Source organism: Jaculus jaculus, chromosome 7, assembly GCF_020740685.1.
Source record: "Jaculus jaculus isolate mJacJac1 chromosome 7, mJacJac1.mat.Y.cur, whole genome shotgun sequence".
NCBI classification, from domain to species: Eukaryota; Metazoa; Chordata; class Mammalia; order Rodentia; family Dipodidae; genus Jaculus; species Jaculus jaculus.
Window position 1 is genome coordinate 157,804,586 of NC_059108.1, and position 144,179 is coordinate 157,948,764.

At 41.9% G+C, this 144,179-nt stretch overlaps 1 protein-coding gene and 1 gene segment (V, D, J or C); one reads left to right on the top strand and one right to left on the bottom strand.

Annotated features, from left to right (window-relative positions):
• Positions 1 to 5,706: 5,706 nt before the first annotated feature.
• LOC123462044 lies at positions 5,707 to 87,174 on the bottom strand. The segment is given in 10 exon segments: positions 5,707 to 5,980; positions 6,122 to 6,237; positions 8,219 to 8,551; positions 8,632 to 8,946; positions 9,226 to 9,564; positions 9,665 to 9,982; positions 15,059 to 15,104; positions 79,452 to 79,463; positions 86,734 to 87,044; positions 87,129 to 87,174. Coding segments are annotated over 10 exon segments (1,845 nt in total).
• On the top strand, positions 66,694 to 68,910 carry LOC123462138 (disintegrin and metalloproteinase domain-containing protein 21-like). The gene has a single exon (XM_045154417.1). It carries the CDS (start codon positions 66,694 to 66,696, stop codon positions 68,908 to 68,910), a length of 2,217 nt encoding a protein of 738 aa, XP_045010352.1.
• Positions 87,175 to 144,179: the final 57,005 nt, after the last annotated feature.

Here is a 144,179-nt window from a genome sequence, read left to right on the forward strand (position 1 = left end):
TAGGGATGATAAACATTTTCTTAGGTGTGTGTTTGCCATTTGTATCTTGAAAAACAAAACAAAACAACAACAGCAACAACAACAACAAAGAAAAGAAAAAGAAATCAGAAATATCACAAGTAAACAGCTTAATGGTCCACGTTAAGGCCTTGGAAAAAGTAGAACAAGGCAAACCAAAAATCAGTAGATGGGAAGAAATAATAAATATTATGATGGAAATTTATGAAATAGAAACTCTCTCATAAAACAATACAAAGAATCAATGAAACAAAGAGTTGGTTCTTTGAAAGAATAAACAAAACTAATAAACACTTAGCAAATCTGACCACAAGAAAGAGAGAAGAGACACAAATTACTAAAATTAGAGATGAAAAAGGCATGATTACAACAGATACCAAAGAAATTCAGAAATTTATAGGGACATGCTTTAAGAACATATACTCTGCTAAGTTTGAAAGTCTAAAAGAAATGGATGATTTTCTTGATTTATGTGACCTACTAAAATTAAATCAAGATGAAATTAACCACTTAAATAGACCTATAACAAGTACAGAAATTCAAGCAGTTATAAAAAAAAAAATCTCCTAGCTAAAAAAAGTCCAGGCCCAGAAGGATTCACTGGTGAATTTTACCAGACCTTCATGGAAGAACTAACACCAATACTTCTCCAACTTTTTTATAAAGTAGAAAAGAAAAGAATTCTACCAAACTCCTTCTATGAAGTCAGAATCACCCTGATACCCAAACAAGACAAAGACAGAATGAAAAAAGAAAATTACAGACTAATCTCCCTCATGAACATAGATGCAAAAATTTTCAACAAAATATTGGCAAACAGAATACAAGAATATATCGGAAAAATCCTTCATCCCAATCAAGTATGCTTTATCCCAAAGATGAAAGGATGGTTTGACATATGCAAATCAATAAATGTAGTACACTCTATAAATGGACTGAAGAACAAAAATTACATGATAATCTCAATAGATGCAGAAAAGGCATTTGACAAAATCCAACATCCCTTCATGGTAAAAGTCCTAAAGAAACTGGAAATAAAAGAAACATATCTCAAAATAATAAAGGCTATTTATGTCAAGCCTGCAACCAACATAATACAAAATAAAGAAAAACTTGAATCTTTTCCACTAAAATCAAGAATAAGACAAGGGTATCCACTGTCCTTACTTTTATTTTATTTTATTTTTTTTCTTCTATTTTATATAGTACTGGAAATCTTAGTTATAACGATAATGCAAAAGACACACATTAAAGGAATATAAATTGGAAAGGAAGAGATCAAATTATCATTATTTGCAGATGATATGATTCAGTACATAAAGGTCCCTGAAGACTCTACCAGCAAACTGTTAGTGCTAATAAACACTTTTAGCAACATAGAAGGATACAAAATAAACATATAGAAATCAGTAGACTTCCTATATACTTCCTATATAACAAACAGGCTGCTGATGAAATCAGTGACTCACTTCCATTAACAATTGTCTCAGAAAAATAAAGCACCAAAATAAAAGAGAGACTGATTGAGAGGGGGAGGGGATATGATGCAGAGTGGAGTTTCAAAAGGGAAGGTGGGGGGGGGAGGGAGGGTATTACCATGGGGTATTGTTTACAATTATGGAAGTTGTTAATAAAAAAGAAAAATAAAGTACCTTGGAATAAACCTACCGTGGAAGTGAAGGATCTCTACAATGAAAACTTTAAGGAAGAAATTACAGAAGACTCTAGAAATGGAAAGACATCCCATGTTCTTGGATTGGAAGACACAATATTGTGAAAATGTCAATCTTACCAAAAGCAATCTACACATTTAATGCAATCCCCATCAAAATTCCAATGGCACAAAAATTCCAATAGCATTCTTCATAGAAAAATTTTTAAAAAAGCTAAAATTCATTAGGAAGCATTAAAAAAAAAACCTTGAATAGCCCAAACAATTTTGAACAACAAAAATAAGGATGGCAGTATCACCATACCAGATTTTACACTGTATTACAGATCCATATTAACAAAAACAGCATGGTACTGGCACAAAGACAGACACATAGATCAATAGAACAGAATAGAGGACCCAGATATAAATCCAGACAGCTATAGCCATCTGATTTTCAACAAAAATAGTCACTGGAGAAAAGATAACCTCTTTAACAAATGGTGGTGGGAAAACTAGATATTTATATGTAGAAGGATAAAAATATATCCTTATCTGTCTGCATGTACAGGCTCAATCCAAATGAATCAAAGGCCTTAATATCAGACCTGAAACTCTGAGACTGCTAGAGTTAAAAATAGGGTAAATATTTGAACATCTTAGTATTTGGCAAAGACTTTCTGAATATAACCCCTGTTGCCCAGGAAATAAAACCAATAATAAACCATTAGGAACTCATGAAATTGCAAAACTTTTGTACAGTAAAGGGCACTATGAGTAGAGCAAAGAGGCAACCTACAGAATGGGGAAAAATCTTTGCCAATTATACATCTGACAGAGGATTACTATCTAGGATATACAAAGATGTTAGAAAACTAAACAATAAGAAATTAAACAACCCAATTAAAAATGGGGTATGGAACTAAGTAGTTCTCAAAAGAGGAAATACAGATGGTATATAAATATCTAAAAAATATTCTATATCCTTAGCCATCAGGGAAATGCAAATTAAAACTACTTTGAGATTCCATCTCATTCCTGTAAGAATAGCTATCCTCAAGAAAATGAATGACAATAAAATGCTGGTGAAGATGTGGAAAAGAGGACCCCTTCTACAATGTTGTTTGGAATGTAACCAGGTGAAGCCATTATGGAAATCAGTATGGAGGTTCCTGAGACAGTAAAAGTAGATTTGCCATATGACCCATTTATACCACTCCTAGGCATATATCCTTAGAGATGCTTGTTCAATCATGTTTATTGTTGCTCTCTTCACAAATAGCTAGGAAATCAAACCAGCCTAGATGTCCCTCAGCTATTGAATGGATAATGATGTGATACATTTATATGATGGCAAAGAAAAATGAGATTATGAAATTTGCATGGAAATTGATGGATCTGGAAAGGATTATATAAGTGAGGTAACTCAGACTCAGAAAGGCAAACGTTGCATATTTTCTCTCATATGTGGATCCTAGCTACAATTGTTTAGACTTATATGTGAGTTGGAGTAAAAATTGGTAGCAGAGAGCAGTGAGCTACAAAAGGGCTATAAGGGACAAGGGGAGGGGAGGGCTTAAGGGGATGGTATTGTATATATTTAAGCAGATGAACAGATTACTAGGGATGCAATTGCCTAAGTGAGGTCATGGCAAGAGACTGAGTAAAAGAAGGGTTAGGGAAGGGTTAATCAAAATTCAATATGTTATGAATAAACCACATGGAAACCTACTTCTTTTGGATAATGGCACACCCAGAAGCCATAGACTTTTACCAGAAAAATTTCAGTGGAAAGGATGGCAGACTTTCCACCAAGTTGTTGGTCTGGGAGGTCTCTGATGCCCCCAAAACATTAGAGGCTATTGCCAAAACTCTTGGTTTCCTATGAGAAATAGATGGTAAGACCCTATTGTTGAAGGCTGTACATGCTTGGGCTGCTAGGTCCCTGAGAAATCAAGCTAGAGCTAAACTGAAAACCTCCTCCTTGTAGACCAGCTGACAGAAAGCTGGAAAAAGCTGCACAGCATGCAGCCCTGTGGGAAACAGAAGTCATCAGCCATGAAAGCAATGGACACTGCAAGCCTTACATTTGTCCAGCCAGGCTAAATGTTTGAACTGGTGGAATAGTGGTATGTCTGTTATGGAGGAAGCCAACCTCTCTAATTGGACTGGTGGCCTGCTACATGGGAGGGAACACATGCCTGGTACTGAAAATTAAAAGCATATGGTGGGGGAGGTCATGAGTCCTAGGAGTAGAATACTTGCTCTTGTCTGGTTAAATGAATATATTATGCTGACCAAACTTCTCTGTAAGCACTTTTCTTAATATTCATACCCATATATTAATGCCACTCTTACTTTTGATTAGAGAGGCTTCCTGTTTTCAGATGGCAGTGACCACTGGGATGACCCAAGAGGCACTATAGTGCTGAGAAGAAGTGATAGAGGATTATTCAGCACTAAAATATCTCTACCATACCTTTCAAGGCTCTGGGTCCATTGCAGAAAGGGTGGCAGAAAGAATGTAAGAACCAAAGAAAAGGCAGGACAGCTTAAAATGCAGTCATTCAGACAGAAATTAGCCTTGACATCCATGACCTTATAGTGCCTAGTGCTACCTTCACAAGGCCCTCATAATAGTAGAAAAGATGATGACATCAAAATAAAAAAGAGACTAATTGAGAGAGTGAGGGAGATTATGGAGAGTAGATTTTTGAAGGGAAAAGTGGGGGAGGAGGGAATTATCATGGTTTATTGACTGTAATTATGGAAGTTGCCAATAAAAAAGTTTAAAAAGTACCCATGGATGGGAAGATCATAAGCCGTAGGGAGGAAATGACTACTGCTGCCTGGCTAAATGGATATATGATGTTCACTAAACTACATTGCATATACTTATGTCTATTACCATATATTATTGCTACTTTCACTTTTGGTTAGAGAAGCTTCTCTTTTTAGATGGCAGTTACCACCAAGCAGGCTCAAAATTCACCAAAGTGTTGAGAGGAAGTGATAGTGAACTGTTCACCATTAAGTGATACATCTCTGTCATGCCCTTTAAGGCTCAAGGGACCAGTGTGGAAGAAGGGGAGGAGTGCTTTACAAAACTGTCTTCTAGACACAAAGGGGCACTGGTTTTCATGAAGACCTGCATAATTGGAGGGAAAAATAATTACATCCAAATAGAAAAGAAGCTAATTGGAATGAAGAAGAGATTCATGGAGGGAGGATTTTGGAGAAGGAATGGAAAAGGAAGGGTGGTAGGAGGGGGTTATCATCATGTTATATTGTCTATATGTATGGAAGTTTTAAAAAGTTCAAAATAATCATATCAGTAGGATTTAAATTTTTTGTATGATCATAGTGTCTAAATGTTAAAAATAAAATAATTAAAACACAGAAAAAGAAGGTGCCCTATATGAACCAAGAAGTAGCCCTCACCAGACAAAAACCTGCTAGCATTTTGACTCAGATCTCCATCCTCGAGGATCTTGCAAAATACATGTCATTGTTCAGGCCCCACTGTTGGCACCATTCTGTGACAGAAGCCCAAAGTACAGGGATACTGCTTCACCCAAAACTTTTGCCCTGACATGACCATGGCTCTAGGTGACCAGGAGCAGGTGCTGGCAAAGTGTGGCATACATATATGCTTAGCTTTGCTCCTTATGAGTCCTTTAGGCACATACTACGTTCCACAAGACCCAAAGTAACCTGGCTTGCTAGAGGCAGTGCCAGCTAGTGATGGTTGCTGGGCAGAAGCCCCGTGGCCTAAGGCCAGTTTCTAGATTCTGATTGTGTTTGAAGGACCAGGCCTAGAATTTTCTTCACACTTCCTTTCTTCCATCAGGCTGGACCAGTAGAGCTGCAACAGGTTGCCTGTGTTGTATTGCCCACTTTGGTGGCCCTCTTTTGAGCACACCTCTATAAGACCCACCAGACAGTTCCCTTTCCCATACTCTTCAGAGGTAAATCACCCCTCAGGATGACAATGTAGCACAAAAGATCTGAAAACAAAATCCTTCACGAAAAAGTAGTTTCTCAAGCTAAACTATTTATTTCCAAGTCACACATGTACACAGCGCAGCCATGTGGCACACCTGGCCATGGGCTCCAGAGGGTGAGCAAGACCTTTGGCCAGTCTAGAGAGAAGTGTGTCTTAGAGCTCAAAGATGGAGGGCAACATCAGGAAGATTGAGGAACAGGTTTATTGGCCACACGGGCCAGCCCACCCCAGGCCTCGAGGTAGTGCCCTTGTAGGTTGGTCTTTTGGTCTCTGGTATCCTTCCATCCATGGGTGAGTCACTTTACCTGCAGGTTACAGAGACAGAATGAATGGCTTTGGAGGGTAAAAGTGGGAGCAGCAAGGACTGAAAGGACTACCTTCCAGCCTGGCAGCTCCCTGCCCTACATTGGCTCCTAGTGCCTTTCTGGGCCCCAAAGCCAGGGTACCTTGAACAGGGTGACAGTGGTGCTGTAGAAGAGGCTCAGAAGGAAGAGGACAATGAAGGTGGAGGTGGTAGTCCACAGGTTCTCGAAGCCCTCCTCCTCGGCACTCACGTCCCCCTCTGTAAATGACACACAGAAAGAGGGAGGGTCAGGCCAAGCCCCAGGGTGGCTGACCATCTGTTTTCCACCTGCATGGGGACTGGGTCTGGACTTTGCCATCATCTCAGCAGCCTTGACAGCTCTGTCCAGAGATTCAGTAAATCTCAGCTGGAGCAGGCAGCTCTCTGAGACCTTGTCCCAGGAGTCCTCAGGTAGCACAGCAAACAAGATAGGTGCAACATGTGGATGTGGGGTGAGGGCGGAGGCAGAGACCCCAGCAGAGTAGCACTTATGTGTCCAGGACTCTCCTCTGGAGCAGGTGACACTGCCAGAATTACTTGGGCTGAGAAGCTGGGTTAGGTTCCCTGTCCCCTGTGCTTCTGGGCTGGGAGTGGGAGGTAGGCCTAAAGCTGTCCCTCCTACTATTTGTGCAGGACCCTGGCATCCCATTGCCCCTTTGGGGGCAGAGGTTCTTGTGCATGGCTTGTCCTACCCTACCAGCACTGATGGCTCTTGGGATTAGGGCACAGGTAGATACCTGAGTGGGATAGTGGGCAAAGGCATTCAGTGGGGTCTGCGGCCCCTACACAGGTGAGCCCTTTGGAACATCTGAAGCCCAGGCCTCAAAGGGCTGAGAGTATGGGTAGTGTCTAAGATGTGGCCCTAGTGAGGTAGCTTTGTTGAATTACGAGATCTCGTTGGAGTTCCTATGATCTTGCTGGGGGTTTGGCTTCCCCTAGGAAATTTCTTTTTGCCTTTTGCACTCCGGATGGGTGTGAATGGGACAGAATCAATCTGAGGCATCCTATTAACAGAGGCTCAGCCAAGGGTAGCCCTCTGCTCTTAGGGAAGGTAACATGCTACTTTCTCTGATTGGACATGGATCAAACCTTGGTTCTGTCACTGGTGGGTACTGGGGCACCTGCTGCCTAACTAAGAACTAGGACAAGACGATATACTCTATCCTGGGGCCAAACACTCTGGGGCCAAACTGGGCTCCCCAAGAAGCTACAGTAGTCCAGCCCAGTGTGGGACTTTGAAGCTCAGGGACTGTGGCCCTGATCAGAGTCCAGACTGGCCTGGGCCACAAAAGCACCCCCATGCAGACAAAAGGACAAGCAAGCCCTGAGCAGGAAGGCCTGGGGATAGCATGATACAGGGAACAATGGATGGAGAGAACAGAAGTGTCTATCAGAGACACTGGAACCCATAGTGTGCATTAACGTATGTATGTCACATCTGGTTCCATGTGTTGGTGTGTACAGGTATGTGCATATGTTTCTTTACATGCATGTGTCTTTGTGTCTGTGTTTGCTTATGTTGTGTTTGTTTCTGTGAACATGTCACTTTTGTTTTTGTGCCTTTCATGTGTTTCTGTGTGTCCATACTTATGTATGTGCATGAGCTCATGTGCATGCATGTATGTCTGTCTGTGTGTGAAGGGGGCTCTATGTACCTGTGTTGGTGTGTCCATGAATATACATGTGTGCATGTGTCCAGACATGTGTCTGTGCTTGTCTCTGTGTGTCCATGCATGTGCCTTAGTTCTGCTGGTGCCAAGTATGGCCCAAGGATGGCCAAGCTCCTAGATGTCTTTCTGGAAGCAGTTGGAGGAATGGCATGCCTGCATTCTGTTCTGCTGTGAGCATTGTACAGAGTCCAGGGCCTTGAAGTCACACAGAGGCAGGTAGCTGGTAAGGCAGAGGAGGAGCTGAGATTGAAAGGGGGAGATGCAGGATGTGGGCATGGCGGGCACAACACAACTGTGGCTCTAGAAGGCAAGGACATTGCACACTCAAAACCAGCAACTCTTGAACAAATTTTTTTATTTCTAATTTTTATAAAGTGCAACATATCACTCCACTGACATGATTAGTTTGCACATATATACACAGAGCAACTAGACCCCCAGAGCCTGCCTGCTGGGGGGTCAGCATGGTCAGTAGCAGGTGCCAGCTGTATCAGACATGATCAGGGACACATTGTATAGGGTGGGTTTACCGGTGGACTTGTCTACGGTCCTCTCAGTCACCATGTGAGGCAGGGCCTGATGGCCCACGACACAGGTGAAGGTCTCCCCAGAGTTCCATTCCTCCTCAGTCACTGTCAGGATGCTGTGAGTGAAGTACAGGCCTGGGGCCTGGGGCTCAGGCATCGGGGCACTGGTCACATACTTGTCGTCGGACAAAGGTTGTCCCCTCTGGAGCCACTGCACGAAGACGTCTTGGGGAGAGAAACCCTTTACCAGGCAGGTGACCGTGGCTGACTCCCTCAGGATCAGCTGCTCCCGGGCTGGTGGCAGCACATATACGGCAGGTGGGTGCTTGGCTAAATCTGAGCAGAGACAGTGGTCAGCATGGGTGGAAGGAGAGGACTATGCTCTAGAAAAACAGAAAGAATGGGGCCATGCCTACCTTTAGGCCTGGAGATGGTCTTCTTCTGTGGTGAGGGCAGATCCCTGTGGGTCACAGTACATGTGAACTGCTCTCCATTTTCCCAGTCTTCCACGCAGACACTGGCCTCACCCTTGGCAGTGAAGGTGCCATTAGGGTGGCTTGAGTCAAAGTGTTGGGTTTTCAGTAGCTCACCACTCTGGCGGGCCCATGAAATGTTCAAGCTGTCAGAGGTGGTCAGGCCTGTGACCAAGCAGGACAGCTTGGCTGATTTGGTGAGGAAGATGTCAGCAAAGGAGGGTGAGATGGCAAAGACTTGAATGTCTGTGGGTGCACCTGCAGTTATGAGAACACTGGAGTCAGTGACCAGTTGGGCATGCAGTCAGAGCAATGTTCAGAGTGCCAGTTGGTTTGCTGAACCTCTGGGGTCATGCTTCAGGGAAGAGACTAGGCCCCTTACTTGCTTCTAGCTCTAGCCTTGGCCACTCTGGGAAGGCAAGGTTCAGGAAGCAGATGGCAATATCTGGGTAGGATCTGCCATGGTGATGTATGTACACATGGGGGGATTACCCTGGCTTGGGGAGGGTGGGCATTGGACCAGGAGAGGCCACTCACTGGGAGCACATGTGGAAGACACATTCTTCAGGAATGTGAGCCCTCTGTGATCCACGCTGCAGGTGTACGTCCTCAGGTTCAGCCAGTCATTCTCAGTGATGGTCAGCATGCTTGTGACCCTGAAGGTTGTGGGACCGGACCCCTTGGCTTCAGCCATGACCTGGTCTGTGATGAAGCCAGATCTCACAGGCTTCCAATTCTCTAGCCACGATACTGTGATCTGCTTGGGGCTGAAGCCAGTGGCCTGGCAGATGAGTTTGGACTTGCGAATGCCAGGGCCAGAGAAGCCATCACGGGGTGGGATGAACACGTTCACACTGGGGGGCAGCTCTGCTATCACTATAAGAAGACAAGGCATTAATTTAGCCTGGCCCCAGCCCCTGCTTCCTCCAGGGTATGGAAGGCTCTCTGCCCAAGCTGTGGTGGGGTTAGCTCTTACCTGGAAAGTGTACATTCCGGCTTTTGTTGCTGGTACCATGTGGGGCTTTGCATACTAGGTAGTCATCTGAGCCCTCAAGGGCATCCTTGGAAGACAGGAGCACACGCGAGACAGCCATATATGTATTGTCTACTATATGCACTGCTGGGAAGGTCCTGACACCTTGGATGACCTCAGTGTTATTTTTGTAGTTCCAGAAGAAGGGAATGGAGCTGGTTAGGAAGTCTCGAGCCAGGCAGCCGATGGCCACCAGATTCTCATCAGGCATGGGGTTCTCACAGGAGACGAGAGGAAAGAGAGTTGGCTTGGACTGAGAGACTGAGGGACAAAAGAGAAAGGGAAGGATGAAAAGCTGTCATTTTGTGCCCTGCTGGCCAGGGACTTTATTTATATTTCCAAGACCTGGTGGCTATTACTCTAATGTCTGGATAGATGAGGTTAGTTGTGGTAGGAGGCAGCAGTGATACATGGCCTGCTGGCACAAGGCAGGACTGGGGAGGAAACCCCTGCCACCTCCTGTCATAGGAACACGAGTTTGGAAGTCAGGGAAAGTGCCTTCTGAAGCAGGTGGATCAGGCCCTTCACCCAATATCAGCTGGCTCCATAAGAACTAATGCCCTCTCTTAGGAACAGGTCTGGGCTACGTATCAATGTGAGAATCCCAGAGCTATGCACTAGGAAGGCTTCCAACTCAGTCCATGCAGTAGCCAGAATAATCTCTCTTGAAGTGGCCTTGAGACCTTCTCGGGTAGGCATTCAGGGATGTATGGAGTAGGAGGGAGGTGGGGTAGCATGTGTGCAATACTGTATCAGTCTGGTACCCTGCCTGAATATAAGATCAATAACATCTGTCCAGAACAATGTTCCCCAGAAGTGCAGCAAGACCAGCTCAGCTCAGCCCAGTTATAGAGATTGACAGGCTGAAGTTATCCTCCCCAAAAGGTCCTTTTCAGAAAGGTCTAGTGAAGCTCAGTCTCACTCAACACAGCTATGTCTGGCTTTATACAGGAGGCCAACCCCAGAACAGGTCTGCAAAGCTCAGCTCAGTTCATCCATACCAATAACGGCTTAGGCTAGCCCAGCTCAGCCCAGCTATCCCAACCTAGAGCAGCTCAGCTCTGCCCAACACTCTCAACCCAGCTCAGCTCCGCCATGCTAGCCCAATTTAGCCTACCTCAGCACACCTTAGACATACCAACCCAACCCAGACAAACCAACTTCAGTTTAGTCCAGCTAATCTTAATTTAGCCATCTCAACCCAATGTAGCTCAGCTCAGCCCAGACATTCCAACCCAGTGTCACCCAACCCAACTATACCAACCCAGCCCAGCTTAGCTCACCCAAACCCAACTCAACTCAACCCAGCCAAACTCAGCTCTGCACAATTGGCTCAGCCCAGCTATCCCAATCCAGCCTAGTTTAGCCCAGTTTAGCCCAGTTTAGCCCAGATATCCCAGTTCAGCTCAGCTCAGCTATCCCAATGAAGCTCAGCTCAGCTCAACTTAGCCTAGCTAACCAAGCCCGGCTATCACATTGCAGCTCAACCAAGTTCAGCTCAGCCCAGCTATCTGAGCCCTGCTCATCCCAATTCAATTCAGCCCAGCTATCCTAGCCCAGCTCAGTTCAACCTAGCTATCCCAGCCCAGCTATCCAAGCTCAGCCCACCTCAGCCCAGCTACCCTAGCTCAGTTCAGCCTAGCTTAGCTCAGCCCAGCTATTCTAGCCAAGCTCAGCACAGTACAGTTCAGCCCAGCCATCCCAACCCAGCTCAGTTCAGTCCAACCTAGCTCAGCCCAGATATGCTAACCCAGTCCTGCTCAGCCCGGTTCAGGTTAGCTCAGCTCAACTCAGCCCACTCATCCAATCCAGCCCACTCAGTACAGCTTTGCTCACCCCTGATATCCCAGCCCCTTTCAGCCCAGTTCAGCTCAGCTCAGCTCAGCTCAGCTCAGCTCAGCTATCCCAGTACAGTTCAGCCTGGCCATCCCAAAAGAGCTTAGTCCAGCTCAGCTCATCCCAAATCTGCTCAGCCCAGCTTAGCCAAGCTATCCCAGCTCAGTTCAGTCTAGCCATCTGAGCCCAGCTTAGCTCAGCTCAGCTCAGCTCAGCTCAGCTCAGCTCAGCTCAGCTCAGCTCAGCTCAGCTCAGCTCGGTTTGGCTCAGCTTGGCCCAGTGATCCCAATCCAGCCTAGTTCAGCCCAGCCCACCTCAGCTCAGCTCAGGACAGCCCAGTTCAGCTCAGCTCAACCCAGCCCAGCCCAGCCCAGCCCAGCCCAGCCCAGCCCAGCTCAGCTCAGCTCAGCCCAGCTCAGCTCAGCTCAGCCCAGCTCAGCTCAGCTCAGCCCAGCCCAGCCCAGCTCAGCTCAGCTCAGCTCAGCTCAGCTCAGCTCAGCTGAGCCCAGTGATCCCAGTCAAGCCTAGTTCAGCCTAGCTCAGCCCTATTATCCCAAAGAAGCCCAGCTTGGACTAGCTATCTCAACTCAGCATAGCTCAGCCCAGCCCAGCTTAGCTCAACTTGGCCTTGGTCAGCTCAGTCCAGCTCAGCTATCCAAGTACAGCTCAACCCAGCTATTCTAGCCCTGTTAAGCTTAGTACAGCTCAGCATAGCCCAGCTCAGTTCAGTTTACCCCAGCCAGCCCAGCCCAGCCCAGTTACATTCAGTTCAGCTCAGACCAGCTATTCCAACCTGGCACTGTTCTGCTCAGCTCATCCTAGTTTAGCTCAGTTTAGCTCAGCCCAGCTCAGCTTAGCTCAGCTCAACTCAGTCTAGTCTAACCCCATTTAGGTCAGCCCTGCTCAGCTCAGTCCATTCCAACTATCCCGGACCAACTCAGCCTGGCTAGTTGTCTCAGCTCAGCATAGTTTAGCTCATGTTTGAAGAACTCAGAGAAATTGAATCTGCCCCAGCTCTGCTCATTTGTCTTAGCCTAGCTCTGCTTATTATAGCCCAACTTTATCCATAGCCACTCATTCCCAATTCTGACTAGCTGTGGCCTTTCCTCTGAGTCCCTGCCATGATGCATCAGCTTTGTCTCCCACACAATCTCCCTCACCACTACCCAGTAACAACCAGAAAATGTATTTCCTGGCAACTTCCAAGTCATTATATCTAGACATTTATATCAAGAATGTAGCAGCATTTCATATAAAACAAAAAGGTTTTCCTCCAGAGCCTTAGCATAGCTTGGATCCCGCCCTTCTGAGTCCAAAATCATCCTCTGTCTCAAGTTCCCTTTAAATTAAAACATTTACAGTGACCAGGAAATGCATTTTTTTTTCTAAGCTTGCCACTTAAAGTTCTTCTGTTTGCCATGAATCTGGTTAGAAGGTTCAGAATTGATATGAAATTCACAGTTGTATTTTCAAATGAAGGAGACAGTGTCAACGTCCCAAACTTAGGTTTAACTAAAATAATTCCAGATAATCACATACATTTTCCCTAAGATTTTCTCTAAATCACCATGAATTATATAATCAACAGTTACAATATAATAATAGTAACTTTTCTCCCTGATAAGTCCTTTAGGGAAAGATAAATATGAATGCTTCAAACAGTGCCATTCAGAGTCTCACAAACATATGTCTTCTTTCTGGTACAATAATCAAAGACTTAGCCCCCACCCCCAAGAAGAAACAACACCTGGAACAAACATGTAAGAGCTGCTCACACAGTGGTGGCTGCTTCTGGCTTACCGTTAGGGTGCCTGGTCACAGGGATGTCTGAGGTCTTTGTATGGAATCATTCCTTTCCAAGGCCAGTGAAACTGGCCAGTTCATGAGCAGCTAGCTGGCCTGGTGGCAGAAGTCACTGCCATACTTCCAGGACTGACTGGTCCTGAAGGACTCAAAGCCCAGGATAGGCCTGGCAACATCAGGTCTCATTGTTTTCCAGCTTCCCTCCAACGAGAAGTAGGGCTGGTTTCTCAAAGAACATGCTCTTCCATAGTGACCTAACTCCTTTCTTTTGCTGTCTGGCTGGTTTTCTATCAACCCAACTAACATACTTAACTGAAACGTTTTCCCCAAAATTTATCCTAAAATGGTTATTTGGAAAATGATCTTAAATACTTATAAAGGCATCTTTATTAGAACATCAAAATGTGTCTTAATCGTAAAGACAAAGCTAACTGGCTTAAAATTTGTGAACAAGGTCATTGTAAAAAACTTTGGGTGGTACTGGAAAAAGAGTTGAGATGAGATAGAGGAATAATAGATACTTTAAAAAAATATCCTAAATACATTACAAGACAACTGCTCCTAAAATGCTTCAAATTCTTACACAATCTTACTTTGAAAAATTAGAAGTTGATTAAGATTGAGGAACATAAATGTTGATAAGCTAAGATCCGAAAATTAAACTCAGTTAAAAGAGGATCTCTGCAGTTTCTGTTGTGTCCTCCATTTGTTTTAGAAATGCAAATTACCCAGATGTTGTTTTTCTCATCAACTTTCAGATCTATGGGGCTGGGCAGAACATGTTAAAACCACAGCTATAAATTTACCTAGTGTTTTTTTGTTTCCCAAAATAGGCACTCCACATGACCTGCTTCCTGCCACCTGCTGCAGATGTCCTGGCCTTGACCAGCCATCTTGGTTTCAACTCACCATCATTCAATTAATTAAAAAAATTTAAACTTGATTTATTATTGTCAAAACTCAGTTCTGAACCCAGGGAGACATTATGTCTTCAGTCACTGCTGCTAGTTGAATGATAAGAATTTTAAATACTTGGACATTTAAAAAAATGAATGTATTTAAAAATCTTTTACACTTTTGACTCAGTTTTCTTAGGTATTTTTTTTTTCCTGAGGAACCATGTCAAAGATATCCTTTTTCCTTCTAACCCTCAGTGAACATGCTTTGCAATGTTTTCTCTCTGATTGCTATCCTTGCAAAGCTGGGCTCCTGCAATTTTCCCACATCTGGATAACAGCTGTCCTCTTGAGCTGTGTCCACTCTTACCAAAACTAAGGCTACCTGCTTTCCTTGATGGATTCACTTGCTTAGACAGTTCTTTCCATCCAAAATAGTTTAGGCAATCTGTCACAGAATACTCCTTACAATTCTAAAGAACACATTCCTCAGCCAACACTGTTTCCAAAACTGACCATCTACTGTGGACAAAACTATCCTTCATCTGCAGAATCTTTTTTGGTTCTCACTCAAATGTGGCCAAATCTACAGCCTCAGCCTTCCAAGGATTTGACCACTTTTTTCATTTTTTCAAAAATGTAGGAAGATCTATAGAAGTTCTGAAATTCCTAAGGTAGTCCAGTCCCCAGTCTTTCCCAGCTAGCCACCCAGGTCCCCTTAGAGACACCAAGAACCAGCTTGGGAAACTTAGACCTCACAGGCAAGGAAAATAAATAAAGGTCCCAGAAAGACCATTCTTACCTGAGGAAATGGTGACCAGAGTCCCTTGGCCCCAGAAGTCCAGACCGTAGTAGTCACAATGTTGTAATTTCTAACCGCACTCCACACAAACCCCAGAGCCTGAACTCTGGCCATTCTGAGGTTCACATGGACCCCCAGAATCACATGGGAGCCAACCATCTAAGCTGCAATTTCATATTCCACTTCTTTTGTGGTCCTCCAGATACCCCACATTTTAGCCTTTCTGCCACTGAAGGAAGTATCACCCTAAATTAATGGCCTTTAATTCATATGAGTCCAACAAACCGTGACCAGACACTGGCCCTAGATCATGGGGCTCAGAGTCAGTAGAAGTATGTCACATAACAACCCTGACCCCCTCAAATTTAGTCCACTGGGGACTAAAGGCAGTGGGGATGAGGAAGACTCCTGTTGTGAAGGGTGGCCAAGATCCTTAGAGACCTCTGACTAAGGATTCCAGGAGCAAAGGATGTCTGTTTGATCTGAAGATGACCCCTTTATGTTCCTCAGGTTACCCTCAGCCCTTCCTGACCAGAGACCCAGATATACTCATTTTACCCCCCAAATATAACAAAACCATCAGAGCTATAAAGGAAACAGAGGTGGTTAGGACTTACCTGAGGAGACGGTGACCAGGGTTCCCTGGCCCCAAATATCGAAGTAGTCACACTGCCACTGGCCCTCTTAGACGGTAGACAAAAACCCTCAGCACTGCTTAGCCCCACAGCTTCCTATGGTTGTCACCATCCCATGCGTGTCCAGGGCCTGTCTGCCCTTTGTTCTGGAAGCAATGTGCCTCACCCCCACAGAAAAGCCACTGAAGGGTGCAGAGTGCACAGCCCTGAGGGGGCTGTTGCAGGTCACAGGTGACCCACACAGACTCAGGGACCTCCGAGGGTGTCTTTCTCAGCTCCCACATGGAGGAGATAAAAGGAAAACAGCTTACCTGAGGAGACAGTGACCTGGATGCCTTGGCCCCAGAAGTAAAAAATATTGCACAAGGACACAGTCCCAACTGATATCCAGTCAAAAACTTCACTCCCCTCAAGCACAAAAAGACAGTTGCCTCCTTGTCAAGCTACAGACCAGCACTGAGGAAGGCCAGCAATGGCCAAGAACTCAGGAGATGGTGAGTGGGGAGCTCTGGGTCAGCACTCTAAGGATGCTGCCACATTCTTGGCCCTGCCAGCCTCTTTTGCCCTGCTGTGCCCACTTTTACTCTTTAGCCACTCTCTGGGCTGTCTATCCCTGGAATAAATGTAGGACCCCTGGACAAAAGCCTCAGGACAATGGCCTTGTTGCCTGTGGAGAAGACCACAGTGAAGATGGACTGTGTGTCCTTTGGTCTAGATAGACCAGCTACAGACCCAAGAGACCTGGGTGGTACCAGTCAGAGAAGATGGGGACCAGCAACAGGGGACTCACCTGAGGAGACAGTGACCAGGGTGCCTTGGCCCCAGTAGTCGAAGTACCAATAGGAGCACAGCCTCTGCTCTTTCACTACTCACGTACTAAAACCCCATCCTAGCCTGGCTCAGCCCATCTGACCCCCACTGTGCCCAGATGCAAGGCTCACCTGAGGAGACAGTGACCAGGGTGTCTTGGCTCCAGTAGTCGAAGTACCCATAAGAGCATAAGCTCTGTGCTTCTGCTACTCCTGTACTAAAATCCCACTGCAGCCCAGCTCAGCCCATCTGACTCCTATGGCCCCCAGATTCAGGACTCAACCAAGGAGATGATGACCCGTGCACTTTGGCTTCTGTAGTGATAGTAAGTATAGGCACATTGAGCTGCCCTGCATCCTTGGATGTATAAACTCCAGTCTGGGGTCTGGTAGGCTTTAGGGGGGGCCAGGCTCCAGACAATCTGCTGTCTGCTTGAAGAGACCACCACTTTAGCCAGGCCTGGGGATGCATACCTGTAATCTTTAAGAAGTAGAAGGACAGCACCATTCAGGCCAGTCTGGGCTGTACAGTCAGAAGTGAGACCTTGTCTCAAAGAAAGAAGGATGAAGAAAGAGAGGGGAGAGAGTAAGTGAGAGAGGTAGAGGGAGAGAGAGAGAGAGAGAGAGAGAGAGAGAGAGAGAGAGAGAGAGAGAGAGAGAGAGAGAGAAAGAGAGAGAATGAGAATGAGAATGAGAATGAGAGAATGAGCACTTCTATCTTATACCCAACAAACTCTACCTGCCCTGCTCTGGCTTGGGATCTGTACACCTGTCTCTCACTGCTCTTTGGCAGGGCACCGTGTCCTTGCTCAACCCTTGAGATGTCTGCTGTTACTCATGCACTTCATCTCAGAGACCCAGGCCTGTCTTTCAGAAAGTTCCCCTCTCCCTTCAAGACCCATTCTCTTCTCTTAGGTTTCTCAACACCTGAGCCTTCTCTCCAGCCCTCTTCTCTCAGCTTTTTCATGATTCCCCTCCTCCATCAAGCTTGGAAAGCTCCAGATAGGGTTTTTGTTGAACTGTGAGTCACTGTGGTTCCAGTTAGCACTGTGGTTCTCCCCTTAGCCAAAACCTTGTACCAATCACAGAGCTGTGAGACCTTGACTCTTTAACTTCCTGCTGGCCACAGAATGCAGAGAACCCTATCTCATGAGTCAGGAACCAGTGATTCCTGGTAATAACTGCTGACATGCTGGACACTGCAGTGGATTTTTTTTTTTTTTTTTTTTTTTAGGATTATAGGATTATAGCAGGTGTGATGTGGATCGACCTCCATCTCTCACTTATCTGTACTTATCAACTGCAGAGAAAGGCCTGTATTGGTAGTGGGGCAGTGCCCCTCCCTGTGCAGCCATGAATTCCTGGAGTTCCTAACCATTCACAGATGGTCATCCCCTCAGTGTACCTGCAGAATCCCAGGCTGTTTTTTTCTCTCCAATCCCATGTGCATAGCAGGAGAGTAGCCTAAGTTTTCCTGGTCAGTGTCCCCTCAGTGGTCCTGATGGGCAACATCCCTGATTCTGAGGCACCTGTGTCCATGGTGGCCATTTCCCCTGCTTATTTCTTCCATAGCTGACAGTTCTCAGTAGGGTCTCAGCTCTGCACTGTGTGTTCAGGGGAAGGGCCACAGTGGTCTAGGAGAAAGTCTTACACCAGGTGCTCTTTCCTAAACCTGGACTATTCCAGGGCAAGAGAGGAGCCTGTGTTTACCATCTGCTAGAGCTTGTGTCTGGCTGAACTCCATAGCAACAGCAGCAGTGGGTGCTCAGAGTGAGAGAAAGCCCAGAAACCCAGGCCAGGTATGCGTATGGTAGATAAACTCACATGTGGGCAATTACTGGGGGAGATAGGGGCACAAGTGACAGTGAGCAGGAGGGGATGTGACAATATCCTGGGGTCCTGGAGTATAGGGTACGTAGTAGGAAGAGTGGGCTGTGACCTAGAGGCTCCCCTCCCCACACTTGAGTTCTAGAGCAATAGGGTTGGGGACAGGAAAGGTCTAGCTTTCTATAGCACAGGGCTGGGGCCCTGCTTTTTGGAGGAGATCTGGATTTCTTTTGGCCCTTTATGGCTCACAGATTGTGGTAGTTTGAATTGATGACCCTCAATAGACTCAATTTTATTAAAGCTTGTTCCTTGTATTTCCAGCTGCCTGGATGGGAAATGTGTCACTGCATGGATCCTGGGGTCTAGCCCTAAGGTGTGTTAGGGACAGATCTAAGTTTCTAGCCGGAGGTATGCAGTGGGAGATCTGCCTGAGTCCCTGTTGTTTTTGGTGCTTGATTTTGGTAGCGCTAGTGTTGGTTTTTCTTTCTTTCTTTTGCCATTATAGAACTTCCCCTGGATCTGTAAGTCTAAAATAAATCTCTTTCTTCGATAAACTGAGTCTGGTTTGGTGGTTCATGCCAGAAGCATGGTGCTGACTTACGTGGGAATCCTGGGGCCTGGTCTCTTCCCTCTATGATCTGTACTTGGAGGCTTCTTATAGGAACAATGAGTAGGGATGCCCCAGGCCGTTCAGGAAACACCTGGTTTTTCTATTTGGTGCTCCAGTTCCTGACTGGGGATAGAAAATACCTGCTGCCATGGCTTGCTCAGCCCCCAGCCTGGACTTCTGGACCTGTTGTCTAGTGCCTTGGTTCCTGACTAGGGACAGAGGGTACCTGCCATGATCTACTTCTTCAGTTGTGGCACCTCTGCTCCTCAAAGCCATGCAGCAGGCACCATCATTTGCCTGGGTCCTGGTCTCCTCCATTATTGCCTGTTAGCTCTAGTGTGACAGGACCTGACCTCCTAGAGGAAGTTCTGGCCTGACTTTCCCACCTCCTCCCAACTGTGAAGAGTGCAATGGGTCAATGTTCTATTCACTTCTTTTTCTTCTTTCTTTTCTTGTGCATCTGGATAACATGGGTCCTGGGAAATCCAACCTTGGCCCTTTGGCTTTGCAGGCAAGTGCCTTAAATGCTAAGCAATCCCTCCAGCCTGAAAGCCTCTTTTTATTAGGCAAGTTCACACCACTTACTATGATAGACACAGTTGTTTTGTCTCAGCTCTGTTTTAATACAGTTGAGTGTCACATAATGGTATTTCCTCTAAGGAGGGGTGGGCACCTGACAGTGGTTCCATAGCATTAGCTCTTCTAACAATGGTGTGCCTGTCAATAGAAGCATATTCTGATATGTTTGAACAATGAAAAAATTGCCCAAGGATGAAGTTCTTAGAACATACTGTTGCAGTTACCTTCTCATTGCTGGGATAAACATCCAGCCAGAAGCAATTTATAGGAAAAAGAGTTTATTTCAGGTTTACAATTTCAGGTGAAGCTCAATCATGGTGGAAGAAGTTGGCTTAGTTCCATACATCAGTAAGAGAGAGAAAGAGAGAGAGAGAGGGAAGCAACAGTCATCAAGCACTTTGTTCCAATTTGCTCTTTACATACCTTATGGCTGGACTTAAGGATCCAACCCCAGTGATACCTTCTCTAGGAGACTGCTGGAGACTTAAGTTGAAAGCTTAATTAAAAATACCTCAGGCTATGGGGGAAGATACATTCATCTTTAAATAACCACTCTGTCCTAAGTGACACATAGTTTCATTTTCCTTTTGTGTGTATATGTGAGTGGTGTGCATGTGTGTGGTATGTATATGTGTGTGTGCATGTGTACATGAGTACATGTGGAGGCCAGAGTTCAAGCATCTTACTCAGTCACTCTCTACCTTATTCTTTAAAAAATTTATTTATTTTTATTTGAAAACAGAAAGAGAGAGAGAGAGAGTGAGGGACAGGGAGAGAGGAGATAGATTATGGGCATTCTAGAGTCTCTAGCCACTGCAAACAAACTCTATATATTTGCACCTCTTTGTGAATCTGGTTTATGTACATAATCAACAGGCTGTTAGGCTTTGCAGGAAAATGCCTTAACTGCTGAGCCATCTCTCAAGTCCCTACCTTATTCTTTGTGCAGAGTTTCTTCCTGAACCTAGAGAGTTCACTGATTTGGCTAGACTAGCTAGCCAGTGAGCCCCAGGGATTCTCTGGCTCTGCCTTTCAGTGTTGGGATTACAGACACGAACCACTATACATAGCAGTTATATGGACTCTGGAGATTTGAACTCAGGTCTTCATGCTTGTATAGCTAGCATTTTTATCCACTGAGCCATCTCCCCAGGCCCCTACAACTGCATTTTATATTTTTTTGTATATATTTATACTTCATAGTTTTCCATTTCAGTTGTCTTTTTCTTTATGTGTGTAGTGGTTACCTTTAAATAATAACTTTCAGATTTCTTTTCAAATTTTTTTGGTATGTGTAATGTGTATGGTCTGCAGTGTATGTATGTGTACATGTGGTATATACATGTGTGTGTAGATGTTTGTGCCCTGTGTGCACACATGCTGAGGCAAAAGGATGATATTGGGTGCCTTCCTCTATTGTTTCCTCTACCTTATTTCCCTGAGACATAGTCTCTCATTGAATTTAGAGCTCCTCATTTTTCAGGTGGGCTGGCTGACCAGGGAGCATCAGTGCCCTTCTGTCTCTGCCGTCATGGTAGTTTGAATGTATGTTCCACCCTCCTCCAAGACTCAGATGTTTTATTAAAATCGAGTTTATAGCTTTAGCCCCTAGCAGGCAGAATCCTGTCACTGCGGCAGATCTGATTTCTAGCATAAAGGGTATGAAGAGAGAAGTCTGAGCTCTGTCTAGGTCCCTGCTGTTTTGCTGCCTGTTCATGTGTGTACTTAGTATGTGCTGGCTGGTGGTGATGTCTCTCTGCTTTGAATCTGTGAAATGGAGATAACTTCTTCTGCCATTGATAAAACTTCCACTAAGATCTATAAGCTTAAATAAATCCTTCCTCCTATAAACTGAGCCTGGTTTGAATGTTCATCTCAGCAATGTGAAGCTGACTACAACATAAAATTGATATACCATGTGTGGGGTGGAATTGCTGAGATGAATCTGACCATGTGGATTTTGGATTTTGGAACTTTGTGCTGGAATAATGGGACAGAACTTAGTACTTGCAACTGGAGACAATGTCCAGAGTGGTAAACTAAGTTTTATGGATGATTTTGGTAAGAGTTTGAAAATGCTAAGTGCAGAGATTGTGTTGAATTTTGAATTTTCAAAGGGAAAGACCACAGAGAACTTTGTTGGAACTGGAATACTGGTATAGGGGCTGGCTGCATTCTTCTTCCTAAGCCCTAAGGGTTTGATCAAAGTTGAATTTAAAAGTAATTTGAGAGAAAACAAATGTTTGTATGCCCAGAATGTGGTTCAAGTCTTTGGATTTAAAAATAAGTTCCTCCAGAGAAGCTGGCTATTACAGTGTCCAGGAAACTTCTGTGCCTCTCAAAATGGACCCTAAAAGTTCCAATCCAGACTTTTGAAACGACAGTTATGAGATGCTACAAAATATATAGCATAATTGATCAAAGCAGTCAGAGGACAAAGGATGAATGTGTCTTCCTCAGATACACCTTGTAGCATAGCTTCTTTAGCAGTTGGTGGATCAGTGAAAAAAAACATTGAAGTACCGGAAGTACTTTGAAGCATAAGGGTTAAAAAAAGTACTACACAGATTATCTGTATAAATCAATAACAGGACTTCATGACTAGGAAAATGTTCTAACATGATAGATCTCTCAACATTAAATGTAGCAGAATTAACAACAAAAAGATTTACAAGTAGATATAGTGATAACAGAAAATTACAAGGCAGAGACCACAAAAAAAGAAAACAAAATCAAGACAATGCTATAGGTTCAACAGTATCTCATGAGGCTAGAAAATCTGTTAACTTTGTTAACTAGCAAAATATCACTCTTGTTTATAAATCACTTATTTATCATATGACCACACTATGTTGAATCCTTTTCATATACTGAAGACTCTTATAGTCAGCCTTTAAGCATTCTTCATTTCTTTCCCAATCTTGTAGCTGAATATCTTGTTCCAGTCGATTTTGGTACGGGTAACTGGAAGCTGCCGGCGCAATGCCTTGAATGTGGTGTCTGACATTGTTTGATAGTTTTCACTAATGGCTGTCTGGTATTCATTTTCTGCACTCTCTATGATTTTAATAAACTCCTTGGCAGTTTGGAGTTCATTAGAAACAGTTACTGAGTCTTGTACATCTTTACATCTTGTACATTTGCTTTCTCTCCTTCCCCATGTCTCCTTCCCACCTAGTGCCACTGTGTTCTGATTATGCACACCTGCAGCTTAGAAGAGCTCTGCCCACTTGTGTTTCTGCTTCATATTCAAGAACTGCTGACACACTGTGGACAGAATATAAAACTTGAAAAATGCAGATTTTGAAGGAATAATAGGTGTCTTGTGCTTTAATACTTTTTTTCAGGCTTATTCTTTAGGTAGATGAATCAAACAACTGTGTAAATCATAAAAACTGAAAACGAACCAAAGTGAAAAGGAAAACTTCCAGGAAATATCTTTCTATTGTAGTCTGTCACTGAAGAGAATAAGTAGGACGCAAAACTCATTCCAGATTACTCTTCCTCTGACAGTCCTGCCTGCCAAGAACTGAGATGTAACTGTGATAGAGTGACCCTCCCCAGGTGTATTGGCAGGTGTGTGTGTGATCTCTGAATGCACAGGTAACATGGATGTGGTAGTTTGAATGTATGTCCCCCCAAAGACTCAGGTGTTTTTATTAAAATTGAGTTTACAGCTTCAGTCCCTAGCAGGCAGACTCCTGCTATAGATAGGCATGTAACTGAGGTCATACCTAATTTCCATCCTAAAGGTATGCAGAAAGCAGTTTGAGGTTTTCCTGGATCCCTGCTGTTTTGCCACCCATTCATGCATTTGGTATATGCTGGCTGGTGGTGATGTTTCTCTGCTTGGAAGGGAGACAATTTCTTTCCATGTGTATGATGTGTGTATATGCATGTTTGCATGTATATGAGGCATATTTAGCCTTGTGTGTGTCTGTATGGAGGCCAGGGGTGTGGAGGTTTTCCCCAATCATGATCCACCTTATTTACTGAGGCAAGGTCTCTCACTTTAATCCAGAGCTTGCTGATTCCACTAGTTTAGCTAGTTGGCTTGCTCTGGGGATCCTGTTTTTGCCTCCTGAGAACTGTTGTTGTAGGCAGACTACCATTTCTGCTTGGCATTTGTGTAGATGCTGGGGATCTGAACTCAGGTCAACAGCTTGTGTGGCAAGAGCTTGATTATAGAATCACCTCCCAAGATCCAAGAGATGGTACCAAACTGCCTGTATTTGATGAAAAGAAAACTAATAAATTAAATTAAAAAAATAAAAAACAGTCTATTTTGAAAGGATGGCTGGGATGGAAATATGCTATAATTATGCATCCTTTATATCCAGTGTGGAAAGAAATACAAGATTACTCCCTTTCCTCTTCCTTATGAATTTCTATTTTTGAATGCTATCTAAGTGAATCATTTGCAAAATTAGCTCTGAAAAGGAACTTAATAGAAAAAAAATAAGTTTAAAATGTAACTTAAAAATAACCTCTATCCTAAGATAAAAATAATTGGTCCATATCCAGAATCCAGAGAAGATGACCCAGTGATTTGTTCTAGTAGACATATGACATTACTTCCTCTAGAGACTGGTCACACATAATTTTGTTTTTGTTTACCTGATATCTATAAGTATCACTTCTTTTTAATTCTGCCAAACAGTTATTTCTGCTATATACTTCTTTCCCATAGTCTGCTTTCACTGGTGTCTGCTTTTCCTTATACCCTTTCTACTTGCCTTCATGAAGATTTCCTTTTAAAAGTTTTTTTGAAAATTTGGCCAGAACATATTTTCTTTCCCCTTGTTTCTTTGTCTCTTTCTAAGCACTTGTATTTGCTGCCATAAATCCAATCACATCATCATTATTTTTAAAAATATTTATTTATTTTCAAGCAGAGAAAAATATATGGAGAGAAGAGAGATAGACAAAATGGGCACACCAGGGCCTGCCTCTATCCACTGCAAACAAACTCCAGATGCATACGCCACTTTGTGCATCTGGCTTTATGTGGGTACTGGGGAATCAAACTCAGGTCATTAGGTTTTGTAGGGAAGTGCCTTAACTGCTAAGCCGTCTCTGCAGCCCTCATCATAATTTTTATTCATGAAGAATTATCTGGCTGATATCTTCCTGTGCCCCTTTGGCAGTATTTTTTTTTTTTTTCTGGTGAATATTTGTCATCTGTTGGCCTATTTTGCTGCTGTTTTTAAAAATGAATACTGTGCAGCTGAATCTATTGCTATTGCTGTGAAAGTTCAACTTCTTTGGGACTGCTTTGTGAGGTGCTTCCTGGGGTGAGGAAGAACAGTACTAGGGTTCATTCTCACAGACTGGGTCCAGCACAAATGGCTTATACCTGTGGCTCTTTGCTGTCCCAGTATTTGTACTCTCCAAACAGAACATGAAGTAGATACTTCACCAGGGACACGCTTCTGTACAGTTAATTTCCTGGGTGAAACAGCTTATTGTTGGAGAGAGGTCAGGAAAAAAGAACTTACAAGACTCAAGAGCCCCTCCTGGAAGTTTTATAAGAAGTGAATAATTTCTGGGGAGAGGAAGTGTAGGGAACTCTAGGCATGCAGCTCTCATGAGCCATCGTTCATGCCGGTGCAGTTTGTCAGTGATGCAGCTGCCCTGAATCACCATGTTCCTATAAGTAACCCCAACAAACTCATCAGTTCACCAACCTGAGCATGTGGAAGTTTTCCTTTGGTTTGAATATGTATTTGCTCACACTTCCCCAGCAAAAGTTGTACCACACTGGGCCATCTTCTCTGGATTCCTGGTATGCCCAGGCTAGTTAACAAGTGAACCAATCATTTTTATCTCAGGATATAATATATTTTTTAAAGTTACATTTAAACTATTTTTTTGGTAGATAATTTTGGAAATTTGGTTGCTTTACTGGTTTCAAGTGCATAAGGGTGTTTCTTTCTCTAAGAAGAGGTTCTCACTTTCAGAACATTAAGAAGTCAAATTCTCATTCTGAGGCCTCTGTCCAATGGCCAGCTACATTTTGTGTGGCAGTGAGGGCCATGGGCACTCATGATGGCCAGGAGAAGCACCAAATGGCAAAGAACAGAGGGAAGAGAAGCACTGAGAGGCCACATTTGGGTCCACAAGTGTGGGATGCTCACATGAGCAAATTGTGTCTGGTTGAGGTGTGTTACAATGTCCAGAGCAAAGGAGTAGAGCCAAAGTACAGCTGGGCATTGAAAGGAATGTTGAGACATTGCTAACTCAACCTTAGCAGAAGGAAAGATGAGAGATGCTGGCAGAAGTTTGACAAAGGAGTATTTATGGCAGTTTAAACACAGCACAGAATCTGCCAGAGCTCCATCAGACAATAATTTGCTCACATGGTGACTTCATGCTCATTATGCAGCTAGAGGGTGGTTGTTTAATCCTACGTGCCTTCATCTACTCCTATGCTTTGTTGATTGTGAGTTCATACTGCTTTACTCATCATTATGAGCTCATAGTTCTCACTGTCATACCCATCATGAACCAATACAATATATCTGACTATTGTACCTGCATATCTAGAGTACCTGCTCTCTGGAGGTACAGGTCTAGTCCAACCCTAGTGTCTTGAATTCTTACAATGCACTTTGGGCCCTGGGTATGTGGGGTTCCTACACTAAACACATGCTCAATCCCACAGTAGTGAGACAGACAAGGGGCCTCTCCTCTCCCTGGGCATTGGGTTGGTGTAAAGTATTGTTAAAGCACAGCTATAATCCTTTAGTGTTAATGATAAGTTCTGTAAGTTTATATTATAAAACACTCCCTCTGGTGTTCAATTTCCTGTCAATAACCAAAGACATAGTGGATGGGAAATTTGACTACCTAATTAGCAGCTATTGGTGTGTGAGCTGTCTTGAGTAAAAGTATTGTCACTCTAACAACCACCCATATGCCTGCATCAGCCATTTTGAATACCTCATGGACACTTTGAAACAGCTACACAAAGGTTTCAGCTGATTGCTCTGGCTCCCAAAGGCATAGCCCCAGAGTATGGAAATACTTCTCATGGCAGATGAACTACTATGACTGTGGAAAGGACTATGATTGGTCCAAAACACAAGTCATAAAACATTTTTAAAATTATTTTTATTATGATGAACTTTACAGTATAAACATACTATATATTGATCATATTTACATCTGTTTATACTCTTCTATCTCCTCTTCCCTGTCCCCATTCCACTGAGGGCCCTTCTGGGACCTGGCAGATGTGACATAGATGAATAGTCTCATGGTAGGCAGTCATCTATCTTTTCTTGTTGTATTGATGGATCTTGGTTCTTCCTGGTATTTGCTGCCATCAAAAGCAGATTCTCCAACCAAGAGGGAGAATAGTATGGATCAAAGGGGATAAACATAGTCCTTTCAAAGACTTTTTTAAAAAAATTATTTATTTATTTATTTGAGAGGTACAGACACAGAGAGAAAGACAGATAGAGGGAGAGAGAGAGAATGGGCGCGCCAGGGCTTTTAAAAAAAAATTATTTATTTATTTATTTGAGAGCGACAGACATAGAAAGACAGATAGAGGGAAAGAGAGAGAATCAAAAACTTTTTGATGAATACACTTTCTCTTCTTAGCCAAAGAACAATGGGAGCTTTCTTTAGAATGTATGGTCTTCCTATCCATAGGATTCAGGGTTGGTTCTGTTTTAGCTGTGAATTCCACTGGTTTCCACCTCAGCTCCAACCTGTCCTCTCCTTGAGGTGGTGGGCTAAAGTCCCAACCCTCTGAGCCTGCTTGGCCTTTCTGGGTACAGCCTCACACTGTAGCCACAGAGCTCTTAGTATAGCCAACTCACTGGAACACTACTCTAGGTATTCCAACAGTGCTGGGGGCTGTGTGCCAGGAAGGGAGGAAAACCAAAGAAGTGTTCCACAGTTCTGTCCTTCACCTCAGCTGGCTTGACTTTTCTGCTCAGTGTCTATATTTTTGTCTAGGTTGGAATAATATTGTTTTTACTCAAAAATAATTTTATTTGTTGATATTCTATATCATACATAGGAATAAGATAAATCTAGCATGTAAAATATGGAATGAAGTATGAGTAATTTGCATATTTGTGCACAACTTATTTAGTGAAGTTAGGGTAAAGGAAAAAAAAAATTCCTCAAGTTGTACATGTGGAAAACATACCAGTGTTTCTGGGCATAAAAATATTTTTAGATGATGTTTTTTTTCCAGAAAGGTATTTATTTTTGTGTGTAGCATGCATTGTGTGGTATGTGTGTTGTATGCATGTGTATATTCAGATAGAGAATTTCTTAAAAATTTTTTTTCAAGGTAAGGTAGGGTCTTACTCTAGCTCAAGCTGACCTGGCACTCACTCTTTAGTCCCAGGCTGGCTTAGAACTCACAGCAATCCTCCTATCTCTGCCTCCCTAGTGCTGAGATTAAAGGCATGAACCACCACACCTAGCTCATGAGAAGAATTTCTTATGTTGCTCTACATTACTAAACCACATGTTTTCTTTTTAAAAATTAAAAAAAATATTTTGTTATTTGAGAGAGGGGGAAAGGAGAGAGAGGAAAAGAGATATCTAGCTAACTAGATAGATAGATAGACATAATGGGCACTCCAGAGTCTCTAGCCATTGCAAATGAACTCCAGATGCATGTGCCACCCTGTGCATCTGGTTTTACATGGAAACTGTGGAATCAAACCCAGGTCTTTAAACTTTGCAGGCAAGCACATTTACCACTGAACCACTTTCCTAGCTCCTTACATTTATTATATATAACTATATAAATTTATTATGTACATTTACATAGGTTGTAGTTTAATACCCCTCTTCTGTCCACATTTCCCAGAAGGCCCTCCTCAGTCCAGTTATTGATGTTCACTGTGCAGTATTTAGGGCCTCTGCCTCTGGAGGGGGGAGCTGTACCTCAGGATATTTTGTCTTTTCCTGTCCCCTCTTTTGCATTAATCCCTGAGCCTTAATGGGTATGTTAGCAGTTGGGTGTTGACTTCTCTGTAGTCTCTGTATCTGTTATGGTGTGTTTCAGTTCACCACAGTGTTTGTTGTTCTTTACCTAGAGGTAGTTGTCAGGCTAGCATTGGGAGCACTACTTCTGTCACTGCTTCCTCTGCAGTTTCCTCTGGACCCTGGTAAATGTGGCAGAAATGGCACATCTCATGGATAGCTGCTGGCTGGCTTTTCTTTGTTGATGGATCTTGGATCTCTCCAGTGTTCTCTGTTACCTGTAAAATAGATTCTCTGACCAAGGGTGAGAGCAGGTTTGATTAAAGGGAATATGCATTGGAGCTTGAGAGACATTTTGATGGGGTTACTTACTCAACTTGCACCTGGAACACCAGGGGCTTCTCTGTGGGTTTTGTGGCTTTCCTGACCATAGGGTGCTGACTTAGTTCCCAGTACTAGTTATGAGATCTCTCTCACTGAGTAGGCCTCATGTCTAATTGGAGGGGCAGTTGATTACCCACAAAGGCTGTGTGCCATTACTGCATGAATGCAGACTTTTTTTTTTGCTTTGTTTTTTGAGGTAGAGACTCACTGTAGCCCAGGCTGACCTGGAATTCACTACATAGTCTCAGGGTGGCCTTAAACTCATGGGGATCCTCCTACCTCTGCCTCCTGAGTGCTGGGATTAAAGGCCGCCACGCCTGGCCTAAATGTACACTTCTTGTCTGGATTGTGTGGCTTGCATCTCCTGCTTATTTATGTTGCTGGTGATCATTACCACCCAGTGGCTTTCATAGCACTTTCCAGCCAGGAGAGGACTGGCTATCCTCTCAGATCCCACATTGTCTCTCCATGTTTTGAGATGGTGACATGTGGTATCTTCAGTAGAAGCTGAAAATCTTTTAGCTCTGTCTGGTAAACATGTGCTTGTAAAAGGTCTGCATTGTTTTGGGGGATCTCATGGATCACTCTGGCCAACTTCTTGCTGTGAGGTTAACCTAGATCTGCTCCTCGATCCACTAGCCAGAGCCAGTAGTTTAAGGATTGAGCTTTTTCATCCTTCTAGTGGGGATTTTGGTCTTATTTTTCCACCTCCCTTAATTGGAGGGATTCTATTTTGTATACTGGTATCCAGGAGGAAGTTTCCTATTGTGGTGACTGCTTTAGCCTTTAGTTTTGTGTAGTTTCCCTCCCCACACTCCCTTTCCCTGAATCCTTCCACCTTCCCCCCGTTATATATATATAATTCCCCTCTAATAGTTTATCTTACTTGTAGTCCTTCTCCTCCTCTCTCCCTGGGCCCTTTTCTTTCCAGGTCTCATTCTAGTTACATGTCCATAGACCTAATGCTTACTCACTTTAACACTCCTCTTTAGCTGGTTCAGTTTAGGAACAATATATAAGAGAAAATATGTGACATTTATCTTTCTAAGTCTGCATCACCTTGCTTAGAATACTTTCCAAGTTCATCCATTTTCCTGAAAATTTCATTATTTCATTTTTCCTTACTGCTGAGTAGAATTTCATTGTGTAAATTTACCACATCTTCATTATCTATTCATCAGCCAATGGGCATCTGGGTTGATTCTAATTCCTAGCTGTTGTGAATACAGCCATGAAAAATATGGTTGAGGAAGTATCTCTAAAGTAGAGAGTGGAGTTTTTAGGGTAGATACTGAAGACTGGGATAGTTTTGTCATATGGTAAATCAATCTTCAGCTTTTTCAGGAGTCTCCATACTGATTTCCATAATGATTTTTTATAAGTTTGCATCTCTACCAGCAATGAATAAGGGTTCATCTTTCCCCAAAGCCTCGCAACATTTGTTGTCATTTGATTTTTTTGACTGTCATCCTGTCTGGAGTAAGATGGAATCCCAAAGTTGTTTTAATTCATATTTCTCTGATGTCTAAGGATATTGAACATTTCTTTAAAAGAGTATTGTCCATTTGTATTTCCTCCTTTGAGTATTCTCTGTTTAGTTCTCTTCCTTATTTTTTGAGAGGATTGCTGATTTTTTTATTGATTAGGTTTTTGAGTTCTTTGTAGATTCTATATATTTGACCTCTGTCAGAGGTATTAGTGAAGGTTTTTTTCCTCCCATTCTATGGGTTGTATGTTGGCCCTTCTTATAGTATGCTTATTTGTACAAAAGCTTTTTAGTTTCATGAGATCCCACTACTTGAGTATTTGTTTAATTTCCTGAGCTACTAAGGTCTTGTTCAGGAACCCTTTCCTCACTCCTATATCACAGGGAGTTCTCCCTATTTATCTCCCAGTCATTTTACAGTTTCAGTTTTATTTTATTGAGGTCCTTCATCCATTTGGAGTTCATTAATTTCTGCTCTGATCTTGATTTATTTCTTATTGTCTGGAGCTCTTAGGATTGGATCATTATTATTTAGGTGGATGGTTAAGTTACTGATCTGAGATCTCTCTGTCTTTGTTATGAAGGCATTTAGTGCTATGAATTTTCCTCTTAGGATTGCCTTCATTTTGTCCTATAAGTTCTTGTATGTTGTGTTTTTATCATTGTTTGGTTCTAGAAATTTTATAATTTCTCTTTTGATTCCTTCCACCTCCCAGCCATTGTTTAATAGTGTGTTGTTCACTTTTTAGTATCTGGTGTATTTTCTGTTGTTTATCTTGTTAATTTCTAGCTTTAGTGCATTGTGGTCAGATATAATACAGGGAGTTATGTCAATTTTTCTGAATTTGTGGAGGCATGCTTTATGCCCTAATATATGATCTATTTTAGAGAAGGTTCTATGACCTTCTGGGAAGAATGTGTATTCTGTGGAGTTAGGGTGGAATGTTCTGTAGATATTTATTAGGTCTAGTTGGTCTATGGTATTGTTGAACTCCATTATTTCCCTGCTGATTTGATGCTTGCATGATCTGTCTATTGATGATAGTGGGGTATTGAAGTCTTCTAGTATGATGGTGTTTGGATTTATTTCTGGTTTGTTGTCAAGTAGATTTTTTTTTTTTTTTTTTGAGGTAAGGTCTTGCTCTAGCTTAGGCTGACCTGGAATTCACCATGTAGTTTCAGGTGGCCTCAAACTCACGGTGATCCTCCTACCTCTGCGTCCCGAGTGCTGGGATTAAAGGCATGTGCTATCACAGCCAGCTAGATTTTATTTTATAAAATTTGATGCATCTGTGTTTGGTGAATTTAAGTTGATGATTATGATATACTCTTGTTAGATTGTTCCCTTGAAGAATAAGAAATGGCCTTTTTGTCTCTTTTGATTACATTTGGTTTGAAGTCTATTTTGTCAGATATTAGTATGAATACACTTGCTTGTTTATTTTCATTTTCTTGGAAATTTGTTTTCCATCCTTTCACCCTGAGGAGGTGTCTATCTTTGACAGTGAGGTGGGTTTCTTGTAGACAGTAGACTGGTGGATCCTTTTTATGATCCAGCCTGTTAATCTGTGTCTTTTTTCTTTATTTTTAAATTTATTTTTATTTATTAGAGACAGAGAGGAGAGAGAGATAGTGAGTGAGAATGGGCATTCCAGGGCCTCTAGACACTGCAAAAAAACTCCAGAAACATGTGCCACTATGTGCATCTTGCTTATGTGGGACCTACAGAGTCAAACCTGGGTCCTTAGGCTTCACAGGCATGTGCCTTAAACATTAAGCCAGCTCTCCAGCTCTAACCTGTGTTTTTTGATTGGGGAGTTGAGACCATTGATGTTTAGAGTTATAACTGTGAGGTTTAGTTTAATCCCTGTCATCTTGAAGGCTTTGTGGGTTATGGTGCTGCATTGAGATTTTTTTGTGTGTGTGTCTGTTCCACTTTTGGTTATCATTTTTCCCTCATGTAGGCTCTTGAGGTTGGTTGCTGGATTCTTCTGTGTAGAGTAATACCTGAAGAATTCTTGGTAGGGTTGGTTTTATGTTCATGTAATTATAGAGCCTGCTTTTATTATGGAAAGGTTTCCTTCTACCTTCTGTTATGAGAGATACTTTTTCTGTGTACAGTAGTTTGGGTTGGCAGCCATATTCTTTCAAGATTTGGAGTACTCCATTCCAAGCCCTTCTGGCTTTAAGGAGTTCCACTGAAGAATCAGAGGTAATTCTGATGGGTTTATCTTTGTATGTAATGATCTGTTTTTCTCTTGCTGCTGTTAGCACTCTCTGTTTTCATTGTTTAGCTTTATCTGTAATGTGATGTATTGTTGCAGTAACTTCATGTTGCTGTCAGTAAACACCCAGCTAAGAACAGCTTGTGGAGGAAAAGGTTTATTTTGGCTTACAGACTTTAGGGGAAGCTCCATGATGGCAGGGGAAATGATGGTATGAGCAAGAGGATTGAAATCACCTCCTGGCCAACATCTCCAGTAGCTGGAGAGTTTGCCAAACACTGTTAAGGAGAAGCTGGTTATAACCTCCACAAACCTGTCCCCCATAATACACTGCCTTCAGGAGGCTCCAATTCCCAAATTGCCACCAGCTGGGGACTTAGCATTTAGAACACATAACTTTGTGGGGGACACATGAATCAAACCACCACATGTGGAGAGTTTTTTTTTTTTTTTTTTTTTTGGTTCTATTTGGTGTTCTGTGAACTTGTATCTGGATGGGTCTCTCTTTTGCCAGAGTGGGAAAATTTTCTTCAATAATTTTGTAGAAGATGTTCTCTATGCTGTTGGCATTTATTTCTTCTTGTTGTATGCCCATGATCCAGATATTTAATCTTTTTAGTGTATCCTGCAATTCCTTCATATTCTGTTCACATGATTTTTTGAATTTAGCATAGTTTTTGGACCTCTGATCTATTTACTCTGTCTTGTTTTCAAGTTCGGGAATTCTGCCCTCAACATCATCTACTCTATTTGTGAGGCTTCCTAAGGAGGCTTTTTAAAGGTCTATTTGATTTTCATTCTCTGTTGTATTTTTCTGCATTATTTCCATCCCTTTATTGATATCCATTTTCAGGTCATGGTTTGACTTTTTGTTGTTTCTTGGAATTCATGCCTGGATTTGATCATTTCCTCATTGAGCTTAATCCACTGGTTGTTAAGGTCTTCTACTTGTAGATTCATCTTCAAATGATTTATGTGTTTATTACAATACCTCTGATTTTCTTCTATTATGTTGAAATGAAAAACGAGAGCTACATGTTGTTGTCAACTCTCTTGCATTTCATTTATGCAATTGTTGGTTCTTTGATGATTATTTGCAAATTCAGCCTATTTGTTCATGATCTCATTAATATTGTATAATAGGCCTAGGAAAACTTCATTTTGAGATTAAATGTCTTGAATATCCTCTGTGTTTTCACTGGAGGCTTCCATTTACTGGCAACTTCTATACTCATAGAAAATAAACCATGATATTTCCCTCCCCTCTCCCACTTTCCCCTTTACAACTCTACTCTTCATCATATCCCCTCCCTCTCTCTGTCAGTCTCTCTTTTATTTTTATGTCATCATCTTTTTCTCCTGTTATGGGTCTTGTGAAGGTATTCTAGGCACTATACAGTCATGGATATCGAGGCCAATTTCCATCTGGACAGTTGCACTATAAGGCATTGTACTATTCCTTTGGCTTTTACATTCTTTCCACCAGCTCTTTCACAATGGACCCTGAGCCTTGGAGGGTGTCATAGTGATATTTAAGCGCTGGACACTCCCTTATCACTTCTTCTCAGCATTATGTTGCCTTTTGGGTCATCCCAGTAGTCACCGCCATCTGATAAGAGAAGCTTCTCTAACCAAAAGTGAGAGTAGCATTAATATATGAATATGAACATTAAGTGTAGTGGTTACAGGGAAATTTGGTGAGAATAGTATATGCACTTAGCCAGACAAGATCAGGCTTTACACCCCTAAGGTTCATGACCTCCCCTGCCATAGGCTTTTGATTAGATGTTCAGTACTGCACATGTATTTCCTCTCATACAGTGGGCTTCCAGTCCAATTAGAGAGCAGTTGGTTTCCCCAGAGCAGACATGCTACTATTGCACCTGTTTGGTCATTTGGCCTGTGTTGCAAAACTTGAGGCTTCCAGTGTACACTGTTTTCACTGCTGATGACTTCTGTCTCCCATAGTGCTGCATATAGTGCAGCTTCTTCCAGATTTCAGTTGGCTGGTCTACAGAGAGGAGGTTTTCAGCTTAGTACCAGCTTGATTTCTCAGTGACCTTGTTGCCCAGGCACATGAAGTCTTCAGAAATACAGTCTTACCATCTATTACTTGTGGGAAACCAAGGGCCTTGGCATAGCCTGTTATGTTTTGGAGGCAACAAGGACCTCCGTGGCCAGTAACTTACTGGAAAGTATCCAATCCCCGGCACTGAAAGCTTTCTAGTAGCAATCTCTGGCTTCTGGATGTGCCATTATCCAAAAAAGTAGGCTTTCATATGTTTTATTCAAAATATTTTGAATTCTGAATGACCCTCCCCTCACCCTTCTCTTATTCAATATCTTCCCCTGGCCTCACTTAGGCCATTGTACTCCCTGTAGTATATTCTTCTGCTTACATATATACAATACCATCCCTAAAGTCCTTCCTCTCCTCCCTCCCCTATCGCCTTTTTCTAGCTTACTGGCCTCTGCTACCAATTTTTGGTTCCAGCTCTCACATAAGTCTAAACAGTTGTAGCTAGGATCCACATATGAGAGTACATGTGATGTGTGGCTTTTTGGGCCTGGGTTACCTCACTTAGTATAATCCTTTCCAGATTCATTTATTTCCCTGCAAACTTCATTTTTCTTTACCACTGAATAGAACTCCAATGTATAAATGTACCACATCTTTACTATCCCTTCACCTGTTGAGGAATATCTAGGCTGGTTCCATTTCCTAGCTATTTTGAATAGAGCAGCAATAAATATGGTTGTGCAACTATCTCTAAGGTAGTGAGAAGAGTCCTTAGGATATATGCCTAGGAGTGCTATAGCTGGATCATATGGTAAATCTATTTTTAGCTGTCTCAAGAACCTCCACACTGATTTCCAAAATGGCTGCACCAGACCACATTCCCACCAACAGTGTAGAAGGATTCCTCTTTTTCCACATCCTTGCCAACATTTACTGTCATTTGTTTTCTTGATGATAGTCATTCTGACAGGAGTAAGATGGAATTTCTAAGTAGATTTAATTTGCAGTTCCTTGATGGATAAGGATGTAGAACACTTTTTTAGATGTTTATATGCCATCTGCGTTTCTTCCTTTGAGAACTATTTAGTTCCATAGCCCATTTTTTAAAATTATTTATTTATTTATTTATTTATTTGAGAGCGACAGACACAGAGAGAAAGACAGATAGAGGGAGAGAGAGAGAATGGGCACGCCAGGGCTTCCAGCCTCTGCAAACAAACTCCAGACGCGTGCGCCCCCTTGTGCATCTGGCTAACGTGGGACCTGGGGAACCGAGCCTCGAACTGGGGTCCTTAGGCTTCACAGGCAAGTGCTTAACTGCTAAGCCATCTCTCCAGCCCTAATAGCCCATTTTTTAATTGGGTTATTTTTTTCTTATTGTTTTGTTTTTAGTTATTTGTATATTGTGGATGTTAATCCTCTGTCAGATGTATAGCTGGAAAAGATTTTATCCCATTATGTAGGTTGTCTCTTTGCTCTATTCACAATGTCCTTTGCTCTACAAAAGCTTTGTACTTTCATGAGATGCCAGTGGTTGATTAGTAGTTTTATTTCCTGAGCTCCTGGGGTTATATTCAGAAAGTCATTGCCTATGCCAATGTGTTGAAGGGTTTCCCCTACCTTTTCCTCTAGCAGTTTCAGAATTTCAGGTCTGATATTAAGGTTCTTGATCAATTTGGACTTGATTCTTGGGCATGGAGAAAGACAAGGATTTGTTTTCATCCTTCTACATATATATATCCAGTTTTCTCAGCACTTGTTGACGAGGCTGTCTTTTCTCCAGTGAATATTTTTCTCCAATGAATATTTTTTGTCAAAAATCAGATGGCTGTAGCTGCCTGGATTAATATCTGGGTCCTCCATTCTGTTTCACTGACCTATGTGTCTTTGTGCCAGTATCATTGCACATGTTTTTTTGAGATGGGTCTTTCATGGATTTTTGAACTTATTCTTTTTACAAACCTCAGTCATTCTTAAGTCACCCCTCTCAACAGGATTGGGGCTACAGATTTGTGTGGCCACACTGGAGAATGGAACTCATACAGTCTCAGACTCTTGCAGGCTCTCATGCTCTGTGGGAAGCACTCTCATTTGTTGGATCATCTCTCTAGCCCCTATTTTATTTTAAAATGTTTATTGACAATTTTCAAATATGTACATAATATGTTTTGATCATAATCCCCTCCCATTACTTTCTGTTGCCTCCCTATCCCAAACCTCTCCACTGAATTTCTTTCTGATTAATCCCTCTTTTTTTTTTAATATTTTATATACAGTTTTATTGAAAACTTCTATACTTACAGACAACAAACCATGGTATTTCCCTGCTCTCCCCTGCTTTTCCCTTCATAACTCTGCTCCCTGTCACATCCCCTCTCTGTCTTTTAGTTTCTCTTTTAATTTCATGTCATTATCTTTTTCTCCTACTATGAGGGTCTTGTGTGGGTATTTCTAGGCACTGCAATGTCATGGTTATCAAGGCCAATTTCTGTTTGGACAGTTGTATGTAAGGAGTGGTACCTTTCCTTTGGCTTTTTCATTCTTTCCGCCACCTCTTCCGCACTGGACCCTGAGCCTTGGAGGGTATGAGATGTTTCAGTACTGGACACCCCTCTGTCCCCTCTTCTTAGCACTATGTTGCCTTTTGGGTCATCCCAGTGGCCATCGCCATCTGAAAAGAGAAGGTTCTCTAACCAGAAGTGAGAGTAGCATTAATATATGAATATGAACATTAAGTGTAGTGCTTCCAGGGCAATTTTGTGAGAATAATATATGCATTTATCCAGACAAGAACAGGCTTTATACCCCTAAGGCTCATGACCTCCCCTGCCATAGGCATTTTTTGTTTTTTAATAATATTTTTTATTAATTTGTTTTGTACTCAGTGAATACAGTCAAGTTAGTACAATTCTAGCCTCCTCCATGTCCTCCCCTCTCCCCTTGACCTCTCCTTACTGCGGTATACGGATCATGCATTGTGGAGTTATCCCTCAGTTACAGATAGGAGGAAATGTCTCTGCGTATCATGACCCAATGTGTGGCTCTGACATTCTTTCCACCCCCTCTTCTGCAAAATTTCCCTGAGCCATGTTGGGTTCATTTTAGGTCTGCTTCAGTGATGAGGTGTTGGGAGCCTCTGTGACTTTGGATATCTGATTTGGTAGGAGTTGATCTTTGTGTCAATCTCCTTCACCCTTGTGCTGGTACCAGGTTCACCAAGAAAATAGCACCCTTGCTTGTTTGGCCAATTATTCTTAGTTTCAGCTGGGGCCCTTTTGAGGCATGATGTGTTGATTCTCTCCTTAGGATCTGTGTCTATCTGAAAAAGAGAAGCAGATTCTCCAACGGAGAGTAAAGTTAGCACTAGATAAATGGGATAACCCTTATTATTTTTTTTTAGAGAGAATTTAATAGGCATAGGCCCTTTTGTAGCCCACGATTGGTGGTAGCTTGATAATTTAGAACAGACTTATTTTTGGATATGGTTCTGACTTGTTTCCCAGCTCCAGCTATGGGTTTCATTCCACTGAGTGGATCAGTGAGTCAAATCAAGAGTAGTTGGTTTCCCACCATGGCTGTGTGCCACTATTGCACTTGTGTGAGCATCACAACAGGTTATTTGCTGTTAAGTAAGTTGGACCATGAGTTGCTTGGACAGATATTGGTCATTTTACCCCAGCCACCCATGTAGCACTTTATGGCACTAGACACTATGACTGGGGACTGACTCTCTTCCAGCTTCCAGCAATGTCACTCCATGTTTTGTGTCAACCGCATATGGTGTCTTCAGCAGTAGGGTCTTACCACTAACCTTTGGTGGGTCATCAAGTACTCTGACAGAAATCTGTCATTCTTTTAGGAAACCTAGTAACTGTAGTTGCTTGACCCAAAGTCTGGGTCCTCAATTCTATTCTATTGGTCTACACTCCTGTTTTTATGCCAGTATGATGCTGTTTTTATTACTATGACTTTGTAATATAGCTTTAGATCAGGTATGGTGATGCCTCCAAGGTATTACTTTTGCTGAGGAGTTGCTTGGACATCTGAGGCCTTCTGCCTTTCCACATGAATTTTGAGATCATTTTTTCTATCTCTGTGAAGAACAATGCTGGTATTTTAATTGGAATTGTATTAAATCTGTATATTGCCTTTGGTAGGATTGCCATTTTCACAATGTTAATTCTGCCTATCCAGGAGCATGGGAAGTGTCTCCATTTTCACAAGTCCTCAATTTCTTTTTTGAGTGTTTTTATGTTTTCATTGTATAGCTCTTTCACTTCCTTGATTAATGTTATTTCAAGGTATTTTTTTTTTGTTGCTATTGAAAATGGGACCATGTCCCTTATTTCTTTCTCTGTATCTTTTTCATTTGCATAAGAAAGGCTACTGATTTTTGTGCATTGATTTTGTATCCTGCTACTTTGCTATAGTAGTTAATCACCTTTAAGAATTTTGGGATGGAGTGTCTTTGGTCTCTTACATATAGAATCATGCCATCATTGAATACAGCTAACTTAACTTATTCCTTTCCAAATTGTATCTCTTTTATTTCTTTCTTTTGTCTAATTGCTTAAGCTAGGATTTCCAGTACTATATTGAAGAGCAGAGGTGAGAGTGGACAACCCTGTCTTGTTCCTGACCTCAATGAGAATTCCTCCAGTCTCTCTCCATTAAGTATTATTTGGGCTTTAGGAGATTTGTATATAGCCTTTATTAGGTTAAGTTATGAACCAACCATGCAAATTCTCTCCAAAGTTTTGATCATGAAGTGATGTTGTATTTTGTCAAAGGCCTTTTTTGCATCTATCGAAATGATCATGTGGTTTTTGCATTTAACCTTATTTATATGGTGTATTCCAGTGACAGATTTCCATATGTTGAACCACCCCTACGTTCCTGGGATGAATCCCACTTAATCAAGGTGGATAATGCTTTTGATGTGTTGTTGGATTTGGTTTGTGAGGATTTTGTTCAGGATCTTTGAGTCTAAGTTCATCCAGGAAATAGGCCACTATTTTTCTTTTTTTGTGGCATCTCTGCCTGGTTTTAGAATTAGGGTGATACTAGCTATACTAGCTTCATAGAAGGAGTTGCTGAGCTTTCCCTATTCTCCATTTGTGTGGCACAGTTTGAGAAAGATTGGTTTGATTTCTTCCATGAAGGTTTCATAGAATTCAGCTGAGAAGCTATCTGGTCCTGGACTCTTCTTTTGGGGGAGGTTTTTTTTTTATTACCTTTTTAATATTGATGAGTGTAATAGGTTTGTTTAGGATATTAATCTGCTCTGAGTTTAGCTTTGGTAGATGGTATATGTCTAGAAATTTATCCATCTCCTCCATATTACCCAGTTTTGTGGAGTAGAGTTTTTTGAAGTAACTTGATGATTCTCTTAATTTCACTTATGTCTGTTGTGATCTCTCCTTTTTAATTTAGAATTTTGTTAATTTGAAGTCTCTCTCTTTTTTTTCTCAATCAAATTGGCCAGTGGTTTATCAATATTGTTTATTTTTTAAAGAACCAGCTCTATATTTTGTCAATTTTCTTAATTGTTTTCTTATTTTCTAATTCATTACTTTCTGCTCTGATCTTAATTACTTCTTTCTGTCTGGTGCTTTTGGCTTGGATTCTTCTTGCTTTTCTAGTGCCTTTAGGTGGATAGTTAGGCTATTGATTTGGGATCTCTCTGTCTGTGTTTTGAAGGCATTCAGTGCTATTAATTCCCCCCTGAGGACCACCTTCATTGTATCCCATTAGTTTTGGTACAATGTGTTCTTGTCATTCATTTCTAGAAGTTTTGCAATTTCATTTTTTATTTCATCCACTACCTATTTGTTGTTTAAAATTGTGCTGTTCAGTTTCCAGGAGCTGATGAGATTCTTGGTGGGTCTTTTGTTGTTAATTTCTAACATTATAGCATTGTGATCTGATATCATGCAGGGAATTATGTCAATTTCCCAAAATGTAGGGAAGCAGGCTTTGTGACCCAGTATATGATCTATTTTAGAGAATGTTCCATGGGCTGCTGAGAATGTGTAGTTTGTGGATTTGGGATGGCATGTTCCATAGATGTCCATTAGATCTAAGTTATCTATGGTTTTGTTGGGCTGTCTTACTTCTTGAGTTTCTGTTTGGATGATCTGTCTATTAGTGATAATGGTGTACTGAAGTCACCAACTATAATGGTGTTGGTGGTTCTTTCTGTTTTATTGTCAAGAAGCTTTTGTTTTAGGAACTGTGGTGCCCCTGTGTTTGTTGCATATAGATTTATTATTGTGATATCCTCTTGATGGATCATTCCCTTGATAAGTAGGAAGTGGCCTTCTTTGTCTTTTTAAATTATTGTTGGTTTGAAGTCTATTTTATCCAATATTAATATAGCCATGCCTGCTTGTTTCTTATTCCCATTTGCTTGGAATATTGTTTTCCACCCTTTCACCCTGTGGAAGTGTCTGTCTTTAGTGGTGAGGTGGGTTTCTTGAAGACAACAGATCGAGGGGTCTAATTCTCTAATCCATCCTCTTAGTTTATGTCTCTTGATGGGTGAATTAAGGCCATTAATATTTAGGGTAATGGCTGTGAGGTTTGATTTGATCCCTGCCATACTGTGTTGGTATATGTGGTTAGGTGTTTTCATGGATTTTGAAGTTTTTTTGTGCCTTCTCTGAGTTTGGTTATTGTGATCTGCTTTTTGAAGGCATTTGAGGTTGATTATTTGATTCTTCTGTGTGAAGAATTTTCTGAAATATTCTCTGTAGGTTTGGTTTTGTGTTCATATAATTTTAAAGCTGAGTTTTGTCATGGAAAGTTTTTCTTTCACCATCTTTTTGAGGGATATTTTTGCTGGGTAAAGTAGTTTGGGTTGGAAGCCATAGGCTCTTAGACTTTGCAGTGTTCCAATCCAGGCTTTTCTGGCTTCCCGAGTTTCCATTGAGAAGTCTGAAGTGATTCTGATGGGGTTACCTTTAAATGTGATGTGCTGTTTTTCCCTAGATGCTTTTAGGATTTTCTCTTTGGTGTTAATGTTTATAGTCTTAATGACAATATGTCTTGAAGAGTTTCTCCTTTGGTCCAATCTGTTTGGAGTTCTGTTAGCTCTGGTATCATGATGGGCTTTCCTTTTGAGAGTTTGGGAAAGTTTTCTTTGATTATTTTGTTGAATAAATTTTCCATGCCTTGGTCTGAATTTCTTCCCCTTCTGGTATTCCTATGATCCAGATGTTAGGATGTTTAAAGGTATCCCACAATTTCCTCATGTTCTGTTCACAGAAAATTTTGAACTCTCAAACTGTTCCTTCTGTCTTGTCTTCCAGTTTGGAGTTTATATCCTCTACATGGCTGGCTGTATTCTTGAGAGCCTTTGAGGAGTTTGGGGCTTGTTCAATTAGGTTTGCATTTTCTACTACTTTTCTATGTATAGTTTCCATCCATTTGGTTTTTTGAGGTGGAGTTTCACTGTAGTCTAGGCTGATTTAGAATTCACTCTGTATTCTTAGGCTGTCCTCAACCTCACAGTGATCCTCCTACCTCTGCATTCTGAGTTCTGAGTTTAAAGGTGTGTGCCACCATGCCTGGCTTTTTGGTATCATTTTGTATCTCCTTCATTATCCATGTCAAAGTGTTAAACGTGGGAGGAGCTTGAGAGATCGCTTAGCATTAGATCATTTGCCTTTAAAGCCTACAGACCCAGATTTGATTCCCCAGTACCAATGTAAGCCAGATGTAAAAGATGGCACACTTGTCTGTAGTTTGCTTGCAGTGACTGGAGGCCCTAAGATGCCCATTCTATTTGTCTGTCTCTTTATCTTTTTCCCTCAAAACAAATAAAAGCAATTAAAAAATAAAAAAGGAGTGGAGAGATGGCTTAGAGTTTAAGGTACTTGCCCATGAACCCTAAGAACTCATGTTTGAATCTCCAGGTCCCACATAGCCAGATGCAGTGATGCAAGCATGCAATGTCACACATGTGTCACAAGAGGATGAGCATGTTTGGAGTTTGTTTGCAGTGGCTGAAGGCTCTGGTGTTCCCATTCCCTCTCTCCCTTTCTCTTTCTCTCTCTCTCTCAAAATAAAAAAAGTTAAGAAAATTAAAAAACCTCATTCTTTTAAAAAAATGTTAATGGGCCCAGCATTCTCAAGGTCTGGGACAGGTAGCGATAGGTGCTGAGGAGTCACAAATATAATGAACAATTAATTCATGTCCAGAAAATAACATTCCAAAGTATTCCTTCCATTCTCTGGTTCTGACAATTTTTTTAATGACTTGTATTCTGAGCCTTAGAGAATATCTCATTTAGTGTTCTCCAGCTTCATGTTTGGATGAACCTCCAAACCAGACAGAGTTTATGGGAGGAAAGGATTTATTTCAGGCTTACATATCCAAGGGAAGTTCCATAATGGAGAAAGAAGCTGGCCTCCTTTACCAAATCCACAAAGAGAAAGAGAAAAAAAACACCCAAAACAACAACAAGAACAAAAAACACCACCAGCATCACAAGTAAGCTCTTGGAACCCCAGGCAGAGCTTAAGCACACTGTATACCTAATGGGATTCAGTCCTGCTCCCAGTAATACCTTAGGGCTGGACCCAAGGATTTGCCCACAGTGACACGACACCTCTTCCAGCCAGGCAGGTAGAAATCCAAGTTATAGCTTGAATAAAAATAAATTCAAACTACCACAGAACTTATAGTACAGATATCTCATTTCGTGATCTGTAATGTCCTCTGAGCCTTGGAGGGTATAGTAGAAATGTCTTACTTAGTGCAGAGCACTCAACAGCCATTTGTTCTCAGGATCATGATTAGTTTTGAGTCTCCCCAGTAGTCAACATTATTGGCAAAAGGAAGCTTTTGTTTCCAAAGGTAAGCATACATATAAATATTGAGAAGACAGTTTGATGGATGCAACATATTCATTTTGTCAAATACCAGTAATAGCTTCCCTTCTGAGGCCATAGATTTTGACTAAGTTTTCAGTACAAGGCAGGAATTCCCTCCCATAGAGCATGCTTCCAATCCAATTGGGGAGCCATTGGTTACTCCCTTAACAGTCATGCCACAATTGCACATGTAGACACATCTTGTCTGGCTGGGTGGTTTTATAGGATGCATAGTGGATGCACTGCTGGATGAGACTATTGATAACTTTCCCCTCAGCATAACACTTTCAATCACAATGACAGCTAGTCAGCAGTGGCAGGATTCCAGCTCAGTTTCAACTTGGTTTCTCAGTGTCCTGCAACTGAAACATCTGTTGTCCTCAGCAATAGGAACTTACCATTGTCATAGTCCACATGAGGGAATTACAGACCACCATGCTTCTTAAGCCAATGAAAAATCCTTTCGTTAAGTCTGCAATACAGAGGGAGCTAATGCCAAAAGAACTCTATGAAGAACCTCAGGGTATAGGATTTTAAAAGGCAAAAGACCATAAAATCATAATGACATCAGTGTCAGATGTAGGTTATGGTAATCCTTAGGACTGCACTTTAACTCATATATCTTGGAATTATCTTGTTTGTACATCTGGGCCATATTTGGAAGCACTGAAAATACTCTCAGTGTGGATATGGCTATCCTGGGGAGTAAAGGAATTAGGGAATTTGCAACTAAAAAGCACTCATGCATGATGTGAAGTTAGGGCCTAATTAGGACAGGATGGTGTTATCTTAGCTATTTCACCATCTACTTCTAGAGGAAATCCAAGAGCATTGGCAATGGCCTGTGGTCCTAAGGGACCTCCCTGACCAAAAACTCATTGGAAGGTTTCCTATAATAACCTAAACCTCTAGGAGATAGTCCAAGCACTATCCCTTGGGTACTTCTGTTCAAACCCTCTAATGAAAACATATGTTTCCCTGTGTCATTTTCATAACATCTTTAGTTTGGGTTAGCATTTCCCCAGATGCCTCCTTCCCTCTCTACTGAGCACAATTAAGCCCTTTCCCCCACAGTATTACACTCTTCTACTTGCATATCTACTATCCCCTCTCCTTAAGCCCACCCTTCTCAAACTCTCATGGTTTCTTTTTGGCTTCCTGGACTTTACTGACTCTTGCTTCAACTTATATACTGTAGTTATTTTGAATGTAAATGTTTCCATAATCTCAGGTGTTTTTGGTGAAGTGGAACATTTGTAGGCAGAGCCCTGCTGAAGGAAGTGTGTCAGTGGAGGTGGATGTTGACTCCATCCCTAAGGTGTACTCTGAGTCAGCTTGAGCTCAGGCTGCTCATTCTCTCTCTGTTGTGGATGTATGATGAACTAAACCAGCTTCTTAATATCATGATGAATTTTCCCATAGAATTTATGAGCCTCAAAAAACCGTTTCTTCTTTTAAACTGCTTTTGGTCAGATGTTTGTCCTAGCAGCAAGAAGGTAGTTGTAATAGAAAATACTGAAAAGTGGTATTGTTGCTGTGATGAATCTGACCATGTGGTTTTGGTCTTTTGAAATGTGTTTATTGGAGGAATGTGGAGGGATTTGGAACTTTGGACTGGAGAAGACTTGCAGTGTTGTAAGAAGAGCATGGTGGGCTTTTCTGGCAAGAGTCTGCAAATGCTAGATATGTCCATGGGTACAAAAGGGGCAAGATTAGTGTGATAGTAACCATCTGCTCTCTGACTAAAAATTCTAATCAGAAGCCTATGGCTAGGGAGATTACAGGTCCTAAGAGGGAAGCTACTACTACTCTTTGGCTATATAGATAATGTTGTACCCATCAAAATGTCCTCTAAATATTTATGATTATGCCCATGGATTAGTGTTCCTCTCGCCTTTGTTTAGATAAGCCTCCAGTATGGTTTTATAGTATTGACATGCTAGGCTAGGTTAGTACCCTCAAGATGGGTTCTGGTGTTCTTGCTCATTGGGGTTTTTTTGTGCCCATTATAGTAACTTTAATAAATTATGTTTGTTACTGACCTATTTCTTTGGGGCATTGAGGAAATTTATGAAGAGGATCCTGGCACCATGGGGTTGGGGGATGGTGTATCTATTTCCTGTGGGGGCAGTGTATGATGCATTGTGCTTTGTTTTGTTTTTTTTCGAGGTAGGGTCTCTAGCTCAGGCTGGCCTGGAATTCACTATGGAGTCTCAGGGTGGCCTCAAACTCATGGCAGTCCTCCTACCTCTGCCTCCCAAGTGCTGGGATTAAAGGCGTGCACCACCACATCTGGCTGCATTGTGCTTTGGATGCCTCATTCTAGCCTAGTCTCTGAGACCAGTGGTGGCCTGGGGGCCCAGGACAGGAGGTGAGTGATACCCTTGGTCCCTAATCCTTGAGGCTTCAGGCTTTTCTGGGCTGGACTTGGGGTATCACATGAGGTGGTGTGCAGGCTGGTGAACAAGCCTGTGGGTAAAGTGATGCAGGGAGGCAGACACACTCACTACCTGGTGTTACAGGCCCCAGGTGGGGAGTGGAATCAAGTGAGCTGTACTGTGGGGGTTCACAGAGGACCCTGTCTTGGACTATATCCCCCTCCTCTATGGGTAGGACACTGGTTGGGCTGCAGGCATTAGGAGAACAACAGACTTCCTCCCCAAAGTCTGTATGAAGAATCTATCTGAAGTTTCTGTGTCCACTGTCCAGTGTCTGCCACTACCTGAATAACCATCTCCACAGCCTTTCTGAGGAGACTTGTGGTTGGGCTCAACCACCAAATGCTGCCCTTCTTATACCTGTTTCTCCTGCGCTTTCCTTCTAGGCCTAAGTGAGGGATAGAGACTGGGATACATGGGATAGATGACCTTACAGTGTCTCAGGGGCTGTGAGGTGTCTACGCTTTGGAGCCCTGCTGAATGCCCAGGGTCTCCTGACTCTGATGATGGTGGTAGGAACCAGTTGCTCTCATATGAGTGCTGGTCTTCTGAAGGGTAGAGCTTTGGCCAGGGATCCTGATCCAAGAAGGAAGGTAAAAACAGAGTTTTCCCACCAAAAAATGCAGACACCTAGAGGAAGCTTGCTGGTTGGGGCTATGCACCAATCCAGGAAGGATGTGAGTCTGGGACTGAGCCTAGAGGTAGAGTTTTGGAAGCAGCTTTTCTTACAGTGGTAGTGCCAACCATACCCACTCTGATTTAGAGTTGTTCAGAATCCACTCAGGTTCTCAGGATCTTCTTACTCAGTACTGGACACAGATGAGTACCTCCTAGAGGCAGGGCTGGTGCTGTAGTCTGAGCTCTCGGTAGCCTCAGGATAAGATTTATGTATGGTATGTGGCACTGTGGTTCCAGCTATAGTAATTACCACAGTGCCTCAGACTAGCACAAATTTCCCATCCACTGTTGAGTTGCATTCAGGCCACTTCCAGGCAAGGTCCCCTGGGATGGTACTAGGAGTCTTCAGCCTACCACTTTGGATTGGATTGGCTTGGGCTGAGGAGGATACTAAGGGTACATTGTACAGTGTGTGTGGAGTCTGCTGTATTTGATGTATTCTTGTCCTCAGAGAATTGGATGGAACCCTTCTGGGAAGCACCTGCTGGCCTGTCCTAAACTTAGGCCTGGCCTAAGGTGTTTCAGACCCACTGAGTATCACTTTAGGCCTAGGTATCTAAAGTCACAGTGACACAGACACCAACAGAAACCCTTTGGCCTGTGGGGCCTCCCCTTCTTGGCAAGGCCCAGCATCTCCCTTGGGCTTTGCTGGCCTTGGAAGAGAGCCCCTCTGACCCTGGGTTCTTCTTTCGTGTGATCTGAAAGTTTCCGGTCCCAGTGCAGATGTCTCTGAATATGTGGTTGTGCCAGGTGGAAGTGGGGGAGGGGGGGCTCAGATGCCAGCTGTCTCCACATGTCTTAGAACTGGGTCTATCAAATTGAGTTCTTCTTGGGGTTGTCCAGGGTCAGAGCTGAGACACCAGTTCAGGCCTGAGGGCCAGTTGCCACTCTGAATTAGTGGTGCAAGGCACCCTGATCTGATGATCATGTACAGTTAATGGGGGGTGGGAGGGCTGCTGCCAGGCTGCTGCCAAGCTGGTCACTGCAGATGATGGCTCAGATTCAAGACTTCTGAGAATGGCCAGAATATCTGTGGGTATTCCATGGTGAGAGAGGCCCATGCAAAATCCCCTTCCTTTGGCCCTTCCCATTGCACTGGCTTAACTTCAGAGAGAAGGTGGGGCAGGGCCTTCCACATGGGGTCTCTGCTGCTCCTGCCTTCTGTTTGCTGTTGTCCTGTGGTTCTAGGGGAGATGTGATACATGAAACAGGTGGGTGTCCTGTGGCCAGGGCTTGACCTGGGTGGGAGGGGAGGTGGGTTGGTTCATGGGTGCTGGGGATCAGCTCAGCGAGGACACAGTATCTGTGAGTTGGTTCCTGACTTCTGGGTGGCCTAAAGGCTTCCCTAAAGGCCTAAAGGTTTTTGCTTCTGGGTCCATCACTGTGGAAATCCCCATAGTAACACAGTAGGAGAGTCCTTCACAAAAACCCTGTCTGTTGAGGGGCCTTCTGGCTCTCTGGCTCAGAGGCTAGAAGGGCATGGACAGCAGTGCAGAGTCTCTTGGACCTTAGAGCCTGACCCCTCCACTGGGAGGCGGGAGCTAGGCCAGAGGCTGTAATCCAGGCCAAGGCTAGAAGCTGTCAGGAGAAGTGCTTTATGCTCTGAGGTACTCCTGCACATTCCTCTTTGAAAGCCTCCTGCACCTGCAGTGTAGTTCACTTACTTCCTGCCTCCATGTGTTTGTCCTGGTATGATCTTTAGTTGCTTTTTCAAGGTACATAGTGGTTTGTATGGAAAGACTTTTCTCTCTGTGTCTCTTATCTCATCCTTGTTCTCCTCAGACACCACTGTGATGCACGATAGTGGCTTTCTCAGCTTTTTTTTTATTTTTTTTAGTTTTAGTCATTGCTCCTGGAGGTGACACTCAGGGCTTGTGCGCACCCATGTGGTCTGAGAGTAGGTCCCCTAATATCATAGTGAGTACTTTAGATTTTTTGTGGAGATCCAGGTGGCTTATGCTGGTTTCTTTATATTTTTGGTGAAGGGCTGTCTGGGACAGAGGCTAGGGAGATATAGGGCTGAGTGGTCAATTAAGAATCCTTCCTAGCTGTGGGTTCATGGGCGGATATTGCATGCGGAGTAGGCTCAATGGGCCATGGTGGACAGGTACAGACCCTCAAATGACAGCTCCTCCCTGCCTGAAGATCTGAGGCTAGCAGGCTGGGGGGGATTAGGCTTGCATCAGGTTTTTGCTGCTGGGTCCATCACTGTGGTAGCTACCATAGTAACACAATGTGAAAGCCCTTGACAAAAAGCTTTAACTACATGCTGGGGAGACAGCTCATTGGCTAAAGGTGCTTGTTCCACATGCTTGCCAAGTAGAATTTGGATTCCTTGAACTCTTTAAAAGCCAAACAGAGTGGGTGGTACACATATCTGTAATCCTAGCACACCTATGGCAATGGGAGGCAGAGTTAGGAGAATCCCAAAACTCATGAGCCAGGCCTTCCAAGGGTCCAAATAACAATAAGAAAAAAAAGAAAGAAAACCAAAACTATTTCTTGTGATGGAAGGAGAGCACCAACCCTACAATATTGTCCTCTCACCCCAACATTGCTGTGGCATATATATGGCATGAGTGGACACACACAAAGCAAAGGAAAACAAACTAATATGAAGAAATAATCTGAAAACTCTGCCTGGTGAGAAGCTTCCTAGGTCTCTGGACCCAGGCCCAGATAGGAACAAATGGCAAGGCAAGAATGTTAGTTGCCTTACAAGCTGAATTCTCCACTGACTATCACAAGCACGGGCAAGCCAATACCCTGGACTCAGGGCAGCCAACCTATCATAGGATGAACAAAAACAGAAACATTGGTATTTTTTTTTCAGCTCCTTAACAAGGTGGTTACATTTTGCCTACTAGGAATTTGCCTTAATAGGAATCATATTGAAAGAATTTTTGACTTTTTTAAAAAAATTTTTACTGTATTTCTAACCAGTGAGAATGAACTCTTTTCAGCTAAAGTCAGGCTCAGTTTTAGTGCCTGCTCCTGTCAGCCTGCTGCTGATCCAGGTGGCCCACAAGTGACTCCAACATGCTGTTATGTGTGATGTTCCATCATTTATTAATTTTCCTGTTTGCTTTTCTCATGAGTAAATGTTTCATCATTTATTCTCACCAGCCCCTGAATGGTTAATTTCTAAGCAGTGGGTGTTTCTTCTTGTCATAAACTTGATGAGTCCTGGGTCTCCCCAGAGTTCTCCACCACCTAGAAAAAGGTTTTCTAAACAAAATGAGAATAGCATTAATCAATGGTCATACATATCTACATTTAAAAGGCAATTTATGTGCTCATTGTCTCGATTTAGGCAAATAACTGGTAGCTTCCTTCTAGAGCTACATCCATCCAAGCTATAGGCTTTTTAAAAAAATTTTATTAACATTTTCCATGATTATAAAATATATCCCATGGTAATTCCCTCCCTCCCCACCCCCACACTTTCCCATTTGAAATTCCATTCTCCATCATATTACCTCCTCATTACAATCATTGTAATTACATATATACAATATCAACCGATTAAGTATCCTCCTCCCTTCCTTTCTCTACCCTTTATGTCTCCTTTTTACCTTACTGGCCTCTGCTACTAAGTATTTTCATTCTCACGCAGAAGCCCAATCATCTGTAGCTAGGATCCACATATGAGAGAGAACATGTGGCGCTTGGCTTTCTGGGTCTGGGTTACCTCACTTAGTACAATCCATTCCAGGTCCATCCATTTTTCTGCAAATTTCATAACTTCATTTTTCTTTACCACTGAGTAGAACTCCATTGTATAAATGTGCCACATCTTCATTATCCACTCATCTGTTGAGGGACATCTACAGAGGGGTATTCTGACTATTTACAGTTTTGGTCAATGCTACTATCCTTTTTTTTTTTTTTTTTTGGCATGAGGACCTCTGATGACACATTTGGGGTTGGAAGTGTTTGCACAGCCTGGCTTCACTGACCCTGTGGGAGTGTTCCCAGCGTACGTTCAGCTGCCTGGAAGTTCTTGTTGAGCTGTGACCTTATCCCGCTGTAAGATTACCGGAGCTAGCTTGTTTCTATGCTCACATTCTGGACAGTTTCTGCAACTCTGCTTTCCATGTCAATTCAGCTGATTATCTTTAGCTATATCAGCTTCTAAAATTCCTTGTACAGATACAGGGAGGAAGGGTTAGAGAGAGGCTCAGTGGTAAAGCACTTGGCTGATACACAAAGCCCTGGGCTCAAACCTCATGCACATATGTGCACACACAGACTACTTATTAATGTGCAGTTCTGAGGGTATAAATTTCTGGAGCAGAAGATATGTTGATATTATATATAATGAATGCAGTGTGGCCCCAGATAAAAGTATGTGCATACCCTCCTGACCTCTGTGTGCTGATCTTAGATGGTGACCTGTGGAACATGCTGCTCCTCACATGCACAAACTTTGGTTATGGCTTTCCTGCCCCTGCAGAGTAGCTGAGCTGCTTTTTAGGCAATGGGACCTTTAGTTCCCCCTTTTCTGTTGTGATCCATAAGGTACTCTTGTCTGAGCCAGTATATGACATCTTGTGGGAGAGCTTTAACATGGGAGGGCTGGTGGATTATATACATTGATGTCAATGGACACTGCCAGCCCCACTTGACAGAAGCTGCCTGTAATCTTCAGGCCCTGGAAATTTGCTTTGCATTAGGATAGAGCTTTGAACAGGGTCTGTGTCAGTGTGGAAACAGCAGCAACCCCCAGTGCAATACTGTCACAGTGGCAAGGCTCCTACACAATCCCCTATATCTTTGAGGCTGTCCCAAAGTCCATCTTAGATAGTCCAGGGCTCTGCAGGGGAGTTCTATGTTTCCAGTGTTAAACTTGGGATGAATCAGGGTCAATCCTAGCACAAACTTCTGCAAGGGACTCCTCACAGGTTCCTGGGTTGGCCCTAGGGTCATGTTTTGATCTAAGAAACTGGGCTCACTGGTAAACCTGCTGTGGAGAGCCCCTCGGGCCAAGCCCTAAAGATGGCGCCTGATGGAAGTTCTATGCTTGGGACAAACAAGTCCATATTTGGAGGAGCTCGCCCTCACCGCTGCTCATTGGCTTCTGATGCTTCCATATTTGGAGGAGCTCGCCCTCACTGCTGCTCATTGGCTTCTGATGCTTGCCTGGAGAGGTTGCGTAGCCTGGGGTGATTGGGCGGAGTGAGTGCGCTTATAAGGAAGCCCCGCCCAAGGCTCGGGGGAGATGAAGCTTGAAGTTGCCTGAATAAACTGCTGTAAGAAGAACTGGTGGTTGTGTCTTCCTTGCTGGTCGAGGCGGATGCGACAAGTGGTGGCCCATATGGGGAACCCGACTCCCCCACCGAAGAGTTCAGAACTTACAACAGTCAGGGGTGCGCGCAGGGTAAGTCCCCGCTAAGTTGGGCTTACAACCCCAGGGTTTGGGGAAGGTCCTCAGGAAAATTAGAGGCTATTTAGGATGCCAGGAAGCAGGTGCTAGAAACAACCCCAGGGTTTGGGGAAGGTCCTCAGGAAAATTAGAGGCTATTTAGGGTTGGAACTGAGTAGAGCCACCCTGCAACGTTTCTTGAAGGAATGTGATAAAGAATGTGATACAGCAGCCCCCTGGTTTGCCGTGTCGGGAAACTTGACAGTGACCAGTTGGGAAAAACTAGGAAGAGATTTAGATTTTGCTAGAGAACATGGAACATTAAAACCAGGAGTAAGAGCAGTCTGGAAAATGGTTAGGAGCTGTCTTGAGGATGATAGGTGCTATGGCGCTTTAGAGGCAGGAAGACAAGCCTTAGATCAGTTAAGAGAGGAAAGATCTTTACAGTCCGAGAGAAGCGTCTTTTCCTCTGGTAGTTCCAGTGAAGATTCAGAAGAGGAAGCAGAGGGACTCGTGCAACAGCTCGAAAGGACTAGCCTTTACCTCTCCTTGGCTCCATTCCAAGAAAATTGGAAGCCTAATAAAGAGGAAGTAAAACCCCAGAAACTCCCACCAAATACTAAGTTAGGGTATAACAGCAATAGAAAGGGACAAGACATTGAAAGTATGTCTGCGGCACCCCCTGCTTATGGGGTGGAGCGTTCGAGCTCTTTCACTCAGCAAATTTCATTTTGCCCAGACGTTTGGCGCGAGGTTAGGTCTTCACAAATTGGGTTCCCAGTGTTCCAAGACCAGGCAGGTAACAGATTCCATGAGCTGCTGGATTTTAAAGTCATTAAGTCTTTGGCAGAATCAGTGAAAACATATGGCATAACAGCTGCCTTTACTGTGGCTCAGGTTGAAGCTTTGCAGAGACATTGCATGATGCCTGATGACTGGTCTAGGCTGGCCAAAGCTTGTCTTTCTCCCGGACAATATCTAGACTGGAGAGCATTCATGTTTGAGTTTGCAAATGCATAAGCAGCCGCCAATCAGGCTGCAGGGCACGCCCCTTGGGACAGGGATATGTTAATGGAGCAAGGCAGATTCGCCAATGCACAAACAGGATATCCTGAGGAGGTTTATGGACAGATAAATGGCATGGCTATTAAGGCATGGAAGGCTTTGCCCAACAGGGGAGAAGCATCGGGTAATCTTACCAAGATTGTGCAAGGATCAACCGAACCTTTCTCAGACTTTGTCGCGAGGATGGTTGAAGCTGCAGGGAGGATCTTTGGTGACCCTGATAGTGCAATGCCTCTTATCCAGCAATTAGTTTTTGAACAGTGCACCAAGGAATGTAGAACCGCCATCACCCCCTATAAACACAAAGGTATAGAAGCATGGATGAAGGTCTGCAGGGAACTGGGTGGGCCCCTTACTAATGCAGGATTTGCCGCTGCAGTAATGCAATTGCAAAAAAGAAAGAAGACAATTCCTCCCGGGGCCTGTTTTAGATGTGGGAAGCATGGACATTTAAAGAAAGATTGCGCAGCAAGAGGGGCTGAATCAGGAGGGGGTAGAACAAGACAGCCAGGACTATGTCCTAGATGTAGAAAAGGTAATCATTGGGCTAATGAATGTAAATCAGTTAAAAATATTAATGGCCAGCCCCTCATTTCTGGCTTTGGAGGAGCATGGCCAAAAAACGGGCAGCGGGGCCCTCGTCCTCAGGGCCCACAAATATATGGGGCAATGGACAATTCACAGCAGAAAGAGGAGACCTGGCCAACACTGAGACACCCTCGGAACCGAGGAGAGCCACTGAGGGCTCCGCAGGATTGGACCTCCGCTCCACCACCAGACTTGTATTGACCCCTCAAATGGGAACACAATTAATTGAAACTGACTTTTCTGGCCCTTTTCAAGAAAATACAGTGGGATTATTGATAGGGAGACCTTCATCGGTCTTACGAGGGCTGATAGTCCACCTGGGCATTATAGACCCTGACTATCAAGGGGTAGTTAAAATAATGGTTTCCTCCCCCAGGGGAATAACGTCCATATCACCCGGAGACCGTGTGGCTCAATTAGTTCTTTTGCCCAGTCTACATGACCAATTTCCTTCTAGAAATAAACAACGGGGGAAATAGGGGTTTGAATCTTCTGGCATAGAGTTAGCTTTCCTGTCTTTGCAACTAGATCAGCGCCCAGTACTGGAACTTAAGGTAGATGAAAAAAGGATATTAGGATTGTTAGATACAGGGGCTGATCGTAGCATTATTGCAAAAAAGGACTGGCCATCAGGATGGCCAGTACAGTCTTCTAATCAGGTGTTACGAGGACTAGGCTTCGCAAAAACTCCTGATATCAGTTCTAGAACATTGAAATGGACTGATGTGGAGGGACATTCAGGTGAAATACAGCCTTATGTACTAGACTTGCCCATTTCTCTTTGGGGCAGGGACTTATTACAAAATTTAGGGATGAGACTTACAAATGAGTATTCTGCTGCTTCTCAACAAATGATACAAAATATGGGATATCATCCATCTTTTGGAATAGGTAAATATTTGCAGGGTCGGTGATCCCCTGTCCAACCAAGTGAAAGAAAGGGTAGAGCTGGAGTGGGTTTTTCCTAGGGGCCACTGAGGATGGAATTCCCATTACTTGGAAAACTGAGGATCCGGTGTGGGTTTCTCAGTGGCCCTTATCCTTGGAAAAATTGATGGCAGCCCATGAACTTGTCCAAGAGCAACTTTCTCTTGGACATATCCAACCTTCTGTTTCCCCCTGGAATACCCCAGTATTTGTAATCAAAAAGAAATCTGGAAAGTGGAGGCTTTTATATGATCTAAGAGCTATCAATCAACAGATGCAAATTATGGGACCTATCCAAAGGGGCCTTCCCCATTAACCACCTTGCCTCAAAGATGGTCGTTGATAGTGATAGATATCAAAGACTGTTTCTTTTCCATCCCATTGAATGAGAAAGATGCTGAACGTTTTGCTTTCACCGTACCTTCCTGTAATCATGAACAACCCGACCAAAGATTCGAATGGATAGTTTTGCCCCAAGGGATGGCTAATAGCCTGACTATGTGTCAACTTTATGTAGGAAGGGCTTTGGCTCCTATAAGAGAAAAATTTAAAGGCTTAAGATGCATCCATTACATGGATGACATATTACTTGCTGCCAAAGAAGAACTTTATTTAAAAGAAGCCTATAGTAATCTAGTAAATGAATTAAAAGGTTGGGGTCTTTATACAGCCCCCAAAAAGGTACAACATGAATCAATCATTTCTTACTTAGGGGCAAAGGTTTCACCTAACATGGTTTGGCCACAGAAAGTTAGTTTACGGTTAGATAATGTACATACCCTCAATGATTTTCAGAAACTGTTGGGAGATATAAATTGGATTCGTCCATATTTAAAAATCCCTAATTATGTCTTAAAGCCACTATTCAAAATATTAGAGGGAGATACAGCTTTAAATTCACCTAGAATCCTGACAGAAGATGCCCGAAAAGCTATTGATGTTGTTAATGAAGAGATTTCTACTGCCCAGTTACATAGAGTAATAGAAGGAACACCTGTAGATCTTTGCATCTTGCAAACAGTAGAACAGCCCACAGTTGTATTATGGCAGCAAGGTCCTCTGTTGTGGATACATCCTAAAAGCTCTCCTGGAAAAACAGTGGAGCATATCCCCATGGCTGTGGCTGTTCTTGTTATTGAAGGACTCCGCCAGTGTCTACAACATTTTGGGTTCATGCCACAGACTCTTATTGTGCCTTATGACAGTAATCAAGTCAGAGTCTTAACTGCAACTATAGATGCTTGGGCCATTTTAAGTTGTTGCTTTGATGGAAAAATAGATAATCATTATCCTAAACATCCTCTTATGACCTTTTTTAAATTGCATCCGGTTGTGTTCTATAAAGTGACAAAAACCCAGCCTATCGAGTGTTACAATTATAGTTTATTAAAATCTCCCCTCATTTGGTATCAATCCCAGAGGGTTACTTCCATTACAATTATAGCAGATGGATGTTACACATCAGCTAATCTATCCAGGCTCTTACCCTCCCAATTGCAGGGAAGCTGGTCTCAAGGTTTTTAACAGTTGTTGCAGGATCTATGGCTTGAAATAGTGACGGTGAATTCTACTCTAGTGGCTCTTTCTCTGGCAACTGGGCTGATGACATGGATCTCCACTGCAGTGAATCATCTAAAGGAGTGGGCAGACATAGGAGCCCTGGGGGGAATGCTGATATTAGTTTGTGTGGTGTGCATGTGCTGTATTTGTTGCCTCAAAAGGGCACAGGCCCGCACCTCTGCCATGATAGCTCAGGCCTTTGCTGCGATAGAAGAAGGACAGTCTCTCCAGATTTGGCTTGCTGCCCTTAAATAGTGGCTTCCTAAGTATTCATCACACTCGGGGTGTGAGGCAAAGCACTGCACAGAGGGTTGCCTACGAGCAGTTGGGCGACTCTCTGGGAGGCATGTTTGATTGCATGAAGGTTGTACTCATATTCCTTCCCCTGGGAAAAGGGTACTTGCACACCAGGGATCAGACCTCTACCTCCACCCGTTGTGTCCTGCTGTTGCGCCTTTTAAAATAATAAATAAGGGGGAGCTGTGGACAGCCCCTCGGGCCAAGCCCTAAAGATGGCGCCTCACAGAAGTTCTATGCTTGGGACAAACAAGTCCATATTTGGAGGAGCTCGCCCTCACCGCTGCTCATTGACTTCTGATGCTTGCCTGGAGAGGTTGCGTAGCCTGGGGTGATTGGGCGGAGTGAGTGTGCTTATAAGGAAGCCCCGCCCGAGGCTCAGGGGAGATGAAGCTTGAAGTTGCTTGAATAAACTGCTGTAAGAAGAACTGGTGGTTGTGTCTTCCTTGCTGGTCGAGGCAGACGCGACAACCTGCCACATGCATCAGGGCTGAGTGAATACAGAGAAAACTGTGGGTAGAATGGTAACCCAGTTTCTTCTTCCCATGGGTTCTGTGCTGGGAACAATGAGGCATTTTTTATCCTGGAAGCTCTGGAGATATGTCCGGGCCCAAGAGAGAGGTGGAACTTCCTTCTCAGGACTGTCCAGTGGATCAACTTACCTGCATTTCCATTGTGCTCTAATGCCTTGGCCTTCATCATGGGAGCTTGAGTCTATTGCTCACACTGCCACATCTAGCTGGCTGGGGTTTCTTCAGAGTTGGTTCCAAAAGTTTAGGCAGTGGGGACACTCAGTTCCCCCTTTCCTGTTGTGATCCATAAAGTTTAGGTAAGTTTAGGGGCCACTACCACTGGTCCCAGAACATTCTCAGGACCATCAAGAGGCCCTGCCTGAGTTTGTCTGCCTTCTCCAGGGAAAATGATGGCATGAGCAGAGTGTGGACATCACCCCCTGGACAACATAAGGTGGACAATAGCAACAGGAGAGTGTGCCAAATACTCACAAAGGGACACTGGCTATAAGCCCACCCCCAACAATACATTACTTCCAGGAGGAGTTAATTCCCAAATCTGCATCAGCTGGAACCTAGCCTTCAGAACACCTAGGTTATGGGGGACACCTGAATCAAACCACCACATTTCTCCCTTGGCCCCCATAAACTGATATCCATACATGATATAATACAATGCATTCAGCACAACTTTAAAAGTCTCCATCTTTTTTTTTTAATCAATCTCAATGATGTCCATACATCCCCATAGTCCAAGATCTTTTAACTGAGCCATAATACCAAAAAAATCCTCAAAAAACTCATAATGGCACAGAATAAACATTTACACTGCAAAAGATGGCATTGGGCATAGCAAAGAAATATTCAACCAATACAAGATTTAGACAGGAAAATATCAAACTCTAGCTCCAAGCCCAACAACTCTAGTCAGTGACAAATCTCCAAGTTCGATAATTCTAATCAGCAACAAGTCTCCTGAATGCCAATTCTGCCCCAACAGCTAGGCTACTCACAGTCCTGGAAAACTTCATCAGGACCAGCATCTTTCCTTAGCAGCCATTTTGTGGTCCTGGCATCTCCACTGCAATCCACAGTTCATCCTTATAGCTCCATTGGGTCTCTGTGCAGGCATCCAGCAAACCTGTTACACACTGCCCATGGCCATTTCCAAAACACAAGACCACATTGCAAACTCAATGACCTTTTCTTTCCTGCATTTCTTATACTCCACAATACCAGGTAGAGTGCCAATTTGTTAATCCAGGGGGAATAAAGCAGACTTTAAAGAAGAGGATACTCGGACTTCCGGCCAAGATGGCCACCGCCTAGCTGCGCTGCAAATACTGGGGAAAGAAAGATAGATGCAGATCCTGAGGAGAGAGCTTCCCCAACATACCTCAAAAGGGGCCTGATTGAAACTAAGGAAAATGGGCAAAACAAGCAAGGGTGCTGTTTTCCTGATGAACTGGATACCAGCACAAAGGGGAAGGAGACCAACACAGAGAAAAATCAACTCCTACCAAATTAGAGAGCCAGAGCCTCAGAGGCCCCCAACACCTCAGCACTGAAGCAGACCAAAAATGAACCCAACATGGCTCAGGGAAATTTTGCAGAAGAGGGGGCAGAAAGAATGTCAAAGTCACATGTTGGGTCATGATATGCAGAGACATTTATTGTACTAATAACTGTGGGCTAACTCCACAATGCACAACCAATTTACATCAACAAGGAGGGTCCATTGGGAGGGGGTAGATCATGGATGAGCCTAAACAATGATACCAAACTGCCTGTATTTGCTGAAAAGATAACTAATAAACTAAATTAAAAAAAAAAAACCAAAGAAGTGGATACTCCTTGAGCACTCAGGTCCCTTCAAATGAGTCAACATTCTTCCTGTTGCCCCAGTGCAAGTCAGCTGGCCCAATCTCAAAGGTTGTAATCTCATACAATTTCAGATGAGCAGGAAGAACTTTTGGCCCAAAGATTTCATTTTTTTCTGTGCCATATCCCTCTGCTCACATCAGTCCATTTCTACACAAAGCAACCCTGCACAAGTTCTCAGGACACGGGCATAACAGCAAGCTCTCACACTAACTGCTCTTAGCTCAGTGCAAACAAAGCTTTCTCACTCTCATAAGCCAAACCTCACAGTCCATAGTTCTTATTGTGTTCAGTTCTCTCCACTCTGACCAGAATAGTCCATCAAGCTATACTTAAGCACTGCAAGGTGTCTCTTAGGCCAAGGTTTCAAATCCTTCCACATTCCACTTGAAAATCAGCTCCAAAAGGGCAAAGCCACAAAGTCAGGTGTCTAGCAGCAATCCCACTCCTTAGTACCACTTTACTGTTGCAGTCAGGTTCACATTGTTGCAGAAATCACCTGACCAAGAGCAGCTTTTCTGAAAAAAAAAAGGGGGGGGGTTATTTTGGCTTATAGGCTCCAGGGGAAGCTCCATCATGGCAGGGGAAAATAATGGCATGAGCAGAGGGTAGACATCACCCCTGGCAACGTAATGTAGATAATAGCAACAGGAGAGTGTGCCAAACACTGGCAAGGGGACACTGGCTATGATTCCTATAAGTCTGCCCCCAACAATATGTTACCTCCAAGAGGTGTTAATTCCCAAATCTCCATTATCTGGGAACCTAACATTCAGAACACCTAAGTTTGTGGGGGATACCTGAATCAAACCACCACATAGATCCAGGGGAAGTTCCATAATGACAGAAGAAACTGGCCCCTTTTCACAGATCCAGATAGAGAGAAAAGCTACCACCAGCACCACTACAAGTAAACACACTCTGGGAACCCTAGGCAGAGTTCAAGCACTCTGCATAGCTTAGGCTGGAATTCAGATCTGCTCCCAGTAACACCTTAGGGCTGGACCCCAAGATTCACCCATAGTGATATGTTTTCCAGCCAGGTGGCTGGAAATCCAAGTTACAGCTTTTATTTTGTTTGGTTTTCCCAGGTAGGGTGTTGCTCTAGTCCAGGCTGACCTGGAATTCCCTGTGTAGTCTCAGGGTAGCCTCAAACTCATGGAAATCCTTCTACCTCTGCCTCTTGTGTACTGGGATCAAAGGTGTATGCCATCATGTCTGGCAAAATTACAGCTTAAAAAAAATATTTTACTTATTTATTTGAGAAAGAGGGAGAAGGAGAGAGAGAGAGAATGCTAGAGTCAGGGCCTCTGGCCACTACAAATGAACACCAGGATGCATGTGTTACCTTGTGTATCCGGCTTTCATGGGTACTGGGGAATTGAGCCTGGGTCCTTAGGCTTCACAGGCAAGTGCCTTAACCACTAAGCAATTTCTCCAGCCCCATTACAGCTTTAATAATACATCTAAGTCTATTGCGGGGCATAAATTCAAACTACCACACCAACCAACCAAACAGAAAATTGAAGACTTCCGGTTATATGCATGGGGTGAAGGGAGGTTCATTTAAAATAATGGCTTTTTGTTTTTCCTATGATTTACATTGGGGTGAGTCCTATACTGAACAATAATTTGATGTCCTCCAGGGTTGGCTTCACTGTAGTAGCTTCTCTTCTGTGCATACTGGTGGCCTCTGTTGGTCACACTTAGCTTTGCAGTCTGTGGGCTGTGAAGGCTCTGTGACTTTTCTGACACTCCCCAAATCTTTCTTGGAGTGGTTAGCATTCTAGTTGGGAAAAGGGTTTCTCCCAATTGCACTGTGAGTTGGGGAAGCAACCACAGCATTGAAATCAGGTGGGCCTGTCTTCATACTTTCCAAACTTCCAAAGATTTGATGCCTCTGTAAGACAGATAGAGCTGTTGGTGGCCATAGATGTGAAGTTTCCCTGGAGCTTCAGAGATCTGTCTCTGCAATGAACTGCAGATAAGTGATACCAGAGCTGGTCCAGGACTGTCAAACTCCAGTATTTTTCTTAGTTGATAAAGTTAGCTACTGGCCCCTGAGGGTGAGTCTATTTTTCCTTGTGTACCACAGTGCCTGAATCAAGCCTCCTGAAACCTGTGATTTATTGTTTTACAGTGCCTTGCCTTATTACTTTTCACAGCTGTCTTCTAGGGCTGTCTCTGACCCTGGGGCTGTGGCAAATTAAATTCAAGATCCCTGGACTGGAGAGGTGGTTTAACAGTTAAGCACTTGCCTGTGAAGCTTAAGGACCCTGGTTCAAGGCTCAGTTCTCTAGGACCCACATTAGCCAGATGCACAAGGGGACACATGCGTCTGGAGTTTGTTTGCAGTGGCTGGAGGCCCTGGTGTGCCCATTCTCTCTCTGTCTCTCTATCAGCCTCATTCTCTCTCTGTCTGTGGCTCTCAAATAAAAAAAAAAATTCAACTTAGCGGTTAAGCGCTTGCCTGTGAAGCCTATGGACCCCGGTTCGAGGCTCGGTTCCCCAGGTCCCACATTAGCCAGATGCACAAGGGGGCGCACGTGTCTGGAGTTCGTTTGCAGAGGCTGGAAGTCCTGGCACGCCCATTCTCTCTCTCTCTCCCTCAATCTGTGCAAAGTAACCAGGGAAAATTTCCATCCCAGGTCAACAGCCTCTATGATAGCCCTTGCATAGTTCTGGTATATCCAAAACATCTTCAGGTCTCCATGCAAACCATGGTCCATCTTCCAATGGCCTTCTCAGCCTGTCAGGGTCATCATGCCCTGTCTCCTGCTGCATCTCAGCAGCAGCTCCTGGAACCATGTGAAATTCATGACCACTCCATGCATTTTTCATGCTTCTGAAACCAGTACCAGCTTTGCAGAATACAGCTATATACTTAATTCAGGGGCAAACTATATCATGACCTTGAAAAACAGGTTCCTTCTCCAGTCAACTCTTTCTAAAAGAGTTTGCATTTCTATCAGTCTTTCTTCAGGCATCCTCTCCATTTTTTAAGCTTAAAGCAGTTGGGCCATCCTTCCAAGTCCACCCTCCATTGAATCCCTTTTCCTTTCCAATTATTCTCTCTTCTATATTGAAGTTATCAGTTTTTCCATATATTATCTGGGCCTAGTGGAGGTAATGTCAGGCATTGTTGTGGTGGTTGATGTGTGTTGGTGTTTTCATGGAATTTGAAATTTTTTTTGTCTAGTCTGGGTTTGGTTGTTGTGATCTGCTTCTGTAGGCATTTGTGTTTGGTTATTTGTTTCTTCTCTGTGGAGAATTTCCTGGAATACTCTCTGTAGGTTTGGTTTTGTGTTCATATAATTGTAAAGCTGAGTTTTGTCATGGAAAGTTTTTCTTTCACCACCTATTATGAGGGAGACTTTTGCCAGGTAGAGTAGTTTAGGTTGGAAGCCATAGTTTCTTAGAGTTTGGAGAGTTTTATTCCAGGCCCTTCTAGCTTTCAGGGTTTCCATTGAGAAGTCTGAAGTAATTCTGATGGGGTTACCTTTGAAAGTGGTGCACTGTTTTTCCCTGGCTGCTTTTAGGATTTTCTCTTTGGTGTCAATGTTTAGGGTCTTAATGATAATATGTCTTGGGGAGTTTCTCCTTTGGTCCAGTCTGTTTGGAGTTCTGTTCACTTCTTGTATATTGATGGGCCTTTCTTTTAAGAGACTGGGGAAGTTTTCTTCAATTATTTTGTTAAATAATTTCTCCATGCCTTTGGTCTGAAATTCTTCTCCTTCTGGTATTCCAATGATTCTGATAATTAGGACATTTAAGTGTATCCCACAATTCCCTCATGTTCTGTTCACAGGAACTTTTGAATTTACTGAAATTTTTGTACTCTCAAACTGTTTCTTCCATCCTGTCTTCCAGATCAGAGTTTCTATCCTCCACTTTGCTGACTCTATTCTTGAGAGCCTCTAGAGAGTTTTGGACTTGTTCAATTAAGTTTGCATTTTCTACTACTTTCCTATGCATCATTTCCATTGCTCTGTCCAGCTCCCTTTTTACCTCATTTTCTGATTTTCTTGATGATTCTTGGAATTCATCCTTGCATTTCTTTGTTTTCATTTAGTGTGGCCAGCTGATTTTTAAGGTCCTCTTTTTTTTCACTCTCCCTCAACTCTCTTAGCTCTCTTTGAATGCCTTCCAATGTCTTATCATATTGTTCTAGCTTAGTGATGGTAGCATCCACATGATTATCAGTCTTTGTTGCTTTCCTGCAAGTTCTAGCAGTAGGTTGGTCAGGGTTGCATTACTCATAGCTTCCACTTCAATGTTTTGATCCTAAAAACTCTTCTATGTTTTGGTTAGATGTAATCCTTGTTGGACTGGGTGATTTATCTGGATTTTCTTGCATTTTATTTTTCATGTTATTTATTTTGTGCTGTGGTCTACCAATGACAGTGTATGGGCAGGTAGGTGGGTGGACCAGCTTGGGCTCTAGCTCAGTGGGAATCCAAGGAAGCCTGGGCAGTTGCCAAGCAGACTGGGGTTTTTCTCTCTCTTGCCAAAGCCACCTATCTACTGTCTGACAGGGGCACCAAAGTTGCCTGAATTCTCACCCAGTAATGCACCAAAGCTGCCTGCTTTCGAGCTTGGAGGGGGACTGAGGTAGCAAGCCCTGAAGCTGCTCAAACTCTGGCTGGGAACACTGGGACCTGCAAACAGTCTGAGCTCCCCCACCACAGGAGAGTGGGGGATGGGCGGCGATGGACATGTAGGGGATGGAAACTGAGCTGGCGCTAGTGACTCAGTCTGGTCTTGTGTGGCTCTTGCTGTGGGACTGGGCCTGCTGCACGTGCAATTGTAGTGCAGAGGCAGCTGCAGCGGGCACGGGATTGGGGCACAGCAGAGCTGGCCGGTGGGTGCGCGATTGGAGAACACCAGTGATGGGGGGGTCTGGCACCCACCAGATCGAATCACACCGGCAGTCCCTGCAGGTGTGCAAATGGAGCATAGTGTGGCAGGCTGGCACACGTGATCAGAGCACAAAAGCAGAGTTCCCCGCAGGTGTGAAGATCCCTGCGGGTGTGTGAACAGAGCACAGAGGTGGAGGACCCCGCGGGTGTGTGTTCAGAGCACAGCACAGCGGGCCAGGGGGCGTGCAAGTGGAGCACAGCTGCTTGGGGCGCGGGGCACAGCGTCTGTATGGGGGGGTAGACTACCCACCAGTGAGGGGATCCGCAATTCCCTGTTTTTCCCCACTCTGTGTCCTCCCACTGGCAAGAAGACCCTGATAACCCTTAATTACTTTCCTTTCTTACCCCAGTATTTGCAGTGCAGCTAGGCAGTCACCATCTTGGCCGGAAGTCCTCCAAATACAATTCTTACTGCACTTAGCATTCTCAAACTCTCATCAGAAGTCTATAAAATTTGATTTACTGCTCCAGAAGGCATCTTCAGTTGTAAGTACCAAGTCCATGACCATTTCTCCAAGACAAAAGTTCCAAAAGACCCAAATTCACATGGTCAGATTCATTTCACTCCACACCTGGTACCAATTTCTCTAGCAGACAGCTACAGGTAATTGAGATAAATCTCCAGACCAGATATGTTTATGGAGGAAGGGATATTAATTTAGAGCTTACAGATCCAGGAGGAGTTTCATAATGGCAGAAGCTGTCCTGCTTTCACAGGTCTAAGGAGAGAGAGGGAGGGAAAGAGAGAGAGGGAAAGGAAGAGAGAGAGAGAGAAAGAGAGAGAGAGAGAGAGAGAGAGAGAGAACCACATCACACAGCACACCTCAGGAATTCCAGGCACTTTGCATATCTTTAGATTGGAATTTCAAATTCACCACCACACCTTAGGGCTGTACCCTAAGATATTCCCAGTAACACCTTCTCCAGCCAGGTGGCTGCAGATCCAAAATACAAACTAATAAAATACTGATTATATTGAGGGTCATCCATTCAAACTGCCACACTATTATTGCATAGTTGTGTACATTTTATCTTGCTGGATGGCTGATTTTGTAGCTTGTAGAATCTATTACTTGTTCATGCTGTTGGTGACCATTACCCCCCAAAGTTCACATAGGACTTTCCTACACTATGAGAGCTAGCCAGCAGGGAACTGGTTTCCATCTCACTTTCAGCATGATCTCTCAATGTCCTGTGACCATAGCCTGTGGTATCTTCAGCAATAGGGTCTTATCTAGATTGGGTGGGTAATCAAGTACTTTGGCAATGGCTTGTGTTGTTTGGGGATCTTATTGCCCCTTGACCAACAGCTCACTATGGGGGTAATCCTAATTCTGGAACTGTGATTTACCAGCAAGAGCCCTATGGGATGCTTCTGTCCAATATCCCCCCTTCCTTTGTATCTTTATTTCTCTTTTAAGAGGGTTATATTTTTAACTAGTTAACCATGAGGTAGGTTTATATGGTGCTGATTGATGCCATCTTTAGTTTCATGATCTCCCCTCCCCTTCCTCTTTTAGCCTTGTCTTTCCAGATGCTTTCACCACCTTCATTCTGCCTCTCTACTCACCTATTTACTATGCTCACCTTTGATCCCTTCCTGCTTCTCTCTCCAAACCTCATTCTAGCTTCCTAACCAGTCCTCCCATCACCTGACCTTTTCACCCTCCAAATACCCTCTCCACTGAATCCATTCTTCTTTCCATCAAGGCTGTCTTCTACTTTGATGTCATAATTTATTATTATTATTATTGTCATCTTTTGCATAATTTGGATAGAATTAACTCAAATCTTTGGGTATCTCTAAGTGTAAATGAAGTTAAAATTATATTAATGTTATCAGAAGTTTGAATATGTCATAGGACTTTTTATAGCCTATAATTAGTTTTCTTGATTAATTTTAATTTTATTTTTATTTCTTCTTATAAGAGAGAGGGAGAGAGAGAGAGAGAGAGAGAGAGAGAGAGAGAGAGAGAGAGATCAAAAATTGTCACGATGCCAGGGCCTTCAGCCTCTGCAATTGAAGTCTCAAGGTTGGCCAGGGAAACAGACATTGTGGTCACTCAGATCTCATCAAAATAAAGATCCAGAGTCTACAGAGTAAGCAACACTAAATCAGATCCCTATCTTTCCCACCAAGGCTCAGGGAAAATTACAGAAGGGGGGAAGGTTGTCAGAAAGATTGTAAGAGACTCAGAGTGGGTGGGAATAGCTTTGGACATCTTGTTTCCCCTATCCCTGCAGAGACTGACTGAGGCCTCTTGCTTCCCACAATGAGTGACAATAACCCTATTGAAGACTCTCAGAAAAACTGGGGCATGAGAGAGGCAGTATTCAAATCAATAAGTTAAAAAAAATTGGAGTTCAGGGATATCCTGGTAGAGTTCTCAGAAGAATCTCCCATAATATTGGAGAAAAACAGCACTATATGAGCTAGTAATCTGGAAGCTATAAACAATGTTCTCAAATAAAATCCAAAAGGATTAAAGCATTTATAAATACCTTAACTACAAACCAGGATAAACAACAACACATGTTTAGAATAGAGAGAAAAAATTAACAGCTGAAAGATTAATATTCATAGTGAGACATGTGAGCCAACATGAAGAGAAAATTTAACCCTTAGAAATTAACTCAGAGTTACAATGGGGGAACCAATACATGAGGGTAATTGAAAATGAGGTAATGATATTTTATATACCAAAAAGCAAAAGAAAGAATTGAATCTGCTCAGTTGCGACACACCTCTTGTTCCTCTGCCTTTTTTTCCTAGGTAAATTTATAGGTGTTACCTTTGTCTTTATATCATTTCAATTCCAGATGACATGTCCTGATTCACCCCTGCCACACCCAGTGGCTATTACCTAACTCTCCAGGTTGTCCAGGCAACCAGCAAGGCTGGGGTACTAGGAGCCTGAAGGAGTTCTTTGTCCTCTGTCAGTGTCTCCTTGGCAGAACAGTAGCCATAGAAGAGGGTTCAGACCTAGTTTTACCCAGGATGCTGTCCCTGAACTGGGACATGTGTCTGGCAGAGGGACTCATGACCTCTAGGATCTTTCTTTTGCTGTTTGAGCTCTGGGTACTTCTGGCTCCTGTACAGTGTTTTCAAGGCCGCCCCTCATGGCATTACATGTCATCAGAGGTGGTGATTCCTCGGAAGGAGGCCCACCATGGCAAGGGCCTTCAGGCACCAGGCTGGCTTTCTTATAGTTTGCATTTTGGGGGCCAGAGGCATGTTATCCACCTTCAGAGAAAAAAAATTCTTTGGCCCAGACACTTGCTAGTGATGACTCAGGATGACCAAGGAGCCTTGCAGATGGACTACCCTTTCATCCCTTCAGATTGCTACTACCTTGGCCACCTGGAGGCGTTCCCTCAATCCATGGTCACTGTGGACACCTGCTATGGAGGCCTGGAAGGGGTCATGAAGTTGGATGACCTTGCCTATGAAATTAAACCTCTCAAGGATTCACACAGGTTTGAACATGTTGTTTCTCGGATAGTAGCTGATGTCAGTGCAACAGGGCCTACACATAGACCAGGACACAAGGAACATATAGATATCTTCTCTGAAGCAAACTTCAGTATTGCCCCCAGGATGTCAGGTAAGGACTATGCTTCACATGCAGGTGCTATAAAAGGCCATGTTCAATCTTCCAAAGCTATGTATGGCATTTTCAATAATGTTACAAAATGTGCCAAATATATGGTAGGATTGTTTAGTATAGTTGACAGTTTTTTGCGAAGTCTCCATATAAAATACTATATTTACCTTTTGACCATTTATAACACCAATGATCCAGCTACCATTACTGACTATAGAGTTCCCGGGGGTGAAATACACAATTATTACATTGCAAATTTTTATGGAACTGTTAGACCTGATTCATCCTGCATAGTTCATAAAGATGGGCCACATGAACTTACTGTTGAACCAGTTTCAGGAAGTATGTGTCAACCCAACTGCCTAATTTTTGCTGGGCGTATTGGTAGACATTCTTTAGTAGTAGCTACTATAATAGCCAATCGCCTTGGGAGAACTATGGGTCTGGCTTATGATGGAACATATTGTATCTGCCAGAGAAGGACCACCTGCATAATGTCCAGGTACCCAGTGATAACAGATGCCTTCAGCAACTGTTCCCTTGTGAATCTACAACAAATAATTGGTGTTCCTGATCAGCTAGCATGTCTTTTCCATCAAAATTGGCAGTATCTTAATTATACTTACACATTTAGGAGATGTGGGAACAGCATAGTGGAGCATGGAGAGAAATGTGACTGTGGATCATTCAAGCAGTGCTATGCCAACAAGTGTTGTGAGAGTAGCTGCCAATTCACGCCGGGAAGCATATGTGATAAAGGAACATGCTGTACAAACTGCACCTACTCCCCTTCTGGGACAATTTGCAGAACTATCCAGAATATATGTGATCTTCCAGAGTACTGTGGCGGGAACACAGTCAACTGCCCTAATGATACTTATCTGCAAAATGGCACACCATGTACAGAAGAGAGCTTCTGTTTCCTTGGAAACTGCACTGACCCCTCTGTGCAATGCAAGGAAATCTTTGGTGAACATGCTCACCATGCCCATGATGCCTGCTATCAGATAAATTCTCAGAATTTTCGATTTGGATATTGTTTGAGATCAGCAACAAGTCTCAGATACACAGCTTGCTCTGTAGACAACATGCGGTGTGGAAGGTTGCAGTGTACCAATGTCACCCATCTTCCACGACTGCAGGAACATGTTTCATTCCATCAGTCACAAATTTCTGATGTCCTCTGTTTTGGATTGGATGAACACAGTTCAACAGAAACAACTGATGCTGGGCAGGTGAGAACTGGTACCCCATGTGGCACTGGAAAGTTCTGTGATCGTTCTGCTTGCAATGGGACTATGACGGCAATGGGTTATGACTGTACCCCAGAAAAGTGCAACTTTAGAGGAGCTTGCAACAATCAGAAGCATTGTCACTGTCATATAGGCTGGGACCCTCCAGAGTGCAAAAACCTAGGCTCTGGTGGGAGTATAGACAGTGGACCTCCTCCAAGGAAAATGCACTCAGTAAAACAAAGCATACAACCAGTGATATATTTACGACTGGTCTTTGCTCGTATTTATGCTGTCATAGCAGCACTGCTCTTTGGGGTAGCCACAAGTGTAAGAACTCTTAGAATTATCAAGGATGAGGAAATTCCTCAAACTTAGCCATAGTACAAAAAATGAGCCAGCCTCCTGAGCCCTGTAAAACATGAAGAATACAGAAAGAGCATCTGAGTGTCAGTGGAAAGCTCAAATCCATAGTTCTTGGCTTCTATTGGGTTCTTGAAGGTTTTTCCCTCATACTGTGGGAAAACAGGAGGCTTTGGCTTCTGACACCATTGTCTTTGATATATTAATGATGCTCACTCTAGAATAAATCCTTCAAGACCTCACATTGGTGTATTCTGTTTCTTTGGTAAGTTGTTAGCCTCTGGGTCTTGACCTGAGGTCATTGGTTCTAAGATTAGTGGAAGTTGTTGCTGTTTATTTTTTATTCCTATTATTATTATTATTATTATTTTATTATCAAAATGTTTCCTATGGATACATCATGTGTTGGTGCCCTCCTTTTTCCCATCCATGCCCCTATTACATTGGGGTACTTTTTAGTGGGGTTGCAGGTATTCCCCATGGGGTTGTGGTTTATGCATTGTGGGAGTAGTAGTCAGTTATTTTCTGGGGGAGGAAATGTCTATGGGCATGATGTCTTAACCTGTGATTCTTAAAATCTTTCTGCCTCCTGTTCTGCAAAATTCCCTGAGCTGTGTTGGGCGAGTTTTAAGTCTACTTCAGTGATGAGCTTTTAGGAGCCTCTGGATCTCTGCTTTGGTAGGTGTTGAATATCCTCAGGGTCTGTCTCTCACAGAGAGTTTAAAAGACAAACCCACAGTCCCAAAAATTGCACTTCCCTGCTTTGCACAGAAAACTACCCTTTGTTTCTGATAATGAGATGTCCAGGGAACTCCTAAATTTATAAGCATGGTTAAGGCAGCTATGCTTCTATTGATACTGATTAGAAACCTCACCTACCTTCTCAAACACATCTCCATAGCCTACCACACACTGTCCTCCAAATTTTTACCATTCAGCTGACACAGTACTTCTATTCTATCTCTGTGACTCTCTGTAGATCATAAATGAATATGAGTGAAAACCAAATGGAGAAAAGATGATAGAATACCTATTCACCACCAATTCTTCCCAGTCCTTGCTCATCTCTACATGTGTCCTCTTACTCATAGACCTACATAAGTTTTCCTTCACATACCCCAATGTTCAACCCCTCATTATTACTTTTGTCAGGGCTCCCTTTCCCACAATTTGGGACTCAGAGATACTATTCAGGGAACTGTACAGAGAAATGGAGGAAGTAAAGGAAGATGCAGGATTCAGTTGAAGAGATTAAGGAAGCATGAGCTGATACCAATCAGATAACTGATGTCTGGAACATTTCTGACATAATTGGTCTACAGGTCTCATGGAAAGATTTTTTGAGCCCTTCTATAGAAATAGGGGCATGTCATGCCACAGTGCCTGCTCTTCTGGTTTGTGCTGTTGTGCCTCCTGAAGATTAATAAACCCCAGTAAAGACAGTGTGGGCAAAATCACAACTGGTCCTGCTTCTCCAAGGGAGGAGGACCAAGCAGGATAATATCACCAAGCTTTCTGTGTGGGTGTGGGGTTCCCTAAGCAAGTGTAAGCTCTTACATGTGGGTTCAGGAAGAGTGCTCAGGACCTCTAGGAAAAGTTGAACACTCACTAAGATATGCAGGGATGAGAGACATTGTGAGGCATGCCTATTAGTGTGAAAATATCATGTTCAGTTTTTCTCATGCTTGCTGGCTTCCTATCTGTGTGGCCCTGTGGCAGAGGAGGGAGGTAGTGAACAGGAAGGATCCTGGCCTCCATCTCTACTTCACTCAGTAGCTCTCTGCTGTCTGTCATACAGACTGAAATTGTGTAACATTTTTTTTTTTAACACAATCAGCTTCATGAGAAGCCAATTAGAAGATACTGCAGCCTTCATTTTACCTATCCTTGATACACTGAAATAATTTATCACTGGTAATTTTTTCACACAACACACTGAGCTCTGTTTTCTTCAGAAATACAAAAAGAAGGTTGCATTTGTTATATAAATATTACAAATTAACCAAAACAAAGTGTGTATTAATAAAGAAAATAAAAATAAAATAAGATACTGTGACAAAAGGGTAAATACCATGTAAGAAAGAATTGACTGATGTGTGTATATGTATGTATACCTTCTTTTTAAAAATATATTTTAGGGCTGGAGAGATGGCTTAGTGGTTAAGCACTTGCCTGTGAAGCCTAAGGACCCCGGTTTGAGGCTCGGTTCCCCAGGTCCCACGTTAGCCAGATGCACAAGGGGGCGCACGCGTCTGGAGTTCGTTTGCAGAGGCTGGAAGCCCTGGCGCGCCCATTCTCTCTCTCTCCCTCTATCTGTCTTTCTCTCTATGTCTGTCACTCTCAAATAAATAAATAAAAAATGAACAACAAAAATATATTTTATTTTAAACATATTTTAAAATATATTTTATTTGGGGATGGAGAGATTGCTTAATGGTTAAGTCACTTTCTTGCAAAGCCTAAGGACCCAGGCTCAATTCCCCGGCACCCACATAAGCCAGATGCACAGGATGGTACATGCATCTGGAGTTTGCAGGGGCTAGAGGCCCTAGGCCCTGATGTGCCTGTTCTCCCTCCCTCCCTCCCTCTCTCTCTCTCCATATATATATATATATATATATATATATATATATATATATATATATATATATATATATATATATATACATATATACATATATACATATATATATATGATGTGTCTTCCTCTCTCTCTCAAGTAAATAAATAAATAAAAAATAAAAAGTGTTTATTTATTTTCAAAGACACACACACAGAGAGAGAATGAGAGAGAAAGAGAGAATAAGTGTGCCAGAGCCTTTAGCCATCACTTCAAATGAACTCCAGATGCATGTACCACTTTGTGCATCTTGATTTACATGGGTACTAGTAACCAAACTTGGGTTTTTAGGCATTGCAGGCAAGTACCTTAACTACTGAGAAATCTCTCAAGCCCTGCTTTCTGAAGTCTCTACAAAAACTGCAAAATTCATAAAGTATACACTTTTAGATTCTTTAGAGGGCTGAAGAGATGGTCTAGTGGTTTAGGTGCTTGCCTGTGAAGCTTAAGGATCCATATGTGATTCTTTAGATCACATGTAAGCCAGACATACAAGGTGATGCAAGTGTGCAAGGCTGCACATGTGTCAAGATGGTGCATGCATCTGGAGTTTGATTTCAGTGGCTGGAGGTCCTGGCAGGCCAATTCTCTCTCTCTCTCTCTCTCTCTCTCTCTCACTTGTTCTCTCTCTCATAAGAAATAGACTCTTTATAGCAGATGGCACAATTTTAAAAGTTCATTCTCCCTTTGATTATAAATTCCATGATGTGTTCAGTTTGTGTGTCAATATATTTTGAATGTGACAATGAATAAGGTTTGAACCCAGGAGACCCTACAAAAGAATCATTCTAAAATTTCTAATACCGTCTACTTTGTCACCCAGCAGTTCAGAGAAAGTGGTAAGGGATAAACATAGTCTCAACTCTCCAGCCCAGCTCTAATACAAAATGAGAAATTTACTCAGGAATTTCAGAAGGTTGTTCAATGATCCCACCACACAGAGAAATATTGAGTTGTTATGCAGATAACTTGGGAATATCAGAACTTTGGTGACTTCACCAGCCCCAGTCTCGGCATTCCAGACTTGCTGCATGGTACTTGACTTCCCTAATGATAGCTGTGATGATCTGGAGTCCTTTTAGTTAAGGGGCTACAGAAGCAGCTCATCTGGAGGCAGACAAGGACTTCTGCTGCTGCTGCCAGCCCAGACATCCCCAAAGAGCCATCTTAGAGCACTTGATTCCTGGGTTCCTGAAATTTCACTTCCTGCTAAAAGAGGATGAGTTGAAATGACAGCCTGGATATATTGCTCATTTAAGGTTGATAAAGGCAAACAGAAGTGGAGATGCATTAGTACTGGCTGGCCTGTGTTCTACCACAGAGAAAGAGTTGTTTTAGACAATGTTCAGTTCACTTTGGGATTTTTTTTTTGAAATGCTCAGATGTTTTGCAGCAAAGCTGAGTTTACCTACAGAGTTGTGTTGACTCATAGTAGAAGCCCAGAAAACATGGGGGATTGGCTGCCAGTTTCCTCTGGTATAGTCCAACCCTGTTGTATCACAGAGCCAAGCTAGGCCCAGAATAGCAAGAGAAGACTCTTCTTCTGTCTCTTCTGAGGTGATGTGTGTAATTGCTCTGGAATCCCACATCTGTGTACATAGCATCTGTGGCAGCCAGTGTTATGGAGAACATATGATGACCAGCCATGTGTGTGTGTAGCCAGGATGAATCTTGGTGACTTCTGGATGACCCTACTTGCAGCTGTTCCAGAGAATTCTCTACCCTGACTGTTGGGGACCTTGTAATAGTAGTCCTTCAAATGTAGGGAAGAGGAATAAGCACCTCCTCTAGTGACTTTCTATGGATAGAAAAAGGAGGCCATACTAATAGGAGACTCAGTGTAAGGTTTGTTACTGGTGGAAGTAGAAATAATGCATATGCCAGACTATTATTTGATTAATGGAATTACGATTTGAGCCCAAGAGTACTGTGACTCTTTTATACCTATTTAAACAAACTTTTTCTCAATCTTGTCAAGTTACTCTGGGGGCTTCCTTTCCATTTAGTGCCACTCCGTATCCAACATTAGTGTCAATAAAAGTTTGTCCCAAATGATCTTATTTATATCTTCTTTTAAAATAGTTATTATTATCATTTATTAGACATGGATTTGTCCATGTGTGTAACTGTAGGTGTGTGGTTACCATGCCCCATGTGTGGAAGTCAGAGAACAACTTTCCAGTTGGTTCTTGCTTTCCACCTTGTTTGAAGCAAGGTTCTCATTGTTGTGTGAAATCTTTTTCCTGGAGAGATATAAACACAGGTCTATTCATCTCAGATAGGACTCAGATGACAAACCAAAGCAAGGTTTCACCAAAGTCCAACTTGGTGAGCCAATGAGTTTATTGGAGTTACTTATAGAACACAAGTGAGGAGTTACTTATAGAAGTGTGGGTGACTCACCAGGAACTGCATCATTGTAAAGTCCAACTCCATTCAGGATGGTCATCTTGTGAAAGCTGTATCAAGTCCCCCTTCTATTTAACCTTATACTTCCTATATAATTTTGTTTTCCCCAAGATGACTTGTAGCTACACAGAGGCCAGGAGGGATCAATCACAGGAATCCCAGGTGAGGGTCTTGTGGCCTTTCCCTCCTCCCTCTACTATGGAGTGTCAATATAGCTCTAATACCTTGGCACTGTATTGTTCTGCTCCAAAGTTGCCTTGGCTACTTGACCAAAGAATTCTTTACTTCAAGATGCCATTATCTTATGCCTGGAGGGAAAAGACAAGATTGTTGTTTACAATTCTGTGTTTCAGCTTCCAATAAATTCTGCTGTCTCTGTTTCCCTTCTCATTCACTGTAGGTCCACTAGGATTATGGAAGCCCACCAGAGCTTCTGGCTTTTACATGGGACCCAGGGACCTGAATTCAAGTACTCAGAGTTGTGCAGCACAGTTTTTATCCATAGAGCCATCTTCTCAGCCCCCTTTTGGTATACCTTTTTTTTTTCAAGGTAGGGTTTCACTCTAGCCCAAGCTGACCTGGAATTCACTATGGAGTCTCAGGGTGGCCTTGAACTCACAGCAATCCTCATACCTCTGCCTCCAGAATGCTGGGATTAAAAGTGTGTGCCACCACACCCAGCTTGGTGTTTTTTTTTTTTTTTTTTTTTTTTTTTTTTTTTTTTTAATTGCAAGTGGAGTTGGCTAAAATGGCTGCACCAAGAGTTGATGGGACCTGGTGTTTCTAGCACTGGCAGCAGCAGAAGTAGCAAGGAGACAGCTAAAATGTTCCAGAGAGCCACCAAGAGCCCTGAACTCTGACATGTGTTGGAAATACCCACTTTCTTTGTTACAGGGTTCCCAATAGGCAGGATTCTTGAGACTTATAGGAGGCAATGTTTATTAGTAAGCTTAAATGGGTCCAGCAGATTCATCTCCATAGTGTAGTTAGATATTGCCTTATATACACCTTAGTCTGTTTGTCTTCCAAATAGGGTGTTACTCATGTTCTAATTTGTTATCCTCCACTACTGGGTAGTGCTATGTGAACATTCCAAGGTATAGAGCACATCTTAAACTTTATGGTGTGGTAACATGTAAATATTCCTAATATTCCTACAGTTGCCACATTCCAAACTATATGGCTGCTAAGTGCCCTGCAAACAGACCCAAAGCTCTCCTTTGGTTCTGAAAGGGCTCTTATCATATCTTAATGAAGGGACTTAAAGACTCTGAGTATCAAAAGTGATGTTGTTTATTTTGAATCCAGCAGGGCCAGGAACAGCCCTTAAAAAAGGAATGTCATATCTTTGTTCTGGTGTATTTGTTCACCAATGAGCTTACTCAAGGCTCCAGTAATGCCATGGTTGTCTTTTATATATAAACTGAAATGTCAGAAGTTCACACAATTCAAATCAAAATTTAAAATCCCTCCCTAATTAGTGAACTGCATTTTATTATTCTCTTTAGAATCATAGAAGATGAATAGTGCTAGAGAAAAGATAACTAGGTAGGAGAGAATATGAGGCAGTCTTTCTTGACTAGGAGATCTGCTCTCATTTCTCCCCTGGTATATCTTATTTATGATACATAATTAATGAATATTGGGTGAAGGTGTTAGTCTGAAAGAAAACAAACTCTTTTTTGAAGACAATCTGAGAAAAAAAAATGCTTTCTTGAAGAAAAATAAAAAGAAATGTCAGTACTATCTGAGCATTGGAAATGACTTTATGATGTTGCAGAAATTTGTGTTTGAGCCTCAGGTCAGTGAGAAAACATAGCACCATTTGGAGAGGATGGAGAATTTAAATTTATTATGCATGGATTGAGGAGAGCTAGTGCTTCAAATTCTTCCAACTCCAAGTTGTGATGGGCTTGTGTTTTTACATAGGTTGATGGGCAGTATGACATCACCTTAAGTTCTTTTATACTATTGGTGGCTTCAGGTTTTTAAGCTACAGGACTAGGAAAACATGCAGGAAATTCTTCGGTGCTAAGCAAGTTGCAGACATGGAGAGGGAGACAATTAGGGGAGTCAGCCTGTGGCTGTGCTACCTAGATAACACACTGTAAGCAGGATGCAGCTGCACAGACAGGGGTAAGTCCCTGCATCATGCTATCTGTAGTATGGACTTGTACAATAGAAGCTCTAAGACAGGATGTGGCCCTGGGGAGTGTGGAACGGCTTGTCAGAACAAGGGGAAAAGAACTTTAAAGCACCATCTGAGTCATTTTCCAGCTTGAAAATGCCTACTTAGTTTTCTTCTATCACATTCTCCCCTTTTGATGCCATTTTAATTATTTGAGGCATCAGTTTCTGGATCGTCTGGGCCCAGGGATTGATACACTATCATTTGAAGTTTGAGGGCCTCTATGCAGGTAGAGACAAACTTTATGAGACAACTTAGTATCAGAATAAGAGGACCAAGCAGATCATGAGGAGTGGCCCATTAGTGGGAGGAGCCAGGACTCACAATTCCATACATTGTTCCAGGAATTCCTTGAATCTGTCAGCCCCTGTCTTCTTTTAACATTCTGCTCATCTGTATGTCTGTCCATGTCTCTGACTACGCTGATGGTTTACATAAAAGCTATATTCATGTAGATACATGCAGTCTCCTCTTTTCAGCAGTAAGAAGATATAATCCTATCCCATTTTGAAGAACCATAGTGGCATGAGAATCAAGCTGGCTCTGAAGGACTAGCAGTGAAGTAGACACTTGCTTGAGGTTCTCTTTGAAATATCGGTTGAATTCTCCATAATTTTAGAGGAGGTAAGGTTTCTAGCCCCTAAAGCAATGCCCAATCTTATCAGAAGGGGAATCAGAATGGGGCAGGTTTCTCTATGACTAGGTCATAGGCCTGTATGGATAGTGGTTGATCTCTGGGTAATAAATGCACCTATTTGAGAAGAGGTAGGACACATATATCTGTCTAGTCTGATAGTAGGCATGAAATAGGGAAGGGGTTCACAGACAAATACAGTGGCTGGATAATTTACACATCAAGAGCCCTTTTGATCTCTGCAGTGGTCAGTGTAAGGGCAGGTGCAGTGGTCTAGAGTGAATAGGCTGGACCCATCTCTGGTCCCCTCCCACAGCCTGGGTCTGAGTTCCCTGCACAGTCAGTGTGTGGGCGGGTGTGGTGGTGGTCTAGAGTAAGTAAGTCGGACCCATATTTTTCCCCCTCCCACCACCCAAGTCTGAGTTCCCTGCAGAGTCAGTGTGTGGACAGGCACGGTGGTCTGGAGTGAGTAGACTGGACCCATTTCTGATCCCCTCCCACAGCCCAGGTCTGAGTTCCCTGCACGGTCAGTGTGTGGGCTCCTCCCACCTCCCCAGTCTAGTTTGCCTGCACTGGTCCATGTTCTGAAGGGCTCAGCACAAAGTAGGCCAGACTCCTATTCCCTTACTCCTCCTAGTCCCCTAATCCTGGTAGGTCCCATTGTGCCTTGCTCAGCGAGGCCTGACTCCTGTGTGAGCTGTGGAATCAGGTCTTTTGCTCTGGTATCTTGGCTGGACACTAAGTACCAACATCTTTGTTCACCTGTGTCAGAGAGTAAGCTGGCCAAAGGACACAAACTTGCTTCCTCCTCAATAAAAGAGTCTTTCTAAAATGGGTATACAACAATGCAAAAAAGTCAAGAAAAGTCAGAAAACTGAGAGATCTCCACCAAGGATGACTAATCCTAGAATGGAAGCCTCCAATGAAATCATAGTCACATCAATAGGAATTCATTCCCAAAATGAAAACACAACAACCAATGAGATCCTGGTAAAACAAATTCGCTAATCTTGAAGCAAACTATAAAATAACCAAAAATTGTATCAATGAAATTGAACAAAATCATCTCCTAGAGTTTTCAGCTTTAGACAGTAGGCTTAACTTGATGGAAGAAAAAGTTAGAACCCTCCAAGAGATATGAATAGATTGAAGGTAAGTCAAGAAATGAAAGACCTCAACAACTGGTTGATTAACAAGAAATATCCAAACCAAAGAGCACCAGATGGTAAGAAATAATGAAGATTAGAGAAGAAACTAATGAATTGGAAACTAGGAAAACAATTTAAAAAATCAATGAAACAAAGAGCTGGTTCTTCAAAAAAGAGTAAACTTGATTGACAAATCCCTGGCCAAAGTGATCAAGCACAAAAAAGAGAAGTCTCAAATTGACAAAATCAGAAATGAAAAAGGAGAGATCACTACAGACATCAATGAAATTGGAAGAATCACCAGGGCATACTTCCAAAACCTCTATTCCACAAATTAATCTGGAAGAAATTGATGAATTCCTAGACACATACCACATACCCAAACTAAACTCAGAATATACTAATCTTCTAAACAAATCTATCATATCCATGGACATTGAAAAGGTTAAAAAAAACCTCCCCCAAAAGAAAAGTCCAGGACTGGATGGCTTCTCAGTTGAATTCTATCAAACCTTCAAAGAAGAACTGAAACCAATTTTTCTCAAACTATTCTACATAATCAGAGACCAGAGATTTTTTCCTGACTCCTTTTATCAAGCCAGCATCACCCAAATACCAAAACCAGACAGAGATACATCAAGGAAAGAAAATTATAGGCCTATATCCCTAATGAACTTAGATGCAAAGATCCTGAACAAAATCCTTGCAAACATAACTCCATAACACATCAAAAGCATTATCCACCTTGATTAAGTAGGCTTCATCCCAGGGATGCAGGGATAGTTTAACATACAGAAATTGGTCAATGTAATATACCACATAAATAAGCTGAACCATAAGAACCACATGATCACCTAAATTGATGCAGAGAAGGCCTTTGACAAAATACAACACCACTTCATGATCAAAACACTGGAAAGAATAGGCATGGAGGGATTATAGCTCAACATAATAAAGGTTATATATAAATTTCCTAAAGCCCAAATAATTATTAATTGGGGAAAACTCAAGGAGTTCCCACTGAGATCGGGAACAAGACAGGGGTGCCTACTCTCACTACTGCTCCTCAACATAGTACTAGAAGTAGTAGCCCACACCACAAGACAGGAGGAAGAAATAAAAGGGATTCAAATTGGAAAGGGAGAAGTTAAGTTAGCCCTATTTGCAGATGACATGATCCTATATATAAGTGATACAAAAATCTTCATCCCAGAACTTCTAAAGGTGATAAATTACTTCAGCAAAGTGGCAGGATACAAAATCAATGCACATAAATCAGTAGCTTTTCTATATGCAAAGGACAAATATACAGAGAAATAAGTCAGTGAGACTGTCCCATTTCCAATAACACTGAAAAATTAAATACCTTGGAATAACACTAACAAAGGATGTGAAAGAACTATATAATGAAAACATAAAAACACTCACAAAACAAATAGAGGAGGATTTAAGAAGATGGAAGAACCTCCCATGTTCCTGGATAAGTAGAATTAATATTGTGAAAGTGACCATTCTACCAAAAGGAATATACAGATTTAACACAATACCAATAAAAATACCAGCATCATTCTTCACTGAGACGGAAAAAATGATCTCAAAATTCATATGGAATGGCAGAAGTACTAGGATATCCAAACATATCATTAGCAAAAGAAACACCTCTGATGGTATCACCATACCTGATCAAAAGCTGTATTACAAAGCCATAGTCACAAAAACAGCATGGTACTTGCATAAAAACAGGAACATAGGGCTGGAGAGATAGATGGCTTAGTGGTTAAGCGCTTGCCTGTGAAGCCTAAGGACCCCGGTTCGAGGCTCGGTTCCCCAGGTCCCACGTTAGCCAGATGCACAAGGGGGCACACGCGTCTGGAGTTCGTTTGCAGAGGCTGGAAGCCCTGGCGCGCCCATTCTCTCTCTCTCCCTCTATCTGTCTTTCTCTCTGTGTCTGTCGCTCTCAAATAAATTAAAAAAAAAAACACAAAACAAAACAAAACAAAAAACCACAGGAACATAGACCCATGGGACAGAATTGAAGACCCAGATTTTAGAGCAAGCAACTACAGCTGCTTCATCTTTGACAAAGGTGCCAATAATGTAGGCTGGAGAAAAGACAGCATCTTCACCAAATGGTGTTGGACAAATTGGATGACTATGTGTACAGAAATGAAATTAGACCCACTCATTTCACTGTACACAAAAATCAAGTCCAAATGGATTAAGGACTTCAATTTAAGACATGAAAGTCCTAGAAGAAAAAAAAAAAAAAAAAGGAAGCATGCTCCCTGATGTAGGATTGGGAAAAGGCTTCCTGAATAAAACTCTAGTAGCCAAGGAAATTAAATAAGCACTCAACCAATGGGATCTCATGAAGCTAAAAAGCTTTTGCACAGACAAATATACAATAAGCAGAGGCAATAGATTACCTACTGAATGGGAGAAAAATCTTTGCCAGCAATACTGCTAACAGAAGCCTAATATCTAAAATCTACAAAGAACTATAAAAGCTAAACAACTGTAGGGAGCCAATGCAGAGGCCATTACAAAATGGCGCTGGCTTCCTGCCAGTCTTTAAGTAAACAACTCCACTGCAGGGGGCTAATGCAGACGCCATTACAAAATGGCGCTAGCTTCCTGCCAGTCTTGAGGTAAACAATTCCTTATTTGGGCAGCACCTTGTCCTGAGCCTATCCCGTGGCTCCTGTTTGGGTGGGTGAGCCTATGGCAGCCAATCAGCAGGCGCCCCATAGTATTCTGCCCTATAAAAGCAGCTACATTCCTGCACCCCTGGCCCCTCGCCATCAGCTTTCCTGTTAACCAAGAGGCTCTCCAATAAAGTGTGATCAAGAAGGATCTTCGTTTGCTGGTCGTTCTTCTCCTGCTGGTCAGGGGGTTCGCCGCAAAGTGGTGCCGAAACCCGGGACGCAGGGTGCTTTGTGGTCACCAGGCGAGGGGCCGAAGAGGATCCAGAACTTGACACATGGAGAGGAAGACGTCGGTAAGGAAGACGTCAGTAAGTCATCCCCAGTCATAATGTTTTTTCACTTAGATCCCTACCTGATCCTTCTTATTTTCATTCCTGTGTGGTTTATTGTCCTTGTCGTTTGCTGTGAGCGTAACATGGGCAATTCTCAAGAAAACCACATGGAACTTATTAGAAGGGGATGAGAAATTCTCGCAAGACATCAGGATAGCCTTTCTGAGTCAGATTCAAAGGGGGAGTCAAAAACTAGGCCTAGAAAAAGAAAAAAAATAAAAAAGAAGGGATTAAACAAATAAAAAAGTTTACAAGATGAGCTCAGAGAAACAGGTGAAATCTATAATTGCCCCCCCCCTGAGGGGGAAAAAGGAGCCTTTAATAGGCTTTATCCTCCCATTGAGGAGCTTACACATTTAAATGTACTTAACACAGATAAGGAGGCTAGCTCCGATTCTACAGAGGAGGAAGAAGAAAAATTATTTAAAGGGGAAGAGGAAAGACAAAAGGAGGCCACCGCCTGTTATAAAAGGGAACAATATTGGTCCCCACCTAGGCGCCCTCTGCTAACAAAGGGGCCTCAAGGCCAAGTGTGTGGTCCTTTACAGTCGATAGAGCCTTCCGCACCCCCACCCTATAACTCCCCTGGGGACACATGCCGCTTCATTAAAACAAAAACCTGGTCGTGGCTGGCCTCCGCTAGGAGGGACTTCTATTATGGCTTCAAGAGAAAGAAAAAAAAAAAAAGAAAAAAAAACTCCTTGGGAGCCTGCACTCTCCAATATTTTCCACAGCTGGTAGCCCGACAGGCTTGTTTGGTGCTTAAGTATTGTTTATTACACTTTGCAAAGCTGCCTGACAAACTCATCATCCCCTATACTAAGGAACAGGTAGAAGTTTTGTCTGGCACTGTGGATGATTGGAGCATTCTCATGTGTGCTTTCCCAAATGTCATAGATAATCATTATCCAAAGAGCCCTATTTTGTCTTTTGTTAAAAATAATTTGGTGTATTTTCCTAAAATCACTGTTCAAGAGCCTATTACATCAGCCCCTGCCATCTTTACTGATGGTTCAAAGTCTGGTCGTGGGGCCTACTTGGTACAGGGCTCAGAGCCTATTGTAAGAATGTTTAGACCTGATTCCCCTCAAATTGTTAAATGCCTAATTATTTTGGAGGTCTTTCAGACATTCTCTACTTCTTTTAACTTGTTCACGGATTCCCTATATGTAGCTAATGCGGTTGCTGGCCTAGAGATTGCCGCTTCGGTTCACTCTGCTAGTCTAATGTCTAATATTCTTTTACAACTTCAGTCTTTAATTTTGCAGCGAACTTGCCCTTTTTTTGTAACTCATATTTGGGCGCATTCACTACTGCCTGGCCCCTTATCACAGGCTAATGATCTCGTGGACCTGGCCACTAGGCTCACCATGATTTCTCTGGAAGATACAAAAGCTTCAGCTACTGAATTCCATAGACTATATCATGTTCCTACAAACACCTTGAGAAAGAAATTTTCTATTTCTAGAAATGAAGCACGAGACATTGTAAAATCTTGTCAGTCTTGTGTCACCTTTCTACCCTCCCCACATGTGGGTGTTAACCCCCGGGGCCTACGTCCTGGAGACCTTTGGCAAATGGATGTAACACATCTTCCAGAGTTTGGGAAAATAAAATACCTACATGTCTCAGTGGACACATACTCAGGTATTATTTTTGCCTCACCATTGGCAGGTGAGAAGGTCTCTCATGTCAAAACTCACTGCCTAGAGGCCTGGGCTGCTTGGGGAAAGCCACACCGCCTAAAAACTGATAATGGCCCAGCGTACTCATCTGGTGGCTTTTGAGCCTTCTGTGCCCAAATACAGGTTGCTCACACCACTGGCCTTCCTTACAACCCACAAAGTCAAGGTATAATAAAAAGAGCCAATAAAAGTCTAAAAGCTCTTTTATTTAAACAAAAAGGGGGTATAGCGGAAAATGCAACTCCCAAGGAAAGAGTGTCTTTAGCCCTTTTTACCCTTAATTTTTTAATCTTGGATAATAATAATAATAAATCTGCAGCTGACAGGCACAGTCAACATGTGATTCAATCATCCAGTGAGATGGTGATGTGGAAGGATGTCTTAGATAATAAATGGAAAGGACCGGATCTTGTTGTAATAAGATCCAGGGGAGCTGTTTGTGTTTTTCCACAGGAACAGGATTCCCCTCATTGGGTTCCAGCCCGGATGGTGAGGACAGTCAAGCGATCTCCGGAGGAGGGTCCAGGAGACAGTGATGTCCATCAGGGAGGAGATGATGAAGGTCTTGTGGATAATCTTCCTCCTGTGCCTGGAATCCATTGAAGGAGAGCCACGTTGGGGTATTCTGTCAACCTTTCCCAAACCTATGCCGGTGCTCCATTCTGCCACGGTCTTCCCTCGCTTCTTTACAACTCCATTTTCAAAGTGGATTTTGTGTGGGAAAAATGGCAGCTGCACGGACTTTACACCCTTTGTACTGTTACAAGGAGGACTTGTAGCTTGCAATAATGTGCCTGGGACCCTCCATACGGAGAATCAAGTGGAAGAGAAAAAAACACAAGATAAAGGGACGTCTTGGAAGCGCCTCAATACATCTGGGGGTGTTAATGACATTGGACATGGCTGTGGGAGGAATACTTCCTTTGCCCCTGCGCCGGTGTGTGTTCATCCACCGTTTCTGTTCGTTCTTAGTAACTTCTCTTTTAGTAATTACACCAATGCTTCCTGCTATCTGTCATTTTAAGGAAGGGGTAGGAATGGGAATGTTCCTAGTGTGCTGCCTGGGAGGATGCGTACTTTGCCTCTGGTTGATTTGCCACCTGCGAACCCAGACCAAGAGAGACAAGATGGTCATTTCTCAAGCGCTTGCTGCCTTGGAAAGTGGTTCCTCCCCCCAAATTTGGCTGTCAGCTTTAAAAGGCAAATAGCTCCCCTGGCCCTTGCACCCTCAGGGTCTCAGAGTACCCATTGCACGAGGATGGGCAGGGATCTGGTAGCTTTCGTTTGACCGCTGCCTTTGCACTCTCAGGGGACCTGTCCCATTGCACTGAGGAAGGGGAGGTTGAACTTCTTCCCTTGATCGGTCAACACATCATGAGGTGCGGACCTGATCGGGAAGATGGCTATTTTTCTGAGCTATGCCATAAGTTAATAAAAAAGGGGGATCTGTAGGGAGCCAATGCAGACGCCATTACAAAATGGCGCTGGCTTCCTGCCAGTCTTTAAGTAAACAACTCCACTGCAGGGGGCTAATGCAGACGCCATTACAAAATGGCGCTAGCTTCCTGCCAGTCTTGAGGTAAACAATTCCTTATTTGGGCAGCACCTTGTCCTGAGCCTATCCCGTGGCTCCTGTTTGGGTGGGTGAGCCTATGGCAGCCAATCAGCAGGCGCCCCATAGTATTCTGCCCTATAAAAGCAGCTACACTCCTGCACCCCTGGCCCCTCGCCATCAGCTTTCCTGTTAACCAAGAGGCTCTCCAATAAAGTGTGATCAAGAAGGATCTTCGTTTGCTGGTCGTTCTTCTCCTGCTGGTCAGGGGGTTCGCCGCAAACAACAAAAAATTAAACAACCCAGTCCATGGGGCAGAGAACTAAATAGGTAGTTCTCAGAAGAAGAATTACAAATAGTTAACACACTTCAGAAAATGTTCAACAACCCTAACCATTAAGGAAATGCAAATTAAAACAACTATGAGATTCCATCTTACGCCAGTAAGTATAGCAAACATTAAAAAATCAAATGAAAACAAATGTTGGTGAGGATGTGGAGAAATAGGAACCCTCATTCACTATTGGTGGGAATGCAAGCTGGTATAACCACTGTGGAAATCAATGTGGAGACTCCTGAAAAGGATGAGTATAGAGTTACCAGCAGACCCTGTTATTCCCTTACTGGAAATTCTCCTAACAGCTCCACATCTCTGTTCAGAGATATTTGCTCAACCATGTTTATAGCTGCTTAATTCATAACAGCTAAAAATTAGAATCAACCCAGGTGCCCATCATTGGATGAATGGCTAACCAAGACGTGGTATATCTACACAATGGAATTCTATTCAGCAGTAAGAAAAAAATGACACATTGAAATTTGTAGAAAAATGGTGGAACATGGAAGAGATCATTTTTAAGTGAACTCATACAATCACAGAAACACAATCATTGCATGATCTCACTCATCTGTAGTTCCTAACCTGGATCAGCTCAAGTTGCTAACATAACTGAATAGCATCTTGAGACTTGGACAATAGGGAAGACAGGACTTGTGTGAAGAAAAAGGGAAGAAACAAAATCTGAACCCATATTGAATTGGTACCATATAATCCTATAGCCTGCAAATCAGGATAAAAGTGGAACCCTCAAGCAAACCTTAGAGGGAGCACCTGAATCAAAAGGACCTGGAAAGAGTGAGTTGAAACCTAACCTAAAATTTTACCTGTTTCTCTTTCTTCTCTGGATTTTGCTTTTTTTCTTTTCCCTTGGCACTGGCTTATAATTCCCTGTACCAGGATGTGGTCTATATCCACAATGAGCTGTTGATCAGACAGACCTACTAGAGCTCCCAAAACAAACAAGACAGACTTCTTTCAGAGCACTTGATTACCCACCAGAGATTCATGGTAAGACCCTACTGCTGAAGACACCAATTGCTGTTGGCACGACCATGAAGAGACCTGATTGGAATCCAGAGGAGAGCCAATACTCAGATAATTAGCCCGTCTAGGGCTAGAAGGCACTACATGAGCTACCAGGGGAAAGTGGCCAACATCTGTCCAAGCAACTCAAACTCTAAGTGACTCAGAAGCAAACAACCTGACATGATGCTCATACAAGTGCAATAGTGGCACACACTCATGGTGGGTAACCATCTGCTCTTGGATTGGCTAACAGATCTTCTCAGTGGAAAGGAAACCATATCTGGAACTAGGAAACAAGTCAGAAACATATCCAGATAAGGATTCTACTTTCCATTGCCAAGTTCCCACTAACCTTACACTACAAGTGTCTAAACACTCATATTTCTCTCTAAATTAATAATGGTTATCCCATTTAACTGGTGTGACTTCACTCTCCATTGGAGAATCTGCTTTTCTTTTTCAGATGGGAACTGGACTTGAGGAGATAAATGACCCAGGGCATTCCACCCCAGCCCAGCTGAAACCATAGAGGAATTGGGGAAATGAGCAAGAATGCTGCTCTCTTAGTTAAGCTGATATCAGCACAAGGGTGATGGAAAAATATACTGAGGACACTTAACACCTACCAAACCAGACATCTAAACGCTCCTAACGGCCCATCACTGAAGTTGACTTAAAATTCTCCCAGCATGGCTCAGGGAATCTTGCAGAAGAAGGGGCGGAAAGATTGTTAGAGCCACAAGTTGGCACAATTTGCAGAGACATTGCCTCTCCCCCATAACTGACTTTGACCCCATAATGCATGATCCACAATCCCCTTGGAGTTGACCTGCATCCCCAATGAGAAAGGTTTCTTCAGAAAAAGGGCAGAGAGGAGGGAAAGGATGTTACCAACATATGATGTTTACATATAAAATATGTCCATATCTAATAATAAAAATAAAGTATATATTAAAAAAAGAAAATAGAACATTTTTACATCTAAGCATTTTAAATGTTAGCACACACCATCCTTGTGGAAAGGTTTCTGGGAAAATCCATTCTGCGATATGGAGATGCAGCCTAGACACAGAGCCCTTGATGCTCCTTTGCTCCTGCTTCTGGGGCAACCCAGAACTCTGTGCGTTCTGATTGCCCCCTGCTGGTCCTGAGCATCCTAGAGGAAGTTTTCCATCTGAGTCCACAATAACATTTTTTACTGTGGCTTTTGCACAGTAATACATGGCTGTGTCTTCGTTTTTTAGACTGTTCATTTGCAGATACACCATATTCTTGGAATTGTCTCTGGAGATGGTGAACCGTCCCTTCACTGAGTTTGCGTACCTTTGCTGACTTCCGTCATACCATATAGTTGCTACCCACTCCAGTCCCTTCTCTGGAGCCTGGCGGATCCAGTTCATGCCATAGCTACTGAAGGTGAATCCAGAAGCTTCACAGGAGAGTTTCAGGGACCCTGAAGGCTGCACCAAGCCTCCGCCAGACTCCACCAGCCGTACTTCACACTGGACTCCTGCAAACAGAATCCTGGTCAGACATGCCAATTTTCTATCTCACTCATACACCAAATATCTATCTTTTGTTCTCCACAAATTACCTTTTAAAAGTGCAACAAGGAAAATCATCTGAGCCCCAACTCCCATGGTTAGTGGTCTGTGCTCAGTATTGATCACAGAATGGGAACACCTGGGATCTAGGGCTTGGCTCCACTGCCAGAGTTGCAGGGTCAGGGTTGGCCTGGTTTTCATGAGCAGGGAGATGCTGTATTTGCATATCCTCCTGCTATATAGGGAGCTCTTAGGCTGCACACAACAGTGACGACTATGCTCAGAGTACAGTGTAAGAATCACATAATTTAACCAAATGCATCTCTTCATGTGACTGCCTCCAGGCTTAGGTTCCTTTACCTTATTTCATTTCTATGCACTTGCACCAAATATGCATGCATGCAATACTGGCATCTCCTTGGTAAAATGTTTCTTAAATAGCTGTGTTCTGGACAGGAGCTCATCTCTGGCATGTGTCATCCTCAGTTTCTGGGCCCATGCTCCTCAGGGCTGGACACATCTCTTTGAGTAGATCTGGGACACAGGTAGACATGCCCAGAGAGGTTTGTAGAAAGAACCTCCTTATTGTCATGGAAATGCTTGTGATTTTGCTTCATTTTAGTGGTTTCTACAGAAAAATATGGATGCACATTTATATTTGTAGCAAACATATTTAGCTTTGATATCAGGTACTCTGTACATTTATAAAGCAGTGATAAATACTCATGCATATGGAAACTTGTACTACATCAACTCAAAGAATTTAACATATATTTCATCCTGATGATATCCAACAAATGTGAGATGATATCTCATTTTTTAGCTTCAATTTTTGCTTCCCTGGTGAATAATAATGGTATCTGTGTTAAAACTTTGGTGATTCACATATTTTTTAAAACTGAATGTGATATGCGGGATTGTGTGTTTGTATGTTACACACATGTGCCATGATGTATGTATGTGGAGGTCAGAAGAATCCTTGGATGTTTGCTTTGCTTTACACATACTTTGAGTCAGGGTCTCATTGTGTTCACTAGCTAGCTGGCTGGTGAACTTCCTGGGATTTTCCTGTGTCTACCAATTGCTGTAGGAGTGCTGGGATTATGAATGTTTGTTACTGCATCTGGCTTTATATGGGTTCTGGGACCCAAATTCAGATTTCTTTTTCTGCTTGTGAAGCAAACATTTACTGAATTATTGAACCATCTCCCAGATCCACAACTTTTTCTTCTTAAATATCTGTCATGCTTAGGATCTTTCACCTTCTTTTTAAACCAAGTCATTAGTTATTCATAATATTTAGTTGTTTTAGTTCCTTATGTAACTTAGAAATTGGCTACTACTACTACTAGAGGAAAGTTCCAATAGATTATATATAGCATAGACTTTATTATTTCAGCTTATTTGACTCAGTAGTCCAACAATGGCTGTCTTCACACTGAAGAGGCAGAAAACCAGTAGCTGCTCAGGTCATGAAGTTGATATCTTAGCCTGAAACCAGTGCTGGAGTCCAGCAAGCTCTCTGGAGAGTCACTGCTATTTAATCCATGTATAGGCAAAGAATTTGGAGTCTGATGTCAGCAGAGGGTAACAGGAGCAATGACAGAAGATGCACTTGCTCAGGAAGAAGCGAATATGTGGAGGCAGCATTGCTTCGTGCTTACACTTTTGAAAATCTGAACTGTCTGCTGGAAGGTGCTACCCACTTGGGGAAAAGGTGTTTTCCCTTCAGTCCTCTCTGTAGATGTTTTCAGCAACAAACCCAGAGATGCAACTCCTAGGTTGATTCTAAATTCCTTCTAGTTGGCAATTAAAATCAACTTTAATGCTCAGTGGTAAGTGTTTACCTGCAAAGCCTGATAACCTGAGTTTGATTCCTCAGTACCCATGTAAAGCCAGATACATGGGGGAGCATGAATCTGGAGTTTAGTTGCAATGGCTAGAACCCTGGCATGCCCATCTTCTCTCTCTCTCTCTCTTTCTCTCCCTCTGCCTTCTTGCAACTAAAATTTAAAAAATTAAAAAAAATTAAAAAATTAAAACAACTTTTACCAGTCCACCTGACAGCTTGACACCTGTGATGGTTTATATTTGTTGTCATCTCCTTGGTAGAACCTAGAATCACCTAGCCCTTTGATGGCATAGAATATATCTTTATTAGATCATTTGAGATTGGAAGACTCACCTTGTCTGTGGAAAGCACCTTTTAAGGTGTGGGCTGATGAACCAGATTCAAGGAGAAATCTATTTGATCATTAGCTTTTATCACTCTCTGCCTCCTGACTGTGGACACAATGCAACAAGCTCTGCTTTATGATCATGCCATTCCTTCTGTTTCATTAGGGACTGTAAATTTGAACAGTAAGTTGCAATATACCCTTTCTTCCTTAAAGTGCTTCTGGTTAGCTGTTTTTTCCTAGCCACGAGAGACTGACAAATATAGGAAATGGGTACCAAGAAGTGGGGCCATTACTGTTATTACACTATGTAGTTTATAGGCCTTTGGAACTGGGTTAAAGGAAGAATGTTATTTTTTTTACATTTATTTACTTACTTGAGACATAGAGAAAGAAAGAGACAGAAGGGGGGTAGAGAATGGGCAGTGAGGTACATTCTTGTTTTGGCTTTAACTTCTGTTTCTTTGGTAATTAGTTATGTTGAGATTTGCACTATGGCTTTGGTGTTTCACATATATTTCTTTATTTTTTTAATATATATATTTTTTTTATTTGAGAGAGACAGACACAGAGAGAAAGGCAGATAGAGGGAGAGAGAGAGAGAATGGGCACGCCAGGGCTTCCAGCCTCTGCAAACGAACTCCAGACGCATGCGCCCCTTGTGCATCTGGCTAACATGGGACCTGGGGAACCGAGCCTCGAACTGGGGTCCTTAGGCTTCACAGGCAAGCGCTTAACCGCTAAGCCATCTCTCCAGCCCGTCACATATATTTCTTTATAAGTGCCTGTTATGCTTTTTAACCTGCTTTTCAATGAAGTTATCAGTATTCTTAATACTCAGTTGTTTGAGTTAGAGAAACAGAAACAGAATATATATATTCATATTTTGTGTATGCAATATATATATGTTATGTGTATGCATACATTTATATATGATAACAAAAAATCACTAACTCAGCTTATACATTAGTAGTCTAGTAGTCCAACAATGGTATTCTGCACACTGGAGTGACAGAGAGCTGTGTAGCTACTCAGTCCCTGATATTGGAGGTCTTAATAGCCCTACAACACTACTGGAGGTCAGGAAGCTGCTTGCAGAGTCACTGGTATTCAGTCCATGTAGGAAGGCTGAAGAAGCTGGGCTCTGATATCAGTATATGGTGGTGGTGGTGGTAGCAGCAGCAGCAGCAGCAGCAATAGATGTACCACTTATGACTGAGGCAAAGACAGGTAACAGAGCTTCTTACTCAGGTCTGTTGGAAGGTGCTGCACATATTGAAGGCAAGTCTTCCCTCAGAATGTTCTCACAGATACAACTAGAGATGTTTTTTCTAGGTTGATTCTAAATTCCTTGGAGCACACATCTAAAACCAACCTCATGAACTTAATATATATGTATATTTGCATGCACCTATTATTTTAATTTAATTTTTTGTGTTGGTATACAGAGATCTTGGTATCAACCATTCTGGAATTTTTAAAAACAATTAGTTTTAGGTGACTTTTGTCCCTCTTTCTCCCCATTCTCCGTTCCTTTTATTACTCTTTTCCCCACTATTCTCTCCATTCTGTTTACATGTTGTGTGAGCCCTTTTGCCCTTACCTAATTTCTTTTTACTCATCTCTTTATCCTTGCTTTTGGTTGTCATTCTGTATAGATTTTACCCACACTTATCTCCCTGTGCATACATACTGATAGATATAACAAGCTCCCACACTCAAATACATGAACATTATGTAAAGACACACAAAGGAAAAAAAGAAAATATTTTCCTAGTTAACACAATGATTTCCTTAGGTGGGAAAATACTCTTTTTTATCTTTGTGTCTGTGTTTGTTTGTGTGTTCATATGTGCATATGGAAGTGTGCATGGCATGGCACATGTATGGAGGTGACAGAACAACGAGTGTCAGTCCTAACTTTCTACCTTGTTTCAGACAATATCTCTTGTTGTTCACAGTTGTATACTCTAGGCTAGCTGACCAGCCAGCTTCTAGGATTCTCCTGTCTCCCTCTCCTATCTTGATGTAGGAGTATTGGGATAACACACATCCCCTACTGCATCTGGATTTATGTGGATTTTATGGATCTAGATTCAGGTCATTACAACTGCACACCAACCACTTTACACACTGGAAAATCTCCATACCTGCCAAATATATTCTTATAAAATAGAAAAGAAACAATAATGACCATTAATATTCTTGTTTCTGTAATGAATCATGTAGGCAAAACTGGTATTTACATCTACCTTCTCCTCCTCCCCATTCTGCGTATGTTCAACCCACAGCAGTCACCTCAGCAGGTCTTGGCTACCATGTACCTGTAGTTAAAGGTCGTTTTCCCAGTATATGTCTGACTTTCACTTAAAAAATACTTTCCACTTCTGGTTAAGATGGCGGCGTAGGTACCACGCCAAAGCAGCCTGGGGGGGGGGGAAGACCAAAAAAACTCAGCAAAATACACACTTTTACTAAAAAGTGAGGTGTATAGGAAATTGAAGCAGCAGCGGAGAAGTAGGAGAGATCCAGAGCATCCAGAGCCCGCACAGGCAGTCAAAAGTGGCTCTGGCAGCTCTGCCAACTGCGGCAGTGGCGGTGCACTAGAAAGCCGCCAAGCTAGGCTCCAGCCGCAAGAAAAGCCAGGTGTGGGAGCTTCCCCTCACACTGCACTCTCCGCAACTCAGGAAATGTGAAGGGAGAGCAGCAGTGAGCAAAGGAGGAGCAGACCGTGAGGTAGAAGAACATGTGGAACAGCGAGAGAACCGGAGCAGCTGTGGCTCCCTCCCCTCCCCCACCACCTGAGCCCAGCTCCGGCAAACAGAGCAGCGGTCCCGGGACCCGGCCACACCAACCTGAGCCGACAGCGGGACTCAAGCAGGAGCAGAGTTTGGCAGCAACATCAGCAGCTCCGGCACCGGTAACAGCGGCCCAAGCAGCAGCAGACCCAGGAGCAGCAACAACAGCCGACCCAGCAGCAGAAGCTTCAGTTGCTGACAGACCCAGTGGGGGAGCTGATCTGCAGAGCCACAGTTTCCAGGCTTGGCTTGCCCCGCAGGAAAAGCCAGTGCTCAGCTCCAGAAATCACAACAGCAGCCCGATGACCCAGGCAGCAACTTGACTGACACCAAACTCATCCAAGGTAACTGGGTTTGAACCAGGGAAGGGTGTCACTTGGTCACAAGTTGACTTGGATCCCTCAACAGACCAGAAATCATAACCTCTATTGATAGAGGATCTGGTTGTTATAATAACTACTCTGGAATACATACTTGGGGCTGTTTTTGACTGAATGGGTACAGTGTTTAGTTAACTTTTAGAATCTACCTGTGTTTTATTCCACTCAGCCTACTTGATAACCCCCATAGCAGGGAAACTCAACCCCTAGGAGCACCTTTGTAGATACTCTCAGAGTCTTAAGAGCCACATCTAACACCTCAAGCTCCTATCCTGAAAATATATAACATCAAACCAATTGATACAGCTAAGAATACCCAGCTAGCTAGAAAATACAAGCATTAACTTAATCCAAGATGCAAAAATATATACATTATAACACAAGAAACACTAAAAAGCAAGATGATATAAATCCACCTAAAAGTATTAATGCATCAGAAATGACCTCCAGTGAGAACGAGATGGAGGAAATGCCTGAGAAAGATTTCAAAAGAATGATTGTAAATATGTTCAAAGAAGTCAGAGAACAAATCAAAGGAGTCAAAGAGGAACTTAAAGAGGAAATCAAAGGAATTAAAGAAGATGCAGGACACCAATTTCATGAAATAAAGAAGGCAATACAAGACATAAATAAGGAAATAGAAATAATGAAGAAAAACCAGTCAGAATTACTAGCAATGAAGAACACAGTTAATGAACTAAAAAACTCTGTAGAAAATCTCACCAGTAGAATGGATGAAGGAAAGGATAGAATATCTAAGCTAGAAGACCAGGTGGCAGATCTAATATAGGCCAACAAAGAGAAAGACAAACTTATAGAAAAGTATCAGTGGGAATTTCAAGATATTCGGGACACTATGAAAAGATCAAATATTAGAATTCAGGGCATAGTAGAAGGAGAAGAATTCTACTCCAAAGGCACAGTAGGTGTCTTCAACAAAATCATAGAAGAAAATTTCCCCCAAATTGGGAAAGAGCTGCCAATACAGATACAGGAAGCCTTTAGAACCCCAGCCAGACAAAACCTGGAAAGAACCTCTCCTCGCCATATTATGACCAAACTTCCAAACACACACACCAAAGAAAAAATATTGAAAGCAGTTAGAGAGAAAAATCAAGTTACCTACAAAAGTAAGCCCATCAGGATTACAAGAGATTATTCAACACAAACTTTTAAAGCCAGAAGGGCTTGGAGTGATATATTCCAAGTTCTGAAAGATAACAACTGTCAACCAAGGTTACTTTATCCTGCAAAGCTATCCATTCAAATAGACGGAGAAATAAGGACATTCCATGACAAAAGCAGGTTTAAGGAGTATTTGAAGACAAAACCAGCTCTACAGAAAATACTTGATAGAATCCTCCATGCTGAAGAAAAGGAAAAGCACACATATAAAGAACCTAGATAAAACAAGCAATACTCAAATACTAGTTAACAGAAGAGAGCGCAGGTAGAACCAGAAACACACACACGCACACACAAAAATGGCAAACATAAATACACACCTTTCAATAATATCTCTTAATATCAACAGCATCAATGCCCCAACGAAAAGACATAAATTTGCAGACTGGGTTAAAAGGCAGGATCCTACAATTTGTTGTCTCCAAGAAACTCACCTTTCTACAAAGGATAGACATTATCTTAGGGTGAAAGGTTGGAAAACGGTGTTTCAAGCAAATGGGCATAGAAAACAAGCAGGGGTTGCTATCCTAATATCAGACAGGGTAGACTTTAGTCCGACGTTAGTCAAGAAAGATAAGGAAGGTCACTTTATATTGATTAAGGGCACACTCCAACAGGAGGACATTACAATCCTAAACATATATGCACCTAACATGGGGGCTCCCAAATTCGTCAAACAAACACTATTAGTACTAAGGTCACAGAAAACACCAAACACAGTGGTGGTGGGTGACTAACACCCCACTCTCTTCAATTGACTGGTCATCCTGGGAAAGAATAAACAGAGGCATCTGGACTAAATGAGGTCATAGAAGGAATGGACTTAACAGATATATACAGGACATTTCATCCAAAGGCTGCCGAATATACATTCTTTACAGCAGCACATGGAACATTCTCTAAAATATACCACATATTAGGACACAAAGCAAATCTTAACAAATACAGGAAAATTGAAATAATTCCTTGCATTCTATCTGACCACAATGGAGTTAAACTACAAATCAGTAGCAAGAAAGGCTATAGAGCATACACAAAATCATGGAAACTAAACAATACACTACTAAATGATGAATGGGTCAATGAAGAAATCAGGAAGGAAATCAAAAAATTCATAGTCAAATGATAATGAGAACACAACATATCAAAACCTCTGGGACACAATGAAGGCAGTTCTAAGAGGTAAATTTATAGCCTTAAGTGCCTATATTAAGAAATTAGAAAGGTCACAGGTAAACTATCTAATGCTTCACCTTAAAGCCTTGGAAAAATAAGAACAAGGCAAACCAAAAATCAGTAGACGGGAAGAAATAATAAAGATTAGGGCAGAAATTAATGAAATAGAAACAAAAAGAACAATCCAAAGAACTAATGTAACAAAGAGTTGGTTCTTTGAAAGGATAAACAAGATTGATAAACCCTTAGCAAATCTGACCAAAAGAAGGAGAGAAGAGACAAAAATTAATAAAATCAGAGATGAACATGGTAACATCACAACAGATTCCAGAGAAATTCAAAAAATCATAGGGACATACTATAAAAGCATATACTCCACAAAGTATGGAAATCTGAAAGAAATAGACGATTTCCTTGATTTATATGACTTACCTAAATTAAATCAAAATGAGATTAATCACCTAAATAGACCTAAAACAAACATGGAGATCCGAACAGTTATGAATAATCTCCAAACTAAATAAAGCCCAGGCCCAGATGGATTCACTGCTGAATTTTACCAGACCTTTAAGGAAGAGCTAACACCATTGCTTCTTAAGCTTTTCCAGGAAATAGAAAAAGAAGGAATTCTACCAAACTCCTTCTATGAGGCCAACATCACCCTGATACCAAAACCAGGCAAAGATAGAACAAAAAAAGAAAATTACAGACCAATCTCCCTCATGAACACAGAAGCAAAAATTCTCAACAAAATATTGGCAAACAGAATACAAGAGTATATCAAAAAGATCATTCACCCTGACCAAGTAGGCTTTATCCCAGAGATGCAGGGATGGTTCAACATACACAAATCTATAAATGTAATACATTATATAAATGGGTTGAAGGACAAAAGTCACATGATCATCTCATTGGACGCAGAGAAAGCATTTGACAAAATCCAACATCCCTTCATGATAAAAGTCGTACAGAGACTGGGAATAGAATGAACATATCTCAATATAATAAAAGCTATTTATGACAAGCCTACAGCCAACATATTACTAAACGGGGAAAAACTGGAAGCTTTTCCACTAAAATCAGGAAGAAGACAAGGGTGTCCACTGTCCCCACTTTTATTTAATATAGTTCTGGAAGTCTTAGCCATAGCAATAAGGCAAGAGACACACATAAAAGGGATACAAATTGGAAAGGAAGAGATCAAGTTATCATTATTTGCAGATGACATGATTCTACATATAAAGGACCCTAAAAAGTCTACTAGCAAACTGTTAGAGCTGATCAAAACCTACAGCCATGTAGCAGGATACAAAATAAATACACAGAAATCAGTAGCCTTCATATATGCTAACAACAAACACACAGAGGATGAAATCAGAGAATCACTCCCATTCACAATTGCATCAAAAAATAAAGTACCTTGGAATAAACCTAACCAAGGAAGTAAAGAATCTCTACAATGAGAACTTTAAAACACTCAAGCGAGAAATTGCAGAAGACAATAGAAAGTGGAAAAACATCCCCTGTTCCTGGATTGGAAGAATCAATATTGTGAAAATGGCAATCTTACCAAAAGCAATCTACACATTTAATGCAATCCCTATTAACATTCCAAAAGCATTCTTCATGGAAATAGAAAAAACAATCTAAAAATTCATTTGGAATCACAAAAAGCCTCAAATACCTAAAATATTACTGAGCAACAAAAATAAGGCTAGTGGTATCACCATACCTGATTTTAACCTATACTACAGAGCCATAGTAACAAAAACAGCGTGGTACTGGCACAAAAACAGACATGTAGATCAGTGGAACAGAATAGAGGACCCAGATGTAAGTCCAAGTAGCTATAGCCACCTGATAGTCGATAAAAATGCCCAAAATATTCATTGGAGAAGAGACAGCCTCTTCAGCAAATGGTGTTGGGAAAACTGGATCTATATCTGCAGAAGGATGAAAATAGATTCTTCTCTCTCTCCATGCACAGAATTAAGTCCAAATGGATTAAAGACCTTAACATCAGACCGGAAACTTTGAAACTGCTAGAGGAAAAAGTACGGGAAACCCTTCAACATGTTGGTCTTGGCAAAGACTTTCTGAATACAACCCCAATTGCTCAGGCAATAAAACCGCAGATTAATCACTGGGTCCTCATGAAATTACAAAGATTTTGCTCTGCAAAGGACACAGTGAAAAAAGCAAAGAGGCAACCTACAGAATGGGAAAAAATCTTCGCCAGCTATATATCTGATAGTGGATTATTATCTAGGATATACAAAGAACTCAAAAAGTTAAATAATAAGGAGTCAAACAAGCCAATCAAAAAATGGGCTATGGAGCTAAATAGAGCATTCTCAAAGGAAGAAATACGAAAGGCATATAAGCATCTAAAAAAAGTTCCACGTCACTAGCCATCAGGGAAATGCAGATTAAAACTACATTGATATACCATCTCACTCCTGTCAGATTGACCACCATCAGGAATACAAATGATCATAAATGTTGGCGGGGATGTGGAAAAACAGGAACCCCTCTACACTGCTGGTGGGAATGCAATCTGGTCCAGCCATTGTGGAAATCAGTGTGGAGGTTCCTAAAACAGCTAAAGATTGATCTACCATATGACCCAGCTATAGCACTCCTAGGCATATAGCCGAAGGACTCATCTCATTTCCTTAGAAGTACATGCTCAACCATGTTTATTGCTGCTCAATTTATAATAGCTGGGAAATGGAACCAGCCTAAATGTCCCTCAACTGATGAGTGGATAATGAAGATGTGGCACATTTATACAATGGAGTTCTACTCAGCAGTAAAGAAAAATGAAGTTATGAAATTTGCAGAAAAATGGATGGACCTGGAAAGGATTATACTAAGTGAGGTAACCCAGGCCCAGAAAGCCAAGCGCCACATGTTCTCTCTCATATGTAGATACTAGCTACAGATGACTGGGCTTCTGTGTGAGAATGAAAATACTTAGTAGCAGAGGCAGTAAGTTAAAAAGGAGACATAAAGGGAAGAGAAAGGAAGGGAGGAGGGTACTTAATAGGTTGATATTGTATATATGTAAGTACAATGATTGTGTTGGGAGGTAATATGATGGAGAATGGAATTTCAAAGGTGAAAGTGTGGGGTGTGGGGAGGGAGGGAATTACCATAGGATTTTTTTAATAATCATGGAAAATGCTAATAAAAACTTTAAAAAAAATACTTTCCAGGATTGGAGAGATTTCTCAGTGGTTGGAGTGCTTCCCTGCAAAGCCAAAGGACCCAGGTTTAATTCCCCAGTACTGAAAAAAAGCTGAATTCACAGGGTGGTGCATGCATCTGGAGTTCATTTGCAGTGGCTAGAGGACCTGGTGTGCCCATTAAAAAATGCTTTCCACATTCATTCAAATTCTCCCAAATGAAAGCTAATCTTTATTTTTATAGCAAATTCTCTATTTTACTGAATGTATGTGTAACAATTACTTATGTATCTCATTACCTGCTGGGGGACTCAGGGTGTTCATCCTGCTACTGAAAAACAGTCTAGTGGTAGATAATTGTGTAGCATATATATTGCCTAGAATGATTCTCAGTATTGCAAAAAATATATTCCTTATCTTATTCATGAGACATCCATGTTCATTCACTGATACTCCCCACTATAAAGTTTGAGGATACTGTTTGTCACATCCAGGTGAGTAGTTTCTTTTTCTCATCACAAATACTTCATTTTTAAAGTTTGTCTGAGATTTTATTATACACTACACCTCAACAAGACACATAGAGAGATAGACACATGGTTTTCAGGTGAGAGACTTACTAAAGGGTGGGCACATTTCCTTCTCTCCACCTTCTAATTGGACAATGCATAAGTGCAGGAATGGCCATGAATCTGTCTTTCAGGTATTCCTCTCATCCCTCCTATGCTCTGACCTCCACTGTGAGAAGAGATGCTGGGGACATGCTGGATCCACAGTGCGAATCTTAGAATCTTACCTGGGCCAGTCTGAGCACAGCCAAGAGTAGTCGAGGCAGGAAACTGGCAGGTTTGGTCTGAAGTGCAGGCTGGTGTGTTGGAGGGATACTCAGTGGTCTTTCCATATGTAGCAGCACTTCTGTGAGAGCTGACTTACACACAGGTACCATGAAGACAATAGCTATAGAAAACCCTAAAAATACTGCTGCATAGATATATAATGAAACATAATGGAGGGTGAACACCAAGTTACTAGGTTTGATAATAAAATAAGATGAAGAGATTAAGACTACTGCCTCTGTCTGAATATAATACACTTAGAAATCAACCATAATTCATTATTACTAGTGGTACTGGTGTTCTACAAGTGAATAAAAACATTCAGTTATGAAATTATAAATTATCATTCTGGGGGAAAGTCGGGGTTGCTTTCTTGCTATCCTCTCAGCATATTCTTGCCAGCTTGACTTATCTTTGTTAGGACAAAGACCTTTGTAGAACAAGTTAGTACAGTGTGCACTAAAACTGCTCATCCATGTAACTCTTTCCCTCTAATTACTTTTGCAGTTTAAGATATTAACTATCTGCACGTTGGCTTCAGTACATGTCTACCTGCAGGTTCTCTATACTCATTCTGTATTATCTGAAGCCAAGTAGGGCTGATCCTCGCATTGACCCAGGAAAACATGACAGTAAACTCTTTGTCAGCCAGTTCCACATAGTGTGGTTCCCAGTACTGCATGTAATATCATGATCAAAGGAAAGCAACACTCTTGTCTGTTTGGTCCTCACAGCAACATCCCTCACAGGTAGTGTACAGTTTCCAAGATGCATGTACATCTGGCTTACATGGGACTGAGGAATTGAATCTGTGCCCTTTGGCTTTGCAGGCAAGCACCTTAACTGCTAAACCATCTTTCTAGCCCCTGAACTAATATTTTTGTTGGAGCAAAGTTCCTTGTATAACAAGTCAGTCCTATGTACAGCAAAACTTCTCATCCATATAACTTTTTTTCTTGTATAAAAATTTGCTGGCATTAAGAAATTAACTGTCAGAGTTCTGATCTCAGAACATGTCACAGCTGCTGGTTCACTGATCTTATCCTGTGTCACCTGCAGACAAGTAGGTATAATCCTCACCCTGACCAGAAGCAACATGACATTGAGTCTCTTTGACGTCCAGGTTTACACAGTAATGTTTCCTATACTGTGTTTATTTTTCCTCTTCTCAGGAAGCTAATAGGCTAGCCTATTTTCATTTTCAAAACTGCATCACTCATAGTTGGCATTATAGTTTTCAAATAATCCTTGGCTACAAATCAGCATATTTTCTTTACTTTTTACAGCTGCCTCAAACTGTTGACACCTCAAGACTGAGCTTATAGCCAGCATTGCTCTTCTGATGACATTTCTCACTTACACAGATGACATACCAATGCATCTTCTAGAGTAATTTACCAGCGGATGCCATAGGTATATTCTTTGTGCCAGTGTAAGCAAAAACAAAAACAAACAGTGCTGGAGAGATTTCTTAGTGGTTAAAGCACTTGCTTGTAAAGACTAAAGACATAGGCTTGAGTTCTTAGTACCCACATAAGCCAGATGCATAAGGTCTGGAGTTTGCAGTGGCTAGAGGCCTTGGTATACCCATTACCTCTGCCCCCTCTCTTTCTAATAAATAAAACAAAACAACCAAAAATCTCAAACAAACAAAAAGTAGACAATATATTGTAGTTACTGTCATGTTATTGGTAGAAAATACCCAAGCAAAAGCAATTGATGGGGGAAAATGATTTATTTTGCTTTACATTCTCAAAGGGAAGCTTTGTGATAGGGAAAGGATGATAGAGCAGTGGCTGGACAGTAATTATTTCCATAATATGTGGAAATATAGCAGCAAAAGAGTGAGCTGAGTTCTGTAAAGGATGAAGCTGGACTGAAATAAACCTGTACTTCCTGAAGCAAGACTCCACTTTCCAAATTCAAATAACATGTATTTAAGGGGGTCATCTGATTTTAACCATGCTATTCTGTCCCAGGTCTCCACAGACTCATGAACATCTCATGATATACAATGCATTCAGTCTAACTTTAAAAGTTTACATAGATTTTTATCAATCACTATACAATTTAAAATTCCAAAATCTAATCTGATACATTCTCATAATTTTGCACCTATAAAATAAAAACACAAGTTACATAAACATAAGGGCACAGAGGAAACACTCTTACTGAAATATAATGCATGACAAGGAAAGAAAAGAACTAATGCAAGGTAGAAAGCAAGCGAGGTAAATATCAATCCTGCAGCTCCATGTCCAGCATCTGGGAAATCCCTGGTGTCCAAGTTTCATCCCTCCAGCCTTATCTCCTTGCTTTGCAGGCAAATACACCTTAGGAGTGAGCAGTTCTCCTTGGAATCCATCCAGTAGTCCTGGCACCTCCAAAATCCTGGGGTCTCCATTACAACCCACAGAACCACATTTTGTGCTGAGGTTCCTCTTGGCCTCTATTCATGGATTATGACCCCGCTTCACATCACCTCGAGGCCATGTCCAAATAACTGTAGTATAAATACAATGTCCTTGTCTTTCCCATACATCTCATATTTTCAAAAGCAGAACCAGACAGGCTTACAAATATGGATTAAAGTCGACTTTGAAGAGCAGGAAAACTTCTTTAGTATTCTTCCTTCAGCTCCCCTCCCTTCAGAAGAATCAGCACTCGTCATACTGTCCCAATGAAGAAGAGCTGGTCCAATTTCAATAGTGATAATCTGTCCAATAATTGCAGTTGTATCAGGCTACAGTTTCTAGTCCAGAACTTTACTTTCTCTCTATGCCATCTTACACCTGTTATGTTGTTCTGATCTATGTTCTGCCAAGCACAACAGTCTATTTCTTTTTTAAAAATATTTTATTTTTATTTATTTGAGAATGAGGTAGACTATATATATACACATATATATGTACATATATATATGCATATATATGCATGTGTGTGTATTTCCATATATAGATACATATATGGAGAGAGACAGAGTCAGAGAGTATTGTATGCCAGGGCCTCTAGCTACTACAAATAAACCCCAGATGCATGCTCCACCACTGGGCTTTATCTTGCCTACATGGGTACTGGGGAATCAAAGCTGGGTCCTTAGGCTTCACAGGGAATTGCCTTAACTTCTAAGCCATTTCTCCAGACCCCATTTCTTTTTAAATGTAACCTTGCTTATGTTCTCGGAACATGGGAAGAGCACAGTCACTCTTTCACACAAGCTCCTTCTGGCTTAGATGTGGCAAACTTCTCATTCCCCTCATAAGCCAAGCATCCACAATCCAAAGATTTTTCTTAAAGTATTTCACCTTTCACCAGAATGGTCCATCAAGCTTTGCTCACATCACTTTAAGGCATTGCTTAGTCAAAAGTTTAAAATCCTTCCATACTTCTCTCACTAATTAGTTCCAAAAGAACAAAAGCTACATGTCAGTTTTCTAGCAGCAATGACCTCATCCTTGTTACCAACTTTCTGTTGGAATTACCTTCGTGTGGCTAGGACAAAACACGTGACCAAAACAAGCATATGGAAGGAAGGTTTTTTTTTTTTTTTTAGTGGCACAAGCTGGGCATGGTGGCGCATCACACCTTTTTTTTAAAAATTATTTATTTATTTATTTGAGAGTGACAGACACAGAGAGAAAGACAGATAGAGGGAGAGAGAGAGAATGGGCGCGCCAGGGCTTCCAGCCTCTGCAAACGAACTCCAGACGCGTGCGCCCCCTTGTGCATCTGGCTAACGTGGGACCTGGGGAACCGAGCCTTGAACCGGGGTCCTTAGGCTTCAAGGCAAGCGCTTAACCGCTAAGCCATCTCTCCAGCCCTGGAAGGAAGGTTTTATGCTGTTTATAGGTTCTCAAGTTAGCATAGACTGACCTGGAACTCACTCTTTATCCCATGCAGGCCTCATAGGAATCCTCCTACTTCAGCTTGTTAAATTCTGGGGTTAAGCTTGTGCCCCACCATGAATAGCTCTTTGTCTTACATTCTTGAGGGGAAGCTTCATGATAGCAGAGAAAGGATGCTTGAGCAAATAGTTAGCATCACTTCTTGTTACAGCAAATAGAAAATAGCAGCAAGACAATGAGCTGACCTTTGGCTAGGGGGAAGCTAGGCTATGATAACTTGCCTTTCTCTTGCAAATCTTCACCCCAGAAATTGCCACACAATGGATCAAGTATTCAAAACATGAGTTTATGGGGGACATCTAATTTAAACCACAGCACACAGAAAACTAAAAAATGTGGAGCTGAGTTGCCCACGTGAACAAGACCTGAGTGCTGGAACAAGGATTGCTGTTGACATATGCTGTTGACATAAGCTGGCATATGCACACTGATAACAGACTTTCTTCCAAGATGAGAGTGCACAAGGACATGTATACAAGAATTATTACTTGATATTTTGTGATGTGAACTAATTGTTACCCTAGATGCAAATTTTAAAAATATGGAATTTCTGAAAAATGAGAAGTAATTTTACCTTATTTGAGTATAGTTATGTTATAAGACCAAACTGTGTGAACATTTATGATTCCAATCTAATAATTTGACAGGAATTCAGAGGACAGTGTGATTCTTTCCCATGCATGCAAAAAGGATCCCAAACAAATAATAACAAAAGCCAAAATCCAGAATGTTGTAAAAGTCAGTTAACATTTTCTGGTCTTTGTGACTAACTTACAGACTTTAAATGTTAGATTTGTAGAAAAATTTTCTAGAATACTAAAGCTAATTCTTGTGTGTAGCTCTTCCAAATAGCAAGAAAATTAGCATAGATGTTATATAGAAAGTAATGTTTTTTTGTAGAAATATATTTTCTTTTCTAAAGTTTTATTTATTTTAGAGAGAGAGAAAGAGAGAAAGGGGGGGCAGATAGAGAGAAAGAGTGTGCCAGGGCTTCCAGCTGCTTCAAACAAACTCCAGATGTGTATACTACCTTGTGCAACTAATGTGGGTCCTGGGGAATTGAATATGGGTCTTTTGGCTTTGCAGACAAGTACCTTAACCTCTAAGCCATCTCTCCAGCCCAAAAGTAATGTGTTTTAGAAAGTAAGGAAATAACATTTTTTTCCTCAATTTTTATTAACATTTTCCATGATTATAAAAAGTATCCCATGGTAATACCCTCCCTCTCCCCACTTTCCCCTTTGAAATTCCATTCTCCATCATATCCCCTCCCCATCTTAATCAGTCTTTTTTTTTTTGTTTGTTTTGATGTCATGATCTTTTCCTCCTCTTATGATGGTCTTATGTAGGTAGTGTCAGGCACTATGAGGTCATGGATATCCAGACCATTTTATGTCTGGAGGGAGTATGTTGTAAGGAGTCCTACCCTTCCTTTGGCTCTTACATTCTTTCCACCACCTCTTCTGCATTAGACCCTGAGCCTTGGAAGGTGTGAGGGAGATGTTACTTAGTACTCCAGTCACTTCTTTCCAGCACTATGATACCTTCTGAGTCATCCCAAGGTCACTGCCATCTGAAAAGAGAAGATTCTCTACCCAAAGTGAGGGAAGAGTTAATATAAGGGTATAAATATTAAGAAAAGTGCTTACTGGATAGTTTGATAAGCATAGTTTTTTTTTTCATTTTCTTTTTTTTACATTTTTAAATTTTTCCAGACATCAGCAGATGTCACACCCCTAGGGCTCATGACTACCCCTGTTTTAAGTTTTCAGTATCAGGGATGTATTTCTCCCCATGGAGCGGGCCTCCAGTCCAATTGGAGGGCAGTTGGTTTCCACCATGACAGATATGCCACCATTGCATCTGTTGGCTCATTTGGCCTGGCTGGCCAATTATAAGGCTTTCAGTGTCCACTGTTGAGTATCTTCACTGGTGGTATCTCTTTCTCCCATTGAACTACATGTAGAATGGCTTCTTCCAGCTTTCTGTCAGCTGGTCTACATGGAGGAGGTTATCAGCTCAGTTCCAGCAGGATTTCTCAGTGGCCTTGTAGCCCAAGTATGTGGAGTCTTCAGCAATAGTGTATATATGTAAGTATTAAAATAGATTAACAGGGGTGAAAAGGCCCAAAGTGAGGTCAGGGGAAAAGATTGAGTAAAGGAAAGGTGGAGGGAGGGCTAATCAAAATCTAAGAGGATGCAAATAAATCATGTGGAATCCCCTGGTTTTGGACAATGGAACACTCAGGAGCCATAGGTCGTTGTTAGAAAATTTTCAGTGCCAGGGATGGGATACCTCCAGTGAGTTGTTGGCCATGGAGGTCCCTAATGCCCCCAAAACATTATATGCCATTGCCAAGGCTCTTGGTTTCCCACCAGGAAATAACAATTTTGAAGGAACATGGTACAGTAAGTGTCATCAGAGGTTTTCCCAAGCAGTGGTTAAAATAAAATTCTATGAATCAATCACCAGGCATAACAAGTACTCTTGAAAGTACTCTTGGAACATATCCCTGACCTTCTGGTTTTTGAGGTGGCCCCTTTTGGTATTCATCAGTCCTTTTGGGTTCTCTTGCACACTCTGAAGAGAGGTTTGTGTCTGAGCTCACACTGATGTTCCCTCACTATGTCTCTGTCACAGCAATACATGGCTGTGTCTTAAGGTTCCATATTGTTCATTAAAAAAACAAACTGACTCTTTGAGGTGTCCTGGCTGATACTGAGTCAGGATTTGAGAGCTGAATTATAATATGTGCTTCCATCACTCCATATAGCACCCACCTGCTGCAACCTATTTCCTGCTGGCTGGCAGATCCAGTTTATACCATACTCCATTAAAGAGAATCCGGAGACTGTGCAGGTAAGGGACAGGGTCTGTGAGGGCTTCATCAGGCCAGGTCCTGACTCTTACAGCTGCACCTGGGACAGGACACCTGGGAACAAAGAACATAACCATTAGTCACACATAACAGAAGTCACAGGCACAGGACCCTGTATGATACCTTTGTGACACTTACTTCAGGGAGTGGTCACCAGGCAAAGGAGCAGCCCCAAGAAAAACATACTTTGATGACAGCTCATGTGAGGAGATGGGGCTTCTCAGCTAGGGCTGGACTTTATTCTCAGCTGCCTGGCAACTGCTTTGCATGGGAAAGAGTGTGAGGTGATAAGAATTGAGCACAGACTAAGGTCTGTACCAGTTCCTCCAAGTGAGGATGATTTTCCTGTTTTGCTTAACCATCAAGGAAATTTCCTGGTTATACCTAGTTTTTCTACTTCCAGACACACAGGAATTAGAATGGATAACACTGTACAGGTCTTAGGGGAAGTATATTGATATTGTTTTATACTGAGTACACATACCTGCAGTGCAAGTAGATTAACATGCCTCATTATCATTGTACTTGACATATCTGAAAATTCCAGTGGAACATTTAGGATGCACAATGGCCATTGCTGTATTTGGGCTCTTAGTGATGGGCTCCTTCATTCAAATGAAAGCTTAAGGTCCTTCTTCCAGGTCTCAGTCTTTTCCCATGTCATTTATATATGAAATCTAAACTTGTAAGAAAGTGCATTTATTTCAAAAGCCTCTGAGAAAATCACTGGGGCCAATTTAGTGTACATATCACTGAATTCAGAATATAAATATGCCCGCACAAGGACACTAGAGCTGGGGATAGGCTCTAATATCTTGATATGTTTTCCTCTCCTTTCTCATTCTCATACTCTATCTATTTTTATCTAACTTTATTGGCTTCTATGTTCTATCATACAGTACCTAATAAAATAAGATTCCACAATATGGTGACTCATTTGGTAATGCCAGGAAGGATTACTTATTTGTATAAGTCTTCTAAGAAATGTTAACGAGAAATAAGGATTGAAGCTTAGTATTGTATGCTAAGTAAAATAATCAGTAAAATAAATCCTGTACTGTAACAGTGCCAAGAGAAGAGGGGAGAGACTTCAACATGGGTATTCCCACTTCTTGATGGTGACCATGAGGATCAAAAGTTTGTATGTTATTTAATAGTGCTTTGATAATGCAAGTTGTTTTAGTCAGCTTCACATTGTTTGGATGAACATCCAAACCAGACACAGTTTATGGGAGAAAGGGGTTTATTTGAAACTTACAGGTCCAGGAGAAGTTCTATAATGGTGGAAGAGGCTTATTTCCTTTCACAGATACAATACAAGCAGAGAAAGACCACCAGCAGCTAGCATCACACACAAACACAGCCAGGCAGCAAGCAAACAAGGGACCTGCAGAAAACAGGACCTCAGAATTCTGATTGTTCTTTATGCCTTTAAGCTTGAAGTCAGATCTGGCCCCAAACACACTTGAGGTCTGGACCCCAAGATCTGCCCACAATGGCACCTCTTCTAGCAAGGCATCTGGAAATTCAAGCTTCAATAAAACACCTGAGTTTATTGGGAAACATAAATTCAACTACCATGTTCTATCCCTGGTCCCCAAGACTCATGATCACATCACATTGCAAATTAATTTCAGTCTAACTTCAAAGGTCCCGTAAATTTTACCAACTACCATACTGTCTAAAGTCTTGAGTCTCATCTGAATTTAAGGCTGTCTCTTAATTGTAAGTCCTATAAAATCAAAACAAGTTACATACCTTCAGCACATAACGGCACACAAGAAACATTTTCATTGTAATAATGCATAATAAGAAGAGACTAGGCCAATACAAAATCAATAACCATTAGGCAAACATCAAACACCTGTTGTTCACATCTGATGTCACCATAACCATTGATGAAAGCCTCTGAATCTTCCAATTTCACCCCTTTAGTGAGGCTGAGTAGCCAGGGAAAACTTCCATCCCAAGCAAAAAATGCTCCATGGCAGTCCTTGCATAGTCCTGGTATATCCAATATATCATTTACAAAACACAGTCCATCTTCACCTCTGTACATTGGCCTTTACAGCTTTTAAAAGAGGAATATCCTGTTTCCTGTGCAACATCTCAGAAGCGGCTCCTATTTAACTTTAGGAAATAGCTTCACTAGCCACGCAGGGAAATCTTCCTGTTTCTCAACAGTGGCTCCCAGAACCATTTTCACGTGTTCTCCATGCTACCAAAACCAATACCAGGTGTCTAGAGGCACAGCCATATTGTTAATACAGGGAAGAAATGAATCTTAAATTTGAAGAACAGGTTTCTTCTTTTCAACAATCTCTCTTTAGAAGAGTTTACATTTCCACCATTTGGTCTTTTCTGGGGAAAATAACCTCAGACATCTTTCCATTGTTTCACTGCAAGGCAGTTGGGCCATCCTCCTTATAGATGTTAATGTGTTTGACAATAGCACCTTCACTAAACAAAGAAATGGTCTCTGTGCCTGTAATTTTAAACTTGCTTAAATTTTTTAAACTTTAAATCTTGAATCTCTCAGTTCTATATCTTTTGCCAAGCACATCAAATTGCTTTCAAATTCAACCTTGATCAAACTCTTAGGGCTTGGGTCAAAGAATGCAGCCAATACTTATGCCAATAGTCCAGTTACAACAAAGTTCTCTGTGGTCTTTCCTTCCCCTTTGAAAGTCCATAAGCAAAGCCTCCAAATACAATTCTCTCTTCATTTATCATTTTCAAACTCTCACAAAGATAGCCCATAAAACTTGTCTTATTGTTCTGAAATGTGTCTTAAGTTGCAAGTACCAAGTCCATGCTCATTCATCCAGAGCAAAAGTTCCAAAAGACCAAAATCTGCTTAGTCAGATTCATCTCAGCAACTCCACCCCACTTCTTGGTAACAAATTTCTGTTATAGTCAGCTCAACATTGCTGGGATGAACATCCAAACCAGACATAGTTTATGGGAGGAAGAGGTTTATTTGAAGCTTATAGATATAGGGGAAGTTTTATTCCAAATATAACCATGCCACAAGAGAAAACCAAAAAGACTTAGAACTTAGGTGCACAAATTTTCAATAAGGTACTCTCAAGGTGGAAAGGAGTACAACAACCTTGTTAAAAAAAACCATATAGGGGCTGGAGAGATGGCTTAGCAGTTAAGCGCTTGCCTGTGAGGCCTAAGGACCCCAGTTCGAGGCTCGGTTCCCCAGGTCCCACGTTAGCCAGATGCACAAGGGGGCACACGCGTCTGGAGTTCGTTTGCAGAGGCTGGAAGCCCTGGCGCGCCCATTCTCTCTCTCTCCCTCTATCTGTCTTTCTCTCTGTTCTGTCGCTATCAAATAAATAAAAAAAAAAAATTAAAGAAAAAAAACCATATAGAAGACCACAAGGGACCTTTCCCTATACCATGTTTGATTAAACATTCACAAATCAATCATGATGTTCGCTAGTAGTAGAATGCAGGATAAGAATTCCATATTTTTCTTTTGTTTTCCAAGATAGGGTCTCACTCTAATCCAGGCTGACTGGAATTCACTGGGTAGTCTTGGGGTGGCCTTAAACTTGTGGTGATCCTTCTACCTCTGCCTCCTGAGTTCTGGGATTAAAGGCATGTTCCACCACACCAGGAAAAGAAATACATTTTTATCTGAATATCTACAAAAAGGTTGGAAAAAGAGTAACATTTAATTATTATAAAGTATCAATTATATAGGTATAGAAGGAACCTCACTGAGTCATTTATTAAAATCTCACAATTATCCTTTTTTTAAAAGTGGATAAACATTGAAATCATCCCTTTGAGGTCTGGTGCAAGGCAATATTCATTTTCTTTTTTTCATTTTTTATTTTATTTTAATTTTTAAATTTTATTTATTTATTTTATTAGTTTTGTATTCAGCAAATACAGGCAGTTTGGTACCATTATTAGGCTCATCCATAAACTATACCCTCCCCATTGGCACCTCCTTGTGAGGTATAGGGGTTGTGCATTGTGGAGTTAGACCACAGTTATTGTACGATAAATGTCTCTGCATATCATGACCCAACATGTGGCTCTGACATTCTTTCTGCCCCCTCTTCTGCAAAATTTCCCTGAGCCATGTTGGTTACATTTTTGGTCTTCAGTGATGAGGTGTTGGGGGCCTCTGAGGCTCTGGCTCTCTGATTTGGAAGGAGTTGATTTTTCTCTGTGCTGGTCTCCTTTCCCCTTGTGCTGGTATCCAGTTCATCAGGAAAACATCACCCTTGCTTGTTTTGCCAGTTTTCCTTAGTTTCAGCCAGGGCACTTTTGAGTTATGATGGGGTGTCTCTCTCCTTAGGATCTACATCTATCTGAGAAAGAGAAGCAGATTCTCCAACAGAGAGTAAGTTAGCACCAGGACAAATGAGATAACCCTTACTTTTTTTTAAAAAAATTATTTATTTATTTATTTGAGAGCGACAGAACAGAGAGAAAGACAGATAGAGGGAGAGAGAGAGAATGGGCGCACCAGGGCTTCCAGCCTCTGCAAACGAACTCCAGACGCGTGCGCCCCCTTATACATCTGGCTTATGTGGGTCCTGGGGAATCGAGCCTCGAACTGGGGTCCTTAGGCTTCACAGGCGAGCGCTTAACTGCTAAGCCATCTCTCCAGCCCACCCTTACTTTTTTGATAGAGAGTTTAATAGGCACTCTTGTAGCCTATGATTGATAGTAGCTTGATATTGGAGAGTGGGCTCATGTTTGAATATGGTTCTGAATTGTTTCCCAGCTCTAGCTGTGGGTCTCGTACCACTGAGGAGATCAGATAGCCAAATCAAGAGCAGTTGGTTCCCCATCATGGCTGTGTGCCACTATTGCACTTGTGTGGGTATCACAACAGGTTATTTGCTTCTAAGTAGGTGAGACCACGAGTTGCTTGGACAGATATTGGTCATTTTCCCCCAGTCTCCCATGTAGCACCTTCTGTCACTAGACATGCTGACTGTATGGGGACTGACTCTCTAGTGGTTTTCAGGCATACCATTCCATTTTACATGTCAGCTGCATATGGTGTCTTCAGCAATAGGGTCTTACCATTAACCATTGGTGGGTCATCAAGTACTCTGACAGAAATCTGTAATTCTTTTAGGAAACCTTGTAGGTTTCTCTGATCAAAAGCTCATTGTGGATGATAGCCCCATGCTAGTAGTGGGGGTTACAGGTCAGTGACCACTAAGAAAATGAGGAAAAAGATTACTAATATATAAGAGTTAGAGAGATGAGAGAGAGGGAGAGGAAGAGGAAGAGGGAGGAAAGGAAGATGTAGAAGATTTAGGTTAGACTTGATCCTACCCTCTCCAGGGCCTTGTGGTTCATGTGTTTCCTGTAAGGGCCTCGTGAAGGTTCAACAATTTGGTCTGCCTTTTAGGAAGTAGAATTTTATGGTACCATTGCTGTTTGGGTCTAGATTTATGTTTCCCATGCTTTCGATGCCCTACCCTCCCTCCCCATCCATCCTACTGTCTACTCCATGAGATGCTTGCTGGGTATATAAGGTATCGTGGGTAGATTCAGGTTAGGTGCTGTAGATGAGTGAGACTATGTGGTGATTTGTTTTTTCTGTGATTTGGTAAGTTCACTCGAGAATGATCTGTTCCAGGTTCAACCATTTTTCCTCAAATTTCTTTGTGTCATTTTTTCTTACTGCTGTATAGAATTCCAGTGTGTAGATATGCCACATCTTAGTTATCCATTCTTCTAGTGATGGACATCTGGATTGATTCCAGCTCTTAGCTATTACGAATTGAGCTGCTACAAACATGGTTGAGCAAATCTCTCTGGCCTGTGGTTTGAAGGTTTTAGGGTAGAGGCCCAGTAAGGGGATAACTGGGTATGTTGGTATCTCTATAGTCAGCTTTTTCAGGAGTCTCCATATTGCTTTCCAAAGTGGTTGTACCATCCTACATTCCTACCAACAGTGGATGAGTGTTCCTACTTCTCCACATCCTTGCCAGCATTTATTTTCATTTGATTTTTTGATGTTTGCTATCCTTATTGGGGTAAGGTGGAATTTTATAGTTGTTTTAATTTGCATTTCTCTGATGATTAGGGATGATGAACATTTTCTTAAGTGTGTGTTTGCCATTTGTATTTCTTCCTCTGTGAACTGCCTGTTCATCCCTTTGTCCCATTTTGTGAGTGGGTTGTTTGACTTCTTACTGTTTATATTTTTGAGTTCTTTGTAGATTCTAGAGATTAGGCCTCTATCAGTAGGATATCCTGCAAATATTTTCTCCCATTCTGCTGGTAACCTCTTGGCTTTGCTTACTGTGTGCTTGTCTATAAAGCAACTCTTCAGCTTCATGTGATCCCATAGGTTGAGTGATTGTTTAAGTTTGTAAGCTACTGGGGTTTTGTTCAGGAAGTCTTTTTCCATTCCTATATCATGGAAAGTACTTCCTAAATTTTCTTCCAGTAGTATTTGAGTTTCTGGTCTTACAATGAGGTCTTTGACCCATTTGGATTTGAGTGTAGTGCATGGAAAAATGTGTGGATCAAGTTTCAATTTCCTGCATGTGGTTATCCAGTTTGTCCAGCACCATTTGTTGAAGATGCTGTCTTTTTTCCAGCCTATATTGTTTGGGCCTTTGTCGAATATCAAGTAGCTATAGTTGCTTGACCCAAGGTCCAGGTACTCAAGTTATTCCATTGGTCTATACTCCTGTTTTTATGCCAATACCATGCTGTTTTTATTACTATGGCTTTGTAATATAGCTTTAGATCAGGTTGGTGATGCCTCCAGAGGTATTTCTTTTGCTGAAGATATGTTTGGATATGTGAGGCCTTCTGCCTTTCCATGTGAAATTTGAGATCATTTTTTCTATCGCTGTGAAGAACACTGTAGGGATTTTAATTGGAATTGCATTAAATCTATATATTGTCTTTGGTAGGATTATCATCTTCACAATGTTAATTCTGCTTATCTAGGAGCATGGGAGGTCTTTCCATTTTCTGAAGTCCTCCTTAATTTCTTTTTTGAGTGTTTTTATGTTTTCGTGGTAGAGACCTTTCACTTTCTTGGTTAACATTATTCCAAGGTATTTTATTATTTTTTTGTTGCTATTGAAAATGGGACTGTGTCCCTATTTCTTTCTCTGTATGTTTGTCATTTGCATATAAAAATCTACTGTTTTTTGTGCATTGATTTTGTATCTTGCTACTTTGCTTTAGGAGTTAATCACCTTCAGGAGTTTTGGGATGGAGTCTCTTGGGTCTCTTACATATACAATCATGTCCTCAGCTAACAGAGCTAACTTAACTTCTTCTTTTCCAAATTGTATCCCTTTTTTTCCTTCTCCTGTCTTATTGCTCACAATCTTAAACAGTCACTCAACCAATGGGTTCACATGAAGCTGAAAAGGATGGTACAACCACTTTGGAAAGCAATATCTAGACTCATGAAAAAGCTGATTATAGAGATACAAACCGATCCAGTGATTCTCTTACTGGGCATCTACCTTAAAACCTTCAAACCACAGGCCAGAGAGATTTGTTCAACCATGTTTTTAGTGGCTCAACTTGTAATAGCTAAAAGCTGGAATCAACCCAGAGGTCCATCACTTGAAGAATGGATAACTAAGATGTGGTATATCTATACAATGGAATTCTATACAGCAGTAAGAAAAAATGACACAATGAAATTTGAGGAAAAGTGGTTGAACCTGGAACAGATCATTCTCAGTGAACTTGCCCAATCACAAAAAACAAATCACCACATAGTCTCACTCATCTATAGCACCTAACCTGAATCTACCCAAGATACCTTACATACCCAGCAAGCATCTTGTGGACTAGACACTAGGATGGATGGGGAGGGAGGGAAGGCTATCTATGGCATGGAAAAACCCATAACTAAACCCATATGGCAATGGTATGACAAAATTCTACTTCCTAAAAGGCAGACCAAATGGCTGAGCCTGCACCAGGCCCTTACAGGGAACACCTGAACTACAAGACACCGGAGAGGGTATGATGAAGACTTACCTTTATCTTCTAAATCTTCCCTCCCTCTGTCTCCCTCTCCCTCTCTCTTTTTGTCTTCTCCCTAACTCTTGTGTATTAGGTGTCTTTTTCCTTTTTCTGTTTGTGGATACTGACCTGTAAGTCCCAGTACCAGCATGTGGCTATCATCCACAATGAACTTTTGATCAGAGAGACCTAAAATGTTTCCTAAAAGACAGGCAGATTTCTGTCAGAGTACTTGATGACCCACCAAGGTTAGTGGTAAGACCCTACTGCTGAAGACACCTTATGTGGTTGACATGTAAAATGGAACAGCATGGCTGGAAGTTGAAAGAGAGTCAGTCCCCAGACAGTCAAGTGCATCTAGTGCCAGAAGGTGCTACATGGGCGACTGGGGGAAAATGACCAATATCTGTCCAAGCAACTCATGATCTAACATACTTAGCAGCAAATAACCTGTTGTGATGCCCACACAAGTGCAATAGTGGCACACAGCCATAGTGGGGAACCAACTGCTCTTGATTTGGCTAATGGATTCCCTCAGTGGTATGGGACCCATAACTGGAGCTGGGAAACAAGTCAGAACCATAACCAAACATAAGCCTAGTCTCTAGTATCAAACTACCAACAATCATGGGCTACAAGAGGGTCTACACCTATTAAATTTTCTTTTAAAAAAAGTAAGGGTTATCTCATTTGTCCTGGTGCTAACCTACTCTTTGTTGGAGAATCTGCTTCTCTTTTTCAGATAGATGTAGATCCTAAGGAGAGAGACACCCCATCATACCTCAATAGTGCCCCGGCTGAAACTAAGAAAAATTGTGAAACAAGGAAGAGTGCTGTTTTCCTGATGAACCAGATACCAACACAAGGGGGAAAGAGATCAACACGGAGAAAAACCAACTCCTATCAAATCAGAGAGCCAGAGCCTCAGAGGCCCCCAACACCTCATCACTGAAGCAGACCAAAAATGAACCCAACATGGCTCAGGGAAATTTTGCAGAAGAGGGGGCGGAAAGAATGTCAGAGCCACATGTTGGGTCATGATATGCAAAGACATTTATCTTACCCATAAATGTGGGTAACACCACAATGCATGACCCATTGACCTCAACAAGGAGGGGCCCAGGGGAGTGGGTAGGTCATGGATGAGCCCATCAAGGGTACCAAACTGACTGTATTTACTGAATACAAAACTATTTATTTAAATAAAAAAACTAATAAAAAGAAAAAAAAAAAGAAAGTAACAATGGTCTGTACCAACTACAGGCCAGGAACACCCTAGCACAATTAACACTATCCAAACTGTGTGCAGATAGTGTGAAATATTCTGTGGCAGAAGGCAGAACAGTTGTAGTAACATGTCCACCATGGCATATTTCTCAGCCATTCAGTGCATGAACAAGGGGTAGGATAAGCACATCAGGATGAGAGGACACCCAGATGCATATAAGGATGGAGGATATATGCAATCCACAGCAGAGTTTTAGTTTTGATAAAATAATGACACAGTGGTGCCAACTGAGTTGCAAGCAAACGTATTATTAGGAAATTTATTTTTTGGCCTGTATTGAGACAAATAAGGAGAGACAGGCAATGTGACTCCATGAAAACACTGTGTTACATGATCAGAGAGAGAGAGAGAAATAACCTCTACATCTTTATTCCTGAGTGTCAAAGGGCCGAAAAATCAAGGTGGCAGTAAGTCTTCCCATACCTACTCTGGAGTTGAGTCCCTGTCCTTGCTGTACCCTGCATGCCTCCTGCTGGTTGTGCCTGACCTTGCAGAATGGTTTGTGTCTGGGCTCACACTGAAGTCCCTTCACTGTGTCTTGCACAGTAATACGTGGCTGTGTCCTCTGTGGTCACCGAAGTCAGATGCAATGAGAACTGGTTCTTGGATGTGTCTCTAGAAATGGTGACTCGGCTTTTAAGGGATGGGCTGTAGTTAGTTCCCCCACTATAACTTATGTACCCCATCCATTCCAACGTCTTCTCTGGGGGTTGCCGGATCCAGCTCCAGTAGTAATCACTGGTGATGGAGTAACCAGAGACAGTGCAGGTGAGGGACAGGGTCTCTGTGGGCTTCACCAGGGAAGGTCCTGACTCTTGAAGATGCACCTGGGCCAGGATGCCTGGGGACAAAATAAAAATAAAATTAAGTTAAAACCAGTCACTAGCTTTCATACCTTCACCATGGATACATATTTGGTATCAGGGAGACTCACACTGAGGAGCTGTCACCAAGAACAGAAGACCCAACACTCTCATCTTCTGGATCATAACCCTTCCTCCCCAGCCCAGTGTGAGCAGAGAGTTGTGAGCTTCCACAGCTCTGCAGGGGAATTTAACCTAGAATGTGAAAATTAATTTGCATAAATTGAATCTTCTCTTTATATGTGGGCACAGAGTAATCCAGGCTTCCTTGTACTGTAACTGTCCTGTGTGGTGTCTGTCCAGTGAACTCTCAGGGGAAGAAATCAATAGGTATATTAGAATAATGCAAGATAAACCAGTATCACAGCTGTACCCCTGTTATGGATAGAGTAAATACAACAGATGGGAGGCCCTGGATCTCCATAATGGTTGTTGTAATACCACATTGTCCTCAATGTAGATCCCCTAGAAATCTGCTTGGAGAACTGTACCCAGTGTAAGGCTCACCTCATCTGTCTTGGAGAAAAGGGAGGACTGGGGCCATGCCCTTCCAGGGCAGGCATTTTTCTGTAGACATGAGAGCAGTTGGGTGCCATCCCATCTAGATACTGTGCCCTGGCACCTCTAATATACCAGGCTAGAGAACTGTCCTCACTAAGCCAAGAAAGAGTAAAGTTAATATTGACAAACCTAAAATAGTTTAACATTGGGAAGACAGACAAAGAGATCCAGTGACCACTTAGGTCTACCTTCAGGGTCCTGACATAGGTTTCTTTTTAAGTAGAGGGTCAGGGGTACTTATAGAAAAGCAGTTCTGGTCATGGTGTGGCTCCTACTTGTTATTGTCTAACTTCAAGTCTCTTGTAAGGTGATTTGACAAGTTTCCAACACTATGTGAAATCTCTCTCTGGGGGAGACAGTTTTCCCCACCTGACTGGCACCATACTTTGGCCTTTTCTTTCTCACAGCATGAGGATCCTTGGGAATTTTTTTTTTTTTTTTCGAGGTAGGGTCTCACTCTAGCCCAGGCTGACCTGGAATTCACTGTGGAGTCTCAGGGTGGCCTCGAACTCACAGCGATCCTCTTACCTCTGCCTCCCGAGGGCTGGGATTAAAGGCGTGCATCACCATGCAATTTGAGCTTTAGAGGAACTCTGCCTTCATTCCTTCCTTTAAGCTCTACACATCACCCTCCTTTGTCTGTGGCTTTAATTCCTTAAATACATAAAACAAGAAGCTGGAGGCTACTGACCTGGTAAAAATCTTGTGTGACTGTGAATATCTGACACTCTGACTTCTGGTTAAGCTCAACAATGAGCCAAGAATGGTTCCATCACTCTCAAAGATACTCCAAGTTACCTTATGACCATTACTAGGAGGGGGACATGTGACTTTCTGCATTTTAGTTATGTCTGGAGGAATGCTATATATAGGCTTTGCCTGATACCAAACGTATTATTATCAGGTCAGAAGAGATAATAATTATCAAGTAGATATTGATAAAATGGAAAGAAAAACAATAGTGCAATGCACAAATGAAACTATTGGCTCTTTGACAAGGTTGACAAGATCAATAAATTCTTAGTAAACTGACAGAAAGATGTAAGAATAAAATTAGTAAAAATTAGACATAAAATAGAGAGCTAATAACAGATACCAGTGGAATTCAGATCACTGGAGTACACTTTCAAAATGAGTAATTGAATAAATTGGAAAATATGTAAAATAAATCAATGTTTATAAATGCATATGTGCTATTAAGTTGCAAGAAGAGGATATGAACAATTTAGGGGGCTGGAGATATGGCTTAGTTGTTAAGGTGCTTGCTTGTGAAGCCTAAGGACCCAAGTTATGTCTATAGATTAATGCAGCATTCACTTTTGGTCAGAGAAGCTTTATTCTGCAGTTAGTGGTGACTACTGGGGAGAATTAAAAATTGTGAAAGCACGGAGAATAAGTAACTATGAGTGCTTAGCACTACTGAGAAATTCCTAACCCACCCTGCAAGACTCAAGGAACATAGAGGGAGTTCAGATTGAATATAACTGAAAGGAATGCTTTGAAACACTCTTTTGGATGTGAAATAAATGGTCATTATAATCATGATTTCACAATGCTGTTACCTGCTTCACAATGGCCCATCAACATTCTGTCATGAACACTTGATGGAGTCACAGAAAAGAGGTCTCTTGAACCACACACACATACACACACAAAAAGATATGTCTTTGTACTGCTTCACAGAGTTGAACTTCAGACCAAAATAAATAAATAAATAAATAAATAAATAAATAAAAATCACATAGCCAAGAGTGGTGCTTGTCTTTTGCTGGAGAAAGTATATCTGTTTATTTTCAAGATTATCAGTAAAAAGTTCAAGTAACAGGTGAGTAATTTCAGAACTTAAAGTCAGTACAGATTAGAGAAAGCAGATAAAATTACTGTCAAGTTTATAGGTAAAAGTTAAGGTAGAAGGTAATCTAAGGAACTTAGAGAGAGCACATCTAGGGATAGTTTTTAAAAGGCAATCATCAGATCTGGAGAGATTTCTCAGTGGTTAAGCTGTTTGCCTAAGGTGCTTATCTGCAAAGCCTCCATCCAAGTTTGATTCCCCAGTACACATGTAAAGCCTGGTGCACAAAATGGCACATAGTGGATTCCAGTTCAGCCTGGCCTAGAGCAAGATTCTACCTAAGAAATAAATAAAATAAAATAAAATAAAATAAAATAAAATAAAATAAAATAAAATAAAATGTAATCACAAAAGGCATTTACACTTGAAAGTGTGAACTTATCCCATCTAATGAGAAGTCAGGGAGGAAAATAGAAAAGAATTCTATTGGTATTGATACAGGATTTGGGGTTTAAAAAGAGTCCCCTAGAATTTATAAACCCCAAGTTTTGGGTTCTGTCCTACCTCTAATAATTATTAAAGATGGATTTAAAAAGGATAAACTATGATTATTAAGTTTATTTAGGAGGAATCACAAACTGTGGGGTTTATTTAAGGGAGATTAGGATTTAAGAAAAACTGAGGCCTTTAAAGAGACAGAGTACAGCTTCAGGCACGTGGAAAGTTCACTAGAAAAACAGGCATTTAAAGAGAGAGTAAAGGGCTGGAGAGATGGCTTAGCGCTTAAGTGCTTGCCTGTGAAGCCTATGGACCCCGGTTCGAGGCTCGGTTCCCCAGGTCCCAAGTTAGCCAGATGCACAAGGGGGCGCACGTGTCTGGAGTTTGTTTGCAGAGGCTGGAAGCCCTGGCGCGCCCATTCTCTCTCTCTCCCTCTATCTGTCTTTCTCTCTGTGTCTGTCGCTCTCAAATAAATAAAAATTATTATTTTTTTTTTAAAAAAAGAGAGAGTAAAGTTGCAAGCACATGGAAAGCTTACTTGAGAGAAACTGGGGTCTTTAATGAGAGACTAGAGAAAAGCTTCTGGCACATGGAAAGCAGAATCTAGGAGTTTTTGTTGGGAGGAACCTGTATTGCAGATGCCTGCAATGTGTTTCTCTGTGTATGGAAGTTAAGAAAGCAGATGGTGAGGCTCAAGGAAAAATGAGAGGGAAGATATCAAAGCAGAGACCAGGAGATTCAGAGGAGAAATGAGTAATGATGAGGAGGGTTACACTCTTGGTTATTCAGAGTTTAAAGAAATTACACAGATAGCCTTTATAGCATTAGATTCAGGTATGCAAGGGAAAGATCTAATTGGCTAGTAGATTTGGCAGGTGTATCCCAGAGCCAGCCCACCTGGGCCAGCCCACCCAGGTAGCACACTCGGGTGTGGGCAGAAGGGGTCTGTAGATCAGTCTTGATCAGACATGAGTTTTATTTAGCTAAGAGCTCCGTTCTTGTGCCAAGGTGAGTTGGCATGTGAGGTGGCATGTGGGGTGTCATCTCTTGGTTCTCTTTGGGCCTCAATCTCTGACCGAAATTATTTAAAAGGAGCTACATTTCTATTATCCTTCTTCAGTAGTGTATGCAGAAAAGGAAGAAAAAGAGAAAGAGAGAGAGGGAAAGAGAGAGAGAGAGAGAGAGAGAAAGTGGCTGATGGGTCAGCTTTTGAAAAGAACAGTAGACAACATATAAAGATAGCATATATAAGATTAATGAAATGTATCTACTATTGGATATTATCACCATGCCAACAAGGCAGGTGTACAGTGAGTTAAAAGTTAAACTTTGCATCTCCACAAATTCTGGAGGAGGACAAAAAATAGACATCAAAGTTGAAGAAGGACTAGTAGATAAATAGAAGGAGTTCCATGGATGGAGGCTTGGGAGAAGAAAAGAAATTAACGATATGGGATTATTATTAACCCTTCATATATACATATGCAATTGTCAATAATTTGTAAAAGATTATTGTCTCCTTCAAAACTAATTTCCCATAAGGAAAGATGGCTCAACATACAAAAACTAAACATGGGGGAGCACACCTTTAATCCCAGCAATCAGGAGGCTGAGGTAGGAGAATTGCTGTGAGGTCAAGGCCAGCCTGAGACTACATAATGAATTCCAGGTCAGTATTGGCTCGAGTGAGACTCTACCTTGAAAAAAATGAGTAAGCGCATGAGAACATATTAATAGCTTCAATGACAGAAGTCAAATCTTCATCTCAGTGGATGAAGCAGAGGACTTCATGGTAAATTCCTGAACACACTAATGATAAAAGTAATATACCCAGGCATAATAATGGTATCTCTGGCAAATGTATGGGAACATAATTCTGAATGTGTAAAAACTCAGTACTTTTACCATTAAACCAGAAATGAGATATCTCTGGAGATATCGCTGCTCCCTCATCATAGGATGAGAGCTTTACCACTAGTTCTAATTTGATACCTCATTGAGTGGGAAGGGGTCAGTGACAGATGTCATGGAGTAAATGCCAAGAGAGCCTTTATTGCCAATTTTATATAACTAAGAGTTGTAAAAAGAGTGGCATCTCCAGTCCTCTGAATGAATTCCTATTATTTCAACAATATTGCTCATGTTTATTTTGTTAGAAGTTTCACTTCTGTAGAGTGTTAACAAATAACAGTGTAAGGTTTTACAAAGCTAACCATCAAGGGCAAATACTCTTGTAGAAGAGTAACAAATAATAGTTTTAAAACTTTACAAAATAGGGCTGGATCCATCTAAAATTATGGATTACTTTGCATGGAAGAGGCTGCTGAGGAGAGAAAATGGGAGCCGAGAGCAGAGTGCTCACTGGTCCCTTTCAAGAAGGGCAATTAACAATGTGTTGCTCAGGGGAATGGCTAATACCAGCATCAAGGGCTTTTTTTCCCTCCCCATATCATCTTTATATTTCCAAAAAAACTGGATTTGTAGTGTGGTAAGGTGTGCATGATTTTGGGAACAGAACATATGTTAATGTTTAACATTAGAAGGTCTACATTCCTGCAGTGGGATGGGGCCAGCGTATATGTTAGTGCATTTTCACATTTCTGTAAATTTCAGTGGAGGATTCAAGATGGGACATGGTAGCATATTGAACAAGGACCTCAATGTGATGGTAAGCCTTTTCAAATGATATTTTAAATTTATTTTCTCCTGAGTATTGATAGATCCAATAATTATCTTTTAGCATTTATGTAAAAAATTTAAACTCCTTAGAAAGTATCTCACATTCATTTAGTGCACATGATTTTAGAAGTTTTCTGAGTGAAGATCTGTAAGTCAAATTCAGGTGCTATCTCATTGAGTTCAGACTACATCCTTGCCCATGGACACTCTTGACCTGGGGACCAGTCTCACATGCCTGCTTCTCTGTCTCTCTTTATCATTCTGACTTTCTCTTGTCTCTATTGCTATTCCTCCCTCCCTTTCTTCTAGCACAGCATGTAACAATACAAGATTCCAGGTTGGAGAGATGGCTCAGAGATTAAGATTGCAGAGCCTGATGGCATTGGTTTGATTACTCAGTACCCACATAAAAGCCAGATGTACAAAGTGGTGCATGCATCTTGAGTTTGCAGTAGCATGAGGCCCTGCATACCCATTCTCTCTGTGTTCAAATAAATAAAATAAAATAAAGGAAAAAAATAAGATTCCACAGTGTGCTACATTGATTGGTGAGGATTAAGGTAGGATACAACTTTTATATAAAAAAAACCTTCTGAATAATTACAAGATGAAATCAGTATAGAATCTTAGTATTTAATTGAAAATGAGGTAATTAATAGTCTAAGTAAACCAGAGAACCTTATTTGGTGACTGAATGGTAGGCAGGGAGTCTTACACAGGAGTATCATCACCAAGGAACAAGAGCATTCAGTGCATTTAATAGGACACCAGTTATATAAATCATTAGCAAGGAATATTGATAAACTAGACCCAAACTTGAACCCGTTGACTTGACAGCATCTATTAGTCCTCACTCATCACAATTTCGTCAGGTTTACATTTGATGCACATGTCTCTTCATCCTTCCATCCTTCTGGGTTTAGACTTCTGAAGGCTGATTGTTCTATAGATGTGATGAACACATTTTCTCTTCTGCTTAACCTAGACAGGTGTTTTGCCCTCATCCTATGCCAAACTTGCCTCAATGGAACTTGCTAAAAGGTGATCACTAAGCAGAGAATAATCTCAAGGAAAGGGAGTTAAGGGGTATTTCAATACAATATTTGTAATACTGCTCCACTTCAGAGGTGGCTTTTTGTCCCAACTTATTTGTTCAATCATGTACTTGTCAGTAGGTACACATGGATATTTAATGTGCCATGTTTGGCTACCAATGATAACATATGTACTTTCTTGGTCAAATGCTCAAGATTTGGGGTCCACCTCTTTGTTCTTAGTCCTAGTATATTTTAGGTGTAATCATCATAGTCAGTTTTTTGTCTTAGGTAAATAAAAATAACCAGATATTTCACAAACCATTTATAGATTTATCTCATAGACCTAATTGAAGGACTCATTCAGTCAGGAAGGTTATCTGAGTTACCCCGGAATTTCTGATTCAGTCAGAGAATTGAAAAGGAAGAATTCAGCGGCATCCTGTGGCTTCCAGTCTTGTCTTAGAGTTTTACCTGGACATTCAGACCAGGCTCTTGAACATCTTTACCATATATACTATAAACTATTCTATCTTCTAGGCTTTCTCTTTTGTATTTTCACAAAGCCATTGGTAAGGAGCTGAATTCCTGATAGTGTAGCTATCAAGACTAAATCTAGATGTCAGAATAGCCTACGGGCACATAACAGGATCAGTTAAAGGAGTAACTCAAAACAATGAACCATATGAAGACATGAAGATTATAATGTTATGGCAACTATTGAAAATAAAAATAATGACTGTTATGGTGAAGCAACATCCTTCTTCCCTGATGTGAGCATTGGATACCATGGAGCAGAGATTGATATGCTGAACCATAGAACACCTAGTCCCAATTTTCATGAAAGTGGTGTAATTAACAATACACCTACATGACTGTCATATTTATAATATGTTTGTTAACAGTTCCTAGTACAAGAGGGTTATATGTTACTTGACTGAGATTTTTGTCAGTTCTCCCTTCTATACTCCACTGATTGTGGTGTCAGAGGTGTTAGAATATGTAGGGCTAGAAGACTGAGAGTTAGACCCCTGCAATACAGCTTCCATGACTGAACATTTCTGCTAAGTCAGCCAATTTCAGTGACTGCTTCTGAGTCACTATGTTCCTGTAACAAACCTAATAAGCTCATTGGTCCACCAAGAAGCTGCACTTGGATGGAATCAGTGTTTTGGTCTGTTGGTATCTTATCTGGGCTGAATCAATGTTTCTTCATATTTCTCCAGGAAAGTCATGTGGCAAATTGTCATGGTAGCAGGACAGGACAGATCTAAAGATGACTTTGGAAGAAGCAATTGCATAACCACTAATGACAGTGACCACATGTGAAACTGTAAATGACTGATTTCTTATACTGTTGGTCATGATTTTTACCAGTGTTGGCATTTCCATAACTCCATGAGGACAAGCTCAAGGCACTAGGGCAGTTGTTGAATGTTGTAACTTTGCCTGTGACAAACTCATAGCTCTGCCTGGGCTTCCATCCTTACAACATGTTACCCGGGAATGGGTTTTCCTTTACTGACAGGAATGACTGAATGCTAGAAGGAACAAGAAGAGAGGTCTCTTTATAGGAGTGGGAAACACTAACTGTCTCAAGAGGATCCAGACCTTCACCTTGCCCAAACTCTAGGCACACGAGTTCTCATCCTTGTCTATGGTGGGAGCTGTGTATAGTTCACAGAATTCTGACACCATTCCTTGATGTGTTAATTATTAAGTTACCTTGAATCAACATTTTCCAAAGAACTTCTATATGCTTTTCTTACCCATGAATTCATGGAGTTTTAGGGAAATGAAAGAAATCAAGGAACTAAAAAACTTGTTGACAAGATCTTCCCTTGTTTGGGGCATTTCCTTAATTTCAGAATCAGACTAAGAACAATTCAATTGTTGGTACCCATAGACTTTTGGATGTGCCACTGTAATTTGTACAGGCACACAATTTGGCAAAACCCAGATACTATTTTTTCTAGTATTTTATTTTCCTACATTAATCCCATGTTGGATTAGGAAAAGTAAATGACAGCACTTTGTCCTTTCCAACCAGCAGAAGAGACTTATAAATGAGTGTCAGGCAAGAGGAGATGAGGTGTCCCTGGGATACAACTATGGTGAGCTTCTGTGTGCAGCACAGACATGACAGATTAACAGGTGTTCTCTATATGAACCCCATAGACAGCCCAAGTTTGCAATCACTGACAGGGGGCCATTAGTAGGTCCTCACTATGGGAAAATTCCCTGACTCTGCATCACTACATGTTGTATTTGCTACTCTGAAGTTCAGGGTATGGTCCTCCCTCCTGCACAACTGTGAAATCTCTGCTTTTCCTCTGGGTGAGAATGAAAATGTGAATAAGGATGGGTTGCACTCTTGTCAAGACCTCTGTACATAGAGAAAACCCAATTAGGTTCATGAAGGAGAATTCACACAGCATTTATCAATTGTGAAGCAGAAATTCTGTGTTGCTATGTAGCAGGGATGGGAGGAATGACATAATTCGGCTGACAGTGAAAATTGTCATTGTTTTTTATGGCATCCTATTACACAGGTAAAGCTGTGATTTCAAATAAAAACCAAGAGGATGTGTTTCCCTGGAATGCACTTCTCATATCTGTGGCCTCAGGCATCACAGTGCATGTAAATCTGCATTGCAGCAGCCACTGTCTGAGATCCAGTTCATGGTGTGTGTTTGAGAGGTAAACTGAAATTAAGCTTCATTTACCCTCTTGTCTTCTTGTTGGCTGCAACCTGAATCCCAAACACAACTCTACTAGGAAATGTCAGTGAGGCTCTGTCCTGAGTGTGAGGAAAACAGATTCTCAAGAATCCCTTAGTGTCCTGGAATCATGAAAGTCACTTATGCACAGAGTGATACTATTTAATTCAGCTCAGGGTGTATCCTATTATTAAAAATATATAGCCAACAGAAAGCAGGATCTTCATATTTATTTATCACCTTTATGTATTTATTTATAACCTCAAATGTTAGTACACAAAATGTCTGTAGGTAGGTCCTCTAGGAAATTAGTCTTGTTATATGGAGAGGCAGCCTCTACATAGAGGAATAACAACAGCCCTTGATTCTCCTTGGTTCCTGCTCCTGCAGAGACTCTGAGCACTGTGAGTCCTGAGCGCCCTCTACTGGTCTTGAGCACCTTGCGGGGAGGTTTGTGACAGCCTACAATAATATTCACAGTGTCTCTTGCACAGAAATACATGGCCCTGTCCTCAAGTCTCAGACTGTTCATGTGCAGGTATAGTGTGTTCCTGGAGTTGTCACTGGAGATGGTGAATCAGCCCCTCACTGAATCTGCATAATATTTGCTACTTCCATCATATGATACACTTGCCACCCATTCCAGGCCCTTGTTTTGGAGCCTGGTGGACCCAGTGCATGTAGTAATCACTGAAGGTGAATCCAGAGGCTGAACAGGAGAGTCTTAGGGATCCCCCAGGCTGCACCAAGCCACACCCAGACTCTACCAGCTGCACCTCACACTGAACACTTGCAAACATAGAGAATCCTGGTCAGGAAGCTGTCATACATGCCCACTAGCCTTTTCCTCATGTCCACTCACACACTCTGAGTCTCTTGATCTTCATAAATTACCTTTCTAAAGAGCAGCAAGAAAAACCCAGTTGAGACCCAACTCCATGGTGAATGTTCTGTGCTCAGTGTTGTTCATTGATGAGAACACCTGGAAATTTAGTGCTGAGCTCCTCTGCCAGAGCTGTAAGGTCCAGGCTGGGCTGGTTTTAATGAGCAGAGGGACCCCCTAATGCATGTCCTTCTGCTTCAGAGAGGACTCAAAACAGATGGGGGACTCCTGGAGGATATTGTAATAATGATGTTTTAGCAAGGGTGTGGTGGTTTGATTCAGGTGTCCCCCATAAACTTAGGTGTTCTGAATGCTAGGTTCCCAGCTGATATAGGTTTGAGAATTAACGCTTCCTGGAAGCAGTGTATTGTTGGGGGTGGGCTTATAGATATTGTAGCCAGCTTCCCCTTGCCAGTGTTTGGCACATTCTTCTGTTGCTGTTGTCCATCTGATGGTGGCCAGGAGGTGATGTCCATCCTCTGCTCATGCCATCATTTTTCCCTATCATCATGGAGCTTCCCCTCAAGTCTGTAAGCCAAAACAAACCCTTTTTTCCCCACAAGCTGCTCTTTTTTTGTGTTTTCTGCCAGCAATATAAACCCGACTGCAACAAAAAGGTGTCCCATAATGTCCCCTTTTCCCTGTTCATTTCTATGCACCTGGGCAGAACATGCACCCATACAGTACTGACATCTTCACAATGTGTTCTTATTTCTCAAAATTGCAAATATGGGATGGGATCGTTAATCAGCTGTGGTGTCACACTCCAATAGGGCATTTACTGGAGATACTGAGTAATTAATGATAGTGAGTTGATAATGGTAGAGGTTCTCTTTGATGTTTGGCTGAGGGAATTAAGAAGGAAATTAATTACTCAGGGATCTCAGATTCATATGGGGTTTATTGGGCTGAACCTCATAGCAGAGAATTTGATTTATGGGGTAGAAATGGTTCTAATGTATTTGAGTGACTTATACAGGCAGGTAGAGTGGGCTTAGGAGATAGCAAAGCAATCATGGGGATTTGAGGCAAGTGGAAAAAAGACAAATATGCCTACCTAGGAAACTCACAAGCAAATATGGCAAGAGTTTTGCTTACATTGAGCCTGATGTCCAAGGAAAAGGATTGGCAGAACCTAGTGCTGTGCTTGTAATTCTGTGGAAAATTATTACCCTGGATGAGGGGGGCTGTCACTGAAGGACAGATTACAAAGAAATTTCAGTGATTACCTCTAAATGTACTTCTATGAGTGAAGGGAATCTTTTGTGGGGGCGGGAGTGGGTAAACCACAGTAGCGGGTCCGCTATTGGAGAAATCATGGCTGTTTCATCTAAGGGTCATGCAAGGTGACTTGGTATCCTGTGCTGGATTGCCAACTTATTTGTTACATCCTAACATGAAGAATAAATAGGCTTTGTTGCACACTGGAGCCAAATGTGCCCTAATTCATGGCAACCTCCAAAGCATTGGTGGAAGGAACGAGCAGTGTGTAGATAGGGAGTTTAATCGGTTCAAATGAAAAGATTGAACTTGTCTGAGAAGGTACACTTAAGTCCTCCTTTAGGATAGGATACTGTGTACACGTCTGCCCTATGAGTAAGTATACACAGTGAACACCACCATGGGAGAATTTGCCTGCATTTGTGAATTGTACAATGTGGTTGGGAAAAGATGGGAGCCTGTAAAGGCAGAGATTATTTACCCATCCCAGTTCCATTTCATCAGCCAGGTATGGCTAATACACAAACCAGACAGCTCATAGAGAGTGATTACTAAAGCTAAAGGTAAACAACATTTTGCCCTCCATCCATGTCCAACCTTACTCTTCTGATTAAACAGATGATGCATATGATGCTGTACTGCATCTGGAGAATATTATTTTTGTTTTTATCTTTAGTATTCTCTTAAGTGCTTAATCCCAAGAATAATTTCACAAGTTTGGAAAGGATAGTAATGGCCTTTTAGTGATCTTGATCCTTCTTTACAGAATAGCATTCAATATATGATACTGTCCTCTGTCTTAGTTCAAATAAAAGTTAAAGACTTTCAGTTAAGGTAGCCTACATGGGTTGAACAAAATATGCCCAGAAGCCATAAGTATATTGAATAAAAGTTTTAGGGGTAGCTTGACTCTCTCTGAGGCCCCCCAAAATATCAAACTTATTGCCACTGCTGTTTGAATTCCAGATATAGATGGTAAGATTCTATTGTTAAATATATCACATGAGGATGAAAATTCAAGCTGGGACTTACATGGCAGATCTCTCAATGGCAGTTATCATACCAAATTATCACCAATAGTCCTCCTTGATATTCTATGTGCTAAACGTATTTTTTAAATTTTTCTTTCTTTCTTTCTTTCTTTCTTTCTTTCTTTCTTTCTTTCTTTCTTTCTTTCTTTATTTGAGAGTGACAGACACAGAGAGACAGACAGATAGAGGGAGAGAGAGAGAGAATGGGCGCGCCAGGGCTTCCAGCCTCTGCAAACAAACTCCAGACGCGTGCGCCCCCTTGTGCATCTGGCTAACATGGGACCTGGGGAACCGAGCCTCGAACTGGGGTCCTTAGGCTTCACAGGCAAGCGCTTTAACTGCTAAGCCATCTCTCCAGCCCCTAGACGTATTTTTTAGATAAGCAGAATGAACACTAGTTATTATCAAATTTTACAAAGTGCCATATCTTTCAAGTTTGATGTATAAAATGAATGTTATAGCATTCTAAGTTTCAAGAAACTTTTTTTCTTTTTTCTTTAAGGTTTCACTCCAGCCCAGGCTGTCCTGGAATTTACTATGTAGTCTCAGGGTGGCCTCAAACTCTCAGTGATTCTCCTATCTCTGCCTTCCAAGTGCTGGGATTAAAGGAGTGTGCCACCACACATGGCTTTCAAAGTACTTTTTTTTTTTAAGTTCTTACTGATATGAGCTGAGATATTGACAGGCTCACTCAAGTGCAGGGAAGTCATCTGTCATGAGTTAATGTATGTAGCAAATTTGTAGTGTGTAGAAATAAATGTGTGTAGCAAATTTGTTGCGTGTAGAAAATAGCATTGTGCAGCCTCACTCCTCATCCTCCTACTTTTACATTTTTCTTTCCCCTCTTTTGTGAGTTTCCCAGCATCTTGGAGGGAGTGGTTTAGATATAAGGTTAGAGCTAAGCACAAACTAATCACTTACTCATGGTAACATTGTGATCCAAGGATCCCTGTAATCACCTCTACCCTTTGCCTAAAGAAACTTCTGTGTTTGAGCTTTGGGTAGTTCCAATCTATAAGAACAAATGTATATATTTAGAAGGTAATTTGACACGGTGTCTAATTAGCATGACCACAATATTGTGTTCCTCTCTAGAGCCTAGGTTCATACTCATAGACTTTTGGAAATATTTGGCATAGAAATCGGATGGGGTCTAGTGGGAAGGAGAAGGGCTAATAGAAAGGGAAGGAGATGATAAGTAGAGAGATCAAAATGCAGTGTAAACATATGTAATTATTAAAAAAGTTGACATCTGTGGAAAAAACTTTATAACTTATTTAGTTTTATGTAAATAAAGAATATATCAAGGTAGCTGGAAAATGAGGGAAAAAAGAAGCTAATGAGCATCCTTTACCAGTTTACAGCTTCTGCATATGTGACGTGGTCAGCTCTGGTGGAAAGTATACATAGAGGAGCCAGGGAGTTGCCTCTGTAGATAATGTACTTCCTGCATGTTGTGGCTTGAATGTGAAATGCCTCACTTCCCATATACTCATGTATTTGAACACCTTGTCCCCAACTGGTGTCACTGTTTGGGAAGGTAGTAGAGATTTTATTTAAGGTGTTGACTTTTGCTAGAGGAGGTATGTGGCTGCAGGTAGGCCTTGACATTTTGTAAACTTTTCAGATAACCTGCTCACCCTCTGCTTCTTGATTATGACCACACTGTGAACAGCCAAGTTTCCTGTGCCTGCTGCCATGCTTTTACACAATAATAGACTATACCCCATTGAAGTAGTAAATCTTTCTTCCCTAAGCTGCTTATTGTCAGGAATTTTATTACAATAATGAGAAAGCACAGGAACCAGAGTTCTGATGGGTAATACACATTTAAAATGCAGGGTAAATATAGAGGACACCTAACAGTCCTGAATATGCAGAGGCAGGGAATACCCATGTCCATCTGTGTAGTTTAACTAATCAAATAGGCAAACCCCAGGTTCAAGTGAAAATCTCTGCCTCACTAATTAATGTAAACACTTATTGAGGAAGACATCTGATGTCAACTTCTGGCCTTCACAAACACATCCACATATTTCACATTGAAAATAACACAGGGACAAACAATGCAAAGCAACACAAAAGAGTACAAACAGATACCCAGGACCTACATAATTGTTGATTTGGAAACCTATAAACCCATTTATACAATGCAGTTCTACTCAGCAGTAAAGAAAAATGAAGTTACGAAACTTGCAGAAAAATGGATGGACCTGGAAAGGATTATGCTAAGTGAGGTAACAGCAGACTCAGAAAGCCAAGCGCCACATGTTTTCTCTCATATGTGGATCCTAGCTACAGATGATTGGGTTTCTGCATGAGAAGGAAAATACTTAGTAGCAGAGGCCAGTAAACTGAAAAGGAGATATAAAGGTAAGAGAAAGGAAGAGAGGAAGGTACTTAATAGGTTGGTATTATATATATGTAAGTACAATGATTGAGATGGGGAAGTAATATGATGGAGAATGGAATATGTGGAATATGTGGGGTTAGGGGAGGGAGGGTATTACCATGGGATTTTTTTTTATAATCATGGAAAATGTTAATAAAAATTAAATTAAAAAAAGCAAAGCTAAACACAAAAACCACATGATCATTTCTATAGATGCAGAAAAAGTCTTTGACCAAATGCAACATCACTTCATGATCAAATTGTTGGAAAGAATTGGCATGGTCAGTTTATATTTTAACAAAATAAAGGCTATATACAAAGATCCTAAAGCCCAAATAATACTTAATAGAGAGAGACTGGAGGAATTCCATTGAGATCAGGAACAAGACAGAGGTGTCCACTCTCACCTCTGCTCTCTAACATAGTCCTGGAAGTACTAGCTCAAGCAATAAGACAGGAGAAAGAAATAAAAGGGATACAATTTGGAAAGGAAGAATTCAAGTTAGTGCTATTTGCAGATGACATGATTCTATAAGTAAGAGACCTGAGAGCCTCCATTCCAAAACTCTTAAAGGTAATAAACTCCTTAAACAAAGTAGCAGAGTACAAAATCAATGAACAAAAATCAGTAGTCTTTCTAAATGTAAATGACAAAAACACAGAGAAAGACATAAGTGATATTATCCTATTTTCAATAGCAGCAACAGCAAAAAAATAAAATACTTGGAATAACGTTAACCAAGAAAGTGAAAGATCTATATGATGAAAACATAAAAACACTCAAGAAAGACATTGAGGAGGACTTAAGAAAATGGAAAGCCCTCTCATGCTCCTGGATAGGCAGAATTAACATTGTGAAAATGGCTATCCTTCCAAAGGCAATCTACAGATTTAATGCAATTCCCATCAAAATCCCAAAATTGTTTTTCATAGAGATAGAAAAATTAATCTCAAAATTCATATGAAAAAGCAAAAGGCCTTGGATATCCAAGCATATCCCCAGCAAGAGAAACACCTCTGGAGGCATCACTGTATCTGATCTAAAGCTATATTACAAAGCCATAGTAATAAAAACAGCATGGTACTGGCATAAAACAGGAGTATAGATCAATGGAATAGAATTGAGGACCCAGACTTTGGGTCAAATAACTACAGGTACCTGATATTCAACAAAGGCCCTGTGGTGGTTTGAATAGAATAGATGGCCCCCAATATATTCAGTTGTTTATTTGTTTGTAGTTTGCTTTCTGCAGCCACCTGGCTGGAAGCAATGTCACTGGGTGGATCTTTAGGTGTAGGGGTGGGTTTCAGGTTTCAATCTAAAGATATGCAAAGTGTGCCTAGCTGGAGTTCCTGAAGTGTGTTGTGTAGCTTTTGATTTTTAGGTTGGTACTTCTCTCTCTCTGCTTGGTCCTGTGAAGGCAGGCCAGCTTCTTCTGCCATTTATGGAACTTCCCCTGGATCTGTAGGCTTCAATAAATATTCCTTCCTCTATAACTGTGCCTAGTCTGGAAGTTCATCTCAGCGAACCTGAATCTGTCTGCTACAGGCCCTAACAATATGGCTGGAAAAAAGACAGCATCTTCAAATAATGGTGCTGGACAAACTGGAAACCATATGCAAGAAATTGAAACTTGATCCACACATCTCACCATACACAACAATCTAGTCCATATGAATCAAAGACCTTAATATAACACCAGAAGCTTAGCTACTACTGGAAGAAAAGTTAGGAGCATCATTCCATGATTTAGGAATGGGAAAAGACTTTCTGAACAAAACCCCACTAGCACAGGATCTTAAACAATCACTGAACCAATGGGATCTTATGACACTGAAAAGTTTCTTCACAAACATACAATAACCAGAGCCAATAGATTACCCACAGAATGGGAGAAAATATTTGCTGAATATTCAACTGACAGATGCCTAATTTCTAGAATCTACAAAGAACTCAAAAACCTAAACAAAAGTCAACCCACTCACAAAATGGGGCAAGGAACTGGATAGGCAGTTCACAGAGGAAGAAATACAAATGGCAAACACATAACTAAGGAAATCATCATCATCCCTAATCATTAGGGAAATGCAAATTAAAACTACTATGAGATTCTACCTTGCCCCAGTAAAGATTGCAAACATCAAAAATCAAGTCCAAACAAATGCTGGCAAGGATGTGGAGAAATAAGAACCCTCATCCACTGTTGGTGGGAATATAACATGGTACAACCACTTTGGAAAGCAATATGGAGACTCCTAAAAAACTGACTATAGAGTTACCAACAGACCCAGTTATTCCCTTACTGGGCATGTACCCTAAAAGCTCCATGCCTCAGCTCAAAGAGATTTGCTCAACCATATTTATAGCTGCTCAATTTGTAATAGCTAAGAGCTGGAATCAACCCAGATGTCCATCATTAGATGAATGGATAACTGAGATGTGGCATATCCATCTACATGATGGAATTCTACACAGCAACAAGGAAAAACAACACAATGAAATTTGAAGAAAAATGGTCGAACCTGGAACAGCTTATTCTAAGTGAACTCACCCAATCACAGAAAGATAATCACTGCATGGTCTCACTCATCTACAGCACCTAATCTGAATCTACCCAAGTCACTGACATACCTACCAAGCATCTTGAGGACCAGACAATAGAGTGGGTGGGGAGTAAGAGGAGAGCAAGGAAGGGAGGGGGGCACACAAAACTGAACCCAAGGGGAAATGGTACCCTAAAATTCTACATACTAAAAGACAGACCAAATGGCTGTACCTCCACCAGGCCCTTAGGGGGAACACTGGATTCATAAGGCCCTGGAGAGGGAACGATGAAAATTGTCCATTATTTCCTCCTATTTCTGCTTCTCTCTCTCTCTCTCTTCTCTGTCATCTTTCTATCTCTTTTATATCACTTATCTGGTTCTTCCTTCTTTTTTTTTGTTTTTTATTTTTATTTATTTTATTCATTTTATTAGTTTTGTATTCAGCAAATACAGGCAGTTTGGTACCATTATTAGGCTTATCCGTGACCTACCCCCTCCACATTGGCCCCTCCTTGTTGAGGTATATGGGTCGTGCATTGTAGAGTTAGCCCACAGTTTGAAAGGATAAAAGTTGCCCTATTTCTGCTGCCCTGTTTTCTAGTTGCTCTGCTAACATGCCCTTTTAAGCTTCTGTAATATGGCTTGCTTGCTGCTGCATTGAACCACAGAACTGCCATTTTGCAACCGCCTCCATTTTGTAAAAAGCATACCATGAGGAACCTGACCTTTTGTACGCCTTACACAATGCCTAAATTCCCAGAACTCGAGCTGAACAAATAACTCCTAGTTCCTCATTAAGACAACTCCCCACCTGGACACAACCAATCAACGGTCAACACATATCTGAAGCCCCCAGACATGAGCCCACCCCGTGGGCCCCACCCAATCAGAGGGACCCACGGCTGGAAAGCCCTTATGACTCTGCATACCTGTGGTTTTAGCCTTTATAAGCTGACCAAACCCGTTGCTAGGGGCTCTTCACCCCTCCTGCGAGAGGAATCTGTGTTGAGCCCCGATGCATCGGATTCAATAAACCTCATGCGGTTTGCATTGAGAGCGTCCTGCGTGAGTGTTCTTGGGGTCGCGTAGACAGCCCTGAGCAGGGACCCCTCTGGGGAACCCCACAAGTTATTGGTAGGATAAAAGTCTCTGCATATCATGACCCAACAGATGGTTCTGACATTCTTTCCACCCCCCCTTCCGCAAAATTTCCCTGAGCCATGTTGGGTTCATTTTTGGTCTGCTTCAGTGATGAGGTGTTGGGGTCCTCTGGGGCTCTTGATATCTGATTTGGTAGGAGTTGATTTTTCTTTGTGTTGGTCTACTGTCCCCTTGTGCTGGTATCTGGTTCATTTGGAAAACAGCACCTGTCGGGAGCCATTTTGGCTGGACTTGTATCCATAGCCCTGGGCTTCTGGCCACAGGACATTAGCAAAACTATAGCAGCCTTCCTGCAAGTAAGATTGTGTATCTTCAGTGTCAGGAAGCTGTCTGGCAGCAAGACATTAGCAAAACTATAGCAGCCTACCTGTAAGCAAGATTAGTATCTTCAGCCATTTGGCTGGTCCTTTGTACTGAGAAATGATTGAAATGCAAAAACTCTGTAACAGGAAGGTTTTTTGATAGGAACTTGTAAAGCTCATAAAATCTTTGTCCATGGAAAAACTGTTTGTAAAAAGATATAAAAAGGAATACTGTGAAATAAACCACGTCTTCAGTCCTGGCTTGAGGCCTTGCTTCAGCCCTGGACTGGGGTTCATACTTTCACTCTTTCTTCTGTCTTTCCTTAATCCTCACTCCCCATCAGGCTCGAACCCTTTCAGCCGGTAGGCTCCGGCAAGCACCCTTGCTTGTTTTGCCAATTTTCCTTAGTTTCAGCCAGGGCCCTTTTGAGGTATGATGGGGCGGCTCTCTCCTTAGGATATGCATCTATCTGAGAAAGAGAAGCAGATTCTCCAATGGAGAGTAAGTTAGCACCAGGACAAATGAGATAGCCCTTACTTTTTTATAGAGAGTTTAATAGGTGTAGGCCCTCTTGTAGCCCATGACTGATGGTAGTTTGATATTGGAGAGTGGGCTTATGTTTGGATATGGTTCTGACTTGTTTCCCAGCTCCAGGTATGGGTCCCGTACCACTGAGGGGATCAGTTAGCCAAATCAAGAGCAGTTGGTTCCCCACCATGGCTATGTGCCACTATTGCACTTGTGTGGGCATCACAACAGGTTATTTGCTGCTAAGTAGGTTAGACCATGAGTTGCTTGGACAGATATTGGTCATTTCCCCCAGTCACCCATGTAGCACCTTCTGGTACTAGACACGCTGACTGTCTGGGGACTGACTCTCTCCTGGCTTCCAGCCATGCTGTTCCATTTTACGTGTCAGATGCATATGGTGTCTTCAGCAATAGGGTATTACCACTAACCTTTGGTGGGTCATCACTTCCTTCTCTACTTGGGTGCTGACCTGTAACTCCTGGTACCAGCAGGTTGTTATTATCCACAATGAGCTTTTTTTTTTTTTTTTTTGAGGTAGGGTCTCACTGTGGTCCAGGCTGACCTGGAACTAACTCTGTCATCTCATGGCCTTGAACTCATGGCAATCCTCTTACCTCTGCCTCCTGAGTGCTGGGATTAAAGGTGTGTACCACCACGCCGGGCTCACAATGAGCTTTTGATCACAGAGACCTACAAGGTTTCCTAGAAGAAGACAGATTTATGTCAGAGTGCTTGAGGACCCACCATAGGTTAGTGGTAAGATCCTACTGTCAGGCACCGTCAGGCAGAGGCTGGAGCCTTCAGGAGAGGGGCCTGAGCTTCCAGGCACAGCTAAGGACACCCAGGCTACAGGAGGCCACTCCCTGTCCAAGTCTGGCACACCTGAACTTAGGCTCTGCCCATAGCCCTGTAACCTTTGGCCAGTTGCCTAGGAAACTCCTTATCAGCCTTCACACAGCCCATCCCCTTGAGACCCTAGATCAGCTGCCCCCCCCCACCATTGCCTACATGCTGGAATGAATGTCCGCATATGCTAATTAGACATCAGAAATAAACTTGGTATGTCCAATCACCTTAGGACCCTTCCCTCTACCCTCAGATGCTTATAAACCTACTTCACTGACAATAAACCAAGGGAACTGTTCAACTTTCTCCAGGGAGTGTTTCTCTGGTCATGCACTCACTCACCCATGGTTGCCTGTATGCCTTTGGCGGGAACTGTGGCTGGCCCCTGGAGCAAGAATCCAGGAACCTACATCCCTCTGCTGAAGACACCATATACTGTTGGTATGTATCATGAAGCCACATGGCTGGAAGCTGGAAGAGAGTCAGTCTCCAGACAGTGCATCTAGTGCCAGAAGGTGCTACATGAGTGACTGGGGGATAAAGACCAATATCTGCCCAAGCAATGCATGGTCTAACCTACTTAGCAGCAAGCAACCTGACGTGATGCTCATACAAGTGCAATAGTGGTGCATATTCATGGTGGGAAACCAACTGCTCTTGATTTGGCTAACTAATCTGCTCAGTAGAACAGACCCTTAGCTGGAGCTGGGAAACAACTCAGAGCTATATCAAAAAATGAACCTACTCTCCACTAAAGTCTCTCTAAAAAGCAATGGTTATCACATTTACTTGGTGCTCACTTTACTTTCCATTGGAGAATCTGCTTCTTTTTTCAGATAGATGCAGATCCTAAGGAGAGAACCACCCCATCATACCTCAAAAGGGCCTCAGCTGAAACTAAGAATAATTGGGGAAATATGCAAGAATGCTGTTTTCTTAGCAAATCAGGAACCAGCACAACAGTGAAGGAAATAGACATAGAGAACAACCAACCCCTACAAAACCAGATATCCAGAGAAACAGAAGCACTGAAGATATCAACACAGAAGCAGACCTAATATGAATCCATCATGGCTCAGGGAAATTTGCGGAAGAGGGGTGGAAAGAATGTCAGAGTCACATATTGGGTCATGACACACAGAGACATCTCCTCCTTCCCCAAACTAAAGGCTAACCCCACAATGCACGACCCATATACCTCAACAAGGAGAGTCCCTGTGGAGGGGGAAGGACAAGTAGGAGGCTAACAATGGTACCAACTTGACTGTATTCACTGGCTACAAAAATAAAAATATATAAAAAAATTTAAAAAGTTTATTACCATAGAAAGTCTCTAAAAATAGATGCCAGGGGATCAATATTTATCTTGATTGTTACAATGAGCACTGTCTAAAAATGGTCAAAATTTTCTAGGTTGAGTTCTGGTATTAGGTACACAATGATTTGAATATACACATTACCCAGACTGGTGCAAGAGATGGGCATGGAAGACCAAGAAATGGGAAGGGCCCCATTGGTAGCAAGGACAAGGGATCCTTCTGGGCTGTAGGAGAAAGATATGTGCCATTGAATGTTTATAATCATGGCAAGTCATTACACTGTGTGGTAAACTTCATTTCAAACAAATATTCTTCAACAAATACTACTTTGGGTTAGGTACTGAGACAGCTTGTGTCAGCCCAAGCATTCCTCCAAAAAAGAAAAAGAATGCTATAACACATGAAAATCTATAGAATTACTCTATGGTGGTCAGATGAGGTGCTGATTGGACACAGTAAATAGTTTCTGAGAATTGATTGGGCTTGCCTCTACACCTGCTCCTGCTGCAGAACCTGAGTTTAGGTGCTCTGAGCGCCACCTGGTGGTCCTGGGCTCCCTTGCAGGGAGGTTTATGTGTGGGCTCACCCTGAAGTCTGCTCAGTGTGTCTTGCACAGTAATACACAGCTGTGTCCTCCGTGGTCACAGAGCTCAACTGAAGAGAGAATTTGTTCGCGGATGTGTCCCTGGAGATGGAGGTGCGGCTCTTCAGAGACGGGCTATAATTAGTGTAATCATTATAACATATCACTGCCATCCACTCCAGCCCCTTTCCTGGGAACTGACGGATCCAGTGCCAGCAGTAATTATTACTTGTGACAGAGAATCCAGAGACAGTGCAGGTGAGTGATAGGGTATGAGAGGGATTCAGCAGGCCAGGACCTGACTCCTGTAGTTGCACCTGGGACAGAATATCTGGAGATAAAGAGACCCATTACTTGTTAATTAACAGCAGTCACAACATCCCCATAGTCCCATGTGTGACACTGGGGATACTCACCTTGGGGAACTGTCAAGAGGCACAGGAGAAATCCCAACAGTCTCATCTTCTAGATGATACCCTTGCCCTCCCCAGAGAAAGGAGTATGTGAACAGGAGATGTAAGACCTCACAGCTCAGAAGAGGAATTTGAACTTAGAGCTTGATGACTCATTTGCATGTAGATTGTCCTCTTTACAAAGGTGGGAAGGACTGAAGTCAAGCTGATCTTCATTCTTCTGTGCCTTGTGAATTGTGTCTTGTCTCAAGCTCCTGCTTTAATGAGTACTGATGAGGGTAGAATATTTCTGGTGGCTGGAAACTGATGGTCAAAGGCTGATTCCACAATCCTGTCCCCAGACTGTTTCTTTTCTAAGTCACTTCTGCCTTCTTTGGTGCATCAGTGTTCTCTCTGCCATGCTGAAGTTTTGTATCTTGTTTACACATGGCTAATATCAACTCCTACTTTCACTCCTTTTCCTTCTCTGTGATGTCAGTCATGTCCCCCAGGAACTTGCTACATTGTCACTGTTGTTGTAGAAAGTTTTGACTGTCTTGTATTCCAAGACATCTTGTGGTTAAAGGCACACTTGCACCAGATCTACTAGAGCATGGATAAAGTGATATCTGTCCCATGTCATATTTTTGGAAAATTATCCCATGACTTTGAGAATGAGAAATGACCAATCTGTGTTTAATGTCTGACTCCCTAGCTGACAATTATACTCGTAATACATTATCATTCCATTGAAGTGTCAGCATCTCCATTAGTTATTAGTTAGTCATTGCTGGATATGACTCTCAATCACAGATCCTCATTTCTTATTTATTTTTATTTATTTATTAGAGACAGAGATGGAGAGAAATAGAGAGAGAATGGGTGTTCCAGGGCCTCTAGCCAATGCAAATGAACTCCAGACGCATGTGCCACCATGTGCATCAGGCTTATGTGGGACCTGAAGAATAGATCCTGGGTCCTTAGGCTTCACAGGCATGTACCTTGACTGCTAAGCCATCTCTCCAGCCCAGATCCCCATTTTTGAAAAATCATTTAATGTTGACACCACTAATGTAATGATAAAATCAATAATATTCACTTAACTCTTACTCACTAAAAAGAATGTAGCCACATTCCTATTGCTCAAATCAACCCAAAATAGACACCTTGTCACCAGAGCCATGTGTCTTACCTGTGCTGTATATCATAGCAGGGAGGGCTTAGTAGCAAGGGCATGATGCAGCTGGTCATATTCAATCAGGGTCAAGTAGCTGACAGTGGTGAATAATGGTGCACTTTCTCTACTTCATTCATTCCAGGACCCAGCCTATGGAATTGTGTGGCCTCAGTTAACCTAATCTCAACACCTTTACACAAGATACTCAGATTTTTGTCTCTGATGACAGCAGATCTTGTCAATTTGGCAGTCAATGTTAACCATCACAAATCTATCACTTGCAAACTTGATATCCAAACATAACCCATATGCCCAAAGTCATGCCATTCATTCCAACTCAAAAACTATCTACAGTTGTCAACAATTCCAACACTTAAAAAACCCAAATTCTTGCTGGGCGTGGTGGCACACGCCTTTAATTCCAGTACTTGGGAGGCGGAGGTAGGAGGATTGCCATGAGTTTGAGGTCACCCTGAGAATACAGAGTGAATTCCAGGTCAGCCTGGACTAGAGTGAGACCCTACTTTGAAAAACCAAACAAAATAAAAACAAAAGAACAAATTATCCTAAGATGCAAAGCAATTGCTTAATTGTGGGTCTCTATAAAATTCAGGGTTCATACTTCTAATATGTAATGGCACAGACTACTGATTCCCACTTCAAAAGGGAGTAATGGGTGCTTAACATGGAAAGTCATTCCAGCAACATAAAGCTGACTACAAAACTACTAATTTCTGAATATGTCATGTTTACTCAGAGGCAGTATTCTTTTATTTTCTCCTCATATTTTATCATGAAACCTAGTGTTCAGTATTCATTCTCTGTGGTAATGTTTTATTCTATTCTGAGCAGGGTTGTTTGTGTGGTTTTCTCTAAACTGTCTCATCATGATACATTTGTGGCAGTCCTCTCCTCTCTGCATATGGGGAAGACACAAGAATCCCTCCCTGTCACCATTCTGCAATTCACACCATCTCTGTCTCTGTGAATATGTTTGGATGTAAGTGTAAGCAAAACAAACCCCCAAATGACAACAAAAGAAGCATAAAACTGAAAAATGTGAAACTCAATTGCCCATGGGATGGACAGAGAAAAGTTTGAATAAAGGCTATAGCTGACCTCAACTAGTATGTGAACATTGATATTAGTCTTTTCTCTAGGCTGAGGATACACAGGGAAAGGAAATATTACTTGGGGCTTTAGGGGTGCTGACTGCTTTTAAATATGCATGTTTTAAGTATGAAATTTGTCAAAATAAGTAATAAATGAACCTTATTGGCTACACTTCTATATTAGAAGACTGAAACTGGACATGCCAATTTCCAACAGAAGATGACCACAATTCAGAAAAGATAGGATCCCCCTTCACATGTATAATGATGTGCTCAGTTGCAATTTCCTGAGCTTTCTAACTGAGTTGATATCACCGTGTTTCAGAATTACAGACATTAGTCAAAAGTGCAGAAAATGTACTTTTTCTTTTGGTTATGTGTGTGGGTAGTGTATATGCATATTTGTATGTATGTATATGCTTGTGCATGAAGAGGGAAGAGTTCAATGTTAGGCATCTTCCTCAATTTCTCTCTACCTTATTTTGTGAGACAGGCTCTGTGAATGAACCTAGAGCTCACCAGTCTGGGTAAAACAGCAAGCTAACCAGCTCTGGGGGTTCTCTTGTCTCTGCCTCACCATCTCTGGGCTTACAGGTTTGTACCACTGTGCCTAGCTTTTTTATGGAATTGGTTATTCAAACTCAAGTCTTTTGCACAGCAAGCACATCACACACTGAGCCATGGTTCCCACCCTAGAAAGTTTTCTTCTTGTGTGAAGCTTGTGCTGATAGCAAGAAAATGGCAAATGGGTAACTTAGATGTTCAATAGAAAATGTTAATTTCTGGAAGTAAGGAAATAGCAATTATCATAGAATATGACATAGCATAGGGTCTCCAGAGGATTCCCTAGACAGAATGTGGAAACCACCAATTCTAACACCGACTAAGCATGATCTGCACCTGCTCATGGGGCATAGTCCCTTATCTCTTATAATCTGTAGTGACCCCTTGTAGTTTTAAATATTTCCTGCAGGTCCTAAGCGCCACCTGGTAGTCATGGGTGCCCCATGCAGGAGGTTTGTATCTGGGATAACACTGATGTTCCTTTTTTTTCATTTTTTTATTTTATTAGTTTTGTATTCAGCAAATACAGGCAGTTTGGTACCTTTATTAGGTTCATCCGTGACCTACCCCCTCCACATTGGCCCCTCCTTGTTGAGGTATATGGGTCGTGCATTGTGGAGTTAGCCCACAGTTATTGGTACAATAAATGTGTCTGCATATCATGACCCAACATGTGGCTGTGACATTCTTTCCTCTCCCTCTTCCGCAAAATTTCCCTGAGCCATGTTAGGTTAATTTTTGGTCTGTTTCAGTGATGAGGTGTTGGGGGCCTCTGAGGCTCTGGCTCTCTGATTTGGTAGGAGTTGATTTTTCTCTGTGTTGGTCTCCTTCCTCCTTGCGCTGGTATCCATGATGTTCCTTTATTATGTATTTTTTTCACAGTAATACATGGTCTTGTCCTCAGGCTGCATACTGTTCATGTTTAAGTAAACTTGGCTCTTGGAGGTGTCTCTGTTGATAGTGACCCAGAAATTGAGTGCTGAATTATATACTCTGTGCTTCTACTGCTCCAAATCACAGCCACCTACTGCAGACACCTTCCTGCTGGCTGGCAGATCCAATGCATACCAGTTGGTTCAAAAGAATCCAGAGACTGTGCAGGTGAGGGGCAGGGTCTGTGAGGGGTTCAACAGACCAGGTCCTGGCTCCTATGGCTGCACCTGGGATAGGACACTTGGGGACAAAGAACATCACCATTAACTAAACATGACAGAAATTACGTGCTCAGGTTCCTGTCTTGACACCTTAGTGACACAGCAGGGAGCAGCCGCTAGGCAGAGGAGTAGCCCCAGGACAGCCATGTTTTGTTGAAGGTTCCTGTGAGTATTGCAGAAATTTCCCAGAAAGATTACTCCAATGCCAGTATGAGTGAAAGTGAAAGTGAGTTTGTTTACCTGGGAGCCAAAGAGCTTGAGATAGCCCTCCAAAGAAGCTCTGGCCCCAAGCTGATATTTTATTTCTATTTTGTAGTTTTTATAGCCAAAGGGAGGGATAAAGGAACAAACAAGATATGTCAATTTGTATATTAATAATTTCTGTAGCCAGGCCACCCTAACAATGAACTCTATTTTATTTTGCTCTAGCCTGAAGTGTCCTTCTTTCTTATCGTCCCTCTGGACCCTTTCTGGACAGTTCCCTTTTGGGGATTTTTTTTTCCCCCATCTGCTGACAAAGATAAGTTTAGCACCTCAGCAATGAACTCTTACAGTAACCCAGTGAATCAGCTCAACTTATAACTTTTGTTCTGTCACATGAAAAGGAGACGGAGATCCTCAGCCAGAGCTGGACTTTGAGCCTGAGTCTAGAGGGCTGCTTTGCATGGGGAAGGAATATATGAAGATAAAGTGTGGGCACAGGGTAAGGTCTCTACTTGTCCTTTCAAGCAAGGTTGATTTGCCCTGTGCTGCTTAGAGAAACTAGAGACACACCTCAGGGGCCTGCCCAGTTTTCCTACTTCCAAACAGAAGTTGGTGTGAGTCATGCTGTGCAGGACTATGGGTTGGAACACAGGGGAATGTTTGATATTAAAGGAGGATAGGAGAAAGTTATCTTTTCTTTAGGCAGTTTCAGTTAGGGATTAAGGCTCAAGGAGAACCAGGAGGTGCCGGCTCCATGCTACCCCACATGCCACCACAAAACTGCTACACTGCTACAGTGCACCCTGCTTCCCACACTCTACTGCACAACCTGGGTGGCTGACCCTCAGGTTTATCCTCCAAATCTACTAGCCAATCAGATCTTCTTTTTTTTTTTTTATGATGGCACACCTTTAATCTCAGTACTTGGGAGGCTGAGGTAGGAGAATCACTGTGAGTTTAAGGCCATTGAGGACTATATAGTGAGTTCCAAGTCAGCCTGTATTAGAGTAAGACCTTGCCTCCAAAACACAAGAAAGAAAGAGCGAGGAAAAGAAAAAGAACACACGTTGTTAGTATCAGTCTTGAAAACTATGATTCTGTCACATATTCTATAGGTGGTAGGTTAGATGTCAAAGACACTCTTTGAAAAATCACTTTACTAAGACTTACATAAAAGAAATATAATATTTGAATATTGTTATATCTATTAAAGCAATGGAATCTGTTATCACACACAGGCCCAGTGAAAATATCAAGCTCAGGTGCTCTCACTAGTAAAATTTTCCCCAAAATTTAAGAAACAATGGGAATCACACATAACTCTTGCAGAACTGAGGGACATTTGCTAATACATTTTATGAGTCCAGTATAACTTTGATCAGCAGAATACGAAAAGAACATTATAAGGAAAGAAAATTACAGATGAATATCCTATGAATATAGAAATTCTTTAAATGTTCTAACAAATTAAATTTAGCAGTCTCTAAGATGTTTAACAGAACACAAAAAAAGTGTAATACAAGATGGTTTAACTTCTGAAAAATGATTATTAGCCATTAATAGAAAACCATTAGCAAGAGCTGGGGAGATGGCTCAGTAGGTAAAGGCACTCACTCTGCGAGCCTTCCAACCTGAGCGCCGTTCTCCAGCACCTCGTAACCTGGACACAAAGTGGCCCATGTGTCTGTAATCCTAGTGCATCCAGGAAAGAATCAAGAGAATCCTGATGCC

Coding starts and splice junctions, on each gene's coding strand:
- LOC123462138 (XM_045154417.1), top strand. CDS start 66,694: ATGCTGTCCCTGAACTGGGACATGTGTCTGGCAGAGGGACTCATGACC.